This window comes from Nicotiana tabacum, chromosome 13 (assembly GCF_000715075.1).
Source record: "Nicotiana tabacum cultivar K326 chromosome 13, ASM71507v2, whole genome shotgun sequence".
Lineage (NCBI taxonomy): Eukaryota > Viridiplantae > Streptophyta > Magnoliopsida > Solanales > Solanaceae > Nicotiana > Nicotiana tabacum.
The window spans coordinates 1,406,804-1,550,982 of NC_134092.1; the positions used below are offsets into that span (position 1 = coordinate 1,406,804).

Consider the following 144,179-nt stretch of genomic DNA (forward strand, 5'->3'; position numbering starts at 1 on the left):
TTTGTGGTTGAAACCCTAAATTGAAAGAGGGTTATTTGATTTTGGTTGTTAGGTAGAAGTGTTAATAAATGAGCTAGCGTTGCAGCCACAAGAGTTGTGAGAATTGGACCAATTTACCTTTTTTTTTTTATTCGGTAAAGAGTCAAATATACCTCGCTACTTTTGAAAAAGGTTTAAAATAAACCATTCGTTATAATATTAATCTAAATATACCCCTGTCATTATACTTTAAGTTTAAACATACCCTTTATTTAAATAGAGGGATATGTGTCATCGTCTTTTTGGTCAATTCTAAATATCTCCTAATTAATTAAAAAGACACATACTTATATCTAAAATATTTGTAAAAATTACTTTTAAAAAACTAAAAAAACTAAAAAATATTTTTTTATAAAAATTGAAAAAAAGATTCAACAAAATGTTTTTGTTTTTTAAACTAATGCACTTGTAGTCCACTTCTTTAGAAAAGTCTTTTTTTTATTTTTTAAAACAAAATCTTTTTTTTCAGTTTTTACAAAAAAAATATTTTCAGTTTTTTCAGTTTTTTTAAAGCAATTATTTTTGTAAAAACTAAAAAAAAAGATTTTGTTTTAAAAATTGGAAAAAAAAAATCTACAGCAGTGGACTACATGTGCATTAGTATTTATTTTGTTGAATTTTTTTTTCAGTTTTTATAAAAAAAAATATTTTTTAGTTTTTTTAGTTTTTTTAAAGCAATTTCTTTTTATAAAAAACTGGAAAAAAAAAGATTTTGTTTTAAAAACTGAAAAAAAAGACTTTCCTAAAGCAGTGGACTACAAGTGCATTAGTTTTTAAAAAAACGAAAATATTTTATTGAATTTTTTCCCAGTTTTTATAAAAAAATATTTTTCATTTTTTTAGTTTTTTTAAAGCAATTTTTACAAATATTTCGGGTATGGGTATGTGTCTTTTTAATTAATTAGGAGATATTTAGAATTGACTAACATGACGATGACACGTGTCCCTCCGTTTAAACGAGGGGTATATTTGAACCTAAAGTATAGCGGTAGGGGTATATTTGGACTCATAGTATAACGAATGGTATATTTAAACCTTTTTCGAAAGTACATGGGTATATTTGGCCCTTTACCGTTTTGTATTTGACATGTCATTTTCTGTTGAAAAAAGAAATCAAATGAAAAATTATTTTCCTCATAGATGTGATAGAATTTTGTTATTTCCCGATAATTGTCTTTTTTGTCACCTTGTCAATATTTATCTGATAATGTTTATCAAGTAGTATTTAAATACTTTTGCAATTTTTTGCACATCATGTTATCAAATTGGCACTATGAATTTAATCTTAACCGATTTTTATAGGTTGCCACCATTTTGGATTTAATTTCTAAATTGTCAGGAGAGACAATCTTGAGTTGAGAGTTTATCGGAAACAGTCTCTTTACCATTATAAGGTAGGAGTAAGGTCTGCGTTTATAATATCCTCCCAAACCCCATAATGTAGGAATATACTGCGTACGTTGTTATTACTGTCGCAAGGACAGACTCAGAAGTTGAAGGTCGTGAGGCACATGAGTGGATTGTTCGACTAGTGCACCATATATTTTGATTTTAAGTGTTTCAAGTAAAATATATAATTAATTTCAACATATATATACATATATTTTCAAAAACCTTGTCGAAGTTAACAGGGTTCGGTGACCCCTTTACTCCAAATGTGGATCCGCCTTTGACTATCAACATTTTGCATTAGGTAGTAAGATCTTGAAACTCAATGATAGAAATATCGATTAATATTGTATTTACTCAAGATTATGAACTAACGAACAATAATGTCATACAAATAAGCCATCCACTGTTGAGGCAATAATGTCCTATGTCTCACTTGATGTAAGACTCTTTCAGGGTATTTGTAAAGTGACCTTCCTTCATCTTGCTCTGTTGCATGCAAAAGGTGGAATTAGAGAAAATACACAACAAATATAAAAGGCTTCATCACACACACAGACGCACACATTTAAATGCTCACGATATTAGCCACTAATACAAATCTGGATCATCAATAGCCATTGACAACAATTCACTTATTCACTTATTCATTGAGGATGGGAGTCTGTTATGATTCAGCCCCAACTCAATGTCACACAACTAGCTATTGGGCCGATAACAACCAATAGGGCCAAGTTGAAATGAGATCCAGGTTGAGTAGTAAGGCAAGGCACAAGGAAGGTTTTATTAAAAGGGGGTAGTGGTCGATTATTTTGGGGATCATGTATATTGTTGAGAAAAGTGTCTGTTTCTCCTCGCCTCCCTTTCTCTGAGTCTAACATTCTCATCCCCTTCTTCTATCTATTCTTAGATGCTTTACTTTCTGCAATTTCTATTGTAGTTATGCTACTAAGTTGTTGCATTTTGATATTTGAGTTGTAATCACATTTCAGCCTTACTAATAGAGTGGAGAGGTTAAGCGAATACAATTTATAGGTTGTTTTTGGTGGAATGTGACTTATAAGTCGCATTTGTGGAACGTTGTATAAGGTAAAATATGTTCATATTAAATTCTCGCATAATAGAGCGATACGTGGAGCCGAAGACAGATGGAAAGCGAGGCAAGTGGAAATAAAGTCCGGGGACAGCAATTTCGGTTGTCCCCGAAGGGAATATTACTCATAAAGATAAATAAATGGCTGTCACCCGGCAACATTCAATAGAGAATATTCTATAGCATTAAGTAAATAGTTTGTTACAGAGAATAAGACATTCATAGTTTGCTGTTACACATCCTTCAATGGCCTCCATAATTGTCATTTAAGAGGGGCTTGATCCTAGGACCTTGTTCCCTAAGTGCAACTATAAATAACGAGTTCAACAACCATTAGAGAGAGGAATCTTCTGAAAAACTTATGCTATATACCATTCAAAAGCTCAATAACATTTTATTTCTTGCTTATTAATATTGTTATTACCGCCTTCGAAAGTTCTGCTCCCGGAACCAAAGTATCTGTTGTCTTATCTCAATTTCAACGCTAAGTCTTGCATTCGTATTTAATTTATTTATTATTTTCGGATCAAATCAATTTGCTTGTTTATAAACCACATATAAATTCAATTGTACCGTTTTACGGGTAAATAGTTTGGCGCCCACCGTGGGGCTTAGACAATTGCGTAATTGAGTTGGTCCTTTCATTTATTACTAACTTGTTTGATTCTTTGTTTCTTAGCAAGAAATCATGAAAAATGATAGACAACGATGTCAACGTCGTACACAATGTTGAGTCCCAAGGATATCGGCCTCAACATGAAGACTCAATCAGTGATACCCGCAACGAGTGGGATGAGGCCACGCCAGTCCATGGCGAGTGATATCCACGACATGTTCGGGAGGCAACTCCTGATGATGCTGAAGATGAGCACGTCGCAAAAACAGTAAGAATCCCAAGGGAGCAACAAAACGCTATTATGGGTCATCTCTAGCGACAAGATCAGGTCATGACGGAGTTGAGACAAGCGTTGTCGGGTGCTTCCAATAACGCAAATGGACGAGGTCCAGTTCCTCCCGGTGCTCCCGCAAACCAAACAACACAGAGAGTTGATAACAATACCCCGAGAGGCGAGGTCGGCTTCGATAGAGACGGGGGGAATGGTAGCGGATCTGGTATCAACAATGAGAATGATCCCTTTAAAACCGAACTCATGCAGTTTACTAGGGAAATAAATGCTCGAATGGACCAAATCCTAGGTGCGCCGCTAGTATTGAAAGGACCGGATTCAAATAAATACACCTAGTTGCCGTTCAAACCAAGCGTGGAACCAGAGCTGATCCCGAAGTGGTTCAAGATGACAGACGTGCCAAAATATGATGGGACTTCGGATCCTCAGAAGCACATTACCACCTATACAACAACAGTGAAGGGAAATAAGTTAGCTTCGCACGAGATTGAGTCAGTCTTATTGAAGAAATTCTGGGAGACCCTCACGAAAAGGGACCTGATATGGTATTTGCTTTTACCCGAGCACTCAATAGAATCCTTCGAGATGCTTACAGATTTTTTATCAAGGCCCATACCGAGGCCAAGAAGGTACAAACCGACATATTTAGGATTGCGCAAGGAGAGCCCGAATTATTGCGGGAGTTCGTGACCAGATTCCAGAAGGAAAGGATACGGCTACCGGTCGTTCCAGACAAATGGGCAGCTGAGGCATTTACTAAAGGGCTGAATCTGAGGAGTTTCGATGCTTCTCGAAAATTTAAAGAAAGTATACTCGAGTTTCAAGCAACAACATGGGCAGATGTTCACAATCGGTACAAGTCAAAGAAAAGAATTGAGGATGACCATCTCGGTTTTCCGGCATCAACCAAGAGTCGGGATAGAGAGAAGAATAAGTAAAAGATAAAGGATGACTTCGACGCAGACCAACGGTCTTCTAGAGGACGGTGTTTGCCTTACAAAAGGGTCGAATGATATGGTAGAGGTTTTTGGTCAGCAGACAGGTTCGCCATCGATATGAAAGAAAATCGCGGCTGAAATAACAAATCGTTGCAAGACAAACAGGTATCAGGGCCCCGGGACTCTACCTACCCCAGGTTGTCTGAATACAATTCAATGTCAGCGTAGTGGAACTAGTGCCAGCTATGAGGAACATTAAGGAAGCACAATTCCCGAAGTCGATGAGATACGATCCCAGCAGAGGGTTCCTAATTTATGGTGTGAATACCATGGGACCAACGACCACCAAACTGGGGACTACTGACATCTACGCGAGGAGGTGGAAACATTGCTGAAAAATGGCCATCTCAGAGAATTCTTAAGTGACCGGGCTAAGAACAACTATGGTCGCAACTGGGATAATGTTGAACCCTCGAAAGCACGAGAAGATACTCTTCGTCTGACTATCAACATGATTTTCAGGGGGAACAAGATTAATAATGTAACTTTTTCGGCAGCAAAAAAGGCGAAAGTATCGGTGACCCACAGAAGAGACTCCAGGAAGTCGTTGAGGATGGCATCACCTTCACAGAGGAGGACGCGGATCGACTCCTACTACCATACAAAGATACCCTGGTAATTTCTCTTAATGTTTTAGATTTTAAAATTAAACATGTTTTGGTAGACCTAGGGAGTTCAGCCAACATTATCCAGTAGAGAGTGCTGGAACAAGCTATGTTAACCAGAAACATTATTTCGGCCACAAAGCTCCTCGTTGGGTTCAATTTAGCAAGTGTAACAACCCGATGGGAAATCCTACTTCCCACGAATGCCAAAGGGGTAATGAAGACGAACCTTTTCGAAGTAGTAGGCGATATGGGTTACAATATCATTCTCAGAAGACCATGCCTGCATGAGATGAAGGCCGTGCCGTTAGCATACCATCAACCTTTGAAATTCCCAACTCCAAAGGGAATTAAGTATATAAGAGGAGATCAACCGGCAGCAAGGGAGATGAACACGATCTCAGTTTCTAGTAGCAAAGGGAAGGAGCACGTCGAAACGGAAGAACTTGAGCAAGTCGAATTGTTTGAGAAATTCTTGGAAAGAAAGTTCCACATGGGGACAAGACTAAACCCCGCGCTCAGATCAGGATTTATTGAAAATCTTAAATTTAACGTTGTCTATGTTGCGTGGTCGCATGCGGATATGACAGGTATTCCTCCAGAAATGGCCGTGCACAAGTTAAGCTTGGACCCTAACATCCCTCCGGTAATGCAGAAGAAACGCCCAATTGTCGAGGTTAGAAACAAATTCGTCAAAGAAGAGGTAACTTGATTACTTGATATCGGTTCAATAAGGGAGGTAAAGTATCTTGACTGGCTAGCTAATGTGGTAGTAGTACCAAAAAAGAATAAATTTTTTTGCATGTGCGTAGATTATAAGGATTTGAATAAGGTGTGCCCACAAGACTCGTTCCCACCGCCGAACATTGATCAAATGATTGATGCGACAATCGGGCACGAGTTGATGAGTTTCCTTGATGCTTATGCCGGGTACAACCAAATCAAGATGAACCTGGAGGATCAGGATAAAATTTCGTTCATAACAAACTTCGGCACATATTGCTATAATGTGATGTCTTTCGAGCTTAAGAATGCTAGAGTCACTTTATTAGAGGCTTGTAAACAAAATATTTGAAAACCAAATAGGGAAAGCCATGCAAGTTTACATAGATGATATACATGTTAAGTCTTTGAATGCAGGTGATCATCTTAAACATCTTCAAGAAAACTTTGACATCCTAAAGAAGCACAACATGAAGCTTAACCCTGAAAAGTGTGCATTTAGAGTCAGCTCCGGTAAATTCTTAGGATTCCTGGTGTCGCAAAGGGGTATCAAAGTTAATCCCAATAAAATTAAATCCATCGAGGACATCCCTTACCAGCTATCAAACGTGAAAGAGGTTCAAAGGTTTGACCACGGATATGAAGGGATCAGACTCCGTACGGTCGTGCAACTTATGTAGTCGGTATTAGACGCAGACGACTATTATGAAGTAAACGCGACCAATTTGGTCTGGGACTGGAGGAATGAGATTATTGACTATCTCGAGCACAGAAAGCTACCCCAAGATCCTAAGGCATCCCGGGCATTGCGCACTAAAGCAACCCGATACTGCTTTAGGGGAGGTCAATTGTATAGAAAATCTTTTCAAGGTCTGTTAGCCCGATGTTTAGGAGCCTCCGAAGCTAATTACGTCATAAGAGAAGTCAACGAAGGGATCTGCAAAAATCACTCGGGTGTGGACTCTGTGGTATTAAAGTTGATTAAGGCAAAATAATACTGACCTCGGATAGAACAAGACACTAAGGCTTATGTTCATAAATGCGATAAATGTCAACGCCACGCACTGTTGGTACATCAACCGACAGAGTTATTGCACTCGGTTTTGTCGCCCTGGCCATTCATGAAATGGGGGATGGACATAGTCGGTCCGTTGCTGTCAGATCCCCGTAAGGTAAGATTTGTTTTTATTTTAACTCACTACTTTTTCTAAGTGGGTTGAAGGAGGTCCTTACTAGAAAATTGGCGAGCGCGAAGTGATCGATTTCATGTGGGAAAACATAATTTGCAGGTTCGGGATACCAAAAGAGATAGTCTGCGACAACGGGCAACAATTTATAGGCGCAAAGGTCACAAAATTTCTTGAAGACTTGAAAATCAAAAGAATGACGTCATTGCCATACCATCCGAGCGCAAATGGCCAAGCGGAATCGAAAATAAAGTGATTATTTAAAATCTCAAAAAGAGATTGGAAGCAGCCAAAGGCAAATGGCCCTAAGAGCTACCGAGAGTGCTATGGCATACCGAACAACAACCAAATCGAGCGTGGGGAGATACCTTTCTCTTTTGTATATGGAGCAGAAACCCTAAACCCGGTGAAAGTAGAAGAACCAACCATGAGATACTTCCGGGCGGGTGAAAAAGCAAACAACGAAGCATTATTTGTCAGATTGGAGCTACTCAACGAATGCAGGGACTTGGCACATATAAGGATGGTGACCTAAAAATAGAGAATGGAAAGATATTACAATCGAAGAGCCAATTGATAAGTGGAGAATTTTGACTACTTATTAGCACCTTTTAGCTTTTATTTTAGTCTAAAAGCGTTGATTTGTGTTCCCAAAACTGATGAAATGTGCAAAATTACAGAAATATTAGAAGTTGGACTCCCGAGATGAAATCTGACTAAAAAGGGAGTAATCTAAATACAAGCAATAAAAGGCACAGAAGCTCACAAAGTGCGGACCGCAGAATTCCATCTACGGCCGCAAACAATGAAGAAAGCCCCATCAGGCTTTCTAGAAAACTGCGGACCGCACAAGAATTGTGCGGCCGGAGAAGAAGTGCCTTGTGGCCGCAAAAGTAAAGATGCGGACCGCAGAAGATCAGATTGCGGCCGCAGAAGACCAAATTGCGGCCGCAGTGATAAATCTGCGGACCACATAAACATTGTATCGCGGGCGCAGTTGAGAATTGTGCGGCCGCAGAAGCCCAGCTCCTGTAAGATAAAGAATTGTGCGGACCGCACATGGAATTGTGCGGCCACAGAAATCCCGAAGAGCATTTTTGTCCTAAATTTCCAGCCTTGTATAAATAGACGAGTTCACAAAAATATGTCAACTTTTGGCATCAACAAGTCCTTTAGCCATTTTTCTTTGCCTCTTTTGAAAGTTTTCTATATTGTGGAGTATTTTACTATAGATTTTATCATTTTAACTTTACAATATGAGTTTAATTAGTATTTCTTCTTCTATTTCTTCAATTTCAAGCATGAGTAACTATATTTTTACTAGGGTTGTAACCTAACCCTAGTATGTAAACCTTATGGGTATCTAATTTAGTGCTTGTTTATAATTGAGTATTTATTATTTAGCCTTGTTCATGCTTTAATTTGTGGAATTAATGGTTGCAAACATTAGTTCATGCCTATTTGACTTATTCTCTACTTGAGAAAGAGAGATTTAGTCTAGAAAAACTTGTCTAACAAAAAAATGGGTCAATCGAGAGATTGATTAACCCAATTAAAGGGTTCAACCTAAAGATAGTAATAACCCAACTTGAGCTTTTATCCACCGTTTTATATGATACCCATTTGAGCTTGAGAAAGCCAAATTGAAAAAGAAAATCACTCTCTCACTGAGAGACATTGGGTGGGTAATTGAGAGTTAATAGCTATAATACACCCCGATCAACAAAACAAACATTAAGATTTATATCCCATTAGGCAAACACCTAGGTGATGGTCATAGCCCTAGGCTTTTTACAAACTTGAAAAACAACAAAAAACAATTATCCTAACCTTATTCCTTTACTTTACAATCTTTAGTTTTAAAATAGAAACAGAAACAACACCAATTTGTGGAAATGCAAATTAAGATAGTTCAAATTTACGCATTCGAATATATACTCCTAACTCCCATCTAACTTTCTGTGAATTCGATCCCGACTCTTTGTTGGATTACTATAATTGCAATCGACTGATTCATACCTTGTATTGAGGTGTGCATTATGCGTGATAGGTTACTTTTTGGCGCAGTTACCGGCGAGTTAAAACCGGTGTTAGCTATATATTTGGGTGTGTTTTTGGAATATCTTCTTTTCCTCCCATGTTACTAGCGTGTGGGAAATTATTGGTGCAACCATGGCAAACAATGAGCTCGAAAACATTGCTTTAGGGGATGTGGACATTGGGGATGATCAAAAGAATGAGATTCCTCCTGAACCTCAAGCCAATAGACGAGGCCGAGTGCCTCATGACAATGTGCCCTCTCAACCCCCACCTCCACCACGAGCGGCTCCACACCGGGTGTTGCCGAATGAAGGATATACAAGTGCAATAGTCCCTCCCCGTATTAGGGCGGGCAACTTTCAAATAACCAACGTGATGCTCACCTTGCTTGAGCAACGAGGGTTCTTTACCGGTGCTATGGGTCAAAATGCATACAAACATTTGAAGGGGTTCATAGATACGTATTGGGGGAGTAAACAAACAAATGTCTCCGAGGATTCTTTGAGGCTAAGGCTTTTTCCCTTCTCTCTACGGGGGAAAGCTTTAGATTGGTTGGAACGTTTGCCAAACCATTCCATTCATACTTGGGATGAATTGGAGGAGAAATTTATTTCTAAGTACTTCTCTCCTGGGCACATGGCTATACTTCGGGATGAAATTTTAGCATTTTAGCAAGAGCCCAATAAACCACTACACGAGTTATGGGAACGATATAGAACAATGATTAAAGAGTGTCCCAACAACGATATGGTAGAGAACATGATTCAACATACTTTCTATCGGAGGATCAACATAACCAACCAATGTATAGTGAATCAACTTGCCGGTGGGAATTTCATGACTATGCCTTATGCGGAGGCGTGTGAAACTTTGGATGAAATGGAGGATACTTCGTCGGCATGGCAAACCGGGGTTAATGTTCCATAAGGTGATCCCAATGTGATTTACCTTCATACAGAATTGCATGACCATAGTCAAGACATAGCCGAATTGACTACCACCATGAACCAATTGGCAAAGGTTCAACTTCAACAAGTGCAAAACCCAAGGCAAGTCAATGCAATGGAGGGAGTAAACATGATGGTGAACAAACAGAGAACAAAGGGTCCACAAGTGCAACAAAGAGTGGACAATTTTATGCAAGAAGATAGTGGGTTTGATCAAGTTAACTCTTATAATGACCAAGAAGAAGAGGTCCAATAAATGAACAACTTTCAAGGGCAAAGAAATAACTTCCAAGGCCCAAGCCAACAACAATGGCGACCTCAAAATAATGAAGGAAATTAGAATTCTCACAACCAAGGTAATTGGAGTGGTGGAAACAATCAAATCAATTGGAATAACAACAACAATAAAGGAAATTGGAGTGGTAGCAATAATCAATGGAATTGGCATAACAACAATAACCAAGGCAATTGGGGAGGCAATAATCAAGGCAGTTAGAGTAACAATCAAGGAAATCAGGGGTTGGGTTTTCAAAGGCCCCCGATGAATCAACAATCGAGCAACCTGGCTCCTTATCCTTCCCATAGTCCTAGCTCTTCCGACAATGAAAATGGATGTATTGAGAACATGTTCAAGCAAATGATGGAGAAGAATGCTAATTTTGATTCCCAAATTGCTTCACACAATACATCGATCCGCAACTTAGAAGTGCAAATGGGGAAATCTCTCAAGCTTTAAATTCTCGTCCTAAGGAGGCACTACCAAGTGACATGGTGGTGAACCCAAAGAGTGGGAACAACACGGGGCATGCCATGGCTGTTACTACAAGAAGTGGAAAAGGTGGGAATGCACCCACCTCAAGTCAAAAGTAACTTGTGGATAATGAGCAAGTGATACAAGAAGAAGAGACCCTGAGCAATTTGATACAATCAAATGATGAAGTTCGGATTGATATTGATGACAATGTGGACGAGACTCAAGAGGAAGTGAACCAGTCTAGGGATCACGTTATTGACTTACCAGAACCGATAGTGCAAAAGGCTAAGGCACCACTGCCTAAGCCTCCTCTTCTGTATCCTCAAAGGCTTTCCAAGCAATATGGCGAGAATCAATTCAAAAAGTTCATTGACATGATGAAGAGTATCTCAATTAGTTGAAGCTCCCGGTTATGCAAAGTTTATGAAGGATTTGGTGACAAAGAAGCGGTCGATAAATTTTGAAGCTATCAAAGTCACTCATAAAGTGAGCGCAATTGTGCATTCAATGGCTCCTAAATTGGAATATCCGGTGCTTTCACAATCCCTTGTACCATAGGAAGGGCCGAGTTTGCTAAAGCCCTTTGTGATCTTGGGGCCAGTATCAATTTGATGCCCTATTCGGTTATTAAAACCTTGGGAATTGGGCAACCAAGACCCCCATCTATGAGGTTACAAATGGCCGATCGTACCATGAAGAGACCGTTGGAAGTGATTGAAGATGTATTGGTTCGTGTTGATAAGTTCATTCTTCCGGCGAATTTTGTCATTCTTGATTGTAAAGTGGACTGTGAGGTGCCGATTATTCTTGGAAGACCTTTCCTTTCTACGGGGAAGGCTCTTGTTGATGTAAAAGCCGGAGAACTCACTTTCCGGGTGGGTGATGAAAAGGTGGTATTCCACGTGCGCAAATCTATACGGCAACCAAATAGCAATGAAGTGTGTTCTTTCATGGATTTGGTGACCGATGTTATTGTTGATGACACAAGTGCCAAAATTAATATGGGTGATATGTTGGAGGTCGTCTTGCTCAACTTTGATGATGACGAGATGGATGGCTTCATGGAATGTTTGAACTCTTTCAAGGGATGGGGTCATACAACTATGCACTCCAGAAACTTTCCTTAGATCTTGAAGATAGAAAAACTCCTCATACAAAGCTTTCAATTGAAGAGCCTCCTACTTTGGAGTTGAAGCCATTGCCTCCACATCATCGATATGAACTTCTTGGCCCTTGTTCTACTTTACCGGTTATTCTTTTCTCTTGTTTGACTAACGTCAGGTTGACTCTACATTGGCAGTGCTCCATAAGAGGAAGAAGGCTACTTGGTGGGCTTTGGCAGATATTTGAGGAATAAGCCCCGCATTTTGCATGCACAAGATTAACTTGGAGGAAGATTCCAAACCATCTATTAAACATCAAAGGAGACTCAATGAAGTTATGCAAGAAGTGGTCAAAAAGGAGATTATCAAGTGGTTGGATGTCGGGGTTGTCTACCGCATTTTCGATAATTCGTGGACTTCTCCGGTGCAATGTATCCCAAATAAGGGGGGCATGACGGTAGTCACAATGACAAGAATGAGTTGATTCCCACAAGAACGGTAATCGGGTGGAGAGTATGTATGGACTATCACAAGGTAAACAAAGTCACAAGGAAGGATCGTTTTCCATTTTCCTTCCTTGACCAAATGCTTGATAGGTTGGCCGGCCACACTTTCACTTTCTATTGCTTTCTACATAAATATTCGGGCTATAACCAAATCCTTATTGCTCCGGAGGTCAAGAGAAAATCACTTTTACATGCCCATATGGTACTTTCGCCTTCAAGCGGATGTCATTTGGTCTATGTAATGCACCGACGACTTTTCAAAGGTGTATGATGGCGATCTTCACGGACATGGTAGAGGACTACCTTGAAATTTTCATGGATGACTTCTCGGTGGTCAGGGATTCCTTTGATGACTGCTTGGAAAATTTGGATAGAGTATTGGCAAGATGAGAAGAAATGAACTTGGTGCTAAATTGGGAGAAATGCCATTTCATGGTCAAGGAAGACATTGTCCTTGGCCACAAGATCTCAAAGAATGGCATAGAAGTCGACAAGGCAAAGATTGAGGTGATTTCTAAACTTTCACCTCCGACTTCGGTAAAAGGCGTGCGGAGTTTCTTATGTCACGCGGGGTTTTACCAATTCTTCATAAAGAATTTCTCTAAAGTGGTGAACCCGTTGTGCAAGCTCTTAGAGAAAGATGCAAAGTTTCACTTCAATGATGATTGCATGAGAGACTTTGAATTGCTAAAGTTCAAGTTGACAACCACTCTCATTATCACCGCTCCTAGTAAGCAGGTAAACAATTAATTTGACGACGTATAGACACTCCTCGCCTATACGTCGTTCACATGCAACTCACATAACAAATAATTTAAGGGTTCTATTCCCTCAAGTCAAGGTTAACCATGACACTTACCTCGCTTTGCAAATTCCAATCAATTATTCAACCACAACCTTTCCTTTTAAATTTGTCTTCAAAAGCTTCCAATCTATTCACAAACAATTCGATATATTCAATACGAATAATAGGAATTAATTCCATATGAATTTACTAATTTTTCGGATAAAAATTCGAAATTCATTAAAAGATTTGACAGTGGGACCCACGTCTCAAAATCCCAAAAAACTCGTGAAATCCGAACGCCTGTTCCGCTACGAGTTCAACCATACAAAATTTATACAATTCTGATATCAAATGGACCTTCAAATCTTAAATTTTCGTTTTTGAAAGATTTTATAAAAAGTCCAGTTTCTTCCATCTAAATACAAAATAAATGATAAATATAGACATGGATTTGTGAAATATAATCACTTTTGGTTAAAGAACACTTACTCAATTCAAAGTCGTGAAAATCCCCCTTGAAATCGCCCAAATCCGAGACTTAAAACTCAAAAATGAGTAAAAATAGCGACTTCCGAATTTATGGGCTCTGCCCAGCCATTTTGCATCCGCGGATAAAAGTTCCGCGTTTGCGGACTCACATTTGCGAGACAAAGCTCACATTTGCGATGCCAGGCTGCCAGGTGAAGTTGCGCATCTGCAGACACCTTGTCGCACCTGCGACATCCGCATCTGCACAAAAAGGCCGCACCTACGAAGACCCCAGGCCAGCCCATTCCCGCATCTGCGATGGAAGTCTCACTTCTGCGAGCTCGCACCTGCGGTCGAAAATCTGCAGGTGCGATTATAATAGAAGGCAAAAATGTAGATTTTGCTTAAGTCCAATTCTTGATCCGATTTCAATCCGTATCACTCTCGGGGTACACGGGACCCCGTACGAATATACCAACAAGTCCAATAACATAATACGGACTTACTCGGGGTCTCGTATCACGTCAAACAATGCTGAAATTACAATTCACACCCCGATTCAAACTTTGAGTTTTAAACTTTCAATTTGCAAATCTCGTGCCAAAACATATTAAATGAATCCGGAATGACTTCAAATTTGGCACATAAGTCATAAATAACATAACGGAGCTGTTCAAATTTCCAGAATTGTATTCCGGCTCCGATATCAAAAAGTCAACTCTGTGGTCAAACTTGAAAATCTATAGCCTTTAAATTGCTAGTTCTGTTAAATGGTCATAACTTGAGCTAGGGACCTCCAAATTAAATTCCGGGCATACGCCCAAGTCCCAAATCATGATATGGAGCTACCGGAACTATCAAAATACTAATCCGGGTCTGCTTGCTAAAAATGTTGACCAAAGTCAACTCACTTGAATTTTAAAGCTCTATTTCACATTTTAATTCATTTTTCACATGAGAACTTTCCGAAAAATTTTACGGACTGCGCACGCAAGTCGAGGAATGATAATATGTGCTTTTTGAGGTCTTAGAACACATAATTACTTATTAAATTCAAAGATGACATTTTGTGTTATCACATTCTCCACCTCTAAAACAAACGTTCGTCCTCGAATGGAGTTAGAAAAAGTGCCTGAGCTGGAGAAAAGGTGTGGATATTTACTCCGCATGTCCGACTCGGACTCCCAAGTAGATGCCTTTACCGGCTGACCTCTCCATTGCACCCGAACTGAAGGATAACCCTTAGACCTCAACTGTTGAACCTGCCAGGCTAGAATAGCCACCGGCTCCTCCTCGTAAGTCAAATCTCTATCCAATTGGACTGAGCTGAAATCTAACACATGGAACGAATCACCATGATATTTCCAGATAATAGACACATGGAACACCGGATGAACCGCTGATAAACTAGGTGGTAATGCAAGCATGTAGGCTACTTCACCCACCCTTTCAAGAATTTCAAAGGGTGTGATATACGTAGGGCCCAACTTTTCCTTCTTTCCGAACCTCATTACACCTTTCATAGGTGAAACCCGGAGCAATATTCTTTCTCTAACCATTCATATCTGGTATGCATCATCATCTTAATTAATTTCTTTTCATTTTTAGATTTTTAGTGAAATTTTAGACCATTTCTCTAATTGAATCTATTTGATCAACCATGTGAGGTAAATATGTAGTGGGTAGACTGGTAACTGCTCTAAGGGGAATGGGTAAATTAATTTTCATGCTTAGATATTGTTTCCATGTCAAAATTGTGCAAATATTCCAAGCCCTAGGTGAAAAACAACCATCTGTTCGTAATAGTTGGAATCTGCGACTGCACAAGAAATTGTGCGACCCGCAGAAGTTAAGGACTAGGGCACTATAGTAAAGAATGGTTCTGCGGCCGCAATGAATAATGTGCAGACCGCAGAACAACCTAATCTATGTGATTAGAGAGTTGTCATTTTGGTGACTCTCAAGTACGGCCGCAAGACTATTTGTGTGGACCGTAAAACATTGGTTGCGGCTGCAAAACAACCAACTCTCTGTCATCAGAGAGTTGGTATATTGGTGATGCCTGCATTGCGCTCTCAATGAGAAATGTGCAGACCACAATACATTTCTGCGGCAGCAAAGGAAAATTGTGCGGTCCGCAATGCTCAGTCTACGGCCACAATGGCAATTCTGCGGACCACAATTCCCTACCATGCAAGCATGTCTCTACTGTGTTTTTCACTATAATCTCTAGTGTATCCTTGCATTCATTTTGTGTCTAAACTTGAATTGAAACTAACATTCGCCTTTGCTTGGTACAAAACATAGTTCGATCTAAAGGACGAGGCGACACTTCAAAATGAAGGGGTGACCCTTCTCGGGGGTGAGGGAAGAGACCCTTACCCAGTGCCCAACAGCCTGAAAGCAGAAAGAAATTAGCAGTCGGCAGAGGGAGAGGTGCAGACCTCTTATGACCAGTTCTTATGTCCCATCTAGGGACGTCTCCGAGGGCAACTCAGCCTCAGTTCATGAGTAGTCGGCCGTGCAATCAAGGCCACCATGGAGATATTAGCTCAGGGATGAGCCATCTTCATCACATAGCACCTCCGAGGGTTCAGAGAGTGCCAATCAGGCTTCTGAGCCTTCCACTACACATGTCCCACAGGCACCAGAGAGATCAGTTCAGTACATCCCGGATGATGGCTGAGGAGGAGATGCTATAGTTGCTGACTTTGAGCGATGGAATAAGAAAGAGGTGTGGGAGGACTGGTTCGTTAGTTTGGCTGCCTTTTCTAGCTTCCATGAGTGGTGGCCAGTGAGGTTACTCACTCTTGAGCGACAGTTCCAGTTGAGAGATCTAGAAAAGTAAAACCCTGTAGTTTTGAGGTAGTTTCGAGAGCGCAAGGGGTGGATATGGTTCATCCAGAGCGTGGTGGATGTGAAGGAATAGCTTGTCCAGGAGTTCAATGCCAATGTGGCGCATATCAAGAAAGGGACAAAGGTAACCAAAATGAGGAACCTAAAGGTGCGTTTTGATCAACGCACATTGAACACTTACCTGGGATTTGATGATGTCGAGCCCACAGAGTATCTTGAGAAATGTGCACTTGGGGATGCAGCTCGCCCTTGGCTAGCTGAGATTTTAGTAGCTCCTGGGTCACCACCACCATGGATCACAACTGGGGTGTCTATTCATAGTAACACTCTGAGTTTTGAGGCTAAGGGGTGGCAAACCTTTGTATGCAACCGACTAGACCCGAGCCAGAATGAGACATATGTCCCTATCCCATGGGCAATTCTAGTGGCTTCCATCATGGCCGGGTAGCCGATCAATGTAGGTGTCGTGATGTCGGCCAACATCTCTATGGTCACCAGGCAAGCTGACAGATCCTACCCGTATCCCAACACCATTACAGAGTATCTTACGGATGCAAGGGTAGAGCCAAGATATTTTGATATGAAGGTGCGGGCAAAGAATCCCTTCTCATGGTACTCGTTGATGGATGCACATAACCCTAAGAGAAAGGGTCAGTTGTCCACCACCATAGGCCAGTGTGATGAGCCATCGGTGGTAGTTGCAGAGGCAATTGACATTCTGTCCACTTCAGCCGAGCCTTCAGCTAGTGCCACAACTATTCCTCCACCTCCAGCCTCATTGCCTTCTGCAACCCCTATTATAGGTTCTACCTCGGCTTTGAAGCCAGTGCCGATGCCCCATGCTCTACTATCTGCGCTACGAGTCTCCCAAATATTAGCGAGCCTCAACAACTGGATGCAAACATCTACTGCAAAGCTGTCTGACATATCTAGTACTATTGCAGCACAGTCCTCCATTCCTGTATCTCAGATTCCCCCAACAGTAGAAGAAATATTGAAGAAGCTCCTGGAGAACCAGAAAATGATTATGGCTATATTGGTGCAGCATGGGTCAGTGATAGAAGAGTTGGGCAAGGAAGTGAAAAAGATGAGAAAGTCCCAGGCATCCAAAAAGTCAGTAGACAAGCTTCAGAAACAGGTTACCAAGGTTGCAGCAGCTAGAGACATTCCTTTTGACATGCTTATTGAACCACACTATCCAGGCCCAGATCCTGCAACTCCTTCAGCACCAGTTGGCCAGTCTGAGGAGCCAAATTTTATTGCTGACACTGTCGAGGAAGTGCGTCAGATGTTCACCAACCCAGTCACTCCAAGAGTTGAGGATGATGAGATCCAGTTGGATGAGACTGAGGTCGGTGACGCTGCTGTGGACACAGAGATGGTCAAGGAGCTATAGGGAGTTTTCTTCATTCTTATCCTTCCTTTACTCTTATTTTGTTAAGCATTGAGAACAATGCTTATTTTTATTCGGGGGAGGGGGGGAAGTTTATTTGATCTAATTTGATGATTTTGAGATAATTGGTTTGTAATAACTGACAGTATTTTCTTCTTTTTCCTTATTCTATATATATTCTCTCTTTTCTTCTCTCACTATGTATATTCGTATTGCTTTCGATAGTTTTTGCTTGAAGCATCTTTATGTTTGTTTCTCTTACTAGTTAGTGTTTAATTTGGTAGCTTATTTTCTATTTAGTAACTTCTTTTTGAATTAGTAGCTTCTTTTCGATTTAGTAGCTTCTTTTTTTATGTTTTAGTGGATAATAAGCCTTTGGGTTTTTTAATGCCACGGTTCTTTTCAAAGATAGTTTTTGTGTAAATCGGGTGACTCTTCCTAACAATGGATAGTGTGGCAACCTTCTTAAGGGATTGAGTCTATTTTTTGTGTTTAGGTAATTATAGTAGTAGTAATGAATAAAAAGACCTAATTAAGTCATGCTCGAAGAGTCAAACATGCTTCACTTAGTACAACACACTTAACTACGTGTTTATGGTTAGAAAAAAAGTGTTTTGGGATGGTTAGTGACTTTGTGACTCTTGTATTGACCTAGGAAATCATCGAGTGGTTTAATCAAACCATAGCTGTTTTCAATCTTGAATGTGGTCGTTGTGGGCCCTCAACTCTATCCTCTTTAATAGTCCAATTGCGTGAAGGGTGGGATGTTTTGTTGCTAGTCCAAGTACCTGTGCCAATGGTCTAGAACTTGCTCTGAATGTGTTTCAAGGTGAAATCTTAAGTTTTGTTTGGATTGAGAAGTGATTGTAAACTTTCCTTGACCCGCTTGAATTTTTCCATTGCCTGCCAATGTTGTATCCCTAGTAAACCCATTTGAGCCTCCAGCCTTTCTTATTTGATAACTATGTTACAAGTCATTGCCCGTTTTTTCGTGACCCTCTCTTGGCACCCGAACTTTTCTTAACACTCTTGTGAGACAATTGGCTAAAAACATAAGTTTGGGGGAGAGACGAGGAACTTGAAAGAGGTATCAAGGCACAAAAAGAGAAAAGAAATGATGAGAAGGAAAGACAAGAAAAGGAAAGAACAAAAAGCAAAATGCAAAAGAAAGTGAATAAGTGGAGGAGTTGAAGGGATTCACAGAAAAGTAATGATACAAAGCATGTAGAAATCAAAGAGGGAGAAAATGAATGTCATGATCAAGAAAGGTTGATATTAAGTCTCTCTAGTTCCCCAAGGAAAAGAAAGTGCCTCAAAGAATTGGCAAAGCATGAGCCAAGAATAAAAACAAATGGAATGCTTAAGGAAAGGTGAACCCACTCAACCATAGTGTATCCAACCTTAGTCCAAAAACCTTCATTACATCCCGAAAAAGCCCTGCGCGATTTCAAGCCGAGTGAGCTTACATTAGTGGCGATCTATATGAGGGACAAGCCTATGGTACTTGAAGCTGTACTTGCGATATTCACTTGAGATGGATGAGTGAACCTTTCGCAAATCTTTGGATTGAGTGCTAAAATTGTTAAGTGAGCTAAGCAAAAGGAGATAGAGGAGCAGGAGTTTTGGATCCACAATGACCTACATGAGAGAGCGAGCGTCCTTGATGAATAAAGTCAACTCTTAATGCTCAAGTGTCACATTAGAACTGTATGTGCATAAAAATTTACTTGTCGCCTTGTTGGTCCCAACTGATATATGAATGGATCGCCTTTGACTGACTGAAATAACCCTTAACTTGTGAAGGTGGGAACTATTTTGTTTGCTTGAGGAAAAGCAAGAACTTAAGTTTGGGGGAGTTGACAAGTGGGGATTTTGACTACTTATTAGCACCTTTTAGCTTTTGTTTTAGTCTAAAAGCTTTGATTTGTGTTCCCAAAACTGATGAAATGTGCAAAATTGCAGGAATATTGGAAGTTGGACTCCCGAGATAAAATCTGACTCAAAAGGAGTAATCTAAACACAAAGCAATGAAAGGCACATAAGCTCACAAATTGCGGACCGCAGAATTCCATCTGCGGCCGCAAACAATGAAGAAAATCCCATCAGGCTTTCTAGCAAACTGCGGACCGTACAAGAATTGTGCGGCCGCAAATGACGAACTGGGGATCAACTTCAGAGGGTTGCAAAATTTTCAAAGTCCAAGTCCCTCAAAATTGCGGACCGCACAGGAAGTGTATGGCTGCAGAAGAAGTGCCTTGCGGCCGCAAAAGTAAAGATGCGGACCACAGAAGACCAGATTACGGCCGTAGAAGTAAATATGTGAACCGCAGAAGACCAAATTAAGCTACAATGATAAATCTGCGGACCACAGAAACATTGCCTCGCGGCCGCAATTGAGAATTGTGCGGCCGCAGAAGCCCAGCTCCTGTAAGATGAAGAATTGTGCGGACTGCACATGGAATTGTGCGGCCGCAGAAATCCCGAAGAGCATTTTTGTCCTAAATTTTTAAACTTGTATAAATAGACAAGTTTCACAAAATTAGGTCAACTTTTGACATCAACAAGTCCTGTAACCGTTTTTCTTTGCCTCTTTTGGAAGTTTTCTATATTGTGGAGTATTTTACTATAGATTTTATCATGTTAACTTTACAATATGAGTTTAATTAGTATTTCTTCTTCTATTTCTTCAATTTCAAGCACGAGTAACTAGATGTTTACTAGGGTTGTGACCCAACCCTAGTGTGTAAATCTTATGGGTATCTAATTTAGTGCTTGTTTACGATTAGGTATTTATTATTTAGCCTTGTTCATGCTTTAATTTGTGGAGTTAATGGTTGCAAACATTAGTTCATGCCTATTTGACTTAGTCTCTACTTGAGAAAAAAAGATTTAGTCTAGGAAAACTTGGCTAACAAGAAATTGGGTCAATTGAGAGATTGATTAACCCAATTAAAGGGTTCAACCAAAAGATAATAATAACTCGACTTGAGCTTTTATCAACCGTTTTATGTGATACCCATTTGGGCTTGAGAAAGCCAAATTGAAAAAAAAAAACTCTTTGACTGAGAGGCATTGAGTGGGTAATTGAGAGTTGATAGCTATAATACACCCCGATCAATAAAACAAGCATTAAGGTTTATATCTCATTAGGCGAATACCTAGGTGATGGTCATAGCTCTAGGCTTTTTACAAACTTGAAAAACAACAAAAAAACTTATCCTAGCCTTATTCCTTTACTTTACAATCTTTAGTTTTAAAATAGAAACAGAAACAACACCAATTTGTGGAAGTGCAAATTAAGATAGTTCAAATTCACGCATTAGAATATATACTCCTAACTCTCATCTAACTCCCTGTGGATTCGATCCTGACTCTATGTTGGGTTACTATATTTGCAATCGACTGATTCATACCTTGTATTGAGGTGTGCATTGTACGCGATAGGTCACCAATCTCCGTTATTTCAAAGTAAGAGACTTGGTTTTAAGGAAAGTAACTCAAAACAACTGGGAGCTCAACGCAGGAAAGCTAGATCCAACATGGGAAGGCCTTTACCGGATTTTAACTGTCACCGGAAAAGGATCATATGAATTGGAAAATCAAGACGGAGTAAAATTACCGAGCAATTGGAATGTGGCACACCTCAAAAGATACTATTGCTCATGAACACCGCCTATACTGAAAGTATGTGCTGCACTCTTTTTTTCTTCATCCAGTTTTTGTCCCAATTGGGTTTTTCTGGCAAGGTTATTAACGTGGCAGCAACGAAAAGCATACTATGAAGAAAGCACCATTAGCACAAATAAGACCTTTAAATGACAAGGGATGCAAGCAATGAGCCACTATATGATGCTTAGATGGTCTTTTGCTTGATAGAAAAGTTCCTACCGCGAAACAAAGCTTGCTATAGGGCCAAAGGTTACCCGATCATTCACGAGTGCAAGTCACTGGGGGTGGTTAGGTAATCTTTGGCTCTATAGCAAAGTTTCTAATGGGAAGTGAAGCTTGGTATTGGACCAAAGATTATTCAACCATTCACTAATGGAACCTTCAAAGGAGCAAGACTTCCAATGTTCAAATTCATATCCTTCGCATTCGAACACTAGGGGGGATGATATCAGAATACGATAACATGACTGCCACATAAAATCGGGACTAAAAAATCTGGAACAAAATTATATTAAAGGGACCGGGGATTGCGCGGCCTGCCCCATAGAAACAAGTTGTATAAATTAGCCATAAGTAATGACAATTTCTTTTTAGCACAACGGATGCTTATGTACTTCTGAAAATGGAAGGAATAAAGTAAAGTCCTTTTATTTTTATCTTGTTTCTTGTCCGAATAATGAATTAATTTAATCATTTGAAAGTTAAACAAGTACTTTAAATGCTAGTGCTGGAATGAATAGGAGACGTCCTCTTCAATAAAACCGTAAACATAAGAGAGCCCTCTCTTATGAAACCCTCATAGTAAAGGGTTGATTCCAGAAGAACTTACGCCAGGAATCCAAATGCTATCGGGGAAAAATGCACCCGAAGCCTTGCATAACTTGACGCAAAGAGAAAAATATGCGCAATACTTAAACTAAAAAAAACTTCTATATAACAATGTGCCAAGTAACACAAGTACAAAATGTATGAAATAAGAAACAAAAAGGAAAGAAAACAAAAAGCTAAACTACTGCATCCCCAGAATCCGGGGGAAGAGAAGCATATGCGCCCCTAGGAGAAGTAGGTGGATCTGCCGTCGGATCGAAGTCTTGACCTTCATCATCATCCCCTTCCGGTTCTTCTTCAGTTACCGATAATTTAGAACCGAAACCAAAAGAGTCAGTCATATCAGGTTGGACCGGGAGACCCTTTCGGGCAGTTAATTCGAGCTCACGGGCCTTAGCGATTTCGATATCAAAGTCAATGACACCCATTTTGGCCTCTTACAAGGTTTTTCTCCTCATGATGTACATAGAATATATTTTTTCAACAATGACGGAAGCCGCTCGACGCTGAAGCTCTTCCTTAATCTGGTTAACCTCGATCGAAAGGTTATTCCGCTCGGATCTAGCGGCTTGAAGGCTAACATCAAGGTCACGGATAGTGGAGTTATAAACTTTATTGTGCTCCATGACCTTCTTATACTTCTCTTCCATCCGGGCATGCTTCTCCTCCTCTGCAACAGCCTCTTCACCTTTGGAGTTCAAGGTTGCCTCCAAATTATTTATTCTTTCAGTAGAGGCAGCCACACGATCGACAACAGCAAGAACAACATTTTGGACCTTGGACCACTTTGCCTTGGCCTCTTGAAATTGTACCCTTAACAGGGCGGTCTCTTAGCTGAGGGTTACCACTTCTTGCTTGCTCTACTGCAACCGAGCCTCGAACTCAATGGCCTTTGCAGCTTTTGTTTCCAATTTCGGGAGGCGAGCAAGAATTTGATCTTGCTCGGCCAACAGTTGATCCCGCTCGGAGGTGAGTTTCTATTTATCAAGGATCAACCTTTGAAGGCCCTCAAAAGCAAGGAAGTTAGCCTGCAAAACAAAAGTTAAAATAAAAAATCCTGTTATAGTATAGCTATAAGAAATAATAGAGAAAACAAACATCATACCATTGTTGCGTTATGCATGGAATTGTTTACCATACACACCCTCGAGAGAGAATGCATTTTCTTCCTATCTTTCTTGGAAGCCAGAGGCTTCAGGTAGTTGGCAAGTTCCACCAGCCGGGACAATATATGGAACTCGATAGAGACCAAGAGAAAGACGGTCCTTCTCCTCTGAGGATATGCGGAAGGGGGCGAATAGTTATGCCCTAAATTCCCATAAAGTGGGACTGGAGAGGAGGGATATCCTCCTCTCGGGTATCTGCGGCCGGTAGAGATGATTTAGCAGTTGGTGGTGGCGAAGGCATGGTTGGCGAAGAAGGAGATGAAGCTGATGGCATTGTGGGTTGAGAAGCAGCTACGACAAAAGTAGTGCTAGTTGTTGGTTGCTCACATTCGAAGACGGAAGAAGCCTGGTACTCAGCCTCACAGTACCGGGAGCAGCGACTGAGGCTCGAAAATTCGCATCTTCCACTATATCACACTCCCCCAGAGCGCTTGGACGTCGTCCTCGGTTGGTGTAACTAGCTCAATATATTAAGTATTATGTTGAGCTGATGAAGGTCGTCGTCTTCTATGTAGAGAAGCCCCTTCATCACTAACCTCCCTATCATCATCGATTACCACAATGTATGTGGCTGGCTCAGGCGCGACGCTCTTCACCTTTTTATTTTTACCCACGGCCATAGAGGAACGTCGCCTTTTTTGTTGTTTGTTGTCACGACCCGGAATTCCCACCATTGGGACCGTCGTGGCGCCTAACATTCCACTTGCTAGGCAAGCTGATGTTAGAGAATTATTAAGCAAATCCTTATTCAAATAAGTAAATAATAGAAAATAAGCTAAAATGAAATACAGCGAGTGCGGAATGATATAAACACTTCATTAATTACTACCACCCGGATCTGGAGTCACAACTCACGAGCTACTATGCTTTACCACAAACAGAGTCTGAAAAGGGAAAATACATTGTTTTGAAGAGACTCCAGGGTCTGCGGATGCCAGCAGATCTACCTTGGGTCTCTTGATAGCAAATCCAAGCTGCTAAGCCTCACGATCAGCTAGGGCCGGTACCAAAATCTGCACAAGAAGTGTAGAGTGCAGTATTAGTACAACCGACCCCATGTACTAGTAAATGTCGAGCCTAACCTTGACGAAGTAGTGATGAGGCTATGACAAGACACCTACACAACAAACCTGTGCAATTTAATAATGTATGTACAAGAATGACGACAAGTAAAAGCTAGACAAGTAATATAGGGAGGGAAACATACTGAGGGAAATACAAGATAGAGAATCACATCAGTAATGATAACTTGAGCAACCATTACACCTTGAACCAATAAGAGTAAGTAAACACAGCAAAAGAAAATGCACGGCATCACCCTTCGTGCTTTTACTCTCAACCTCACCACATAAATCAATAGAAACGGCACGGCATCACCCTTCGTGAATTAGCTCTCATAACATGGAACAGCATCACCCTTCGTGCTTTTACTCTCATTCTCACCATATAAATCAATAGAAATGGCACGACATCACCCTCCGTGCATTAACACTCTCCCTTACCATAAAGCAATGAACAAAGAACAATAGGGAGATAGAATAACAAGAATAAGTCTTACTTCAATATTTGGTTCCACAATACCAACCTCAACTTTGAAATCAATACTCAATTATCACCAAAGATCCGTAAACATGGTAAGGACGATCAATTTAACAATACTAGTCTAACCTGGACAACATGATCAAAGAAGGCAATAATTACAAGAAACCAAGCCCCACCCGCATGCTTTAACCCGACAATAACGCATAAGTACTCATCACCTCACATATACGTTGTACCCAACATCTAAACATGTAGCAAATAGAAAACAAGTCATATTCCCCCAAGTCAAGGTTAACCACGACACTTACCTCGCTTTGAAGACCAAACTCAAAGCTCAACCACGGCTTTTCCTTTCAAACAAGCCTCCAGACCAATAGAATCTAGCAATTTACCAACCAAACGATTCAAATTAAGCCTTAGAAATTACCCACGATTGTAAAGAATTTAATTTAGGCCATTATTGAAAAAGTCAACTCCCGGGTCCGCTTGGTCCAAACCCGAAATCCAGGCCAAAACGCGATTACCCATTTGCCCCCGAGCACTGTTACGTAATTTGTTTTGAGATACGACCCGATTTTGAGGTCTAAATCTCAATTTCTCAAATCCCTAACACTACCCAAACCCCCAAATTTTCACCATGAAAACACTAGATTTTAGGTTAAAATCTTAGGAAAAGTAGTGAAACATTGAAAGGAACTAGGTTAGAATCACTTACCAACAATTTGGGGAAGAAATGAACCAAAAATCCAGTCTAAATCATATTTGTTCAGCTCAGATGTCGCATTTGCGACCTGGGCTTTGCAAATGCGAAGCCCGGAAATGCGAGGCATCCATCGCATTTGCAAAGACTCCCACACCTCTGCAATCATCGCATTTGCGATGAAAATTTCGCAAATGCGAACACTATCTTGACAGCAAATGCAACCCAATGATCGCAAATGCGAAGAATCTCCCTCCCCAGCTCCCATCGCAAATGCGAAGCTTTGTTCGCAAATGCGACCTCATGATCGCAAATGCGAACTTAGGCTGACCCAGGCACACTTCGCAAATGTGAAGAAATGGCTCGCAAATGTGACCTGACAGAAGATGGAAATGTTCGCAAATGCGAACTCGGATCTCGCAAATGCGAAATGAGAGGCTAGTTCCTAGAAATTGCAGACACTAGCAAATGTTCTAAGTCCAATTTGCTCTGTAGCCTATCCTAAACTCACCCGAGCCCTCGGGGCTCTGAACCAAATATGCACACAAATCTACAAACATCATACGAACTTGCTCGCGCGATCAAATCGCCAAAATAACACCTAGAACTATGAATCGGATACCAAATCAAATGAAATTTTCAACAAAACTATAAAACTTCTATTTTCACAACCGAACATACGAATCACGTCAAACCAACTCCGTTTCTCACCAAATTTGACGGATAATTCATAAATGTTATATTGGACCTATGCCGGGCTTTGGAACCAAAATACGGACCCGATATTCAAAAAGTCAACTATAGGTCAAACATTTCAAATTCATTAAGCCTTTTGCTTTCAAATTTCAACAAAGTCCGATTTCTCGGGCTAGGGAGTTCCGAATTAGATTCCGGGCATACACCCAAGTCCCAAATCACGATACGGACCCACCAGGACCATCAAAACACGAATCTGGGTTTGTTTGCTCAAAACATTGACCAAAGTTAACTCAAATGGTTTTCAAAGCAAAATTTCATCGTTTCCATAGTTTTTAACATAAAAACTTTCCGAAAACACGCCCGGACTGTGCACGCAAACCGAGATAGGTAAAATTAGATTTTTAAGGCTTCAAAGCGCAAAATGAGGTTCTAAAACATAAGATGACCTATCAGGACATCACATTCTCCACCTCTAAAATTACCGTTCGTCCTCGAACGGACATAGAAAAGTACATGGGCTGGTTAAAAGGTAGGGATATCTACCCCGCATGTCCGACTCGGACTCCCAAGTGGCTGCCTCGACTGGCTGACCTCTCCACTGCACTCGAACTGAGGGATAACTCTTCGATCTTAACTGACGAACCTATCGGGCTAGAATAGCCACCGGCCCCTCCTCGTAAGTCAAATCCTTATCCAACTGGACAGAGCTGAAATCTAACACGTGGGACGGATCGCCGTGATACTTCCGGAGCATGGACACATGGAACACCGGATGACCTGCTGATAAGCTCGGTGGCAACACAAGCTTGTAAGCCACCTCTCCCACTTTCTCAAGAATCTCGATAAGTCCGATACACCGAGGGCTCAACTTGCCCTTCTTCTCGAACCTCATCACACCCTTCATGGGTGATACCCGGAGCAACACTCTCTCTCCAACCATGAATGTAACATCACGAACTCTACGGTCGGCATAACTCTTCTGCCTGGACTGAGCTGTGCGAAGTCTATCCTGAATAATCTTGACCTTATCCAAGGCATCCTACACCAAATCTATACCCAATAACCGAGCCTCCCTCGGCTGAAACCATCCAACCGGTGATCGACACCGTCTACCATATAATGCCTCATAGGGAGCCATCTGAATGCTCGAATGGTAGCTATTATTGTAGGTAAACTCTGCAAGGGGAAAGAACTGATCCCACGATCCTCTGAAGTCTATAACACATGCGCGGAGCATATCCTCCAATATATAAATAGTGCGCTCGGACTGTCCGTCCGTCTGAGGATGAAACGTTGTGCTCAACTCAACACACGTGCCCAACTCACGCTGTACTGCCCTCAAGAAGTGCGATATGAACTGCGTACCTCGATCAGAAATGATAGACACGGGCACACATGAAGACGGACGATCTCGCAGATGTAGATCTCTGCCAATCGCTCCGAAGAATTGGTAACTTCCACATGAATGAAATGCACTGACTTAGTCACCCTATCCACAATGACCCAAACTGTGTCAAACTTCCTCTAAGTCCGTGGGAGTCCAACAACGAAATCCATAGTGATGCGCTCCCACTTCCACTCAAGAATCTCTATCTTCTGAAGCAAACCACCGGGTCTCTGATGCTCATACTTTACTTCCTGACAATTTAGACACCGAGCTACATAAGCAACTATATCCTTCTTCATCCTCCTCCACCAATAATGCTGCCGCAAGTCTTGATACATCTTAGCGGCGGCCGGATGAGTAGAATACCGTGAACTGTGGGCCTGCTCAAGAATCAACTCACAAAGTCCATCCACATTCACAAACACGATCCTGCATCCTCAAACCTCCATCATCTCCAACAGTAACCTGCTTGGCACCACCGTGCCGCACTGTGTCTCTAAGGACCAACAAATGAGGGTCGTCATATTGTCAATCTCTAATGCGCTCAACCAAAGAAGACTGAGCGACTGTACAAGCTAGAACACAGCTGGGCTCTAAAATATCCAACCTCACAAACTGGTTGGCTAAAATCTGAACATCTGATGCAAGCGGCCTCTCACCTACTCGAATGAATGCAAGGCTGCCCATACTCGCTGCCTTTCTACCCAAGGCGTCAGCCACCACATTGGCCTTCCCGGGATGATACAAGATGGTGATATCATAGTCTTTTAATAGCTCCAACCACCTCATCTGCCTCAAATTGAGATCCTTTTGCTTGAACAAATACTAAAGGCTCTGATGATCCGTGAAGACCTCACACGACACGCCGTAAAGATAGTGCTCTCCAAATCTTCAGCACATGAACAATGGCTGCCAACTCTAAGTCATGGACAAAGTAATTCTTCTAGTGAACCTTCAACTGCCACGATGCATATGTAATCGCCCTGCCTCCTGCATCAATACTGCACTGAGCCCTACACGGGACGCATCACAATATACTGTATAAGATCCTGAACATGTGGGCAACACCAACACCGGCGTTGTAGTCAAAGCAGTCTTGAGCTTCTGAAAGCTCGCCTCACACTCGTCTGACCATCTGAACGGGGCACCCTTCTGGGTCAACCTGGTCAATGAGGCTGCTATAGATGAAAATCCCTCCACAAACCGATGGTAATAACCTGCCAACCCCAAGAAACTTTCGATCTCCGTGGCTGAAGTGGGCCTAGGCCAGTTCTGAACTGCCTCAATCTTCTTAGGATCCACCTGAATGCCCTCTGCTGATACAACATGCCCAAAGAAGGTGACTGAGTCCAACCAAAACTCGCATTTCAAAATTTTAGCATATAACTGGCTGTCTCGTAGAGTCTAAAGTACAATCTGAAGATGTTGCTCATGCTCCTTTTGAGTACGGGAGTAGATCAAGATATCATCAATAAACACAGTCACAAAGAAATCCAGATAGGGCTTGAACACCCGGTTCATTGAATCCATAAATGTTGCTGGGGCATTTGTCAGCCCAACTTACATCACTAGAAAATCATAATGCCCGTACCGAGTCCGAAAAGCTATTTTAGGGACATCGGATGCCCTAATCCTCAACTGATGGTAGCCAGATCTCAAATCAATCTTTGAAAACAACTTGACACCCTGTAGCTGATCAAATAAGTCATAAATCCTTGGCAATGGATACTGGTTATTGATGGTGACTTTGTTCAACTGCCGATAATCTATGCACATCCTCATCGATCCATTTTTTTTTTCTTCACGAACAACATAGGTGCACCCCAGGGTGAGACACTAGGTCTAATGAAGCCCTTATCAAGCAAACCTTGAAAATTTTCCTTTAATTCTTTCAACTCTGGCGGGGCCATACGATATGGCAGAATGAAAATGGGCTGAGTGCCCGGAGCTAAATCAATACAGAAATCAATATCCCTGTCGGGTGGAATCCCCTGCAGGTCTGCAGGAAACACTTCTGGAAACTCAAGAACAACTGATATTGAATCCATGGAAGGAACCTCCGCACTAGAATCACGAACATATGCCAAATAAGCTAGACACCCCTTCTCGACCATACGCCGAGCCTTCACATAAGAGATAACCTTGCTGGTAGAATGGCTAGAAGTCCCTTTCCACTCTAGTCGAGGCAACCCCGATAAGGCTAAGGTAACCGTCTTGGTGTGACAATCCAATATAGCATGATAAGGTGACAGCCAATCTATACCCAAGATAACATCAAAATCGACCATGTCGAGAAGTAGAAGCTCTACACTAGTATCAAGACTCCCAATGGTAACCACACACGAACCATAAACGCAGTCTACAACGATAGAATCTCCCACAGGTGTGGATACATACACATGAGCACTCAAAGAATCACGAGGCACAACCAAATATGAAGCAAAATAGGATGACACATAGGAGTAAGTAGAACCCGGATCAAATAGAACTGAAGCATCTCTACTGCAAACTGAAACAGTACCTGTGATAACAGTGTCATATGACTCAGCCTCCGGCCTGGCTGGAAAAGCATAGCATCGGGGCTGGGGCTGGGCCCCACCACTCCGAACTACATCTCTAGAACATGCCCTAGCTGGCTGGCCTCCACCTCTAGCGGCCTGACCTCCACATCTAATGGCCTGACCACCGCCTCTGGCTGCTAGACCCCTACCTCTAGCTGGATGAACGGGCGGTGAAGCACCCGGTGCCAAGACCATGGCACGAGAACCCTGATGCTATGAACTACTCAATGCACGAGGAAAAAATCTAGCAATGTGCCTCGGATCACCACAAGTATAACAGGACCTCGACTGCTGTGACTGTTGACCCTGGAACTGACCATGTCGACCTGAGTAACCACCCTGAAAACTTTGGAGCGGAGGTGCACTGATAGGAGCTGGTGGTGTACTATAGGATAGCTAGCCGGAATAAGGCATATGAGGGCCATGACCACCTGAAGCATCGTGGGATGCCTGGAGTGCTGAATGAAATAGACTGGGAGGATGGCCTCTACCAAAAGTACCCTTGCCTCCATACGAAGCACCGCTAAACCCACCGGAATGATGAGGCCTCTTGTCAGACCCCTGACCTCCCTATGCAAGAACCCTCTCGACTCGCTTAGCGACATTGGCAGCCGCCTGAAAACAAATCTCACTCCCTGTCTCCTTAGCCATATACAATCTGATAGGCTGAGCAAGTCCGTCAATAAACCTCCTCACCTTCTCTCTCTCTCGGTGGGAAGCAGAAGAAGAGCATGACGGGCCAAATCCACAAAATGGGTCTCACACTGAGTAACAGTCATACTGCCCTACTGGAGACGCTCGAACTGACGGCGATGCTCCTCTCTCAATGTGATAGGCAGAAACTTCTCTAGGAAGAGCTGAGAGAACTGGTCCCAAGTAAGAGCAGGCGATCCAGTTGATCTGGTCAACAAAGAAATTCTCCACCATTTCTTGGCGGAACCTGACATCTAAAGTGCAGCAAAATCGACCCCATTGATCTCCACTATACCCATGTTCCGTAGCACCTCATGACAGCTGTCAAGATACTCCTGGGGATCCTCTGAAGGAGCACCACTGAAGCGAACTGGAAAGATCTTGGTAAACCTGTCCAATCTTCATAAAGCCTCAGAAGACATAGCCGATCCATCACCGTCCTGTTCCGCAACAACCGGCCGAACTACTCCGACTGGATGAGCTGCTGGAGTCTGATACTGGGGAGCCATCTGCTCCAGAGTGTGAGTAGTAGGAGTTTGTGCTCCTCCTCCAGCCTGAGAGACGGCTGGTGCCATGGGGAATGCGCTAGTCTAGGCCACACTCTCCCTAAGGCCCACTAAACGGACCAAAGCATCCTGAAGTACTGGGTTGGCAATGAACCCCTCCGGAACCTGAGCTGGTCCGACAGGCACAGCCTGCGCTGGAACCTCTTCATCGAACTCTACCTGAGGTTCCACCGCTGGGGCTGCTGCTCGGGCCCTGGGCTGAGCCCTGCCCCTACCTCGGCCTCTGGCACGGCCTCGACCTCAACCTTTGCCCCTCGTAGGAGTTGCCAATGGAGGCTCTGTCTGCTGCTCAGCTGAAGATACGGTGCGTGTTCTCGCCATCTGCGAGAGAATAAGAGTAGACGAGTTCAATTAGCATTGAGAGAACAAAATCGCATGACAGAGGAGAATAGAAGTGAAATTTGTTCCTAAACTTCATAGCCTCTGGAAGATAAGTATAGACGTCTCCATACCGATCATCCAGACTCTACTAAGTCTGCTCGTGAATTGTGAGACCTAGGTAACCTAGTGCTCTAATACCAACTTATCACGACCCGGAATTCCCACCATCGGGACCGTGATGGTGCCTAACATTCCAATTGCTAGGCAAGCTGACGTTAGAGAATTATTAAGCCAATCCATATTCAATTCAGTAAATAACAACAAATAAGCTAAAATAAAATACAGCGAGTGCGGAATGATATAAAAACTTCATTAATTACTACCACCTGGATCTGGAGTCACAATTCACGAGCTACTATGATTTACTACAAACAGAATTTGAAAAGGTAAAATACACTGTTTTGAAGTAAGGAAACAGTAAATGATAAAACTAGGAAGACTCTAGGGTCTGCGGACGCCAGCAAATCTACCTTGGGTCTCCTGACAGCAAATCCAAGTTGCTAAGCCTCACGATCAGCTAGGGCCGGTACCAAAATCTGCACAAGAAGTGTAGAGTGCAGTATTAGTACAACCGACCCCATGTACTAGTAAATGTCGAGCCTAACCTTGACGAAGTAGTGATGAGGCTATGACAAGACACCTACATAACAAACCTGTGCAATTTAATAATGTATGTACTAGAATGACGACAAGTAAAAGCTAGACAAGTAATATAGGGAGGGAAACATACTGAGGGGAATTCAAGATAGAGAATCACATCAGTAATGATAACTTGAGCAACCATTACACCTTGAACCAATAAGAGTAAGTAAACACAGCAAAAGAAAATGCACGGCATCACCCTTCGTGCTTTTACTCTCAACCTCACCACATAAATCAATAGAAACGGCACGGCATCACCCTTCGTGAATTAGCTCTCATAACATGGAACGGCATCACCCTTCATGCTTTTACTCTCATTCTCACCATATAAATCAATAGAAATAGCACGACATCACCCTTCGTGCATTAACACTCTCCCTTACCATAAAGCAATGAACAAATAACAATAGGGAGATAGAATAACAAGAACAAGTCTTACTTCAACATTTGGTTCCACAATACCAACCTCAACTTTGAAATCAATACTTAATTATCACCAAAGATCCGTAAACATGGTAAGGACGATCAATTTAATAATACTAGTCTAGCATGGATAACATGATCAAAGAAGGCAATAATTACAAGAAACCAAGCCTCACCCGCATGCTTTAACCTGACAGCAATGCATAAGTACTCGTCACCTTATATATACGTTGTACCCAACTTCTAAACATGTAAAAAATAGACAAACAAGTCCTATTGCCTCAAGTCAAGGTTAACCACGACACTTACCTCACTCTGAAGACCAAACTCAAAGCTCAACCACGACTTTTCCTTTCCAACAAGCCTCCGAACCAATAGAATCTAGCAATTTACCAACTACACGATTCAAAATAAGCCTTAGGAATTACCGACGATTGTAAAGAATTCAATTTAGGTCATTATTAAAAAAGTCAACAAAAGTCAACTCCGGGGCTCGCTTGGTCCAAACCCGAAATTCGGACTAAAACCCGATTACCCATTCGCCCTCGAGCCCGGTTACGTAATTTGTTTTGAAATCCGACCCCAATTTGAGGTCTAAATCTCAATTTCTCAAAAATCCCTAACTGTAACCAAACCCCCAAATTTTCACCATGAAAACACTAGATTTTAGGTTAAAATCTTAGGAAAAGTAGTGAAAGATTGAAAGGAACTAGGTTAGAATCACTTACCAATGATTTGGGGAAGAAGGAGTCTTGAAAAAATCGCCTCTAGGGTTTTAGGTTTTGAAAGTTTGAGAAATGAACCAAAAGTCCCGTCTATGTCATATTTGTTTAGCTTCAAATATCGCATTTACGACCTGGGCGCGAAGCCCGCAGATGCGAGAAATACATCGCATTTGTAAAGACTCCCACACCTCTACAATCATCGCATTTGCGATGAAAAGTTCTCAAATGCGAACATTGACTTGACCGCAAATGCGACCCAATGATAGAAAATGCGAAGAATCTCCCTCCCCAGCTTCCATGGCAAATGCGAAGCTTTGTTCGCAAATGTGTACACTAGAGTTCCGCAAATGCGACCTCATGATCGCAAATGCGAACTTAGGCTGACCCAGGCACACTTCGCAAATGCGAAGAAATGGCTCGCAAATGCGAGCCTGACAGAAGATGGAAATGTTCGCAAATGCGAACACGGATCTCGCAAATGCGAAATCAGAGGCGAGTTCCCAGAAATTGCAGACACCAGCAAATGTTCTAAGTCTAATTCACTCTGTAGCCTATCCGAAACTCACATGAGACCTCCAGGATCTGAATCAAACATGCACACAAGTCTAAAAATATCATACAAACCTGCTCGCGCGATCAAATCGCCAAAATAACACCTTGAACTACGAATCAGACACCAAATCAAATGCAATTTTCAAGAAAACTTTAAAACTTCTATTTTCACAACCGAGCGTCCGAATCACGTCAAACTAACTCCATTTCTCACCAAAGTTGATAGACAAGTCATAAATGTGTTATTGGAGCTATACCGGGTCCCGGAACCAAAATACGAACCCGATATCCAAAAAGTTAACTATAGGTCAAACATTTCAAATTCATTAAGCCTTTAGCTTTCAAATTTTAACAAAGTCCGATATCTCGGGCTAGGGACTTCCGAATTCGATTCCGGGTATACATTCAAGTCCCAAATCACGATACAGACCCATCGGGACCGTCAAAACACAAATTTGGATTCGTTTGCTCAAAATGTTGACCAAAATCAACTCAAATGATTTTCAGAGCAAAATTTCATGTTTCTCACAGTTTGTAACATAAAAGCTTTTCGAAAACACACCCGGACTGCGCATGCAAACCGAGGAGGGTAAAAATGAGATTTTTAAGGCTTCAAAGTACAAAATTAGGTTCTAAAACATATGATGACCTATCGAGTCATCACATTTGTTCTCCGATCGGGTACTCCGAGAGGAGGCGCTTGCACCGGAAGTAGGTCTGATGATACCCGTTTGGGTGAAGCCCCCCTGCAACAACCTCGTCACATCTGCGGGATCGGCCAAAATGTCCTCCGCGGGGACGGTAATAGAGCCTTGCGAAAGACCTGAATTCAACAAGAATAAAAATTTGCTAGTTTTCCTATATGTGAGATAAAAAAAAAAGTTCAACTTACCATGATTTTTGGCCTTCCCCCCGTATTTAAGGGCCAGTTCTTTCCACCGGCGGGTTTCAAGTGTAGTGACGCCCAAAATCTTCTGGACCCATTGGTCCAAGACTTTGACCCTTGGTGGTATCCACCAAGTCGTTGAAATAATGAAAAAAGAAGTATCAGTGATAGCAGGGGACAACCTTTAACTAGAAGAAAGGACAAACATTGAACTAACGAGTACGATTCCATGTTTCAGGAAAGGATGGAGTTGTGGCCGGGATGATGTCCCTGGTGGAAAGTACAACGAATCATCCATTCACTGTCGTTGTCATCATCAATGCTAGTGAGCAGAGCATGGTGACCACATTTGTTGAAATTTATCATTCCCCACGGAAAATCTTGGGGGAATAAAGCTTTATCAGTTGAGCCAGGGAGAGCTCTTCCCCTGTCTCCTGGCATAGACGCTGAAGACAGGCTATCGTTCGTCACACAGAAGGGCTCATCTGTGCCAAGTAGACTGGTAACGGAAGCAAAACTCCAAGATAATAGAGTCAAGGCCCCCGCTCAATGAGAACGGGCCCAAAGTGAAGGGGTACGTGTAAACGTACGTAAAACCCTTCTTAAGGAAGGTTACCCGCTCCGCTAGATTAGGAGCGATGATCTTCAAATCATGGCAACCATAGTCTTCCTTCACAGTAGGGATGCTAGAAGGATGGATGGAAGAAGGATATACACCAACAACCTATATGCGGGAGTTAGCAGAAGGGAATTTCTCTTCGAAGTTCTTAGTCGTAGCAAGCTTTTTGGGGATAATGGTGCTCATCGTAGGAGGAGCTACATCATCAGTGCTTTCCTTGTTCTTCGAAGAACTGGAGTTTTTGGAAGAGGAGGTCATAGTTAGCAGAAGGAAGTAAGGGTTTTCTATGGAGAAGAATGTTAAAGGAAGTTGAAGCAAGAGTGAGTTGAGTAAAGAAAGTTTGAGAGAGTTCGATAAATTGTGAAGTGTAAAAGAAGAAGATTAAAGCGTATAAGTAAAGGAATATGTGGCAAAAGATGTGGCCATGATTAGCTCGAGAAACGGCGAAAGTATTGCTGAATCGTGGGATGACGCGTGTTCGGGGCATTAAATGTGAAGAGACGTGCGTCTAATCAAGCATCATAAACTTTTCAGAGGGGGTAAGAGAAATTTCCCGCCAAGAAAGGTATTGGTATCTTCACCAACTTTTCGGTGATACAAGGATGTGCCACTGGAAAGCTGGGGGACTATATGTATAGGGTAAAATATGTTCATATTAAATTCTCGCATAATAGAGCGACACATGGAGCCGAAGACAGATGAAAAGCGAGGCAGGTGAAAATCAAGTCCGCAGATAGCAATCTCGGTTATCCCCGAAGGGAATGTTACTCATAAAGACAAATAAATGCCTACCACCGGGTAACATTCAATGGAGAATATTCTATAGCATTAAGTACATAGTCCGTTACAGAGAATATGTCATTCATAGCCTGCAATTACACATCCTTCAATGGCCCCCAAAATTGTCATTTAAATGGGGTTTGATCTTAGGATCTTGTTCCCTAGGTGCAACTATAAATAGCGAGTTCAACATTCATTAGAGAGAGGAATCTTCTGAAAAACTTATGTTATATACCATTAAAAAGCTCTATAATATTTTATTTCTTGCTTATTAGTATTGTTATTACTGCCTTCGGAAGCTCTGCTCCCGGAACCAAACTATCTGTTGTCTTATCTCAATTTCAACGCTAAGTCTTGCATTCTTATTTAATTTATTTATCATTTTAGGATCAAATCGATTCGTTTATCTATAAATCGCGTATAAATTCAACTGTACTGTTTTACGAGTAAACAAACGTGACTTATAAGTCGCATTTCGCCAACACGAATTATAAGTAGCATTTGTAGATGCATTTTATAAATCGTATTTTACGAATCCGTTTATAAGTCGACTTTATGAATTTATTAGTCGTATTAAACATATTTATAACTCTCATTTATTTATGCGATTCATTGCTAATAAAGTAGAATGAGCAGCAATAAGACATCCATGTCCCCGCTAAATGAGTAGTCACATTGAAATTTTACTATACCCATAAATCAGGTCACATAACAAGTAGCAGCCAAATTCCACAAGGAAATGAATTTCAGAAATATGTGATATGTAAAAACAATGTGTCATTCATAAAATAATAGTAAAATATTTTTTCTGACAACTGAGAATCTCCGAAGGCCAATGACACTTGGTTCAATTAAAACTAGATATTTTAATAAAATATAATTTTTTAAAAGTATTTGTTAATTAATATGGGATACACGCAAGAGCGTGTGGTTACAAACTAGTGTATATATAAACATGTCACACAATCAGACTGTTACCTAGTCAAGATTTATAGCTTGTTTGGATGGTTGCTACCTATTGTATTATATTGTACCGTACTGTTACTTTAAATACAATGATTGTTTTGATTGTTACTTAAATTTTATTGTATCGTATCATTAAATCTATTATTGTGTAACGATAAAAAGTGCCACTTTATGAAACGACGGATTTGGTGTGGTGGTGTCGTTTTCTTTTTTTTTTCCTCTCACCTTGTCCTTCATTATTATTAAATAATCATATTTTATCCTTTACCATTCTTTTTTATATAATAATTCTATTATGTATCTTATTTTTTCTTAGTAATGTTGCAAGTTTTTTCTTAGTGCGTGACATCATGAAACGTTGACAAATGATATAATTTATCCAAACATTATATTTATCAAATAATACAATACAATGCAGTACAATACAGTACGATAAATTATGAAACGAAACCTAAAAACAATCCACGCAAGTTGTTAACTATCTTCTACTGTTTCCGGAAATTTAGCTTTTATGCTCCCTTGTATTACAAGCTCTAAAGTCAACAAGTGGGAACTCTTGAAATTTAGCACAAGAAAAATACTAGCTTCTGTATTAATCCAATAATGATTATACTGTTTACAACCTCAAAGTCTTGAAAATTAAGTCCTCAAGAAGTTTCCTTGAACCAATTGGAGCATGAAAAACTGGAGACTTTGTCAGGAAGAGAATGATGCAGCAAACCTTATACTGCAGTCCATAAATTTACTAGGATATATACATTTTCTTTGGTTCTTTTATTTTTGCTTAACTTTATCTTTCTTCACTAATTGAAAAATGTTATTATCGGGGCTTTTTGGTACGCAAACTAATCTCAAGTTTGAAGGGATAACGTGGGATATTTAGGATTAAATATGTGATTAAATCTATATTGTATTTGATTGACGGTATAAAGATAAATCTATAACGTCAACTAAAAATAATATAAATTTAATTTTACATATTATCCTATCTTGTCCGGCATACCAAATGACCCAACGATTATGGAAAAAAATAGAGAATACATTTTTTTTCTATTACAACGAGGGAAAGAGAAAGAGGAAGGAAAAAAGGACAGTAAGATTTGAACGACACCTATTATATATATAGAAATCTTGCGCTATAGGCACGAAGCATGGAACATACCATGAGGAGGGGCGGCCCAACGGTGTTAGGGGCCTAAAGCCAAATTTCAACGAGGGGCCCTAAGTTTTTCGGTATTAAAAAATTTATTTAGTAAAATTTTATTTAAAGTTTATTTTTTTAGTTTTTTGAGATGTAAAATTATTAATAATTTATTTATAATCGATTTCTTGACTAGGATTATATATGTTTTCACTTTCTAGGATTATTATTCAATTCTTTTAGGATTTCCTGATTTTCTAAAAAATTTGTGACTCACCAATTTTTTCTTCTTCTTCTTCTTGGATTCCATTGTCGTCTAACTCAACTATATTAGTGATTTGTTCATCTACCACAAAATTTTTCCTATTTTTTTATTTAAAATTTTTATTATTCGCTAAAAATTTATCAAGCGCTCCTTTTTGGAATTGTATTAAAGTTCCAATTCTTTCATTTTTTGGCATTTTTAATACGCGAATTCATATTTTCTTGTTGACATATTAAAATTCATAATAAATAAATAAAAAGATGATACATATACTTACAAACAAAAGATATCAAAAAATAACAAATTCTAGATGCAAAGTAATAAGAAAAGTACGGAACAATTGAACCTGGTTTAACAAACAGTTATAGATAACTTGATATTACTTTTGTTGCTTCAATATATTTGGTGCAATGCCGAGAAAGCTTGACAAAAAAGGGTTGCAATTGCCTTTTGCTATCTTACTTGACGGAATGTTTTATGAGATAGTGGACTTGTAAAGAAAGACAAAGTAATCAAAGTAATATGGGCCTCATGATAATGATGATAGTGTATAAAGGAAGCAAGAAACATATTCACACTTAAAGTTTAGGGCTGAATCCCAAAAGTAACTATTCATATTACCAAATTATCTCTTATTTCCTTTTTCATGAAAAATGCATTTTTTCTTTGATATATTAGATATTTTAAAAAAAATTATCATATGCAGCTATTTAATATTATAAAATTTTGGGCCCCCCATAGATATGGGGCCTCAAGCGGTTGCTTGAGTTGCCTTACCATCGGGTCGCCCCTGACCATGAGGAGAAAAGAGAGTCTGGATGGTGAAAGCACCAGGGTAAAGCTAGGTCACTTGGCCAAATGGAAGGCATTTTCCTATTAGAGAAGGCCTATAATCAAGTCTATTACTCTCTCCGTTTCAATTTAGATAAATTAGTTTGATTCTAAATGAAATTTAAGAATTTTTTTTTTTTTGAAACTTATGGTATTAAAAGCTTAAGGGGTAAAAACTTTGTACGACCATGGCATTTATGTGGTTATAAATGCTTCTCGTTAAGTGTAAAATGAAGAGTTTAAAGTTGAATTATTTCCAAATTTAGAAATGTGTCATGTATTTTGAAACAAACTGAAAAGAAAAGTAGATCATCTAATTTGAAACGAATGGAGTAATTTTTTTTTTTTTTTAATTTCTTGTCTGCATAAACAAGGAAAAAGGGAGTCTTGGCGTAACTGGTAAAGTTAATGTCATGTGATCAGGAGGTCACGGGTTCAAGCCGTGGAAACAACCTCTTGCATAATGCATGGTAAGGCTGCGTACCATAGACGCTTATGGTCAGACCCCGATCCCGCGTTCAGTTAACAGAAAGTTGACCTCAAGTCTATTATGTAAAATTTCCACGAAATACCAAGCAAGCACACATCCACCAACTATAAATATCTTGTATGCTTCTCAATCTTGATATAATCTATCCAATAATTTGAAGTGTTAGCCCACACACAAAAAAGCAAACTTTAAGTTATGATCAAATATAGTTTTATTTTCACAGCATTAGTGCTATTTCTTCTAGCACTAAAACTAGAAGCAGGGGATATAGTAATTTATTGGGGCCAAAATGGGAATGAAGGTAGCTTAGGTGACACTTGTGCAACAAATAACTATGTGTAACGATTCGGCCAGTCGTTTTGAGTATTACAATTCCGGTTCCCCATTTTTCTGCTCAAATTGGGCTTTACAGTTGTTGCGTGACTTGCCAGGGTAATTGGTTCGGGTCCTGTGAAGTTTTGTAATGAATTGGAACACTTAGTTCCAAGGTTTAAACTTTAAATTAAAATAGTGATCGGATATCGACTTATGTGTAAACGACCTCGGAATTTAATTCTAATGATTCCAATAGCTCCGTATGGTGATTTTGGACTTAAGAGCGTATCCGAAAAATTATTTGGAGGTACGTAATGGAATTAGGCTTGAAATGCCGAAAGATGAATTTTTGGGAAGTTTGACCAGGGGTTGACTTTTTGATATCGAGGTCGGAATTCGATTCTGAAAATTGAAATAGGTCCATAATGTAAAATGTGACTTGTGCGCAAAATTTAAAGTTATTCTGTATTGATTTGATGTGTTTCGGCACAAGATGTAGAATTTGAAAGTTCAAAGTTCGTTAATTTTGAATTGAGGAGTAATTCGTCGTTTCGATATTGTTAGGTGTGATTTGAGGCCTCGAGTAGGTCCGTGTTATGTTATGGGACTTGCTGATACAATTGGTTGAGGTCCCTGGGGCCTCGGGTGAGTTTTGGACGGTTAACGGATCAAACTTGGACTGAAGGAAATGCTGGAATTGCTGCCTACTGGTGTGATCGCACCTGTGAAGATTTTTATAGCAGGTACGAAGCCGCATGTGCGTTAAATAAGTCACAGAAGCGGCCAAGAGTGGGACTGGGCAGCGCTCACATGTGCGAGGAATTTGCCGCATCTGCGAGGCCGCAGGTGCGAAGGTGTTGGCGCAGATACGGACTGGGGCTGGCCTGTGGCGAACGCAGGTGCGAATGGGTTTGCGCATCTGCAAGCCCGCAGATGCGAGAAGGGCGCCGCAGATGCAAGGTTTTGAAAGGCTGGCATTGTCTGCAGGAGCGCAATTTGTTCCGCAAATGCGGATACACATGTGCGAGCCCAGGCACCGCAGGTGCGGAAATGCCTGGGCAGTGTTTAAAACGAGGGTTCCGAGATTTTTTCTCATTTTGGATATTTTAGAGCCCGGTTGGGCGATTTTGGAGAGAAAATTTTCTACACAACTTGGGATAAGTGTTCTTAACTCCCTTATGATTATACTCCATGAATTAATCTTCATTTTGGTGTAAGATTATTGAATCTTCAAGAGAAATAGAAGAAAATTTCTATAATGTCACAAAATAAAATTTTCAAGTTTGAATACGGATTTGGAATCGGATTTGAGTGAAATTAGTATGGTTGAACTTGTAATTGGATGGGTTATCGTATTTTGTGAGTTTCGTCGGATTTCGAGATATGGACCCCACAGGTGATTTTTGGGACGTAATTTCGAATTTTATGAAAAATATTAGCATTTTGATATGAAATTAATTCTTATAAATTGTGTGGACTGAGACAAATTATTGTGACTAGATTCGAGCCGTTTGGAAGTTGATATGCGCAAAATGGAATTTCTGGAGCATTACTTAGCTTGCTCGATATTGGATTTGGCTTGTTCGAGGTAAGTAACTCTTCTAATCTTGGAGTTGAGGGTATGAACCCTGAATATATGTATTTTGTGAATTGTTGGGAGGTGACGCACATGTTAGGTGATGGGCGTGTGGGCGTGCACTATAGAAATTATGACATAATTGGTTATGGGAAATTTTGTAGTTAAATAATCTTGGCATTCTCCATGCGATTTTATGTGTTAAAGAAATTGAGCTAAAAAGCATATTAAAAAAAATTATGTTGAGGCTAGGTGCCAGTATTTGGGGACCCACGGAGGTCATATTGTTATGAATTATTTATTTTAAATTAAAAATTCATACTCAGTCATATTCATTTCATTACATATCATATCTCAGTCTCTGTTGTTATTCGTTGATACATCATATCATCATTTTGGGATATTTTCATGACATTGTGAGCCGAGAGACTGGAGAGATTGATGACTGAGTGAGGCCGAGGGCCTGATTGTGAGGATTATTATGGGATCAGGCTGCACGCCGCAGCAGGCCATGTTGGCTTTATATATATTATTACTATTATATGGATTGGGGCTGCCCGCCTGCAGCAGGCCTTATTGGCTTATTATGGCACGTGAGTTGTCCGTGCGGATTCTGATATGATAATATAGCATGTGAGTTATCCGTGCAACACGTGAGTTGTCCGTGCAGATTATAGCGCTTGGGCAGAAGGAGCCCCTCCGGAGTCTGTACACACCCCCAGTGAGCACAGGTACCTACTGAGTGCGAGTGCCGAGTGCTGAGTGCTGAGTGACTGTGAGACATGAGTGATTGTGAGGTATTCCCGAGTGGCAAGAGTTATTATGAGGTATGCCCGAGTGGCAAGAGTGATTGTGAGGTATGCCCGAGTGGCATGAGTGACTGTGAGGTTTGTCCGAGGGGCTGTATATGAGTCATGTTCTGCTCGAGGGGCTGTTTATGATTTTATCACTGAGTTGCATCGCATTGGCATGCACACATGACATACAAGCATAGAGATGCATTTTCCTCATGCTGTACAACATCACATCATTCATGATTTCTCACACATTTTTGACAGATGGGCATAGTGATGCATTTGTTTTTACACGGGTTATCCAGAAGGAAAATGAAACATCTTATTTATTATTGAAAAGATTTTTGGGAGAGACTATTGTTTTCAAACTATTCATATTTTTTTGGCAACTTCGGCAAACGATTTAGGTTTTCACTGATGTATTTGAAAGGAAGCACTATTATTTTTGAAATCATGATTTGGCTGAGCATTTTATCTTTGAGTTACTTCTGGTATTATTTGCTCTATGTTGTTATGGACTATTGTGGACTATTGGTTGTGGACTCGACCTTGGTAGAAGCTCGTCACTACTTTCAACCTACGGCTAGGTTTGTTATTTACTCAGTACATGGATGTACTGATACTATACTTCTGCACATTGCGTGCAGAAGTTGGCTGTTGTTATTAATGTGCTCGATGGTTCTGGGATTTGAAGATGTACCTGCGTTCCTGTTGTAGCTTCCTCTTGTTCAGGGTAGCCTTAGATTTATAAAAACTCTGTTTATGTGTTGTTCAAACAGACTATGTATTTATTTCATTTCCGCTTTGTATACTTTATTCTTAGAAACTCATGATTTGTACTACAAGTTCTTGGGGATTCTATAAGATTAAGATCTTTATTCACTTAAATTGCTTTAGTAATTATTATTAGAATTGGATAATTGAAAGTTGGCTTACCTAGCGAGTTGGGTTAGGTGCCATCACGACTAGTTGAATTTTTGGATCGTGACACTATGCCATTGTCAATATTGCTTTCCTTGTTGTTTTTGGGAATGGCCAAAATCCAGTGCTAAATTTAGCTGGTCATTGTGATCTAAATGCTGGTGCATGCACTGGCAAAACCAAGGCATCAAAGTTATGCTTTCTATTGGTGGTGGTACTGGAAGCTATTTTCTTTCTTCTGCTGATGATGCTATGTAAGATTTATATTAGCGTCATAGAGTCAATTCAGTTTTTACATCGATTCTTCCTTTTTAAATTATCTACTATTAAATGAATATTATTTTTTTCTGATTTAACCATCTGGTGTCCAGAACTGTGGGACGTGCGAAAAAATCTCGTATTGATAGCTGAAAAGATTGGGAAGCTATATATAAGATGTAGGGATACTCTTAATACTGCTTGGGCCAAAACATATAATATCATATCATATTAAGATTATCTTTAGATTGGTTGAGCACAACAAACTGCTGTAAAATCCATTAGCCCAACTAATTTAGATTTTCGTCACGAGGGCTGATTAAGGGGTACACAATCCCTACCAAGAATTTCTCGAATATTAAATGAATTGACACACAAGGAAAACTCATCTAATAAAGTACTCTCTTCGTTGCATTTTACATGTATTCTTTCCTTAATAGTCTATTCTTAAAAGAGTGATAGCTTTATGTATTTGAAAACTCTTCAACTTTTAATTTTAGGTTATTCCTTTAGTCGCATGCTTTTATCGCCATACAAATGTATGACATGTTTAAGATCACAGTATTAAAGGTAATTCTAGCATGTGTTAAGTCTTTTTTTCTTTCCTAAATTATGTGCTAATTTGTTTTACCGAAAAATGGATAGAGTTGAATTTGTACGTAGTTCTAATATTACGTGGTATAACTTGGCACAAATCGATAAGTAAATAGAAATATATTAAGTATCGATTGTATAAGAATGAAATACAAACCAAATTGAATAGAAAGCTAGTTTATGAACAAGCAAGATGAATCAATGTATAAGGCTCACAAGAGGATAATCTCTATATGGATATCAATATGTTTTTCTTTGTGAATAATATGAGAGTGTATTAATGTCTTCATATTCTCCGTTACAAAATAGTAGTTATCTCTCTTATAGTGGAGGAATCCTACTTTAGATATAATTAAAAATATATATTGAGGATCCCATGATAAATTAGTTTTTCCCTAATTTCCGTCGAGATTCTCTCTCTTGGTGCAGCTGTAACGGTTCTTGTCTCTTGGCTCAATCTTGGTCGGATTTGGTACTGGCCGATTTCCAGGTTTAAAGCTCGATATTGACTTGAGCTCAATATTATCTCGGGGCTCTGTATCCAATCGGGCTAGATATTGGTCGGTCTTTGGCTTTTAAGCTCGATGACCCCGCTTCACTTCATAGTTCGATTTGGACTCGAGCTCGGTAATGACTTCGAGCTCGGTTTTTGTACGGTCCTAGAAGTTCGAGCTTGGTAACCTGGATTCAGATCTCATCTCGATATTATGAAGATGACCTTCTGTCTATTATGTCCCAATCTTGACTAACCATAAGAAGGTCAAAATCGATTTTGACCGTATATAGATAGTCCCCTCGTTTCTCTGGAAGAATGTGGCGAGAAATGACATGATTTTCCAACGGTATGACTAGATATACACTGACATTTGCATCGATCCCAACCATGACGTACATGATAGATGTCCCGTCGGTTCAGTTACCAAGGCATTAAATGCGTGTCAGACGATGGTCGGCCATTGCCGGTATTGAACCGTCATTGCCAGCTCTATAAATAGCTCATCATTTTATCAATTTTTACTTTTACATCTCCAATTTCCAAATCTTCTAAGTTCTTTTTCACGTCTTCTGAGTTCTTTACCTGTAATTATATGATTTTCACCGCATAATCCCTCTTCAGAACACCAAATCTTGTCATCTTCCTTTATCTTCAAACTTCAAATCCAAATGGCAAAAACGTCGAAAACGGTTCCTTAAAAAGAAAGAGCTTCTTCTTCGTAGCCCGCCGGCGACAAAACACCGGTGGATACATGACCTTAGGAGTGTGTTCCCGGAGGGTGTGTTTTTACCTCCGATTTTAAGATCGACAAAGCTTCGCCGGTCCCCGGTCGATGTGAGCCAGTATCGAGGTATATGTGCTTGATAACTAAGGGCCATCTTAAACAGTTAAGGAAAGATTGTAACTGGGAGGACAAAGAAGTGATAATCCCGGCTCCCGAAGAAGATATTACTACCCACGTGAAAGGGTTTTAGAGTATGTATACTTACCCTTTCATGTTGTGCCCTCTCGACCCTGTTGTCATCAATTTTTGCCGCCAATATCAAGTAACCCTAGGCCAAATCCATCTTTCTTTTTGGCGGATCGTTATTCTGATCCGCTTCTTCATGAACAAAGTCAAGGGGATGCCTTTCACCCTCGACCACCTCATCAGATTGTACAGTCCCCGTCTCTATCAAGGTGGGTTAATAAAACTCCAGCGTCGGGCTACCAAAGTGCTGTTCTTGAGCATAGACGAGGACAAGGATCGAGGCTGGATAGGCAGGTTCATTCGAGTGAAGACTTCTGACTTAATCCCGGCCGAGAAGATGCCGTTTCCCGAGGAGTGGAACATGAAGCGTAAGTATAATTTTTACTGTTAGCTCCTATGGTTTCGCTCCTTTGTTTCTTTCTCACCTATATCCTTTTCCGTGATGTAGCGGTTGTTTGGATGCCCAGTGCCATTCCTAACCTCAAGAGCTGGGTACGGGACCTGGCTTCGACCTCCACATATGCCGAGCGCTCGTGGCGCGACTTATCAAAGGGCCGATGGGAGGCTAAAAATCATGGTAAGCCTCTTTCCCATGTCTTCGATGATTCGAACAAAATGACTTTCCTATACTTACCAATTTTCTTGTATGTAGGCCTGGGCAAAGATGTGGTCATGAGGCCCTCATCTGGCGAGGAAGAGACTTCGGCCCCGGTTCCGAAACTGGCAAAGGATAATAAGAGAAAAAGGGCCTCTACTGCCGAGGATCCAAAGCTTAAGATGAGGACGGCTCGTAAGCCGAGGAAGAACATTATCCCTTTGATCGAAGAATCTGTTCAACGTCTAAGGGATGAAGACGAAGAAGGAGAAGAAAATGACGGGTCCATACTGGTGGCCCAAGTGAAGAAAACCATCGATGCCCCAAAGGTAGCTGGGTCGATGGCGGTTGATAAGGCTCCATCTCGAACTGGGGGGATTTCGGAGAAGGAATCGGACAAAGTCCCCGAGTCGTTAGAGATTGAGGATGCCTCCCACCGAAGTCATTAGTCGGTGGGTATATTAGAAGGGGCCGACCCTGAAGCTCTTCGAACTGAGGAGAATGCCCCAAGTGATTCGCTTGGGGCAATAGTAATCGGAGGCTCGCCTACTCTCCCCGCTTTTTCCAAAGGGGCAATTCGGGAAGCCCGAGCTTTGGGGACCCTCGAGGTAGCCGGGGCCCATGAGGGTGAGGACCCCTTTCATGATTTATTTACCGGTATCGAGGATGCTGCCGGCTTGAGTGATGCATCGGGTCTTTTCTTCGAGGTTCAACGAGCCTTGAATCGGGTAAGTCTCGATTCCCTTTGTTGATGTCTTATTTTTCCATTTTTTGCCTAACTTTTTTTCTTTTTTGACTAGGCTTTAGCTCTTTATCAAAAGGAGTTTTCCAAATCTTGGGCAGAGATGAGCCAACGTGAGGCCGACTTTCGAGTGCTTTCGGAGGAGAGAAATGCCCTCAAACTTCTTAATGGGCAGAAAGAGGAAGAGATTAAAGATCTTCGAGCCGAGTTGGCCAAGGCATACCAAGATCAGACCGACCTGACCGAGCAGGTAATGATAATCTTATAAACTCATGGGCTTGATTCGGGAATGGTGGCTAATATTTCGATCTCACAGCTGCAGCAGAAGCTTGAGGTGATCGGGCTGCTTCGTGAGGAGGTCGATACGATAAGGGCGGAGACCTTGGGGTGGAAAGAAGGCATGGACCGCCTCACTGCAGAAAAAGAGACTGCTCGAGCCCAATTATCATCGGCCAAAAGTCAACTTCAAGGCATGAAGGAGAAGAGCTCGGTTCAAGCAAGAAAAATAGAGGAGCTCGAGGCTCGGTTGGCTTCCAAACTTGCCAAGGCCAAATCTGAAGCCGAAAAAGCAAAGGCCGAGGCGGATGCATTCGTGGCCGTCTAGCGGGCCGATGCTGAAGCCGCTCAAGTACAAGCAAAAAAGGCATTTGAGACCGCACAAACTCGAGCATATTGGGTTGCTGAACTCGCCAAATGCCAATCTCGGAGGGAAACCCTCGAGGAGATCCACGCTCGAGGTTTTGATCTTATCGAAGAGATAAAAAAGGCTAAAGAGCTTGAAGCCGATGCCAGAGCCTTAGCTTCCGATGATGATGATGGGAGCAAGAGTGGGTCTGAGAGCGGGGAGGAGCCCGATGGAGAAGAGACTGCCCTCGGAGATAACCAGGAAACTTAGGGTTGTTTTCCATTTTGAATTTTTGTGTAGGGTCCTGATCGGACGTTATAAATACTCTTATATATATAAAAAGATCTTTTGCTTTCCCGACTTGTCTCTGTTTTATTCTCTGCCTCGTGAAGATTTTGTTTCATTCATGCCTTATGAAAGTTTTCTTAAGTTCAAGGCCTTTAGGCAATTTGATCGAAGTCGGATCTTGTGACCTTTATAACTAAGTGAGCGTTTGTTTGAACTTGAAATTAAAAATAACCATTAGGCTTAAAAGTCGAGTGAGCGTTTGCTTCAGATTCAAAGTAAAGTTATCCCTTAGGCTTGGTAGTCGAACTAGTGATTGCTCGAACTCGAAATAAGATTAGTCCTTAGGCTTAGTGTTCGAGTAAGTGCTTGCTCGAACTCGAAGTAAGAGTAGACCTTAGGCTTTAAGTTCGAGTGAGTGCTTGTTCTAACTCGAAGTAAGAATAGCCCTTAGGCTTTAATTTCGAGTGAGTGCTTGCTCTAACTCAAAGTAAGAGTAGCCCTTAGGCTTTAAGTTTGAGTAAGTGCTTGCTCTAACTCGAAGTAAGAGTATCCCTTAGGCTTTAAGTTCGAGTGAGTGCTTGCTCTAACTCGAAGTAAGTGTAGCCCTTAGGCTTTAATAATCGAGTGAGTGATTGCTCGAACTCGAAGTAATGTAGCCGGTAGGCTTAGTAGTTGAGTGAGTGCTTGCTCGAACTCGAAGAAATGTAGCCCATAGGCTTTATGGTCGAGTGAGTGATTGCTCGGACTCGAAATGGTGTAGCCCATAGGCTTTGTGGTCGAGTGAGTGATTGCTCGAACTCGAAATAAGATTAGCCCTTAGGCTTAGTAGTCGAGTGAGTGATTGCTCGAACTCGAAGTAATGTTAGCCCTTAGGCTTTAAGTTCGAGTGAGTGCTTGCTCTAACTTGAAGTAAGAGTAGCCCTTAGGCTTTAAGTTCGAGTGAGTGCTTGATCTAACTCGAAGTAAGAGTAGCCCTTAGGCTTTAAGTTCGAGTGAGTACTTGCTCGCACTCGAAGTGGTGTAGCCCGTAGGCTTAAATAGTCAAGTGAGGTTTTGCTCGAACTCGAAGTAATGTAGCCCATAGACTTAGTAGTCGAGTGAGTGTTTTCTCAAACTCGAAGTGCTGTAGCCCGTAGGCTTTATAGTCGAGTGAGTGTTTGCTTGAACTCGAAGTAATGTAGCCCGTTGGCTTATGTGGGTCTTGATCTCGTTGACTTTTCGGTTGGCAGTCCCCGATTTATGGGGTAATGGTCGGCCCTTGAGCCTGTTTTCATAATAGATCACGAAAATAGAGGATGGATTCTGAGATATGAGATATCGGTAAAGGAGAAATTTCTCTTTATGTTATTATACATGGTGTTCATGTTTTGTACCAGGGATCGAGCAAACTACACGAGCATGGTTCGTTTTGACCATTTGGCTCTTACAATTTTTCCTATTGAAACCCTGTTGTCACGAAGTAACTTCCTTGCGTTGAACTTGATAGTCGAACTTGATGTATTTGAGGGTAATGCCCCCCAGTATTCGAGGTTAATTGTAAAGAGGCCTCAAATACTATTGAATTGTTCTAAGTTAGCATGATCAATGGTTGCCTCATTAAAAACCTTGCCGAAAACCCCATTTGGGACAAAACCGGTCTAAGGGAAAAAGAGTGCAACGCGTGCTTTCAGGCCTAAGGCTTCGAGTTGAATAATCCATCCTTGTTTATGATCAAACACCTACAAGGGTTAATTTTGAAATATAAATGAACATAGGAGGGTCATACCTTAACAATAGTATCATTTTAGATGCGACACATTCCAATTTCTTGGTAGTTGTTTGCCGTTTATTACACCGAGCCTGTAGGATATTTTTCCGACGATTTCGATAACCTGATACGACCCTTCCCAATTCGGACCCAGTTTTCCTTCATTTGAATTTTGGGTGTTGAGGGTGACTTTCCTTAGGTATAAGTCTTCGATTTTAAAATATCAAAGATTGGTTCTTCGATTATAATACCTTTCGATCCGCTATTTTTGGGCGGCTAATCGGACGAGAGTCGCTTCTTTTTTTTCGTCCAATAATTCTAGGCTCGTGTTCATCATCTCATTATTTGACTCATCTGTTGCATATCGAAACCTGATGCTAGGTTCTCCGACCTCAATCGAGATAAGAGCTTCGACGCCATAAACCAACGAGAATGGTGTCGCTCCGGTACTTGATTTCAATGTTGTGCGGTATTCCCATAGAACTTCGGGTAGTATTTCTCTCCATTTTCCTTTAGCGCTGGTTAATCGTTTCTTAAGATTTTGGATGATTGTTTTGTTGGTTGATTCAGCCTGTCCGTTCCCGCCGGGATGATAAGGTGTTGATAGGATCCTTTTGATTTTATGGTCTTAGAGAAATTTAGTTACTTTGCTTCCGATGAATTGCTTTCCATTATCACATACAATCTCGGATGGCATCCCGGACTGACATATGATGTGGTCCCAGATGAAGTCTATCGCCTCATTTTCTCTGACTTTCTCGAAAGCCTATGCTTCAACCCATTTAGAGAAATAATCAGTCATAAACAAAATAAACTGAGCCTTACCTAGGGCCGATGGGAGGGGGCCGACGATGTCCATTCCCCATTTCATGAAAGGCCAAGGAGATAGGACCGAGTGGAGAAGCTCCCCGGGTTGATGAATCATGGGCGCATGTCTTTGACATTTGTCGCATTTTCGAACGAACTCCCTTGCATCTTTATTCATATCGATCCAATAATATCCTGCTCTGATTATTTTGTGGACCAATAAATCGGCACCGGAATGATTCCCACAAGTGCCCTCGTGAATCTCATATAGGATGTAGTCGGTATCTCCCGGTCCCAAACATATTGCCAGTGGACCATCGAACGTCCTTCTAAACAGCGTTCCATTATTGGATAAGGTATACCGTGCTGCCTTTGTATGTAGAGCCCTCGATTCTTTTGGATCTGACAGAAGCTTCCCATTCTTGAAGTACTCTATGTATTTGTTTCTCTAATCCAAGGTTAAACTCGTGGAGTTTATCTTGGCGTGGCCTTCTTCGATTACTGATTTCATGAGTTGTACGACAGTCCCCGAATTAAGTTCGTCATCCTTGATCGACGAACCTAAGTTTGCAAGAGCGTCGGCCTCGCTGTTCTGCTCCCGAAGTACATGAAGTTCATTCCTTAAGTCGATGTAGGGTCACTTGTAATTTATCCAAGTACCTCTGCATTTGATCTTCTCGGACCTCAAAAGTCCCATTGACTTGATTTACCACGAGGAGGGAATCACATTTAGCCTCCACGACCTCGGCCCCCAAACTTCTGGCTCGTTCGAGACCTACAATCATGGCCTCATACTCGGCCGCATTGTTAGTCAATTTTGTAGTTTTAATAGACTGTCTAACTACATTAACTGTGGGCGATTTCAGTACGATGTCCAGTTTGGACCCCTTTGTGTTCGAGGCACCGTCTGTAAAGAGGGTCCAGATTCCCGAAGAGGTACTCAATTTTATCAGTAATTCTTTTTCAATCTCGGGTACGAAGGCCGGTGTAAAGTCAGCCACGAAGTCCGCTAAAATTTAAGATTTGATAGCGGTTCGAGGTCAATATTTGATGTCGTATCCACCGATCTCTATGACCCATTTGGCCAATTGACCTGAAAGCTCAGGTTTGTATAAAATATTTCGTAGATGATAAGTTGTTACAACATGTATCGGATGGCACTGGAAATATGGTTTTAGTTTCCTAGAGGTGCTTATTAAAGCAAGCACTAATTTTTCTAAATGTGGATATCTAGTTTCGGCCTCACCTAAAGTTTGACTGACATAATAAATAGGGAATTGCATACCTCATTCTTCTCGAATTAGGACTCCACTTACTGCTATCTCCGAGACAGCTAGATACAGATAAAGCTGTTCGTCTGCCTTCGGTGTATAAAGCAACGGAGGGCTCGATAAATACCGTTTTAGCTCATCCAAAGTCTGCTGGCATTCTGGAGTCCATGCAAAATTTCTTTTCTTTTTTAGTAGAGAGAAAAACCGGTGACTCCTATCCGAGGATCTCGAAATGAATCATCCCAGGGCGGCTATCCATCCCGTTAGCCTTTGTACGACTTTTACATTATCTACCACCGTGATGTCCTCGATTGCTTTGATTTTATCGGGGTTAATCTCGATTCCTCGATTGGACACCATAAAACCGAGAAACTTGCCCGAGCCAACCCTGAATGCATATTTTTCGGGATTGAGCTTCATATTGTATTCCCTTAGTATGTCTAAAGTTTCCTGCAAATGCTTTAAGTGGTCCTCTGCTTGCAGGGATTTAACTAACATGTCATCAATATAAACCTCCATTGATTTTCCTATTTGCTTTTCGAACATTCGGTTTACTAGGCGTTGATAAGTTGCACCGGCATTTTTTAGACCGAATGGCATTACATTATAACAATAAGTCCCGTACTTAGTGATAAACGAGGTCTTTTTCTGATCCTCCGGGTTCATCTGTATTTGGTTGTACCGGAATAGGCATCAAGAAAACTGAGAGTCCCGTGGCCGGCCGTGGCATCGATCATACGATCGATATTAGGCAAAAGAAAAGAATCCTTAGGGCATGCTTTATTCAAGTCTTTATAATCTATACATATTCTAAGTTTTGTTTCCCTTTTTAGGGACTACCACCATATTTGCTAGCCATTCGGGATATCTTACTTCCTGAATGGACCCTATTTTAAGAAGTTTGGTTACCTCGTCTTTGATGAAGGCATGTTTGACCTCGGACTGGGGCCTTCTTTTTTGTTTTACCGGGTGGAACTTTGGGTCCAAGCTAAGCTTATGAGTGGTGATTCCCGGTGGGAACCCTGTCATGTCAAGATGGGACCAAGCGAAACAGTCTATGTTAGCTATAAGAAATTGAATAAGCTTTTTCCTCAGTTCGGGATCTAACCCCGTGCCTAGGTATACCTTTCGTTCAGGGAGATATTCAATTAGTATGACTTGCTCCAGTTCTTTGACCGTTGATTGGGTAGCGTCGGAATCATCGGGGACCACGAAGGATCGAGGGATCCCAAGTTCATCATCTTCGTAGTGTCTTCTAATTCTCTAATTGGGTCGAAGCTGACGTTTGTGATTACTATTTGGTATTCTATTCCCCCTTCGAATCTGATCCTTTTGCTGATGATAATGATGATATAGGAATCACTTCATCGACGAAAAATATTTCTTTTGCGGCCGATTGCTCCCCGTAGATCGTTTTGATTCCCTCCGATGTTGGGAACTTCAAAACCTGGTGGAGGGTCGAGGTACAGCCCTCATATTGTGGATCCAAAGTCTTTCGAATAGGGCGTTGTATCTCAGATCACCTTTGATCATCTGGAACTTCATTTCTTGGATGGTCTCAGCCACGTTAACTGGCAGGATTATTTCGCCCTTAGTAGTTTCACATGCCATATTGAATCCGTTTAGTACCAAGGTTGCGAGCAGGATCTGGTCCTGTAGACTGAGTTGCTCTATAACCCTCGATCGAATGATGTTGGCCGAACTACCTGGATCAATTAACACATGTTTAACTTGAGTTTTATTCATAAGTACAGATATTACCAGTGCATCTTTATGTGGTTGCATGATTCCTTCTGCGTCTTCATTATTAAAGGACAAGGTTACTTTAGAGGAGTAATCGTGAGTCTGGGATCGCTTTTCTCTTACAATCGACATCTTAGTGCGTTTAAGTACCGGCTCGTGAGGGATGTCGATCCCACCGATGATCATGTGGATGATGTGTTGTGGCTCTTCCTGTTCGTTTTGCCTATTGAAATCCCTATTTTTAAAATGGTTTTTAGCCCTATCACTCAAATTTTCTCGGAGGTTCCCTTTATTAAATAACCTGGCTACCTCTTCTCTCAGTTTCCTGCAATCTTCCGTTCTGTGGCCATGAATGCCATGATATTCGCACATTTGATTGGGATTCCTCTGGTCATGATTGGTCTGCAGAGATCGAGGCCATTTAGTATCTTTGATGCGTCTGATAGCCGACCCGATAGCGGATGCACCAATACTGAAGTTATACTCCGATAACCATGGTGCTTCCTTAGGTCCGGTATGCCTATCGAACCCATTTCTGTTCATCAGCCCCCGAGACCCTTGGCCTCGATCAATTCTTTTATTGCCTTGTACGGGGTTATGTCTTGGTTTGTTCCCCCAATGATCTCCGTTATATGGCTGATATCGATCTTTGTTTGACCTTGGTTCTCGGTCGATGTCCCTTTTAACAACGGGCCCGGAACTCACCTGCTCGTCTTCGACTCTTATTTTGGATTGATACCGATTGTGCACATCGGCCCAAGTAATAGCTGGGTACTCGATCAGGTTATGCTTCAGCCGCCGTGAAGCCATCGAGCTTTGTTCGTTTAGACCTTGAGTGAAAGCTTGAACAGCCCAATCGTTTGTGACTGGTGGTAGATCAATTCGTTCCATTTGAAAACAAGATACGAATTCTCTTAGCATCTCATTATCCTTTTGTCTTACCTTGAATAGGTCCGACTTCCTGGTCTCGACCTTTATGGCTCCAGCATGTGCTTTTACAAAACAATCAGCAAGCATAGCAAAAGAATCGATAGAGTTAGACGGTAAATTATAATACCATATCATTGCTCCCTTCGACAGGGTTTCACCGAATTTTTTCAATAATACAGATTCGATCTCATCTTCCTCTAGATCGTTCCCTTTAATGGCACATGTGTAAGAGGTGACATGTTCATTGGGGTCGGTCGTTCCATTATACTTAGGAATTTCAGGCATGCGAAACTTCTTTGGGATTGGTTTAGGAGTCGCGCTCGGGGGGAAATGCTTCTGTACGAATTTTTTGGAATCTAATTCTTTCAGTATCGGGGGTGCCCCCGGGATTTGATCGACCCTGGAGTTGTACGTTTCCACTTTTTTGTCATTTTCTTCAATCCTCTTTTCTCCTGACTCTATTCGTTTTGTCAGTTCTTCGAACATCTTAATAATTTCAGGATTAGTCCCCGATTGTTTCTCATTTGACCTTACTATAGCTGGCCCCATTTTGTGGGTGACTTCTTGGGGTGGACTGGGCTCGAGTCTGGTCGGTGCATGGGTTTGGCTCTGCAACTGGGCTATTGCTACTTGTTGAGCTTGCAACATCTCGAAGATCATACGCTAGCTGATTTCGTTTTCCTCAGCATTTTGAGTATTCCGAGCTGCAGACCGAGTTCCACCTTGAATGCTATTTTCAGGGTCGGAACGTTGGTTTGCCTCGATGGCCACATGTTAATTAACATCTATTGGCTCTTCGACCCGAGCTCTAACAGGATCGACGAGTGGCATTCCACCCTTGGGGGTTAAGTTGTTGTTTTCATCTTGAAGGCCTGCTTCATTGTCGATAGGTAGGGCCATTAATTGAGAGATAGTTGTTTTTAACCTGAAATCAAAGACACTTCCGAGAGCAAGTGTAAAATGGTGCGTTTTGTATAGATTCGTATCAAAACAACCACTGTCATCCTTTGCCCCACGGTGGGCGCCAAACTCTTTTACCGAAAAACGGATAGAGCTGAATTTGTACGTAGTTCTAAGGGTACGTGGTATAACTTGGCATAAATCGGAAAGTAAGTAAAAATATATTGAGTATCGATTGTATAAGAATGAAATACAAACCAAATTAAATAGAAAGCTAGTTTATGAACAAGCAAGATGAATCAATGTATAAGGCTCACAATAGGATAATATCTCTATACGAATATCGGTATGTTTTTCTCTGTGAATAATATGAGTGTGTAAGAATGCCTTCAATGTTGGATCCCTTACAGAAATAGTAGCTATCCTCTTATAGTGGAGGAATCCTACTTTAGATATAATTAAAAATACATAGCGGGGATCCCATGATAAATTAGTTTTTGCCTAATTCCCGCCGAGATTCTCTCTCTTGGTGCGGCTGTAACGGCTCTTGTCTCTTGGCTCAATCTTGGTCGAATTTGGTATGGCCGATTTCCAGGTTTAGAGCTCGATATTAACTCGAGCTCGATATTGACTCGAGCTCGATATTGACTCGAGGCTCGGTATCCAATCGGACTAGATATTGGTCAGTCTTTGGCTTTTAAGCTCGATAACCCCGCTTCACTTCATAGTTCGATTTGGACTCGAGCTCGGTTTTTGTACGGTCCCAGAAGTTCGAGCTTGGTAACCTGGATTCAGATCTCATCTCGATATTATGAAGATGATCTTCGGTCCATTATGTCTCAATATTCACTAACCATACGAAGGTCGAAACCGGTTTTGACTGTATACATAATTATTTGTCAAAAACATTGCAGGAATGTAGCATATTATTTGTGGAACAATTATCTTGGAGGCCAATCAAACACACGTCCACTAGGAGATGCAATTCTAGATGGAATTGATTTTGATATAGAAAAAGGGACAACACAACATTGGGATGAATTAGCAAGAGCTCTATCACAATTTAGCCAACAAAGGAAAGTATACTTAACTGCAGCTCCACAATGTCCATTCCCAGATACATGGTTAAACGGGGCACTTTCCACTGGCTTATTTGACTATGTTTGGGTTCAATTTGACAATAATCCACCGTTTCAGTACTCCGGTGGGAGCGCGGACAATTTAAAAAATTACTGGAATCAGTAGAACGCGATTCAAGCTGGGAACATTTTTCTAGGATTGCCAGCAGCTCAAGGAGCAGCCGGAAGTGGTTTTATACCATCTGATGTTCTTGTTTCTCAGGTTTTACCATTAATTAATGGTTCACCAAAGTATGGGGGTGTTATGCTTTGGTTTAAATTTTATGACAATGGTTATAGCTCTGCTATTAAGGCTAATGTTTGAGATATATGATCATAGCTAGTCAGCTTGTATTAATATGATGACGTCAATAATGTTATATTATAAACTATATAGTACTCAATAATAAGGCTTTGAAAGTTACTTATAAAAAAAAGTTACTTATTGTGTGGTGTGTTTTTACAAGATTGTGTTGTGTTACTTGTCTAAGTGTATGCATGACACCCAAAAAGAAGAACTAAAAGAATTACCAAGTGTAACAAAAATCTCCGGTGCACGAAACATCCCGAGTTCACGCATGTCCGGGAAAGGGCGCACCCTAAGGGGTGTAATTACCAAGTGTAATAAATAATAATATAATCAAACCTCTATGTAACAACCTCTTTTGTTCCAGATTGTTTTGGCTGTTATAGTGAAGTGTTGTTATAGAGAGTATATATTACTCCTTCCGTTTCAATTTAGATGATGTAGTTTGACTTGACACAAAGTTTAAGAAGAAGAAAAAAAAAGACTTTTGAAACATGCGGTCCTAAAAGCTTAATGAGTAAAAGTTTGGGGGCCATAACATTTTTGTGACTATAAAAGCTTATCATTAAAGGTAAAGTGAGTAAAAAAAGTTAAATTATTTCCAAATATAGGGTGTGTTTGGTATGAAGGAAAAATGTTTTCCATGTAAAATGTTTTCCTAGAAAATATTTTCATGAAAAATGAGTGATTTTATGACTTATTTTCCCTTGTTTGGTTGGTGAGTGGAAAACTTTTTTCGAAAAATATTTTCTAATGTTTGGTTAGAGAGTTGAAAATATTTTTAAAATATTTTTTTATGCTACTATCCTCATTCACCCCCTTCCCCCAAGTCCTCATGTTCATGTGCTCTCCCCCGCCAAATACCCAACGTTTTCAGAACTCTATTTTTCTTCAAGAATTTAATTATTCTTCTAAAAATTCACACAAACCCAAATATACTAATGTGCTGCATTACTTTTTTACGCAAAAATAACGTCGAAATTTGTGCTCCATAAATAAAAAGTAAATACTCTTTTTTTGGTTAAAAAAGAAAGTACTCTTTCTATAACATAAAAAGAAAATACTCATTTTGTTTAAATGAAAGAAAATATTTTTTGTACATCATGAAAAGAAAATACTTTTTTTGTTAAAATAAAAGAAAATATTTTTTATACATCATGAGATTTTATATTTGTTGAAATGAAAGAAAATACTTTTTAGTACATCATTTTGTTGAAATGAAAGAAAATATTTTTTTTACATCATAAAAAGAAAGTACTTTTTTTTTGTTAAAATAGGAAAAAAAACCTATTTAAAAAGAAAGTACTCTATCTATTACATAAAGAGAAAATACTATTAATAATATTTCTATTTAGGGTGGGGTTAGTGGCGGGGTAGGGGTTGGGGCGAGGGTGGGGGTTGGGGCAGTTGGGTGGTGGGATGGGTGGGTGGGGATGAGAAAGAGGGTGGGGAAGGTTAAAAAAGAGTTTTGTAAAATGTTTTCCCTTCTTGTGATAGAGAAAATATTTTTCAAAACATTTAAGCCAACCAAACATGGAAAAATTGGAAAATATTTTTCGAAATATATTTTCCTTCATACCAAACACATCCATAGAAATATGTTATTTTTTTGGAACGGACTAATAAGAAAAGTGTGTCATTTAAATTGAAACAAAGGGAGTATAACATAACATAACAATTGGTTCCATTCTTTTATAGTGAACAACTGTTATATAGTGATGTTGTTATAGAGAGGACTCACTGTATAATAACTTTCAGGAGCAGAGCCAGAGTTGGAGTTGCCGTCTAATGATTGCTATTTTTTTTATTTTGATTTTTCATCAAGTGAGAACTAAGATGTTGAAGGCTTTAACAGTCCTCTGCCTATACTCATATACTCTTAGAGCTCGTTTGATTCGTGAACAAGTGTGATGACCCAAAAGGTTATCTTTAAATTTAATAATTTTTTATGTGTTATGAGACCTCAAATAGCACTATTTATCATTCCTCGACTTACGTGCATAGTCTGTTTAATATTTCGAAAAGTTTTTATGTGAAAAATTGATTAAAATGTGAAATAGAGTCTTAAAACTCAATTAAGTTGACTTTGGTCAATATTTTTAGTAAATAGACCTGGATCAGTATTTTGACAGTTCCAGTAGGTTTGCCTCGTGATTTGGGACTTGGGCGTATGCCCGGAATTTAAATTGGAGGTCCCTAACTCAAGTTATGGCCACTTAACGGAAATTAGAAATTTAAAGGCTAAAGATTTTCAAGTTTGACCACGGAGTTGACTTTTTGATATCGGGGTCGGAATCCGATTCTGGAAATTAGAATAGCTATGTTATGTCATTTATGACTTGTGTGCCAAATTTGAAGTCATTCCAGATTTATTTAACATGTTTCGGCACAAGTTTTGTAAATTAAAAAGTTTAAAACTCAAAAGTTCGAATCGAGAAGTGAATTATAATTTCAGCGCTGTTTGACTTGATATGAAATCCCGAGTAAGTCCGTATTATGTTATGGGACTTGTTGGTATATTTGGACGGGATCCTGAGTACCCCGAGTGTGATTCGAATCGAAATCGGAACAAAAATTAGACTTAAGCAAAATCTGGAATTTTGCTGCTTCTGGTGCCGTCGCTTCTGCGAAGCCTTGGCCGCAAAAGCGGCTTCGCAGAAGCGAGAAATCCCTCGTAGAAGCGGCCTAGGCAAGCTGGGCAAAGAGCCGCAGGTGCGGGACCTCGAACGCACTCGCGCGTCCGCAGAAGCGGACCCTTCGATCGCAGAAGCGAAAGGTAGCGCAAATGCGCATTTGCTTCCGCAGATGCGAGACCGCAGGCACGGTCAAATCCACCGTAGAAGCGAAAATCCCTGGGCAATGTATAAATCGAAGAGTCCAAGATTTTCTCATTTTTAGACATTTCAAGCACGGATTTATGCGATTTCAAAGGGGGTTTTCACGACTTTGAACTTGGTAAGTGTTCTATAACCAAAAGTGATTACATTTCATAAATCCATGTCTATATTCATCATTTATTTCAGATTTAGATGGAAGAATTTGAAATTTTTGTAAAACTTTCCAAAAACGAAAAATTAAGATTTGGAAGTCCATTTGACATCGGAATTTGGTAATTTTTGTATGGTTGGACTTGTCTTGGTACGGGTGTTCAGATTTCATAAGTTTTTTCGAGATTCGAGACGTGGGCTCCACTGTTAATTTTTGAGATGAATTTTAAATTTTAATCCGAAAAATTAGTAAATTCATATGAAATGAATTCCTACGATTTATATTGAGTATATTAATTGTTTATGAGTAGAATTAAGGATTTCGGACACGAATTCGCGAGGAAAAGGTTTATTGGATTCTTGAATTTGGTTGCAAAGCGAGGTAAGTGTCGTGGTTAACCTTGACTTGAGAGAGTAGGACTTATTTATCTATGTGCTACGTGATTTAATGTATGGGTACAACGTATATGTGAGGTGACGAGTACTTATGCATTATGGTTGAGTCAAAGCATGCAGGTGAAATTTGTTTATTGTGAACAATTGCCTATTTAATTAAGATATCCCTGCTTAAGTTTATTATTGATTATTTGATTATTTTTCATTAGATTATTGCTAGTTTAATTATTATTGAATATTTTAGAAGGTGAAGTCGGTATTCTGGTATTGAATTGATTGATAAGTATATATTCCCGTATTTAAATACTCTTCCAAATTTATATTATTATTTTCATGGTAAGGAATAATATAAAAAAACGAAGGGTGATATCGTGCCATTTTTATTATTTATAATATTATTTTCATGGTAAGGAAGAGTGTAAAAGCACGAAGGGTGTTTCCATGCCATTTGTGAGTGTAAAAGCATGAAGGGTGATGCCGTGTCATTTTCAGAGAGTGTAAAAGTACGAAGGGTGATGCCGTGCCAAATGAGAGTAAAAGCACGAAGGGTGGTGCCGTGTCATTTTCATATCATCAGTTGCTCATTTTATTGTTGAGGAATTATTTGGCTGCTAAGTGATGATTCTTCTGCTGAAATTATTATATCAACCCCCTTCGCATGTTCCCTCCCAAATTTATCTTTCAGAGGCTTTGAAGTTTAGGAACAATATCACTTCTTTCTTAATCTGGCGTGCGATCTTATTCTATCATCGATGATTGAACCATTCTATTCTTATTCTCTCGCAGACGGTGAGAACACGTAATACATCTACCGATGGACAGGGACCAGAGCCCCCGGTGGAACCTATGACCAGGGGTAGAGGTCGAGGTCGAGGTAGAACTCATTCTAGAGCTCGAGCAGCAACACCTGTTGTAGAACCTCAAGTGGATCTTCAAGAGGAGGTTCCAGTTCAGACTGTACCAGTTGGACCAGTTCAGGTCCCGGAAGGATTCATAGCTACTCTAGTGCTTCAGGACGCCTTAGTTCGTTTGGTGAGCCTTATGGAGGGTGTGGCCCAGAATGGTACATTTCTAGAAGCACAAACTGTCTCACAGGCTGGGGGAGAAGCACAAACTCCCACTACTCCCGCTCCGGAGCAGATGACTCCCTAGAATCAGGCTCCAGCAGCCCCGTCAGTTGGGATAGTTCAACCAGTTCTTGCGGCGCAGGCCGTTGATAGGCCCGCCATGTCTTCTAAGGCCTTATTGAGATTGGATAAGTTTACTAAGCTCTTTCCAGTTCACTTCAGTGGTACACCTTCTGAGGACCCACATGATTATCTTGACCACTGCCATGAGGTGCTGCGGAACATGGGTATAGTTGAGACCAATGGGGTTGGTTTTGCTATATTTCAGATGACGGGTTCCGCCAAAAGGTGGTGGAGAGATTTTATGTTGACCAGACCAGCTGGGTAGCCTACACTGACTTGGGAGCAGTTCTCATAGCTATTTCTAGAGAAGTTCCTCCATATCACTTTGAGAGAAGATTACCACAGACAATTTGAGCGTCTCCAGTAGGGCAGTATGACTGTTACTCAGTACGAGACCCGTTTTGTGGATCTAGCCCGTCATGCTCTCCTTTTACTTCCTACTGAGGGAGAGAGAGTGAGGAGGTTTATTGAGGGACTTACTCACCCTATCAGGCTTCAAATGGCCAAGGAGACCGGAAGTAAGATTTCCTTTCAGGCGTCTGCTAATGTAGCTAGGAGGATCGAGATGGTTCTTACACAGGAAAGAGGGCAGGGGTCTGATAAGAGGCATCGGCAGTTCGGTGTGTTCAGTGGTTCCTCGTCTCGAGGCAGGGGTAACTTTGGTAGGGGTCATCCTCCCAGGCCATTTCATTTAGCGCTCCAGGCATCCTAAAGTGCACCTCCAATCTAGGGTTTCCAAGGTGGTTACTCCGGTCGACATGGATAATTTCGGGGTCAGTAGCCACAACAGCCGAGGTCTTATTATACTTGTAGTGATTCGAGGCACATTGCTAGATTCTGCCCCAGGTCTTAGGGCAGCATGCAACAGCATGGTTCTCGTGCTATCATTCTAGCACCGATTGCTTCACCGCCTGCTCAGCCAGCTAGAGGTAGGGGTCAGGTAGCTAGAGGTAGAGGTCAGACCATTAGAAGTGGAGGTCAGGCCGTTAGAGGTGGAGGCCAGCCAGTTAGAGACCGTCCCAGGGACACAGTTCAGAGTGGTAGGGCTCAACCCCGATTTTATGCTTTTCCAGTTAGGCCTGAGGCCGAGTCATCCGATGCGGTGATTACAGGTATTGTTCCTGTTTGCCATAGAGATGCTTCAGTTCTATTTGATCCAAGATCTACTTATTCCTATGTGTCCTCTTATTTTGCTTCATATCTGGTGATGCCTCGTGATTGTCTAAGTGCTCCTCTGTGTGTGTCCACTCCGGTGGGAGATTCTATCGTGGCAGATCATGTCTATCGTTCATTTGTGGTTACTATTGGGAGTCTTGAGACTAGTGTGGATATTCTACTTCTTGATATGGTAGATTTTGATGTCATTTTTGCGTATGGATTGGCTGTCAACTTATCATGCTATATTGGATTGTTATGTCAAGACGGTGACCCTAGCCATGCCGGGGTTACCTCGATTAGAGTGGAAAGGAACTCATGATCATTCTACCAGTAGGGTTATTTCTTATATAAAGGCTCGACGTATGTCGAGAAAGGGTGTCTAGCCTATTTGGCTTATATTCGCGATTCCAGTGTGGATGTTCCTTCTATGGACTCAGTACCATTTGTTCGTGAATTTCCAGAAGTATTTCCTGCAGATGTACCGGGGATGCCACCCGACAGAGATATAGACTTTTATATTGATTTGGCTTCGGGCACTCGGCAGTTGAATAAGGCTACCATCAAGAACAAGTATCCACGTCCAAGAATTGATGACTTATTCGATCAGCTTCAGGTGCCAAGGTGTTTTCAAAGATTGACTTGAGGTTCGGTTACCATCAATTGAATATTAGGGCATCTGATGTCCCTAAGACAGCTTTTCGGACTAGGTATGGGCATTACGAATTCCTAGTGATGTCATTTCGGTTGAAAAATGCTCCAACAACTTTTATGGATTTGATGAATTGGGTGTTCAAGCCGTATTTGGATTATTTTGTGGTTGTATTCATTGATGATATCTTGATTTACTCCAGCAGTCGAGAGGAGCATGAGCACCATCTTTGGAGTGTGCTTCAGACTTTGAAGAATAATCAGTTATATGCCAAATTTTCAAAATGTGAATTTTGGTTAGACTCAGTAGCCTTTTTGGGGCATGTTGTATCGGCAGAAGGCATAAAAGTAGATTCTAAGAAAATTGAGGCTGTTTAGAATTGGCCTAGACCTACTTCAGTTACAGAGATACGGAGTTTCCTGGGTTTGGCAGGTTATTATCACCAGTTCGTGGAAGGGTTTTCATCTATAGCAAGCCCATTGATCAGACTGACCCAAAAAAGTGTTCTATTCGGATGGTCAGACGAGTGTGAGTTGAGCTTTCAGAAGCTCAAGACTGCTTTGACTACGGCACCAGTGTTGGTATTACCCACAGGTTCAGGGTCTTATACGGTGTATTGTGATGCATCTCGTGTTGGGCTTGGTGCAGCATTGATGCAAGATGGCAGGGTGATTGCATATGCGTCACTGAAGTTGAAAGTTCACGAGAAGAATTATCATATTCATGACTTAGAATTGGCAGCCATTGTTCACGCGCTGAAGATTTGGAGGCATTACCTTTACGGTGTCTCGTGTGAGGTATTTACTGATCATCATAGCCTTCAGTATCTGTTCAAACAGAAAGATCTCAATTTGAGGCAGAGAAGATGGTTGGAGCTGTTGAAGGACTATGATATCACTATTTTGTATCACCCCGAAAAGGCCAATGTGGTGGTCGATGCTTTGATTAGAAAGGCTGTGAGTATGGGCAGTCTTGCGTATATTCCGGTGGGTGAGAGACCGTTAGCGGCATATGTTCAGACTTTGGCTAATCAATTCGTGAGGTTAGATGTTTCAGAACCCAGTCGGGTTCTAGCTTGCACAGTCTCTCGGTCTTCTTTATATTATAGAGCGGCAGTATGATGATCCTCATTTACTTGTCCTTAAGGACACGGTATGACTCGGGGATGCCAAACAGGTTGTTGTGGGGGAAGATAGAGTTCTGCGAATGCATGGTCGTATTTGTGTGCCTAATGTTGATGGGCTACCTGAATTAATTCTTGAAGAGGCACACAGTTCCCGATATTCATTTCATACGGGTGCCGCCAAAATGTATCAATAATAGTTGTTCATAATCAATTAGAGAATCGTCAATTAATTTCATGTTAACAAAATTCTCGTTTCAAACCTTCACAATACTGATAACGAGATGCGAGGCATGAAGATCTCATAATTATATACCCGAATTAACGAGTTATATTTAACACCACCTGGGTGGGCACCTACCTCGTAGGTTGAAACTCAATAATTACAACACGAATTTGGCAAGTATGCATAGAGAATTTCATACAAGAATTTTCAAATAAGGCTAACAAGCATGACTCCCTATTATTGCTATAGTACAAATTTAATTTCATAAGGGAGAACTTAAACACAAGAATTTTCCTCACAAGGATCTCGTCCTTATATAACTTCCACCGCAGCTCGTAGCCCGGTTTAAACATATCAATTTATATTAAAATGCGAGGATCTCATCCTCAGTTCTGAATCACAAGTAATATGCACATCGTGCCAATCAGAAATTTCCATTTTTTCCTTTTAAATAATTTCGGTTACACCAAATCACAACACATAATAAACCCCATACCGGTAGGGCATATAATTCATAATTTATAATTAATTATCCGGAAATTACATCAAAACTTACCGAAATGAGTAATGGAAAGCCACATTTAGCCTCGCAGCTCTTATTAGTGACCAACATGGAATGATAGGCGTAGTTATCTCCATAGAATCTCCCAACATGAGTAAACACATGTAGATTATAAAATTACGAAGCTCACTCATAAGTGGAGCACAATAGGAGGACTCGTCTCGATACTCAGAACCGAATCAAGTTAAGAAAATTATTCCTTTATCTTAAATCGAGGTCGTACTTGTAACAACACCATATGATGCAGCGACCTCCGCCATACCATAAAATAAATATATCAACGGCTGGGCCTCCACCTATAGGACGCCTTCTACCCGCCTGTCCTCCACCCCTAACTAGTCGTGTGGGTGGTGTAGTAACTATAATGGGGCACTTAGCCTGAGTGCTTTGATGAAATATGTCTCTCCCAAGTCTGGGACAATTTTCTCATGATGTGCCAAGTATTGTGAACACCTAATTTTTGACCGCACCCAAATTCTATACTATTTTAGTGTAAATATTTCTTTTAGGTCTAATTTTAATATTTTAAACTTTTATCTTACTATTAATAGGTTTTACTAAAAATAAAACTACAAAATATAACCACATTCTTAGAGTATAAATTTTATTTCTAAAATAAAATTAAAAAAAAATTCAAATATATATATATTTGGTTTCTATTTTAATAAGTAAGCTATGGAATTTTTCTTAGTATCACTTAAAGTACATGTAAATATTTAATTTTCCTATCTTACATGAAATGTTGGTTAATCTTCTTATCTTTATAAATTAATTTATCTTTTAAAATAAAATATAAAACAAAAATAAACTAAATAAAACAAACGTAAAAATCTGATTTAATAAAGATAAACAATCCCATAATCCCCATTTTTAGTCTAACTAACCCCATGATCTACTCTCACCCTACACCCCTTACTTCTCACGTAACCCCTCGCATCCTTACCACATCCCATGATCTCCATCATCTGCACACACACACAATAGATATAAAACACAATCCCATTATAGAAGGGGGGAAGGCAGAAGAAAGAAAAAGAAGGGGAGCAAAGTAAAAAGAGTGCAATCGGACAGCAAAAATCAGAACTAAAAAAAAAGGCATTGTTCTTTTATAAAAAGATTCATTTGGAAAACAGTGTACTTGAAGTTATTTAGTTTGAAGACGGAGTTCGGGATTTCGTTCGCGGTTCCGAGTTCGAGGTTGTCAGAGTTCTGTTCCTTAGCTTCAGTTCCGATTCTCTGTTTTGCATTGGGTTTAATCTCCTCTACTGTACGAGACGATTTATTTGGAATTTTCTTATCTATATATATTTGAAAGGTTTCATCGCTTAAGGTCCGTTTCTTTCTCTCTTTCATTACCCTTTTCCATTTCTCTACGATTCGAGTATTTTACTTTTTATGTGTGCCTGCTTTGAGTTTATAATATCATTAATTTGTAGTTGGTTTTATGAGATATTGGCATTATTTCTTTATTAAAGAAAGCATAAGGTTTTGTTGTATATATGTAAAATCTTTGGAGGGAACAGAACTTTGGTGGAGTTGTTGAAAAGGCAAGTATATTTGTTTTAAGCTTTCTGCCATTTTTTTTGGTATTGAGAAATTCTATCGGAAGTGTTAACTTTATCAAATAGATCATATTAAAGACCCATTTTTGTTTTGACGCATATCTATTTTAAATATTTTGGATATGATGCACGTTAATCTTTTGATCTTTTGAGTTTAATCATGTAGTTACTACAATTATAGAATTGGCATAAATAAGTTTGTCACCTTTATTTGTTAAAAGTTTTTTTTTTAAGCAAGAGCATGATTTTATTTTTACCCAAAGGAATAATAGTACTTCTACTTTGGTAAGTTTCTTCATTAATTTGGTGGTTTAGTTTTATAGAGAAGCTAGTTCGATAAATAATTTAGTCATGAATCTTTCACTGTTCGTTGTTGATCTAAGATAATTTAGAGGAGAAAAAATCCATGTTAAAGTGACTTAAGACACAAATACTTTTGTTCAAAGGAAGATAGGATCATGGAATTTTTCTGATTTTTTAAAATTTGAAAATTCGGGCTTTAGGAGTTCTTTGTCAAGATGCGTTTGTTCTAAATTTTCACATTTCCCTATTCTACTAGTATTTTACTTTACTTTTCATCTTCTTTAAATGGTTTGGGTGTTATGTGCTGGATGCCTTATTCTGTTTTTTTTTTAAAAAAAATGAATATTCATAGAAAATGCTTCAGGCGCGACTTAATCTATCATCGTGATTGTGTACACGTTCGCGTGACATAATTATGATTTTCAAAATAAATCAAGGTACGCGTTCGCGCGACTTTGGCCAAGCTTTCTTAAATAATTAAATGTTGTGAATTGTGTACATGTACGCATGACATGATTCTTGACGTGCCAAACAAAAAGAGTACACGTACGCGTGACTCGTTTCGAGATAATTTCATAATTACAAATAATCAAGCAGTTAAAAGCGGTAAAAAGGTAAATGTACATAGGTTCTAAAAATGAGTAATTAAATAATTTAATTAAGCCAGGTATGATTAAAGAGACCGTGCTAAAACCACGGAATTCGAGAGTACCTCACACCTTCTTTCGGGTTAGCAGAATTCCTTACCCGGTCTTTTGTGTTCGCGGACCGTAATTTGGAGTCAAAACTTCCTCGATTTGGGATTTCAAATAAACCGGTGACTTGGGACACCAGAAATTATCCCAAGTGGCGACTCTGATTAAATAAATAATTCCATTTCGAATAATGTCACTTAAATTGGAAAAACTCCTTTGTAATAAGGGTTGCGGGAAAAAAGAGGTGTGACAGCTCTGGCGACTCTGCTGGGGAAAAGAACCCAGAACGTTTTGTTCAGGGTTCAGAATTCGAGCTTGTAATGTGATCTATACTTGGCTTTATTGATTTGATGTTATTACTGCGTTTTTGGACCTAATGTGCTAATTACCTCTTATTTACCGCTTTGATATTATTTGAACTGTATTAAATTGTCTTCTTACGCCTCCCTTCTGAGTCTTTTGAATTTATGGTGCACACGTGCGCGTCGCCCACTTTTCTGTTAGAAGTCATACCAATTAGAACGAGGCTGGGTCAGTAACTAGGCCGGGTAGACTTTCGTGCTCCCGGTACATTACCTCCACCTCGGCTCGAGCTGTCCGCTTGGGTAAGCCAGGTCTAAAACACTCCCCTTAGGATTTAAACTTAGAATAACATAGCCTCATGCCGAATCCCTAGTAGGAACGTTTGTTTGCATCATGTGCATTTGACTTTGGGGACTCAACACAGGGGTTGGGTCCGTCTAGGACAGGTGTACCCGAAATTACAAGACCATCCTGATGCACCTTATGTGCTACTTGTGCATTATGTTTGATTTGGCTTGTGCATGTTGACCGGTTTCTAAAATAAAATAAAAATATAAAAATATTGAGGGAAAACCAGAAAGAAGAAAATATGAGGGAGAAAATTTACCCGATTTTCGAAAATTTCAGTATTTAACCCCCCCAAAAAAAAACCCTGAATTTTTCAAAAAAAAAAGAGTGTCATCCTATTCCTGAAATTTTTACGAACTACGCGGGTCTGATTCTCACCGGATGTGAGATACGTAGGCAACCTTCATAGGGTTCGGCCCCATTTTTATAAAATAACTAAAAAAAAAAAAGGAAATGTGTCTAGTGTTTTTTTTAATCAAAAAACAAATAAGCAGACCCAGCTTCGGTTAATCCCAAATCGTTCCTGTTAGGATAGCCTTAGAACATCTTCAAAATTGTTGAAGGGCTGTTCTCGCAAGAACGGACGTGTCTGTCAATTGGGAATCACTTTTACCATAATGCCCTTCCCCCGGCCCTAAAGCTATCCTTGAAAGTAAGAAGGGGCCATAGTTGCAAAAATAGCCACCCTTTCTTCGGTCACAATTGCAAAAATAGCCCCCATTTTAGTTGATTTTTCTTAAAATTGAGTTATTTACAAAAGATTATTTGCAAAATGAGTGCATTGGTTCTGTCTCTTGAGACTAGTGTCAACCCTAACCTTAACCACCCACAGGTACAAAATGAGCACTGTCCAGAACACACCGTTCACAGTTGTAGACGAGGCTCCACTTCAGCTTCAGATGTGGTGGTATGATTTAGGAGAAGATGGTCAGAAATGGGTCACCAAGCACCTGGGAGCCCTCACAGATATTATGAAAATTAAACCACGGGACGATTTGATTGAGGCACTAGTGACTTTTTGGGACCCTGTTCACAATGTTTTTCGCTTCTCCGATTTTGAGCTAACTCCCACTTTAGAAGAGATAGCTGGATATTCCAGGTTTGGCAGGGATTTGAGAAACCAGGAGCTCATATTCCCGAGGGCTCTTTCTGTACACCGATTCTTCGATCTTTTGAACATCAGTAAGCAAATTAGAAAGACCAACGTAGTCGAAGGGTGTTGTTCTTTCTACTTCCTGTACTCTAGGTTCGGGCAGCCAAATGGGTTTGAAATGCATGAAAAGGGCCTTAACAACAAGCAGAACAAAGACACATGGCATATTCATCGTCGCTTCGCCTTCATAATGGCGTTTCTGGGAATTATGGTCTTCCCAAACAAGGAGCGGACAATTGATACCCGCATAGCCAGGGTTGTACAGGTCCTCACTACCAAAGAACATCACACTCTTGCCCCGATCATTCTATCAGACATTTATCAGGCGTTAACTTTGTGCAAGTCTGGGGCAAAATTCTTCAAAGGGTGCAATATTGAGCTATAGTCCGAGCAAGGACAATTTCATTGATAGTTACGAAGAAAGAATAAAAGATTACAACTCTCCAGAAGGGGTGGAAGCCTGGATATCCCACCTAAGATCTTTAAATGCAAGTCAAATTGAGTGGACTTTGAGATGGCTCCCGCTAAGAGAGGTGATACACATGTCTGCCCTAAAAAGTCATTTGCTGTTGTTGGGTTTGAGAAGTGTCCAGCCGTATGCGCCACACAGAGTTCTAAGACAGCTAGAAAGGTACCAAGTAGTACCTAAAGATGAAGATTTGAGTGTGCAAGTTATTGAGCTACACCCCGAAGCCCCACTCCCCGAAGCTTTAATCTAGCAAATTTGGAATGGTTGTCGCTACTTGAAAGATGATACTCAGGTGCCAGATCCTGCGAGAGGTGAGGTAGATCCGGGTTATGCTATATGGTTTGGGAAGAGGTCTCGCGTGGATGATGTGCCAGAGCCCAAAAGGCCCACAAAAAGACCGCATGTTCAAGCCTTTGATGATAAAATCCAAGAACGGTTGGCCTGGGGTGAACGGGAAAAGGGATACAAAACAACTATTCATGCCTTAGAAGAAAGGCTGAGAAACCTCAATTTTGAGAAAGACTTGCAAGAACAAGAAGTCGAAGGCGAAAAGAAGAGTCTGATCCCTAAAAATGAAGCCCTCCGTGCTCAACTTCAACAGATGAAGAAAGCCTCTGAAGTGCCAGTGAGAAGTTGGAAAGACTAGAGAACCATTGCCAATCTGATGGAAAAGGTGCAAGATTATGATTCCCTCTTGGCAAAGACTGAAAAGGCGTTGGACAAAGCCAAGGAAAGGATCGTACAGCTAAATGAGAAGGCCGAATCAAGTAAGGATCGCCAAGTAACAAAATTTGAAGAAGAGAGGGCTCAATTCGAGAGAGAGAAGGCCCATTGGGTACGTGCAGAAGCTCAGCTCCATGCACAGTTGGAAGAAATGAGAAGGTACAATAGAGAATACCAGCATGCAGATTTTGATAGGGAGATGGCTCAGGCGAGACTCGAGCAGGCTAGACTTAGGGCTCAGTTGGAGTCAGCCTTAGATCGTGAGGGACACATAAGGGAGATAGCCACCACTCGCCAGCAGCAGTTACAAGATCGAGACCAGAATTTCCAGTACTTCAAAGAGCAAGTCCATAATTTGGCTGTTTATACCGCTCAAAGTTATGTGAACTGCCAAGGGATGGATTATGAGAAGTTTTTGGAGCATGCACCTACTTTTGCCCGTCATCTTGCAGCAGAGTTAGAAAGGATGTACCGTACATTAGGGGGTCAACCAGGGCAAGCCCCACCATGAGCAGATGTTCCAGTGTTTGAAAGCCAGAAGATTGTGGAGTTGAATTATAGGCGTAGTTGTTAGAACTTTTTATGTAGTAGTTATGTTTTAATTTGAGTCATTGTTGAATCTTTAAAATCGCTGTCTTTTAGTCTTGTCAGAGTTTGGTAAGTCATTTTCAATGTAATGTCCTTTCTGTTATTGTATTATTTCGTTTTGTTAAAAAAAAATACTATTATTATTTTTCCCTGAACTACGTAATGGTCTGATTCATGCGGTGTCATGATACGTAGGCAATCCTCATCGGATACGATCATAACCATAATTAATCTATAAAAAAAAACCGCTAAATTCAAGATGAAAATAAACCAATAAATCAATAAGCCGGGATGAAACATAAAGCCTTCCAAGATCATTTTAGAAATGAAAATGGCATTAGGTGCATAACATATAATGTGTGATTAATATCTGCAAAATGCCTAACTCTAACATGTTTGTTGTTTGTCATTTTTTAAGATAAAGTAAAACACAGGTGGTTGGTTTGTGGTTTAAACTGGCGACTCACCCTTACAACACGAGATCAAAAGGAAAAAGTAGAATGGCAAACAACAGTGAGAATGAGTCAGATAATGATGATGTCCATGGACAATTGGTTGAACAAGGTTCAGGACTGGTTGAAGAAGTAAGAGTGTTGAAGCAACAATTGGCAGAGATATACCAAGCCTGGGTGAATGGACAAGCACCGCCCTCACTATCCATAGGGCCTTCGGATAATCTTCATAATGTGTCAGTTGCCACTCAAGTGCCTATCTCCATAACAAGTAACCCATTGTACCAACCTGGATTCAGTCCGAGCATTAACCTGCCCACTATCCCCAGTACCTCCATTCCACGTCCTCCAATCGCACCTCTCAGAAATGACCCACCTACTATACCCATTGTCCATACTTTCACTGTCCCTCAATCGGCTCTTGCTCAAAAGTCCAATAATGATCCAAAATTGGATGCTCATGATGCCCAACATTACTCTCCAGAACTGACTTTAAAGGTTCCAGATTCATACAAGCACACTTCTCATAACGTGTTCCCAATTGAGATCGAAAATCCCGAAAAGAATATGGAACAAGAGGAAATGACCAGAAAAATGAAGATCTTGGAACAAACCATGAGAAACATACAGGGTTTGGGGGGCCACAAGAGTGTTTCGTTTAACGATCTATGCATGTTTCCCCATGTTCATTTGCCACCCGGCTTCAAGACCCCCAAGTTTGACAAGTATGATGGGCATGGTGATCCTGTTGCCCATTTGAAGAGGTATTGTAACTAACTAAGGGGAGCGGGAGGCAAAGAAGAATTGCTCATGGCTTATTTTGGGGAAAGTTTGACAGGAATTGCTTCAGAGTGGTTCATAGATCAAGACATCTCTCACTGGCACGTTTGGAATGACATGGCTCAAGATTTTGTCCAACAGTTTCAGTACAATATTGATATAGTGCCAGACCGCTCCTCTCTCGTCAACATAAAGAAGAAACCAGCAGAAAGCTTCAGAGAATATGCAATCAAGTGGAGAGAGCAGGCTGCTAGGGTCAAACCACCAATGAAAGAGGCAGAAATGATTGACTATTTTCTCCAAGCTCAGGATCCTGATTACCTCCATTACATGTTGGCCGCCATCGGTAAACCTTTTGCTGAGGCGATTAAGATTGGTGAAATAGTTGAGAATGGCATGAAGTCAGGCAAAATTGTGAGTCAGGCAGCCCTTAAGGCAACCACACAAGCAATTCAATGCGGGTCAGGCAATTTCGGAAATCGGAAAAAGAAGGAGGAAGGATCCATGATGGCATCTGGGTTCGGAGGAGTTCAAAGAGGAATAACTCCTTCTTACGTGCAATTCCAACAAGGACTATCCAATTCTCTTCAACATTATTATCCACCTCAAGGTCCCCGATACTCAGTTCCCCTGCAACAATACACAGTGTTTAATGCTCAGGCTTATGCTAGGCCTCCCAATCACCAACAATGGCGGGCACCGATTCCACAAGGCTCCCGTCAACTCCGGCCGAATTTTGAGGCACCATATAATCCTCGTCCCCGACAAGAATATGTGAGAGAACAGGAGCCAAAGAAAGAGTTCACCCCAATTGTAGAATCGTATACAAGCCTATTTCGAAAGTTGATGCAGTTGAAGTTGATTGAACCTATTATGCCGCGCTATGTGAATCCAAATTCAAAAGGTTTTGACTCAAATGCAAGATGTGAGTATCACTCTAACACCCAAGGGCATAGTACTGAAAACTGTTGGACATTAAAGAAAGCCATTGAAAATTTGATTGAAGCAAAGGCAATTGTGGTAACAAACAATGAGGATACTCCTAATATCACAAACAATCCGCTCCCAACTCATGATAATACACATTTTATTGGGATGATTTGTGATGATCGGGATTATAAGCAGTCTGGCAAGACACAGATGGTTGTTAGAACCATAGGGTCAGAACCAAAAGTGATAGTCAGCCCGCCGCAATTGGCACCATTGATGGTGAAAGGTGCGAATTCTAGTTTGAACTTGGTATGTTCTGAAAAAACGATTCTCTATGTTCCTGGAAGCACAAAAAAGGTTGAGGTTCAATTAGGTGGGCCAAAACTTTACATCCCCGGGGGAATTCAAAAGATCATTCCGAATAATGGTTTGAGGAATATAACAGAGCCAGTCGTGATCCGACCTGTTGCCCAACTCATAGTGACAAACACAAAAGCTATTCCCTGGAATTATAACAAGACTGTCATGACATACAAAGGAAAAGAGATAGTTGAAGAAACAGGTGAAATGGGGGGCTTGACCCGCTCTGGAAGGTGTTATTCACCAGAGGAATTGAGAAAAGCTAAGCAAGCCAGAGAAGGTCATTTGCCAGTGAAAGAACCCGTTGCAGAAAAAGAAGCGGAGGAATTCCTTAAGAAGATGAAATTGCAAGACTACTCAATCATTGACCAACTAAGGAAAACTCCTGCTCAGATATCTTTGTTATCTCTGCTTTTGCATTCAGAAGAGCATCGTCGTGTGTTGATCAAAACTTTGAACGAGGCATATGTCTCAGAAAAGACAACGGTGAATCAGCTAGAAAAAATGGCTGAAAGATTCTTTGAAGTAAATAGAATTACTTTCAGCGATGATGATTTGCCTGAGGAAGGGGCTGGCCACAATAGAGCTTTGCATCTTATGGTCAAATGTGAAGGGCACTACGTAAAAAGAGTCATGATTGACGGAGGCTCAAGTGTAGATGTGTGTCCTCTTTCTACTCTACAACAGCTGAACATCGACACTAACAGAATTCGAACCAGTAATGTCAGCATCAGAGCTTTTGATGGTTCAAAAAGAGACACTATTGGGGAAATCGAACTCACCATGACAATCGGCCCAGTTGATTTTAACATTGTCTTTCAAGTGTTAGATATGGAAACTTCCTATAATTTTCTTTTGGGAAGGCCGTGGATCCATATGGCCAGAGCTGTACCATCCACCCTACATCAAATGGTCAAATTCGAGTGTGACGGGCAAGAAATTATTGTTCATGGGGAGGACGACTCATCTGTCTATAAAGACCCGTCCATTCCATATATCGACGCCAAGGAAGGATGTGAATCTATCATATATCAAGCATTTGAGGTGATTGAGGTGGACCAAGTGGAAGAAGGAAAACCAATTCTGCATCCCCGTCTTTCAGCCATATCTATGATAGTAGCTTCGCTGATGTTGAGGAACGGCTATGAACCAGCAAAAGGATTGGGATCCTCTCTACAAGGAATTGTGAACCCCATTGCTCCATTTTCGAAGAAAAATACCTTTGGCTTGGGCTTTAAACCAACATCAGCTGACATAGACAGAGCCAAGGCCCGCAAAAAGAATGGTTGGAATCTGTCCAAACCAATCCCTCACATTGCCTACTCTTTTGTCAAACCACAATTTGAAGAAGTCCAAAATCCTTCTACTCAGGATGACATTGACGGAGTTTGCCAGGGTCTCAAGGAGATATTTTATGAGATCAATATGGTTCAAGTTGGGGAGGGCCCTAGCCGGGTAAGTGTTCAACTGATTGGTCCAGATACTTCGCTCAGCAACTGGGAAGCAATTCCTCTTCCCATCAGGAAGGAGACTTGGTAGCCTGTTTTGTTGTTTTTTCTGTATTTGGATTATTTTAAGGGTTGTAATCCAGATATTTTAGTTTAATTGCTTTGCTGTGATGTTAACCCTTCTATCCTTTCAAATTCAATGAAATGAAGTTCCATTTTCGTAGTAAAATTCTATCTTTTTATTTTCCTAATTTTTGTTAATTTCTTATCATTTTCAGTTTCGATAGTGCTGGCTTTAAAAACATGACATGCACGCGGAATTCATGCCTAGATCTTAAAAAGCTGTCTAATCTCGAAATAATGAATCAAGAAGTTGAGTATGACGAAGATGAGGCTTTTAGAGAAATAAAAAGGGAATTGGATCAATTTGAGAATAAGCCTAAGCCTAACTTAAATGAAACTGAGGCAATTAACCTGGGAAGTCCTGAAGAAATCAGAGAAATAAAAATAAGCATTCATACTGAACAAAAGACGAGAGATGCCATAATTCAAGTTTTGTTTGAGTATAGAGATGTATTTGCTTGGTCGTATGATGACATGCCGGGTTTGAGTGCCGATCTAGTGGTCCATAAGCTTCCCACACATCCTAATTTTCCACCAATCCAACAAAAACAAAGGAAGTTTAAGATAGACATGAGTGATAAGATTAAAGAAGAAATCACGAAGCAACTAAGTGCAAATGTGATCAGGGTCGTCCGATACACTACATGGTTAGCAAATGTTGTGCCAGTGCCAAAGAAGGATGGGAAAATCAGAGTTTGTGTTGACTATAGGGATTTAAACAAAGCAAGTCCAAAGGATAACTTTCCCTTACCCAACATTCATATCCTTGTTGACAATTGCGCTAAACATGAGATCCAATCTTTTGTGGATTGTTACGCCGGATATCACCAAATTCTGATGGATGAAGAAGATGCAAAAAAGACCGCCTTCACAACTCCATGGGGAACTTATTGTTATAGGGTTATGCCATTCGGTTTGAAGAATGCAGGGGCAACTTACATGAGAGCCATGACTACCATGTTCCATGACATGATGCACAAAGAGATTGAAGTGTATGTTGATGATGTGATCATTAAGTCGAGAACACAAGCTGACCATGTGCAAGACTTGAAAAAGTTCTTTGAAAGGCTACGAAGGTACAATCTCAAACTCAATCCAGCCAAATGTGCATTTGGAGTTCCTTCTGGGAAGCTTTTGGGTTTTATAGTTAGTCGAAGAGGCATTGAGTTAGATCCCTCCAAGATAAAAACCATTCGAGAGCTGCCTCCCCCGAAGAACAAAACAGAAGTCATGAGTTTACTCGGGAGGTTGAATTACATCAGCAGGTTCATCGCGCAGCTTACAACAACATGTGAGCCTATTTTTAAGTTGTTGAAAAAGAACGCCGCTATCAAGTGGACAGATGAGTGCCAAGAAGCTTTTGATAAGATCAAGGAATATTTGTCAAATCCCCCTGTTTTGGTCCCGCCGGAACCTGGTAGGCCTCTATTTTTATATCTGTCAGTAATGGATAGTTCCTTTGGTTGTGTTCTGGGTCAACATGATGTCACAGGCAAAAGAGAACAAGTAATATATTATTTGAGCAAAAAGTTCACCACTTATGAGGCCAAATACACTCTTTTGGAAAGAACATGTTGCGCTTTAACCTGGGTCGCCCAGAAGCTTAGGCATTATCTTTTGGCCTATACAACTTACCTCATATCCCGAATGGATCCCCTGAAGTACATCTTTCAGAAGCCGATGCCAACTGGCAAATTAGCAAAATGGCAAATCTTGCTCACAGAGTTTGATATTGTTTATGTCACTCGCACTGCCATGAAGGCACAAGCTTTGGCTGATCATCTGGCAGAAAACCCGATTGATGATGAGTATGAGTCTTTGAACACATATTTCCCAGATGAAGAGGTTAATTTAGTTGAAGAAGTAGTCCAAGATGACAGTCAAATTTGGAAACTATACTTTGATGGGGCTGTCAACATCAAAGGCGTAGGGATTTGGACAATTCTGGTATCACCTACTGGGCAACATTACCCTGCCACGGTGCGACTTCGTTTTTTCTGTACAAATAACACAATAGAATATGAAGCTTGTATCATGGGTTTGAACATGGCAATAAACCTAAATGTGCATGAATTGTTGGTGATGGGAGATTCAGATTTGCTTATTCGGCAGGCTCAAGGTGATTGGGAGACTCGAGACATCAAGCTCATTCCATATAGACAATGTGTGGAGGATCTTAGCAAAAGGTTCAAGTCCATCGAATTCAGGTACATTCCCAGGTTTCACAATGAATTAGCTGATGCCTTGGCCACCCTGGCCTCAATGCTTCCATATCCGGGTAATACTCACATTGACCCATTAGAAATTCAAATTCGGGATCAACATGGTTATTGCAATACAATTGAAGCAGAACCAGATGGTGAACCATGGTATCATGATATTAAACAGTTTCTGAAAACAAGAGAATATCCGGAACATACTAATAGGGATCAAAAGAGAACTGTTAGGCGACTTTCTAATGGTTTCTTTTTGAGTGGGGAAATCCTATACAAAAGAACTCTGGATTTGAATTTGTTGAGATGTATGGATGCCAAAGAAGCTGAAATGATTATGAATGAGGTGCATTCGGGAGTTTGTGGTCCGCACATGAATGGATATGTTCTAGCAAAGAAAATCCTTCGGGCAGGATATTATTGGCTTACTATGGAACGAGATTGCTTTCGTTTTGTTCACAAGTGCCACCAGTGTCAGATTCACAGTGATTTGATTCACTCGCCTCCTTCAGAGTTGTATCCTATGTCAGCTCCTTGGCCTTTTGTTGCTTGGGGAATGGACATCATTGGCCCAATCGAGCCAAAAGCTTCAAATGGGCACAGATTCATCTTGGTTGCAATTGATTACTTCACCAAATGGGTGGAAGCTATTACATTGAAAGCAGTTACCAAGAAAGCAGTAGTAGACTTTGTTCACTCCAACATTATCTGTCGTTTCGGTATTCCAAAAACCATTATTACAGATAATGCTGCTAATTTTAATAGTCATCTGATGAAGGAGGTATGTGAACAATTTAAAATTGAGCATCGCAATTCTACTCCTTACCGTCCCAAAGCTAATGGAGCTGTTGAAGCTGCGAATAAGAACATCAAGAAGATTCTTAGGAAGATGATCCAAGGGTCTAGACAATGGCACGAAAAGCTACCTTTTGCTCTTTTGGGATACCGGACAACTGTCCGTACATCAGTTGGCGCAACACCCTACTTATTGGTTTATGGAACTGAAGCGGTCATACCTGCTGAAATTGAGATTCCCTCTCTCCGAATCATTGTTGAAGCAGGGATTGAGGATAATGAATGGGTGAAGTCCCGATTGGAACAGTTGAATTTGATTGATGAAAAGCGTTTGGCAGCAGTTTGTTTTGGTCAGTTATACCAACAAAGAATGGCACGCGCTTACAATAAGAAAGTGCGCCCAAGACAATTCGAGGTAGGACAACTTATTTTGAAATGTATCTTTCCGCACCGGGTAGAAGCAAAAGGAAAGTTTGCCCCAAATTGGCAAGGTCCTTACCTCGTCAAGAAAGTATTGTCAAAAGGAGCTCTACACTTGGTAGATATAGAAGGAAAGGTGACTGATATATCCGTCAACGCAGATGCGGTCAAGAGATACTATGTATGACATGGCTATGTTGGGGCATTCTTATATTTAGCGTTCTCAGGTTGGGATGACGAAAGGCTATCATTCTCGCTACCCAAACACTGGTCAACCCTAGTTATCCCTTTGAAGCCTTTTTTATATTTCTTTGTTTTCCCCTCTTTTGGAACCAATGTACTTAAAAAAAATGTTCATGTTAATTGAACTACGTTCGACCTGATTCCGAAAGGATACGTAGGCAGCCTCACTCTAGGGTTCGGTCACACCAAAACAAAAATCCACATTTTTCCAGTATTCAAAGAAACTATGGCATGATTTTATTTTATTTTCGATGGTTGTTCCATCAAAATGGTTCCAAAAGTTGTAATTCAGTTGAATAGTTCTTTTTACCTTTCCCTGCTAAGACCTTCTGATCAACTTTCGAGAATGCTAAGTCAGTATACTACGGGTAATGCTTCAGCCATTAAAGAGAGAAAAAATAAATGAGAGAGTCTTATTAGTGAAAACCTTCACGGGCACTATAAGGCAATTGTGAGTTGAGAGAAAGGCAAATGAGAGAGGTCAATTGGTGAAAACCCACAAAGGGCATCATTGATCGATTTAAGGCTTCGTACATCCCGACACAAGCATGGTCAAGGCACAGAACTTAGTTTCAAAGTTAAGTTTACAGTAGATTTTGAGAATTAGACGGTTCAAACGGATCAGGCATCTAGTCCAAAGTGCATGTCATGTTCATTGAAGTCAGCATATTTCCTCCAGATAAGTCCTTTCTTATTCTTTCCTCTGAAAGGGACACTTCTTGATTAAGTTGTAATACCTATTAGTTCACCTTCTTTTTTTCTTTCCATTACTTTTTTGAGTCCCTTTCAGTATAATCTTGTCAAAGCAAAGCAAAGAAAAGGCCGCAAAATTGGTTACAGTTTCCCCGTTATATAAAGCAAAGATTGCTGGGCATAAAACGTATAGGAAAAGGCATAAAGCCATCTGCGATTTTCCTTGACGAGAAAAAGGCTGGAAGGACTAAACAATGTTCCAAGGGTCAACAAAAGTTACTCAGTTAAAAGATTTTTGGGAAGCAAGGTTGTTTGCACCATGAACACAAATGGTGATAGGCGCAAAATGGTTAGGTTTTGATGTTGAGAAAGAAGATCTCCAGAAAGAAAAGACAGAATCTCCCGGCAACTTGTACAATCATCGACGGAGTCAGTTTTTCTAACAAGTGTAATAGACGCAAGGTCAAGTCGCCCAAGAAATCAAGGCCACAAACTGACCACCATTTTAAAACTAACAAATCTTTCTTTGTTCAGAACAGGAACATAACAATTTTAGGAAACAGTTCATGAAAAGACAAACACCACCAAGTGAAGTTCTCAAATACTTGATTTTCTTCTAATATACATGTAATCATGTTATTTTTAGTTTCATTATAGGGAACCAATACCCTATCTTCACCTCAGGGTACTACATCCCCTGGTTGCATTTCTTATTGCTAAGATAGGGTATGACATTCCCTAGTAGCATCTCAAAGAGCCACATGCCTCATCGTTTTGCCAACATAGGGTACGACATTCCCTAGTAGCATCCCAGAGTGCCACAAGCCTCACCTTATTACCAACACATGGTACTACATCCCCTGGTTGCATTTCTTATTGGAAACATAGGGTACGACATTCCCTAGTAGCACCCCAGAGTGCCTTGAGCCTCACCTTATCGCTAACATAGGGTACTACATCCCCTGGTTGCATTTCTTATTACCAACATAGGGTACGACATTCCCTAGTAGCATCTCAGAGTGCCGCGGGCCTCATCTTATTGCCAACACAGGGTACTACATCCCCTAGTTGCATTACTTTCTACCAACATAGGGTACGACATTCCCTAGTAGCATCCCAAAGTGCCAAGAGCCTCACCTTATTGCCAACATAGGGTACGACATTCCCTAGTAGCATCCCAGAGTGCCAAGAGCCTCACCTTATTTCCAAACAGGGTACTACATCCCCTGGTTGCCTTACTTTCTGCCAACATAGGGTACGACATTCCCTAGTAGCATCTCAGAGTACCACGAGCCTCATCTTATTGTCAACATAGGGTATTACATCCCCTGGTTGCCTTCCTTTTTATTAACATAGGGTACAACATCCCCTATTATTCAAAAAAAAAAAAAAAACCTTGTCTTTTTTTTTTTTTTAATTCTTTATTCTGCAATAGCAAATATAGTTTAATGAATTTTCAATAACTCACAAAAATTTCCTAGAGCAAACTGGGGTAGAAATTTTTTGTTCGTTTTGTTTGTTTCTGATGGTTTGCAGGTTGTTTTTGCAAAGTACGGATTGGATGTGCAAAAAATAAGATTTCATCTCTCGCCAGAGAAAGTGGAACGTTTGATCTCAATACCAGCCGAACCATCTTTGACATAATGCATGCTAAGACATAGGATTTCAACATCCATCTTTTTATCACCTGATCAAAAACCAGGCCTATGAGAATATTTTATAGTCTTTTACATTGAGAGCATCACGTTTCAGTCTAAAGCCAATGGGGGAAGCGGGTCAAGAATCAAGACAAGATTCCAGATGGCATTTAGATAGAAATTTTATAACTCCTAGATTTTAAGAGTATGTAATTTACTTTTTATTTGATGTAATAGTAGGAACCGCGGATCGGAACCTCGACGGAACTTCGCTCGACTCTCCATCTAAGCATAATCTATCAGTCATTTTTCACTTGAAATACACGTGACCTGATTCCCTTATAACCCGGGATATGTAGGCTGCCTACAACCAAGGCTCGGTCGCACTTTTTTCTTTTATCTTCTTTTCCTTTTTAAATAATAGTGAGGTCAAAAATCAGTCACCTTGTTCATTTTCTTTGCTTGAAAACTCTTCATGTTTCCAAGCAAAGAGGGGCATGCTGTGAACACCTAATTTTTGACCGCACCCAAATTCTATACTATTTTAGTGTAAATATTTCTTTTTAGGTCTAATCTTTAATATTTTAAACTTTTATCTTACTCTTAATAGGTTTTACTAAAAAAAAACTACAAAATATAACCACATTCTTAGAGTATAAATTTTATTTCTAAAATAAAATTAAAAAAAAAATTCAAATATATATATATTTGGTTTCTATTTTAATAAGTAAGCTATGGAATTTTTCTTAGTATCACTTAAAGTACATGTAAATATTTAATTTTCCTATCTTACATGAAATGTTGGTTAATCTTCTTATCTTTATAAATTAATTTATCTTTTAAAATAAAATATAAAACAAAAGTAAACTAAATAAAACAAGCGTAAAAATCTGATTTAATAAAGATAAACAATCCCATAATCCCCATTTTTAGTCTAACTAACCCCATGATCTACTCTCACCCTACACCCCTCACTTCTCACGTAACCCCTCACATCCTTACCACATCCCATGATCTCCATCATCTGCACACACACACAATAGATATAAAACACAATCCCATTATAGAAGGGGGGAAGGCAGAAGAAAGAAAAAGAAGGGGAGCAAAGTAAAAAGAGTGCAATCGGACAGCAAAAATCAGAACTAAAAAAAGGCATTGTTCTTTTATAAAAAGATTCATTTGGAAAACAGTGTACTTGAAGTTATTTAGTTTGAAGACGGAGTTCGGGATTTCGTTCGCGGTTCCGAGTTCGAGGTTGTCAGAGTTCTGTTCCTTAGCTTCAGTTCCGATTCTCTGTTTTGCATTGGGTTTAATCTCCTCTACTGTACGAGACGATTTATTTGGAATTTTCTTATCTATATATATTTGAAAGGTTTCATCGCTTAAGGTCCGTTTCTTTCTCTCTTTCATTACCCTTTTCCATTTCTCTACGATTCGAGTATTTTACTTTTTATGTGTGCCTGCTTTGAGTTTATAATATCATTAATTTGTAGTTGGTTTAATGAGATATTGGCATTATTTCTTTATTAAAGAAAGCATAAGGTTTTGTTGTATATATGTAAAATCTTTGGAGGGAACAGAACTTTGGTGGAGTTGTTGAAAAGGCAAGTATATTTGTTTTAAGCTTTCTGCCATTTTTTTTGGTATTGAGAAATTCTATCGGAAGTGTTAACTTTATCAAATAGATCACATTAAAGACCTATTTTTGTTTTGACGCATATCTATTTTAAATATTTTGGATATGATGCACGTTAATCTTTTGATCTTTTGAGTTTAATCATGTAGTTACTACAATTATAGAATTGGCATAAATAAGTTTGTTACCTTTATTTGTTAAAAGTTTTTTTTTTAAGCAAGAACATGTTTTTATTTTTACCCAAAGGAATAATAGTGCTTCTACTTTGGTAAGTTTCTTCATTAATTTGGTGGTTTAGTTTTATAGAGAAGCTAGTTCGATAAATAATTTAGTCATGAATCTTTCACTGTTCGTTGTTGATCTAAGATAATTTAGAGGAGGAAAAATCCATGTTAAAGTGACTTAAGACACAAATACTTTTGTTCAAAGGAAGATAGGATCATGGAATTTTTCTGATTTTTTAAAATTTGAAAATTCGGGCTTTAGGAGTTCTTTGTCAAAATGCGTTTGTTCTAAATTTTCACATTTCCCTATTCTACTAGTATTTTACTTTACTTTTCATCTTCTTTAAATGGTTTGGGTGTTATGTGCTGGATGCCTTATTCTGTTTTTTTTAAAAAAAAAATGAATATTCATAGAAAATGCTTCAGGCGCGACTTAATCTATCATCGTGATTGTGTACACATTCGCGTGACATAATTACGATTTTCAAAATAAATTAAGGTACGCGTTCGCGCGACTTTGGCCAAGCTTTCTTAAATAATTAAATGTTGTGAATTGTGTACATGTACGTGTGACATGATTCTTGACGTGCCAAACAAAAAGAGTACACGTACGCGTGACTCGTTTCGAGATAATTTCATAATTACAAATAATCAAGCAATTAAAAGCGGTAAAAAGGTAAATATACATAGGTTCTAAAATGAGTAATTAAATAATTTAATTAAGCCAGGTATGATTAAAGCGACCGTGATAAAACCACGGAATCAGAGAGTACCTCACACCTTCTCTCGGGTTAACAGAATTCCTTACCCGGTCTTCTGTGTTCGCGGACCGTAATTCGGAGTCAAAACTTCCTCGATTTGGGATTTCAAATAAACCGGTGACTTGGGACACCTGAAATTATCCCAAGTGGCGACTCTGATTAAATAAATAATTCCATTTCAAATAATGTCACTTAAATTGAAAAAACTCCTTTCTTTCCTATTCCCCCGGAAAAAAGGAGGTGTGACAAGTATCACCGCATTCATAACAACCCCTTTGCGGGTTTGGCTGCTCATACTGAGTCTGTGCCAGATAACTGAAATAATCATTCTAGGAAACTCATATCGGTGGTGCATTAAAGAGCACCCCGAGTAATCCGATGTGCGGACTGGGCTGGCCGACTGCCCGAGCCCCCGCCATAATGATTTATACTCACAAAGTAGAATCCACTGAATTCCCCAGAACTTCGAGATGTCTTGGTCTCCTTAGTTTCCTTTTTCCTCTCCCAAAACACGTTCTAATATCTTGGTAGTTTCTACCACTAGTGGAAATGAAGTATCAGCCTGTAGCTCCAGAGTCGTACAAAATTTTACGATCATAATTGAGTCCTTTAATGAGTTTGTGGACTCACTCTCTGGCTGTAGGAAGCAAAGTAGGAGTATGACGGGCTAACCTATTGAACATGATTGCATATTCTAACACCGTCATGGTGACCTGACGCAACCGTTCAAACCCTATGCGCCACACATTACGGGGAGTCCAGGAAACAAACTCTTTCAAAAATATTTCTGAGAACTGAGCCAAGTGGGAAGTGTTGCATTGGCTGGTCTACCCTCTTCATAGGCTTGACACAAACACCGGTGGAGAATTATCTCTCCCAAGGCCAATTTCTTTTTTTGTTATGCTGACTCAACACTGCTGAGCTAAATCATTTCTTAACATACTCTTTGATTCTTCTTTGGGGTAACCCTTATGCTTATTTATATACAAAGATCACAAAAGTATAGCTCCATACAGACAAATCTTGGCACGAACCACATAATCCAGAATCTCGTCAACTACTGTAGTTCCTCCGAAGCACCCCAAAATCCGCAACTGTGACGTCCACGTTGAGTAGACCTTCTGTAAATTTAAAGTTGTTTCTCTAACTCCTTTGGTACTGAAGTATAGGATTATTAAGGAGGCGGACATACCGCAAGTACCAACCTTATCCTCTACAAAATCTCAGGCCTTAAACATGTGTAAATTTTGGGGAACCTTTCAGTACTACATATACACATTTTAGGCCAAAATTGATATAACACATGACCCTGCAATCCATCCATTGATAGTGGACTCCCCCACTCGGCGCGAAGTCATAGGTCACAAGTCTAACGATCCACAATATTAACCATCACATCTCGTATAAATCAACCATATGCCAAGGTCCGTTGCACCCCCTACATGATTCACTGGGTGATCTCTCAATACGTCCGTATCTTCAGTCGGAACCACTCGATGAGGCAATGTTTGAGCATCTCTGGCTCCTTCGTAGTCCATTTGCGGCATCACGAACCATCGATGCACAACTAATACCGAGTGCGCAATGTCATACACGAGTGGATACAAAGGAATATGAGATATATGTTTCAAGCTAAATCAATGTCGCATGATAAAGAATGAAAGAAATGGAATTATTCCTAAACTCTGTAGCCTCTAGAAGATAAGTACAGACGTCTCCATACCGATCCTTCAAACTCTACTAAGCTTGCTCGTGACTCTTGAGACCTATGTAACCTAGTTCTCTGATACCAACTTACCCAAAATTCCTACCTTCGGGACCGTGATGGCGCCTAACATTTCACTTGCTAGACAAGCCAACGTTAGAATAATTTTAGCCATTTAAAAATAATTTTTAAATTAATTAATAAAAAAGAAACAAATGCGGAAGTAAAATCTGAAATATAGTGAATAATCCATAATAATAGCGATGTCTAAATACCATCTCGGAATTGGTGTCACAAGTGCACGAGCTACTAGAATAATACAAATAAAGGTTTGAATGAAAATAAAGCTGTCTGAAAGAAATACACAGCTATGATAAAGTGGAAGGGAACTTCAGAATTTCGAACGCCATGCAACTATACCTCAAGTCTCCTGCGAATAGCTGAATCCGAGAAATCTATTATACGCTGCTGGGACTAACTCCGGTATCTGCACAAGAAGTGCAGAGTGTAGTATGAGTACAACCGACCCCATGTACCTAGTAAGTGTCGAGCCTAACCTCGACGAAGTAGTGACGAGGCTAAGGCAGGTCACTTATATTAACCTGTATACTATAACAATAATAACAACAATAATAGAAATAAAACAAGTATCGATTTTCAATAGTTAAAGCCAACTCAGCAGTCATAACTAATTATTATTTCAATCAGTTTCTGTTACGGCGTACAACCCGATCCCCATATATCTTTTTAATCAATTCGGTTGTGGCGTGCAACCCACTCCTCCAATATATTCATTTCAATCAATTCTGTAGCGGCGTGCAACCTGCTCCTCCAATATATTCACTTTCATTTCTGTTGCGGCGTGCAACCCGCTCCTCCAATATATTCATTTACCAATTCTTATAAAAGAAATTACTCCAATAAATGCAATAATTAATATAAAATTATAAGACAACAAGCATACAATAATTATGATTTATTAGAAATAAGTGATAACAAATAGCAATTAATTGTGAAAATTAAGGATGTAATAGGCATTTTAATAATTAGTATGCTAAACGTCAAGTGAAAATTAAGTCACATAAATCAAATAATCATGTAGCAATTATAGCATGGATTCAAGGCATGATATTGAGCAAAGAACACGAGAGAAATAATTAATATAATATGATTTTTTAAATAATTATGCAAACAATTAATTTGACGACGTATAGACACTCGTCACCTAGCCTATACGTCGTTCACATGCATTTCACATAACAAATAATTTAAGAGTTATATTCCCTCAAGTCAAGGTTAACCACGACACTTACCTCGTGTAACGACCCGGCCAGTCATTTTGAGAATTTAAGTCTCGTTCGGCAACATATGGCCTTGAGCAGCTTCGTATTATATGTATTGACTTCCGTGCATGGTTAAATTCAGTTACCAGATGATTCAGAGTGTTTTGGGATGCTTAGTCCCTTAAACGGAAGCTTAAGTCTTAGGATTTTTGACCGTAGTTGGAACTGTGTTAAGACGAATCCGAAATAGAGTTCTGTCAGTTCTGTTAGCTCCATTTGGTGATTTTGGACTTAGGGGCATGTCCGGACTGTGAATCTGAGGTATGTAGCTGATTTAGGATTGAAATGGCGAAAGTCAAATTTTTGGAGATTTTGACCGGAAGTGGACTTTTTGATATCGGGGTCGGAATGCGATTCCGAGAGTTGGAACATCTCTGTTATGTTATTTGGGACTTGGATGCAAAATTTAACGTCATTCCGGGTTGGTTTGGTAGGTTTTGGCATCGTTTATATAATTTGAAGTTTCAAGTTCTTTAAGTTTGAATTGGAGGGTGATTCATGTTATTAGCATTGGTTGTTATGATTTAAGGCCTCGACTAAGTTTGTATGGTATTTTAGGACTTGCTGGTATGTTTGGTTGAGGTCCCGGGGGCCTCGGATGTGTTTCAAATGCTTAACAGATTGAGTTTGGGACTTATGCAATAGCTGGAGCTGTTGCACCTGGGGTAATCGCACCTGCGCACTTTGGGCCGCAGGTGCGGCGCCGCATAAGTGTCCATGGAGACGCAGAAGCGGTTTTGGCCCTGTCCAACTGGGACCGCAGGTGCGGCCATAGATCCGCAGAAGCAGACGCGCAAAAGCAAAATAGGAGCGCAGATGCGGGCTCGCAGAAGTGGCCCTTGTTCGCAGATGCGGACTCAGTCCCCCTTAAGTGATTTTCGCACATGCGATGGGATTTTCACAGGTGCGGTTGAAGGCTCGCAGGAGCGAGTTTACTGGGCAGAAAAGAGAAATTCGAGGGTTTGTTTCCCATTTCGATTTTGGGACATTGAGAGCTCGGAATTTGGCGATTTTTCGAGGGATTTTCAGAGGAAGCTTTGGGGTAATGATTCCTAACTCGTTTTTGGTTGTATTCCATTAATATATAGTTGTTTTCTCCATTTAATTTTGGATTTGGGGTTGAAAATGGGGAAAAAGTTCTTCAACCGATTTTCTGAGTTTTGATTGGGATTTAAATATCGGATTTGGATAACTTTGGTACGAGTGAACTCGTGAGTAAATGAGTGTTCGTATTTTGTGACTTTTACACGATTTTGAGATGTGGGCCCGAGTAGACTTTTTAGGACGGATTTCGGAATTTTTATTAAAATCTTGATTTCATTAATTAGATTAGCCTATTATAGTTGTATTTATGATATGTAATTGTTTTGGCTAGATTTGGGCCATTCGGAGTCGGATATTCGTGGGAAGGGCATTGTGACCGATTGATTGAGCTTGATTCGAGGTAAGTATCTTGCCTAAATTCGTGTGGGGGAACTACCCCTTAAGATTTGAGTCTTCTATGTTGATTGCAATCTGTGTACGCAAGGTGACGAGTGCGTGCTTGGACTTGTTTGTCAAAATTTGGTCTTTTGGTATTCTTAGGTCATTGTATTCACTGAGTATAAAGTTGTTCTTGATATGGTTAAGTTCCTATTTACTAGTTTCACCTCTACATGCTTTGATTAGAATTAATTGCTTTAGGATTCACTCTTATTGCCTATTTGACTCTTATTTGACTTAACTGGAGATTTTACCCCTTCTATGGTCATGCTATCTTTCCACAACTGCCTATCTCTATTTGGAATTATTTGACTCGTGTTATCTTCCTTGTTGTTGAATTGTATATTGTGGGATCGTTGCTACATATTAGTTTTTACTTGTTGAGATGTTCTCTTTATGCTTAGCATTCCTTAATGTGGTTATTCCTTGTGAACTGGTTCTATCATTTCTTTGTGATTTAAAATTCTTGAGTTGATTTACTTGTCGTACCTTGTATTAGTGTTATTATTACTGTTGTACTTGTTGTTCTTGCATATTTACTTTGGGACTACGGAATAGTATTCCGGGAGATCCCCCTGTCTTGCATATTTACTTTGGGACTACGGAACGGTATTTCGGGAGATCCCCCCGTCTTGCATATTTACTTTGGGACTATGGAACGGTATCCCGGGAGATCCCCATGTCTTGCATATTTACTTTGGGATTACGGAATGGTATTCTAGGAGATCCCCCTATATTGCATATTTACTTTTGGGACTACGAGACAGTATCTCGGGAGTGCCTTCTGTTGACATCTCTTTGTTATGGGGTTGCACGAGGTTTCTGCCATGCTATTATTACTATTGATATTTGCACATGCAGCGTGACAAGGCGGGACATATATATGTATATGTGGGTTGCGCATATATGTGTGTGTGTGTGTGTGTGGGGGGGGGGGGGGGGGGGTGGGCATGTGATGAGACAAGGTGGAAACATTATTATGCACGTGTGGCGAGACAAGGCGGGCATTTACTTTACTATTGCACACGTGGCGAGACAAGGTGGGCTATGTCAGAGATTGATTTGTGATAGCCTGGGGGCATTCCTGTTGTTGATATTTGTGTAGTGGTACACTTACCTGTGTGAGCTTTATCTTGTGAAAGTTGTGAGAAAATATTCTACGTGTTGTTCGTTCTTTTTCTTATGCTTACCAGCTAGTATGAACTATGTTAGGACACTTGTACAAGCATACACGTAATTTAGCACTCTTATCGGATAAGAGATTTTCTTGATATTGTTGAGTATAAATGCACACCTTTGCCTACTTGCCTTCTATGTGAAAATGGCTCTATTTGGCACGCGAGTCATCAGTGCGGTTATGAGGTGTAATGAAGGCACATGATGCCAAGTGTTAGAGTTCAGGTATTGAGACTCGTGAGTTGTGAATTGTCCGAGGTTTGGTACCTCGTGGAGTTTGTTGACAAAAACCTGATGTGAAAGCGGTCGTTGTTGCTGAGTTATTATTTGTTCTTGTTGTATCTGTGATTTCGGATTCAGGTTGTGTTCCATTCACTCATCAATGTCATTTTTATGGTATTCCGCTGATACTTGTTGTTTCCCTTCTTATTGCTATTACTGTATTGTGAGCCATATTGCATAGTCTTTATGTAGATATCATATTTCTGCTATTCATATACTTATACTTGCTCAGTTTATTTAGACCAGTAGGTGTCTTGACTGTTCCTCGTCACTACTCCACCGAGGTTATTCTTGATACTTACAGGGCATAGCTGTGGTGTGCTCATTCTACACTTCTGCATATTTTTTTGCAGATCCAGGTATTTGTTCGTTAGTAGCTGTGCGGGTCGTTGCTGTGGAGACTCAAGGTAAACTTGCTACTGTATTCGCAGGCTTCGGAGTCACCTTCAAGTTTTCGTTTGTACTGTTTATTCTTATTTCTGGACAGTTGTATTTTTAAAAGTTTTCTAGCAGATACTCTGTAGAGCTTATGACTTGTACTACCGATTTTTGAGAATTGTAAGCGATTTCTATTTCATATTGTTATATATTATTTAAAGAATGTTGTTGTTTCAATTAATGTTAGGCTTACCTAGTCCCTGGAACAGGTGACATCACGATACCCAAACGGAGGGAAAATTGGGTCGAGACACCTCGCTTTGCAAACAAATTTCAAGATTCCAATACACCTTTGCCTTGCGAATTCGTGTCTGAAAGCTTCAAATCTAGTCACAAATAATTCAATATACTCAATTCGAATCGTAGGAATTAATTTCATATGAAATTACTAATTTTTTGGATTAAAATCCAAAATTCATTTTAAAAATTGACAATGGGACCCACGTATCGAATCCAGAAAAAACTCACAAAATCCGAACACTCGTTCCGATACGAGTTCAACCATAAAAAAATTATCGAATTCCGACATCGGATTGCCTTCCAAATCCTCAATTAAAGTTTTGTTTGAAGATTTCTACCATTTTCAATCCAATCTTGACCCATTTGAACTCAACAATCTTCCCATAACCTTATTTGTACAAGCATGTATAACTAATACTCTCACATGTAAGAATCACACTCATAATCAACCATCGTTACCCAAACTCGAAATTGAAGAATAGGTGTTAGAACTTTACCTCTTGGGTGAAGATCTTGTGATAATTCCTTGTTGGATTTCAAAGCTTGAACAAGATTTTTGATGAACAAAGCACTTGAGCTTCTTTATCTCTCTAAAATACTCTTACTTCTCTCTAAAATCATCACATAATTACCCCAAAATAAGCCCCAAAGTCTATTTATCAAAATGAGGTCGGGTTATGAAAATAGAAAAATTAACCCTCCGAAATCGGGTCTGCGGTCGCATAATGGATCGCAGAATGGGTATACGGGTCGCACAATGCACCGCAGAATTGGTGCCCAGAAATGGGCTTCTCTGGACAGGTATGCGACCAGTTTTGCGGTCGTATAACCACTTCTGCGATCGCATAATGGTTCTGCGATCGCAGATTTGGCCGCAGACTCGCATTTTATTAGCCTTTGGTAATTTGGTCATAACTTCTTGTAGGAGTGTCCAAATGACAAACGGTTTGAAGAGTTAGAAACTAGACTCAAATATATTTCATTTGATAGGTAGATCATCACACAATTCATTATATATAGGTAGATATGCTCGTTCAAAGTGTGGTCTTGTGCGTACCCATTTGAAACTTTAGTCTATTATGAAAATTTCCAACTTGACTTAGACTTAGGCTTCTCCTTAGACCGCACATCACTTATAATATGCCTCGTACACTTGTTATCATATCCAATTGGTATCCATAGTATTAATTTTCCTCAAATGAGAAGTAGAGTCTGCCCCCAAGCACATAACATAACTTATCTCTTCTTTTACCCATTTTAATTTTCCGAATTTTTACTAACTCCCAAAATTTTCAAATATTTTGCCAGAGTTTTCTTTGAAACTGGGCCTATCCACCTGCCAGAGAATCCCAGAAACCAATCCTAACAATACATACATAATTCAATCAATATAACACAACATGAAAATAATACTAACAGTGGCATCATAAGCAATATATTACTAGATAAGGAATGCCATTAACATCAACTATTCAGGTGATACGTAACTCATAGCAGATAAGCTCTCAACATCTTCATAGAATACAGAAATGAACGTTTAAATTAAATATGATATTTTTGGGTCATCACATATGCATTGTGGTTGAGTCAAAGCATGCAGGTGGAATTTGTTTATTGTGAACATTTGCCTATTTAATTAAGATATTCCTGCTTAAGTTTATTAATGATTATTTGATTATTATTCGTGAAATTGTTATTCATTTAATTATTGTTGAATATTTTGGAAGATGAAGTCGGTATTCTGGTATTGAATTGATTGATAAGTGTATATCCCCGCATTTAAATACTCTTCCAAATTTATATTATTATTTTCATGATAAGGAAGAGTGTAAAAGCACGAAGGGTGATGCCGTGCCATTTGTATTATTTATAATATTATTATCATGGTAAGGAAGAATGTAAAAGCACGAATGGTGTTGCCGTGCTATTTGTGAGTGTAAAAGCACGAAGGGTAATGTCGTGTTATTTTTAGAGAGTGTAAAAGCACGAAGCGTGATGCCGTGTCATTTTCAAAGAGTGTAAAAACACGGAGGGTGATGCCGTGCCAAATGAGAGTAAAAGCACGAAGGGTGGTGCCGTGCCGTTTTCATATCATCAGTTGCTCATTTTATTGTTGAGGAATTATAATTCTCCTGCTGAAATTATTATATCAACTTCCTTCGCATGTTCCCTCCCAAATTTATAAAGTGTTAATTTATTATTTTATTGTTGCTTCGTATTTGTATATACTTGTATAGGTTGTTTACGTACGTGTCCTGTCATAGCCTCATCACTACTTCATCGAGGTTAGGCTCGACACTTACAGAGTATATAGGGTCGGGTGTACTCATACTATACTCTGCACTTCTTGTGCAGATTTTGGAGTTGGTCCCAGCGGCGTACCATAGACTTGTCCGAATTCAACTACCCAGAGGAGACTTGAGGTATAATTGCACAGCGTCCGCAATTCTGAAGTCCCTTCTATCTTTTCTTAGTTGTGTATTATCTTTCAAACAACTTGAATTTTATTCTGACCTTTATCTGTATTATCCTAGTAGCTCGTGCTCTTGTGACACCAGATTCGGGGATGTATTTTGATAATTCGGTATTTATGGTGTTCCGCACTTTATTTCATTAATTGACTTCTATTTAATTTAAATTGCGTAAAAATGGTTAAGATTATTTTTAACGTTGGCTTTGCCTAGCAAGTGAAATGTTTGACGCCATCATGATCCTGAAGGTGGGAATTTCGGGTCGTGACAACAAGTTATACTAAAATTATAATGTGCAAATTATAATAAGAAGATTAAATAAATACGAGATTATTTAATGAATTTTTTTCACGGTTTATGTTTAACATCTAATTTCCTGGTCCATCATACTGAGAATTGACAAAGACATTACTTGCATATTAATGTCCAGAAGAAATAGGACAATATACGTACGTATATATATATATATATATATATATATATATATATATATATATATATATATATATATATATATAGGAATAAAGTTACCATATATAATTGACATTATGATTAATTCAAGTGGCAAGCTAATAAATATCAACAGTATATGGTAACTTTATTCTATATTTGACTATGTTAGTCAAATATAAATATATATATAAATTTGAATTAAAATAAAAAAAATTATCTTTTGTTATCATACTTAATTCGGTTAATGATCATATGCAATCATATTAGGAACTTTTGTTATCTTAATTCAAATTATTTAAACACTACTTCGCCTCTGGCAAAAAAGAAAATAAAATACTCCATATAACTATAAAACTCTTTTACATTTAAAATCTTATAATTATAGTTCTTTAAAATCATATAATTATAGCTCTTTAAAACACTATAGCTAAATTTGAATAAAGCGAATTTCTTTTAAAATAAATGTAATATATAGAGTACATGTCTATGTTTATCCAGATAACAAAAAAAAGTTTAAAAGTTGATAAAAATTTACTTACATATATAATGAAGTAAACCTACATGCTGGAGAAAGAAACATTACAAAAATCAGTCAATATTCAAAACAAGTTTTTTTTAATTTTTGAAAAATATTTGTTTGAAGAGTCACTTTGTATAAATGGACATCAAACAAATAACAAAACTTTGGCTATACAATTGCTATCATTAATTTCTATTTAACACCTTCTTGGAATTGAAGGGTATAAGCCGAAACCTCTTCATTTAGCTGTAGTCAAACCAACATTGCAAGTGTATAGTATTTTTTCATTGAAGAATATTAGTTTTGAATTATTAGATTATATGAAAGATTTTTTTTCTCGAATTCAACAAGAGGGATATTGGTTCTAATTGATAGTTTCTATATCGATTTTCAAGTGTAACAAAAAGTATATTTAAAAAACATTGGTATGGCGTGAAATAGTTATTTTAAAAATGTAAAGAAATTATTTCAAAATGGGATTATTTTTTAAATTATAATATAATTATTAAAATAAAAGGTATGATTTTTTAAATTTTAGTAGAGAGTTTTTAAAATAATTATAATAGAAGTCATATCATGGATAAAATCAAGAAACCAAAATCTTATGGATTATTACATAAATATCCGGCTATATTTATTATTTACTTTTTATAGCTAATATACATAGATGATATACCGACAATACACGATTATACACCTGTTATATATGAATTATATATAAATTACACATCCTCAACTTTTAAATTTACGTGATTGGGTGAGTACCTGTTTAGGTTGATAAGATAAAGCCAAAAGAAATATATGACAGAATTTCAACCAAAGACTATATATATATTTGAGGAATAAAGTTACCATATATAATTGATATTGTGGTTAATTCAAGTGGCAAGCTAATAAATGTCAATAGTATATGGTAACTTTATTCTATATTTGACTATGTTAGTCATATATATATATATATATATATATATATATATAAGTTCTGAATTTATAAATAAAGTTTTTAAATTTGAATTAAAATAAAAAAATTATCTTTTATTATCATATTATCATACTTAATTCGGTTAATGATCATATGCAATCATATTAGGAACTTTTGTTATCTTAATTCAAATTATTTAAACACTACTTCGCCTCTGGCAAAAAAGAAAATAAAATACTCCATATAACTATAAAACTCTTTTACATTTAAAATCTTATAATTATAGTTCTTTAAAATCATATAATTATAGCTCTTTAAAATACTATAGCTAGATTTGAATAAAGTGAATTTCTTTTAAAATAAATATAATATATAGGGTACACGTCTATGTTTATCCAGATAACCAAAAAAAGTTTAAAAGTTGATAAAAACTTACTTACATATATAATGAAGTAAACCTACATGCTAGAGAAAGAAACAATACAAAAATCAGTCAATATTCAAAACAAGTTATTTTTTTTTTCTTTTTGAAAAATATTTGTTTGAAGAGTCACTTTGTATAAATGGACATCAAACAAATAACAAAACTTTGGCTATACAATTGCTATCATTAATTTCTATTTAACACCTTCTTGGAATTGAAGGGTATAAGCCGAAACCTCTTCATTTAGCTGTAGTCAAACCAACATTGTAAGGGTATAATATTTTTTCGTTGAAGAATATTAGTTTTGAATCATTAGATTATATGAAAGAATATTTTTCTCGAATTCAACAAGAAGGATATTGGTTCTAATTGATAGTTTCTATAGCGATTTTTAAGTGTAACAAAAAGTATATTTAAAAACAATTGGTATGACGTGAAATAGTTATTTTAAAAATGTAAACAAATTATTTCGAAATGGGATTATTTTTTAAATTATAATATAATTTTTAAAATAAAAGTAAGATATTTTTAAATTTTACTAGAGAGTTTTTTAAATAATTATAATAGAAGTCATATCATGGATAAAATCAAGAAACTGGAATCTTATGGATTATTACATAAATATCCGGCTAGATTTATTGTTTACTTTTTATAGCTAATATACCGACAATACACGATTATACACCCGTTATATATGAATTATATATAAATTACATATCCTTAACTTTTAAATTTACGTGATTGGGTGAGCACCTGTTTAGGTTGATAAGATAAAGCCAAAAGAAAAATATGACAGAATTTCAACCAAAGACTAAAAATATAAATAAAGTTTTTATGTAGACAATTTCTATTAAAACTCATCCTTTTATTACGAAATAAATTAATTTTTTGTAACAAAAGAAAGAAAGACATAAAAAATAAGATAAAAGAAAATAAATATAGAAAACAAATGTATGAAAAATCTAAAAATCAGAAATAAGAGACGACAATGAATTTCTTCTTCTGTTTCATCTTTTTGAGTGTAAATAATTTCGAAGACGATCTCATCAATTTTAAATATTTATTTTAACTCAAATACATAGATTATAAGATAAGGATATCTTAGAATATTTCTTTTATTTACATTGTGTGTCATTTTTAAAAAAATCACCATTACTAACAAACTGATATGATATTCGAATTTGAATTTAAATACAATTTAAGTAGTTTGCATTGAGGTTAAGCCAAGTATGGTGTCGAGAAAAAACTACTTGATAATTTTAAGACAATATATGCAATGTTATATAATAACAATCAATTAATCTAATATTTAATGATTCAAAGAACCAAAAATCTGTATATATAGTGTCACGGCCCCAAATTCCCTCCGTAGAAGGTCGTGATGGCACCTAGTCTCTAAGACTAGGTAAGCCTATCAATACGGAATAATAATAGATATCTGAAATAAATAAACTACAATTCAAACAATTACAACTCCCAAAACCCGGTAGAAATAAGTCACAAGCTTCTAAGAATTTATTCTCAATGTCTCTATATATATATCAAGGTCTAAAGAAAATAAGGAAGCAACATGATAATGATAGAAGGGGACTCCGGAGTGTGCGGACGCTAGCAAATATACCTCGAAGTCTCCGTACACCGGCAACTCACTGATGTCTGGGCTGGTAAGATGTACCTGGATCTGCACAAAAAGATGTATAGAAGCGTAGTATGAGTACACCACAACGGTACCCAGTAAGTGCCAAGCCTAACCTCGGTAGAGTAGTGACGAGGTCATATCAGGCCCTACTGGAAAATTAAATAATGGCATGGTAAAATATTTAATAATATAATAAGATAAAATGACAATGAAAATGAGTCAAATAGTATGTCACTATTTAATTATACCAAATAATGACAATTAATACCTCGCAGAAATAAAATAAAATTCTTTTTAACTATAAGAAAATCACAACAATAATCAAAGGCAACTGCGGCCATAAATCAATATCAACAAGGGCACTCTCGAGGTACCGCCTCGTAGTCCCAAATCATAAATAAATTCACAATATCTCATTTTATTATATCACCGCGGGAGCCTTCACAATTTATTTAAAGAAAATATTATTTTCCAAAATAACATCCCGCGTTTTAGCCACCCTTATCACACCGCATGACTTCTAGTAGTTCCCCTACTAGCCACGCATATCAAGCCACCCTTATCTCACCACATGGGTTTCAATACCTAGACCTTATACCGCCGCATGCGTATCAATATCACAATATATCACAATTTGCACCTCAAGTGCCCAAATATTTTAATTTGCCAAAATAAATCAACAACAATATTTTTTCCATAATAAAAAGCTCACGGCTCATGCCAAAATAATTCAACAATAATATTTTTCCATAAGAAAGAGCTCACGGCTCATGCCAAAATAATTCAACAATAATATTTTTTCATAATAAAGAGCTCACGGCTCTATCACAATGAGTACGAAATCTCACAAAAATATTCGGGAATAAATAACTCAACAAAATAGTATTTCAAAATTTTAGTACGTTGCTTCAATACCAAATTTAAAATATCAAATAATTCATATTAAAAATAATTAATTTTAAAGAAAATCAACCTTCAATAATGCACAGAATAAAAGAAACCAAGTTTCAACTAAACAGGTAAAATAATTAGCATGAAAAGGTCAAGCAAATTTAAAATATAAATATTTAAATCAATGATGAAGGATATAACAAGGTAAAATTATTTAATTAATATGTAACAACGATCTACACAATTTAAAGACATAATCTTTCACATTTAGCCCGTGTACATACTCGTCACCTCATGTACACGATTTTTAACACATTTTAATTTATCACATCAATACCAATCCTAGGAAAAATTTTCCCCACACAAGGTTAAACAAGTCACTTACCTCGACTTGCTCCAATTTAACCAAGTAGTATGCCTTTTTCTCGACTTTTCGACTCTGATTGACTCGTATCAAATCATAATTAATTCGATACAATCAATAAAAATTATAGAATCAATTCTATAAGAAAATACTACATTTTAACATAAAATCCGAGATTAACTCAAAAATTATCCGTGGGACCCACGTCTCGAAATTCGGTGAAAGTTACGAAATATGAACGCATGTTCAACCACGAGCCTAACCATACCAAAATGACTAAATTCCAATAAAAATTCAACCCTCAAATCCTCAAATCTATCCAAGAAGGTTTTCAAAAATTTCCAACTTAAATCACCAATTAACTAATAAAAACAGTGATGGATTTGGGTAATCTAACCAAAATTGAGTTAAGAACACTTATCCTGATATTTTCTCTGAAAATCTCCCAAAATTCGCCTCAATCCGAGCTCCAAATCGTTAAAAATGGAGTCCCATTTTCAGAACTTAAACTCTTTGCCTAGGCTTTTTCTTCTATGCGATCGCGGCCAAAGGCACGCGATCGCGAAGAACAAAATAAGGTTACCCAGAATTAAGCTTCTGCGATCGCGGATAACTCTACGCGATCGCAAAACACAACATTCCTAGACCTACGCGATCGCTGACGCATCCACGCGATCGCGAAGGGTTAAGCGCGTGGACCAAGTTCTGCCTCGTTTCCTCTTCACAAACGCGGTCTTAGCCATGCGTTCGCATAACACAACTTGCCAAACCTACGCGATCGCGCACTCGCCCATGCTTAGCATAAATTTTCAGCTTCCCAATTAACCCTACGCGATCGCATACCTTCTCACACGATCGCGTAGAAGAAAACCAGAACCTGCAGAAACCAGAACTTCAGCTATCAAGCCAAGTCCAAAAATGATCCATTAGGCATCCGAAACTCACCCGAGCCCCTCGGAACCTCAACCAAATATACCAACAAGTCCTAATACATCATACGAACTTAGTCGAGTCTTCAAATCACATCCAACAATACTAAAAACACGAATCACACATAAATTCAAGCCTAATGAACTTTGAAACTTTCAATTTCTACAAACGACGCCGGAACATATCAAATCAAGTCCGATTGACCTCAAATTTTGCATGCAAGTCATAAATGACATAACGGAGCTACAAAAATTTTTGAAATTGGATTCCGACCCCGATATCAAAAAGTCAACTCCCCGGTCAAACTTCCAAACTTAAATTCCTATTTTAACCATTTCAAACCTAATTTAATTATGGACTTCAAAATAAAATTTCGAACACGCTCCTAAGTCCAAAATCACCATACGGAGCTGTTAGAATCATCAAAATTCTATTCCGGGATTATTTTCTCAAAATGTTGACCGAAGTCAAACTTAGCATTTTAAGGCCAACTCAAGGAACCAAGTGTTCCGATTTCAACCCGAACACTTTCAAATTCCGAACCAACCATCCCCGCGAATCATAAATTTATAAAAGTACATACGGAGAGTTTTATTTAGGAAAATGGGGTTCTAAAAGTAAAAATAACCGGTTGGGTCATTACATAAAGGGGAATTCAAATTCAAAATCCGTGGCTAGAGATATCGACAAAATGGAGTCATACTGAAATAAATTTTTACCGGCCAAAGAATCATTTAAATGTTTAGATAGCCGATTAAAGTGGATTTTAAATTAAGGATAATATCTTCACATGCATCATTATAAATATAATCATTATTGAAATGTATACTATAGTGTTTTAGAAATTGAAATTTCAAAATAGAAATATTTTTTTAAACATAATAGCATACCAAATAAGAATTCAAGTCGTAGTAAAAGAGTCACGTCGTAATCAAAGAATCGTCATATTGTGCTAACCTTTATGCTTTGCCATAGCTCATAAATATGAGTTATTATTTCGCTTTGTGACTATTTTTAGGTTTCAATGACACCAATAAAAATGATACAAAAATAAAATTATCACTACGAGATTTGAGAAAATGTTAGCCCTTTTAAATGTAATGTTTCTTTATTAATATCTAATGATTATCTATAATTATCTAGAAGGTTTAAATTTTAATTATATTTATATATAATTCAAATAACTCAAATATTTAACATGATTAATGTCAAATATCAAAATGGAGTCATACTAGGAAAAAAAATCATTGGCTAAAGATTATTTTAAATTTTAGATAGCCGACTAAAAGGAGTTTTGAATTAAGGATAATATTTCACTTACATTATTATAAAAATAATAATTATTGAAAAATAAAGTTTTAGAAACTAAAATTTTAAAATAGAAATATATTTTGAAAAATATCAACACACCAAATAAGAGTTCAAGTAATAATAAAAGAGTCAAGTCGTATCCAAAGAGTCCTTAATAGTCTCAACCTTTGATTCTGTTTGCCATAAATATGAGTTATTATTTTGCTCTCTCGCTATTTATTGGATCCAATGACAACGACGAGAATGGTACCAAAAAAATAAAATAAAATTATAACTAGAAGATTTGAGAAATGTTTAATCATTTTCATGTAGTGTTTCTTAATTAATATCCAATGATTATCTATATTTATCGAGAAGGTTTGAATTTTAAGATTATTTACATATAATTCAAATAACTTAAATATTTAACATGGTTAGTGTGGACGCGGATGCTAATACCGGTTAGTAGATTAAAACGATGACTAGACAACAAAAAGACATTGACTCGCAAGTCAAGCACACGGTATCAATTACTCCTTTAGTTAGTACAAACTTAGTAGCGTAGGACCAATTATTTAGAGGAATAGTTATCCTTCTTTTCATACAGCAATTTGAAATAGTATCAAAAGAATATATATTTTTTTCGTTTTATTAATTATTCGCCTAACATTGTTTGATGGAAGATGAAATTTAAGGTGTTAACCACTTACTGCATCCGTTTCAATTTACGTGAAACACTTTTTTTATTAGTCCGTTCAAAAAATAATGACATATTTTTATAATTAAAAATAATTAAACTTTAAACTTTTTATTTTATCATTTTACCCTTAATAAAAAAATTTTATAATATGACCCCATAAAGTTTTTATCCCTTAAGTTTTTATGACCACAAACTTCAAAATTCTCCTACTTTTTTCGTTAAACTCTATGCGAGTCAAACTAACTCATTTAAATTAAAATAGAGGAAGTATATATTAGTAATGATGGAAAACAATATTAAGTAGTGAACGGTGATTAACAAAAAGCAAACATCACATTAAAATTAAACTGTAATAGTTTAATTAATTTAATTTTTTTTAAAATTGTGAAATTTGTACAAAATTATATTTCATTTTGAACCCATAACGTCATAAGTGTAATGGATTCATTGATAAAAACTTCTAGGCCGAACCCAACAACAACAACGATTCAGGCAAAGGTTTATTGGAATCTTGAATTTTGTTGCAAAGTGAGATAAGTGTTGTGGTTAACCTTAATTTGAGGAAATAAAACTCTTAAATTATTTATTAAGTGAAATTCATGTTTAATGACGTATAGGCGAGGTGACGAGTGCCTATACGTCGTCAAATTGATTTTTTGCATAATTATATGAAAATCATACATTATTTTAAATTATGAATTAATTATTACATTAATTATTTCTCTCTAATTCCCTGTTCAATATTATGTCTTAAATCCATGCTATAATTGCTACATGCTTATTTGAATTATGTGTCGTAATTGCTACTTGACATTTAGCATATTATATATTAAATTATCTATTTTCTCCCTGATTTCCTCAATTAATTGCTACTTGTCATTACTTGTTTCCTAAATAAATCATAATAATTGTATGTTTTGTTGCCTAATAATTTCTTATTAAATGTGGTATCTATTGGAGTATTTTTACATTTAAGAGTTGTTTACTTGTATTGTTGGAGCGGGTTGCACGTCGCAACGGATTTATTTTAAGTTTATATTGTTGGAGCGGGTTGCACGCCGCAACGGAATTTAATTGAAAGATTATATTGTTGGATCGGGTTGCACGCCGCAACGGATTTTGTTTTAAGTTTATATTGTTGGAGCGGGTTGCACGCCGCAACGAAAATAAATTGAGAGATTATAACTGCTGAATTGAATTCAATTTTTGATATGATTTAACGGTCTTACTTATATTCCTGTTATTATTATTATTATTAATGCGTACATGTTAATGTAAGCGACCTGCCTTAGTCTCGTCACTACTTCGTCGAGGTTAGGCTCGACACTTACAGAGTACATGGGGTCGGTTGTACTCATACTACACTTTTCACTTTTCGTGTAGATTCTCGAGTTGGTCACAGCGGCGTACAGTATATTTGCTCGGATTCAGCTATTCGTAGGAGACTTGAGGTATGACTACATGGCGTTCGCATTTCTAAAGTCTCATTCCACTTTATCGTACCTGTGTATTTCTTTCAGACAGATTTATTGTCATTCAGACCTTTATTTGTATTATTCTAGTAGCTCGTGCAGTTGTGACACTAGTTTTGGGATGATATTTAGATATTGCTATTATTATGGATTATTCATTCTATTTCAAACTTTATTTCTGCATTTGTTTCTTTGTTATCAATTAATTTAAAATTGTTTAAAATGGCTAATATTATTCTAACGTTGGCTTGCCTAGCAAGTGAAATGTTAGGCATCATCACGGTCCTGAAGGTGAGAATTTCGGATCGTGACAAGTTGGTATCAGAGCACTAGGTTACATAGGTCTCACGAGTCACGGATAAGCTTAGTAGAGTCTGAAGGATCGGTACGGAGACGTCTGTACTTATCTCTCAGAGGCTATGAAGTTTAGGAACAATATCACTTCTTTCTTATTCTGTCGTGCGATTTTATTCTGTCATCGATGATTGAACCATTCTATTCTTATTCTCTCGAAGATAGCGAGAACACGTAATACATCTATCGACGGACAAGGGTTAGAGCCCCCGATGGCAACTATGACCATGGGTAGAGGTCGAGGCCGAGTTCGAGCTAGAGGCCGAGGTAGAGGCAGAGGTAGAGCTCAATCTAGAGCTTGAGAAGTAGCACACGTCGTAGAACCTCAGGTGGATCTTCAGGAGGAGGTTCTAGTTTAGACTGTACCGGTTGGACCAGTTCAAGTTCCGGAAGGATTCATAGTTACTCTAGTGCTTCAGGACGCTCTAGTCTGTTTGGTGAGTTATATGGAGGGCGTGGCTCAGAATGGTACATTTCCAGTGGTACCAGCCGTCTCATAGGCTGGGGGAGGAGCACAGAATCCCACTACACCCGCTTCGGAGAAGATGACTCCCCAGTATCAGGCTCCAGCAGCCCCGCTAGTTGGGGTAGTTCAGCCAGTTGTTGTGGCACAGGCCGGTGATAGGCCTGCCATTTCTTATGAGGCTTTACTGAGGTTGGACAAGTTTACTAAGTTCTTCCCAGTTCACTTCAGTGGTACCCCTTCTGAGGACCCATATCTTGATCACTGCCATGATGTGTTGCGGAACATTGGTATAGTTAAAACCAATGGGGAAGATTTTGCAGTATTTTAGATGACGGGTTCCGCCAAGAGGTGGTGGAGAGATTATATGTTAACCAAACCAACTGGGTCACCTACACTGACTTGGGAGCAGTTCTCGCGACTATTTTTAGAGAAGTTCTTTCCTATCACATTGAGAGATGCCGCAGGTAATTTGAGTGTCTCCAGTAGGGCAGTATGATTGTTACCCAGTACGAGACCCATTTTGTGGATCTAGCCTATCATGCTCTCCTTTTACTTCCTACTAAAGGGGAGAGAGTGAGTAGGTTGATTGATGGACCCACTCACCCTATCAGGCTTCAGATGGCCAAGGAGACCGAAAGTGAGATTTTCTTTTCGGCGGCTGCTAATGTTGCTAGGAGGATCGAGACGATTCTTGCACAGGAGAGAGGGCAGGGGTCTGATAAGAGGCCTCATCATTCCGGTAATTTCATTGGCGCCTCATCTAGAGGCAGGGGTACTTATGGTAGGGGTCATCCTCGTAGGCCATTTTATTCAGCACATCAAGCATCTCGCAGTGCTTCAGGGAGTCATGGTCCTATTATGCCTTATTCTGGGAAGCCGACATTTAGTGCACATCCAGCTCTTATCAATGCACCACTGCTCCAGAGTCACTACACTGGTTATCCGTCCCGTTCGGGTCAGCTTCAGCTTCAGCAGCCACAACAACAGGATTGGTGTTTTGAGTGTGGGAACATCGGTCACATCAGAAGGTATTGCCCTAGGTTGTCGAGCAACGGATCTCAGCAGGATTCTCATGCCATCATACCCGCACCGGTTGCTCCACCGCCCTCCCGGCCAGCTAGGGGCAGGGGTCAGACCGCTAAAGGTGGATGTCAGGTTGATAGAGGTGGAGGCCAGCCAGTTAGAGGCTGTCCTGCAGATTTAGCTCCGAGTGGTGGGGCCCAGCCCCTATTCTATGCTTTCCCTGCTAGGCCGGAGGCCGAGTCATCCAACACCGTGACCACAAGTATTGTTCCAGTTTGCCATAGAGATGCTTGCCCTCTTTCATAGGCAATCACGCACTGTGTAGTAGATGTTAATTAAAGAGCAGAATTTCATCCACCCTATTAAGTATCTCAAATCTAAAGCCTATAGGATCCTGTAAAAGGCAAAGATCACTAAGTTCAGTACATAGGAACGATATGCTCTTATGATATAACTATCAGTACAACCAAAAAAAGGGCAGCCCGGTGTACTTACTCCCGCTATGTACGGAATCCAGGGAAAGACCGGACCACAAGGATCTATTGTACGCAATCTTACCATGCATTTCTGCAAGAGGCTGTTTTCACAACCAAATGGATTTAAGAAAAAAAATCAAGTAAACAAGCCATAAGAGTTCCATTTAAATACCTTGTCCATGTTTCCATCGCGATTATTGGATCCATTTGGATCTGCACCAACAAGCTTGGCAATTAAACATTTATTTCCTAGATCCGGGACAAAAATGATAACAGTTTTCTGAAAATCTAAGACAGTCCCATCATCGTCGGACAACAGACCATCATCCAGAATGGAGATAATATTAGTAAAAGCAGATTGATGTGCCAAATGTAGGTTAAAAACCAGTATGACACTTTAGGGTCTAGTCAAAATTGCGTTCTTCAGCAAGAGACCGGGTTCATTCCTACAAGTGCATCTGAACCAAATAATCAGATGTTAATAGCCTAAGAAGCTAAATCAAATAATAAACATGATCACAGAAATATAGTCAAAAATCACTATAATAGCCTTATTTGTTCCGGATTTTTTCGACTGTTATAGCGAAATGCTATTATCGAGAACACGTATTATAACATAGCATAAAAATTAATTCTAAAAAAAATTGACTTTTATAGTGAATAATTATTATATAGCGATATTGTTATAGAGAGGTCTGACTGTATATCCTACCTGAGAAAAGAGCTTGGGCTAGTGCAGGTAGACAAATCGACTTCAACCAATATTGTTGTCCCATCATCTGCAACTGAGTACTTTGAAAGGTCATCAAGCTGTCTTTGACCTATACTTGTTAGTCCTATGTAAAGCAAAGATGTAACTTGTTGACAATGCTTGTCCTTGAGATGATCATGATCGGCATCAATGCACTTGAACGGAGCCTTTGCGACTGTTTGGACTGGTGTAACTTGTTCAGCCTACTTAATTCGCATTTTGGAAAGCTTAGCCTTAGACATGTACCTAGTGGTCTTGACTCTCTCATGCTCAACATCCCCCACGCCATGTGAATATGCAAACTACTCCCGTGGCACCTGAAACAATTTTCAACTATGACAAATAAAATATAAAGTACATGTGAATACACAATCTTGCTCTGCAAACAATGCCAATAACACATACCAGCTCTCTCCAATCTTTGGGTCCGGCCAATATTCGGTCTACCATAGCGAGCAATTTCAGTAAACTACTCCGAATGCAATAAATTTAGACATCATGCTTTGATACCAACAAATTCACAAGATCAAAGTAAGCTATGCTTAGTTTGTATATCTGCTTAGCTTGTTCTTTTTCACTACGAATTCACATAATATGCTGGAAGTTCATACATATATTTTATGACTTATCGGGTTAATTGGCTCGGGTCCAATGGGGTTTTGGAATGAATTGGAACACTTAGTTCCAAGGTTTAAAGATTAAATTAAAATAGTGACCGGATGTCGACTTATGTGTAAACGACCTGGAATGGAGTTTTGATGATTCCAATAGCTACGTATGGTGATTTTGGACTTAGGAGCGTGTCCGAAAAATTATTTAGAAGTCCGTAGTGGAATTTAGCTTGAAATGACAAAAATTGAATTTTTGGGAAGTTTGACCGAGAAGTTGACTTTTTGGTATCGGGGTCGGAATCCAATTCTGAAAATTTTCATAGCTCTATTATGTCATTTATGACTTGTGTGCAAAATTGAAAGTCATTTCGGATTGATTTGATGTGTTTCTTCTCCTTAAACTCTATGCCGAGTCAAAAAATCTCATTTAAATTGAAATGAAAGAAGTATATATTAGTAATCATGGAAGAAAATATAAGTAGTAAACAGTGATTAACAAGAAAGCAAACATCACATTAAAATTAAAGTGTAATAGTTTAATTAATTTAATTTATTTTAAAATTGTGAAATTTGTACAAAATTATATTTCATTTTGAACCCATAACATCTTAAGTGTAATGGATTCATTGATAAAAACTTCTAGGCAGAATCCAACAACAACAACGATTCAGTAAAATTTCACAAGTATGATTTTGGGAGAATAGTGTATACGCAGATCTTACCCCTATCCCAATAGGATAAAAAGGGGATTTTCAAAAAAAAAAAAAGAGAAAAAATAATATATCAGCATTTTCAACAAAAATCATAGAAATAGTAACAATATCCTATAAATGAGGAAGTAGATTCTAGGCCGGACCCGTCAAATTAAAATCATAGACACGAATCTGCAGATGCCGACATATCAAGTACGTATGTTTCACTCAATTTTGAGCGTGTGAAACCCGAAACAAAGTGAAGAAATGTCAAGGAACCCTCTAAAGTTCCAAACTTTTTCAAGGCTTTGCCTATAAAACACATGTTGCATACTCCACATTACTCATCCAATTGAAAAATATAGGTTCTTCCCATTGAATTAAACAATGAGCATTAAGCTATCTTTACTTTTCATTCTACCAATATTCTTGCTTCTCCTAACCGGCAAATTAGTAGAAGCTGGAGATATTGTGGTCTATTGGGGCCAAGATGTAGGAGAAGGTAGATTGATTGACACATGCAACTCTAGTGTCTACAATATTGTGAATAGGGGCGGACCCATTTGTATCAAGGAGGGTTCCAATGTATAACGATTCGGTCGATCGTTTTGAGTATTACACCCCCGTTTCTCATTTACTGCTCAATTTATTCTTTACAGTTATTATGTGACTTGCCGGGGTAATTGGTTCGGGTCCGGTGAGGTTTCAGAATGAATTGAGACAGTCTCAATGATGAAAACTTAAGTTGAAAAAGTTGACCGAATGTTGACTTATGTGTAAACGACTTCACAATAGAGTTTTGATGATTTTAATAGCTCCGTATGGTAATTTTGGACTTAGGAGTGTGTCTGAAAAAATTATTTGGGAGTCCGTAGTTAAATGGCTAAAATAGAAATTTAAGTTTGGAAGTTTGACCGGGGAGTTAGCCTTTTGATATCGGGTCGGAATTCGATTCTGGAAATTGGAATAGGTCTGTAATGTCATTTATGACTTGTGTACAAAATTTGAGGTCAATCGAACTTGATTTGATAGGTCTTGCATCAAATGTAGAAGTTGGAATTTCTTAGTTTCATTAGACTTGAATTGAGGTATGATTCGTATTTTTAGCGTTGTTTGATGTGATTTGAAGTTTTGACTAAGTTCTTATGATGTTTTAGGACTTGTTGGTATATTTGTAGAGGTTTTCTGGTGCACATGTCTGGTTTCCTTCTACGCGATCGCGTGAGAAGGTCTGTGATCGCATAGGCTTAATTGGGACTGCTGAAAAATTGTTCTATGCGATCGCATAGATTGGGCTGCGATCGTGTAGCTGGAGCAACTCATGCATCGCGAACGCATAAGGCACATCGCATTCGCGTAGGGGAACTGGGGCAGTAGGGGGTCACGCGAAGTTACCCTTCTCGATCGTCTGGACAAGGCCGCGATCGCGTAGATTTATGGAGCGGAAACTTCGCGATCACGTGCACTTATCCGCGATCGCGTAAGGTTAAATTGGGTAGTGGAAAATTTGTGCTTCGCGATCGCTGGACTTGGTCCACGATCGCATAGAGGAAATAACTGGGCAACAGAACAATGTGGTAAGTGTTCTTAACTCAATTTTGGTCAAATTACCCGAATCTACTGCTATTTTTAATATTTAATTGGTGTTTTAAGTTGGGAAATTGTGAAAACCCTTAAGTTTAGATTGATGATTTGAGGGTTGAGTTGATGTCGGAATTTGGTAAAATTGGTATGGTTAGACTCGTGGTTGAATAGGAATTCATATTTTATAACTTTTGTCGGTTCCGAGACGTGGTATCCACGGGGGAGTTTTGAGTGTAATTTCAGATTTTGTTGAAAAATTAGTATTTTTATATGAAATTAATTCCTATAATTTGTATTGACTAAATTGAATTAATTGTGACTAGATTTGTGGCGTTCGGAGGCCGATTCGCGAGGCAAAGGCATAGCAAAATAAAGAATTTCCACGATTTGATGTAAGTAACACTTCTAAACTTGGTTCTAAGGGTATAAATCACTGAAAGACGTGTTATGTGGATTGTATGACGGTGACGCACATGCTAGGTGACGGGCGTGTGGGCGCGCACCATAGAAATTGTGACTTAAATAAATTCCGTTGAGTTATAAAATTAAATAATCATGTCATAATCCACATATCCTTCACGTGTTAGAGGAATTGAGTTGAGGCTCGTATTAAAGATCTTGTTTACGCTATGTGCCGATATTTTGGGACCCATAGGGTTGTGTTGTTGTTAAATTAATTATTTTAAAATGTACATTTCATACTCAGTCATTTTCATCTATTGTGAGGATATTTATGAGATCGACCTGCGCACCACAGCAGACCATATTGGCTTTATATATATTATCATTATATGGATCGGGGCTCCATGCCGCAACCGGCCTTATAGATTTTATTATTATGGGATCGGACTGCATGCCGCAGTAGACCATATCGGCTTTATATAGCGCTTAGGCTGAAGGAGCCCCTCCGGAGTTTGCATCCCCCACAGTGAGCGCAGATGATTTATATTCGGGATAGACTTCCCAAGCCATGAAGTTTCCTTATTTATTTATAATTGTGATGAATTTCCCTCGACATGAATCTTGTCCGAGTCATTTATATTTAGGGATAAATCTACCTCTGGCTGGATTGGCCTTATATAGTACTGAGTGACTGATTGTCAGTTGATGTGTGTGTGTGTGTGTGATATATATATATATATATATATATATATATATGGGATGGATCTTTCCTAGGCTGGATTGGCCATATACAGTACTTGAGTGATTGAGTATTTTGTGATTGTGAGTACACGAGGTTTTCCACTGAGGTGCATCATATACAGCACGTACATTATCATGTAGATATAGAGATGTCATATTCCCCATATCATTCAGAATTGATCGATTTTAAGTGTATTGAATTTAACTGTTGAACTTGAAAGCATGCCTACATTTCTATACTGTTATTTCTATACTGGACTGTACCTGTTGAGCTCGTCACTATTTTCAGCCCAAAGATTAGTCTTGTTACTTATTGAGTTGGTTGTACTCATACTACACCCTGCACCTCGTGTGCAGATCCATGTACTTCCGAATTCAGCAGCTGCTAGAAATCAGAGTTTCATCTGTTGGAGACTAGCAAGGTAACTGCTTGGCGTCCGCAGACCTTGATTCTCTTTCCTTATAGTTATTGTGTTGTTCTATATATTTAGACAATGTTTTTATCAGTCAGACTTTGATATTATTTAAATGCTCATGTACTCAGTGACACCGAGTTTTGGGAGTATTTTTATCAGTATTTTTGAGATTTTTTTTATATTGAAATTAATTATTATAATTTTTCAAACTTAAGAAAATTTGTGGTTTATTGAGGTTGTCGGCTTGCCTAGTATTAAGATAGGCACCATCACGACAGGTGTAATTTTGGGTCATGACAAGTTGGTATCAGAGCCTAGGTTACATAGGCTCACGAGTCATGAGCAGGTTTAGTTGAGTCTTGCGGATTGGTACGGAGACGTCTATACTTATCTTCGAGAGGTTGCCAAACCCTTAGGAAAATTTTACTTTCTTGTATTCTATCGTGCGAATTTGTTGATTTTGGAAACTAAATTTCTGTTATTCTATTCTCTCACAGATGGTGAGGACATGTACTACCAGATCAGATAATCAGTCACCAGTGCCACCAGTTAGGGCCGCGAGATCCCGGGGCCGTGGATGAGCCCAAGGCCGTGGTAGAGGTCGAGGTGTAGCTCGTACAACAGTTAGAGCAGCATCGGTAGAACCACCAGTTGCTCCAACTCAGGAGTAGATTCAAAATATAGTTGATACGGCGGGGCCAGCTCAAGCACCAGCTGTGGCTATTGTGATTCCAGGCCTTCAGGAGGCTCTAATACAGATATTGACAGTTTGCACTGGCCTTGCTGAGGTGGTTTCGGCTCAGGCCGCACGAGCCACTTCTCAGGCTGGGAGAGGTACTCATACCCCTATCGCCCGTACTCCAGAGCAGATAGTGCAGGGAATTCAGATATTGGTGACACTACCAGTCCAGCCGGTTGCAGCTGCTCAGGCCCAGGTGGGTCCTATTATGAATGACGAGGAGCAAAAGAGATTATAGAGGTTTGGGAGACTCCATCCTCCAACTTTTAGTGGAACTAAGTCAGAGGATGCTCAAGATTTCTTGGACAGATGCCAGCGGATGCTTTGTACAGCGGGTATTCTGGAGACCAGTGGGGTCTCATTTACTACTTTTCAGTTGACCGGAGCAGCCTTCAGATGGTGGGAGAATTATGAGAGAAGCAGACCAGTTAGTGCAGCACCACTATCATGGCATGCGTTCTCCGTATTATTTCTGTAGAAGTTTGTGCCACAGGCCCGCAGAGAGGAATTGCACAGACAGTTTGAGTATTTACGTCACGAGGACCTGTCCGTGACTCAGTATGAGATACGATTTTCAAAATTGGCTCGTCATGCAATTTGGTTGGTTCTCACTGAGATAGAGAAGATTAAAATGTTCATTAATGGCCTCAGTTCCATTTTGTTATGACTTTAGGGAACATAGCAGGTGCTAAATTCAATGAGATGGTTGACAGTGCTCGAAGGCTAGAGTTGGTCCGTACACAGGAATGTGAGGAGAGGGAGGCCAATAGGTCTCGTGGTCCGAGTAATTCAAGAGGTGTTCCTTCTGGGGGACAACCTTTCCACAGTAGGGGTCGTCCTTATAGGCCCGCTCAGAAGGCTAGTTTAGCTCATCGTGGCGCATAAGCTAGCCATGGTTCATACAGTGCTCGACAGAGTCGGTCTTCTCTTAGTGCACTTCCAGCTCAGAGTTCATCTCGTGCACTATCAGTTCAGGGTTCATCTGTACCAGGTCCTTCTGGTAGTTATTTTGGTTCTCGAGGTCCGCCTCAGAACTAGCCACCATTTTTCGAGAGGGTTTTCTATGAGTGTAGAGAGCTGAGTCATGTGAGGAAATATTGTCCCCACCTTTCGCGAGGTCCAGTTCAGCAGAGGAGTCAGGCTATGACTCTTGCACCAGTTGCTTCATCACTCGCCCAGCTAGCTCAGGGTGGGGCTCAGTCAGCTAAGGGTCGCCCTAGAGGGGAACGTCGATCAGGTGGCAGTCAGGCTCGATTCTTTGTTATTCCTTCCAGGCCAAATGTTGTTTGCTTCAGATGCAGTGATTACATGTATTGTATCAGTGTGCCACAATAAAGCTTCTATATTATTCGACCCTGGTTCCACATATTCGCATGTTTCTTCATATTTTGTTCGTTATCTAGATCTGCCCCTTGAGTCCTTAGTTTCACCTGTTCTTGTATCTACGCCGGTGGGCGATACTATTATTGTAGACTGTGTGTATCGGTCGTGTGTGGTAACTATTGGGGGACTGGAGACTAGAGTTGATCTCTTATTGCTTAGTATGGTTGATTTCGATGTAATCTTGGGTATGGATTGGTTGTCTCCATGTCATGCTATTCTGGACTGTCACGCAAAAATAATGGCGTTGGCGATGCCGGGATTGCCGAAGGTCGAGTGGAGAGGTTCTCTATATTATATTCCCAGCAGGGTAATTTCTTACTTGAAGGCCCAACGGATGGTGGGAAAGGGGCGTTTGTCATATTTGGCATTTGTGAGAAATGTTGATGCAGACACTCCTACTATTGATTCTGTACAGATAATGCAAGACTTTCCGAATGTATTTTCTACAGACCTGCCGGGATGCTATCTGATAGGGATATTGATTTCGGTATTGACTTGGTGTCGGGCACTCAGCCCATTTCTATTCCTCCGTATCGTATGGCACCAGCTGAATTAAAAGAATTGAAAGAGCAACTTTAGGAACTTCTTGATAAATGGTTTATTAGGCCTAGTGTGTCGCCTTGGGGTACACCAGTTCTTTTTGTGAAAAAATGATGGTACTATGCGGATGTGCATCGACTACATGCAGTTTAACAAAGTTACAATCAAGAACAAGTATCCTTTGTCGCGTATTGATGATTTAGTTGACCAACTTCAGGGAACAAGGGTGTTCTCTAAGATTGATTTGAGATCTGGGTATCACCAATTGCAAATTCGGGATTCGGATATTCTAAAGATAGTATTCAGGACCTGCTATGGTCACAATGAATTTATCGTGATGTCATTTGGGCTGACCAACGCCCCAGTAGCATCTATGTACTTGATAAATAGTTTATTCCAGCCATATCTTGATTCATTTGTTGTAGTATTTATTGATGATATCCTGATGTATTCACGTAGCCAGGAGGAACATGCACAATACTTGAGTATTGTATTACAAAGGCTGAGAGAGGAGAAACTTTATGCCAAATTCTCCAAATGTGAGTTCTGGCTTAGTTCGTTGGCATTCTTGCGACACATAGAGTCCAGTGAGGGAATTAAGGTGGATCCGAAAAAAATAGAGGCAGTTTAGAGTTGGCCCAGGCCATCGTCAGCTACTGAGATTCAGAGTTTTCTCGGCTTGGTCGGTTATTATCGTCGCTTTGTGTATGGCTTCTCGTCTATTGCATCGCCCTTGACTAAATTGACCTAGAAAGGTGCTCCATTCAGGTGGTTGGATGAGTGTGAGGAGAGCTTTCAAAAGCTCAAGACTGCCTTGACCATAGCTCCAGTTCTAGTTTTGCCTTCAGCTTCAAGCTCTTATACAGTGTATTGCGTTGCTTCTCGGATCGGTATTGGGTGTGTCTTAATGTAGGAGGGTAGAGTGATTACTTATGCTTCGCACCAGTTAATGCCACATGAAAAGAACTACCATGTTCATGATTTAGAGTTGGCAGCTATTGTTCATGCATTAAAGATTTGGAGGCACTATCTTTATGGTGTGTCTTGTGAGCTATTTATAGATCATCAGAGTCTTAAACACTTATTCAAACAGAAGGATCTAAATTTGAGGCTGCGGAGATGGTTGGAGTTGCTAAAGGATTATGATATTACTATTTTGTATCATCCCGGGAAGGGCAATGTGGTGGCCGATGCCTTGAGTAGGAAGGAGGTGAGTATGGGTAGCCTCGCATTCATTCCTGTTGGTGAAAGGCCTCTTGTAGTTGATGTTTAGATCTTGGCCAATCAGTTTGTGAGATTAGATATTTCGGAGCCCAGTCAGGTTCTAGCTTGTGTGGTTTCTCGATCTTCCTTCTATGACCGCATCAGAGAGCGCCAGTATGATGATCCCCATTTGCTTGTCTTGAAGGACACAGTTCAGTACGGTGATGCCACATATGTTACTATTGGAGATGATGGGATGTTGAGGATGCATGGTAGGATTTGTGTGCAAAATGTAGATGGACTGCATGAATTGATTCTTGAAGAAGCCTACAGTTCGCAGTATTCCATTCATCTGGGTGCTGCTAAGATGTACCAGGACTTGAGGCAACATTATTGGTGGAGAAAAATGAAGAAATATATAGTTGGGTTTGTAGCTCGGTGTCTAAATTGTCAACATATGAAGTACGAGCAACAGAGACCAGGCGGATTGCTTCAGAAACTTGAAATTTCAGAATGGAAATAGGAGCGTATTACCATGGACTTCGTAGTTGGACTCCCACGGACTTTGAGAAAGTTTGATGTTGTTTGGGTGATTGTAGATCAGTTGGCCAAGTCCGCGCATTTTATTAAAGTTGTTACTGTTCATTCTTCGGAGTGGTTAACTGAGATTTATATCCGTGAGATTGTTCGCCTACACGGTATGCCCGTATCCATAATTTTAGATCTGGGCATGCAATTTACATCACAGTTTTTGGAGTGCAGTTCTGCAAGAATTAGGTACATAGGTTTAGTTGAGTATTCAGATGGCTCCGTATGAGGCTTTATATGGGAGACGGTGTCGGTCTCCGGTGGGTTGGTTTGAGCCGAGTGAGGCTAGACTATTGGGTACTGATTTGGTTGAGGATGCCTTGGAGAAAGTTAAATTGATTGAGGATCGACTTCATACGGTGCAGTCTAGACAGAAGAGTTATGCCGACCGGAAGGTTCGCAATGTTTCTTACATGGTAGGAGAGAAGGTACTACTCCGAGTTTAGCCTATGAAGGGTGTTATGAGGTTCGGGAAGAAAGGCAAGTTGAGTCCTAGGTATATTGGGCCTTTTGAAATACTTAAGAAGATTGGAGAGATGGCTTATGAACTTGTATTGTCGCCTAGTCTATCGGGTGTTCATCTAGTGTTTCATGTATCTATGCTCCTAAAATATGTCGGAAATCCGTCTCATGTTTTGGATTTCAATATGGTTCAGTTAGGTGGTAATTTGACTTATGATATGGAGTCGATGGCCATTTTGGACCAGCAGGTTCAAAAGTTGAGGTCGAAGAACATAGCTTCACTGAAAGTGTAGTGGAGAGGCCAGCTAGTCGGAGAAGCTACTTGGGAGAATGAGGGGGAGATGCGGAGCAAATATCCACACCTAATTGAGACACCAGGTATGATTCTAAACTCGTTTGAGGATGAACGCTTGTTTAAGAGGGGGAGAATGTAACTACCCGACCGGTCATTTTGAGTATTACTATAATCACCCAACCGGTCATTTTAACTTTTAGAACCCCGTTCCCTAAAATAAAACTTTCCGTAGGTGCTTGTAATGATTTATGACTTGCGGGGATGGTTGGTTCGGGATTTGGAAGTGTTTGAGGTGAAACCGGAACACTTGGTTCCTTAAGTTGGCCTTAAAGTGCTAATTTTGACTTCGATCAACATTTTGAGAAAATGACCTCGGAATAGAATTTTGATGATTCCAACAGCTCCGTATGGTGATTTTGGACTTAGGAGCGTGATCGGAATTTTATTTGGAAGTCCGTAGTGAAATTAGGCTTGAAATGGCTAAAATAGGAATTTAAAGTTTGAAAGTTTGACCGGAGAGTTGACTTTTTGATACTGGAGTTGAAATCCAGTTCCGAAAATTTTCATAGCTCCTTTATGTAATTTATGACTTGTGTGTAAAATTTGAGGTCAATCGGAGTTGTTTTGATAGGTTCCGACATCGAATGTAGAAGTCAAAAATTCTAAGTTTCATTAAGCTTGAATTGGAGCATGATTCGTGATTTTAGCGTTGTTTGATGTGATTTGAGGTTTCAAATAAGTTCGTATGATGTTTTAGGACTTGTTGGTATATTTGGTTGAGGTCCCGAGGGCCTCGGGTGAGTTTCGGATGGTTAACAGATCAAAAATTTGAGTTAAAAAGCTGCTGCAATTTTTCCTCTTCTGTTGGACATTCTGGGCTGTGATCGAGCCCAGATATCGAGCCAGATATTGAGCCCAGATATCAAGTCCAAATATCGAGCCCAGGGTTGACGAGGTACAGGCTCGAGCTAGTGTATCGAAGCCATGATCGAAGGTCCAACTCGAGGGCCATGATCGAAGGTCCAGCTCGAGGGCCATGATCGAAGGCAAGGCTCGAGGGCCAAGATCGAGACCCAAGATCGAGGGTCACAATCGAAGGCTCAAGCTCGATGCAATGATTGAGGCTATGATCAAAGGCCCAACCTTGATACCCTGATCGAGGCCATGACCGAGGTCCAGCCTCGAGCCTGTGATCGAAGCCGCGATCGAAGGCAAGGCTCGAGGGCGTGATCGAAGGTATGGCTCGAGGGCTAGGATCGAGGCCCAACCCTCGATGCCCTGATCTAAGGCACAACCTCGATGCCCTGATCGAAGGCACATGTTCGATGCCGCGATCGAGGTCCAGTTCCGAAAGCTGCTGGGCAGTTTTATAAAAAGAGGGCATTCGTCCCATTTGCCATTTTTGACGAACTTGAGCTTGAGTAGAGACGACTTTTGGCAGATTTTCAAGGAAAAAACATTGGGGTAAGTGATTCTAACTCAGATTTGGTCTACATATACAAGTGTATCATTGTTTTCACGATTTAATTAGTGTTTTGAGATTTGAGATTTGGAAAAATTTAGAAATCTCATAGAAACGAAATTTTGAGATTTCGGTATCGATTCGGAGTCGGAATTGAGTGAAACTGGTATGGTTGGACTCGTAATTGAATGGGTTATCGGATTTCATAACTTTCGCCGGATTCCGAGATGTGGTCCCCACGGGCAAACTTTTAATTAATTTCGGGATTTTTATTAAAAATGTAGTATTTCCTTATAGAATTTATTTCCTATAATTTTTAGTGATTGTATCGAATTATTTTGGCTAGATTCGAGCCAGACAGAGTTGGATAATCGTGGAAAAGGCAAAATTGTGGATTAAATTGGAGCAAGACGAGGTAAGTCTCTTGTCTAATCTTATGAGGGGGAAATTATCTTATAGGTGATTAAAATTAAATAATTATTGCTAATTGTGGGGGGCTACGTTCGCACGTGGTGACGAGAGTCCGTGCATAGCTACTATTAATGCTAAAGTGCGGGTAGTTTAGGACTCAAAGCATGCCTTACTTGTGTAAATTGTATTCTTTAATTTATTTATATTAATTGATATCTATATGAATATATATTATGAATTGTTAGATAAAGATATTAAATGATGGAAATCTCATAGGCTTGATTGTCTGTTTAAATCAATTAATTGTTAAAAAAAATTGTTCTCCTCCCAAATTCATCTTATAATGAATATACTCTCCTTCCGGAGGCACATAAAAAAATGTCCTCCTTTCTTGTGGAGCGGGCCGAACGCCTCGGCAGGATAGATGCATCTATGGATCGCGCCGCACGTCCCTCGGCAGTGTACACGACACTCTGGATCGGGCCGTACGTCCTCGGCAGAAATCGTGTTTAATAATAATAATAATTACATGATGCTTTAATAATTTATTTTAGCTTGTGAAGCTAATTAGTAAATTGAAATTTTTTTGAAATTTAATTGTTACTCCTGTAAATGAGATTTAATTAATAAATTAGAATTTATTTGAATTGAAAGAATTTAATTAATATATTGAGAATTGATACATTTGAAGGAATTTGATTATTTTCGTTGATTAAATAAATTATTATAAATTCTGTAAATTATGCTGATTTAAATATCCTAATTTTATTTTAATTATTATTGACCTATAGTGAGTGTCAAGGTCGGCCATCTCGTCTCTACCACTTCGAGATTAGGCTTGATACTTACTGGGTGCACGTTGTTTACGTACTCATACTACACTTGCTGCACCTTTTTGTGCAGGATCTGAGATAGGTACTGGTGGAGGACCTATCATCACATACCCACGTCATCCCGAGGCATAGTGGTGAGCTGCTTTTCTGAGCCGTTCTGCAGCTACTAGTGTCTCTTCTGATATTTATATTCTATCTATTTTATTTCAGACAGTATTTGGAGTTTTGTATAATCTACTAGATGCTCATGCACTTGTGACACCGGGTCTTGGCACACACATTGGTAGAAATTGGTATTTATTATCTTCTTGGAATAAAAGTTTAACCAATGTATGTTTGACTTTTTAGTTGGCTTGCCTAGCTGAAGTGTTGGGCGCCATCACGACCTATAGGTGAAATTAGGTCGTGACAACACGGTATCAGAGCACTAGGTTCACATAGGTCTCACAAGTTATGAGCAGACCTAATAGAGTCTTGCGGATCGGTACAGACACGTCTGTACTTATCTTCGAGAGGCTATATGGTGTTAGGAAACTACCTTTCTTCATATTCCATCGTGCAATTGATGTAGTACTAAATATCATTCTCTTATTCTCTCACAGATGGTGAGAACACGCTCTAATGAGATTCCAGACCAAGGAAGAGCTACTCCCCCAGTTGCTAGAGGCCGAGGAAGGGCTCCAGCCCGTGGTAGAGGGCGAGGAAGTCCCGGGACTATTCCGGTTATGCCGCCAGTGAATCCAGCAGAGAATCCCATTATTGAGGAGCAGGGTGAGGTGCCTGTGGCAGAGCCAGCTCCGGTGGACTTCATATCTGCACCGGGATTTCAGGATGTCATGGGTCGTATACTGCGATTCATGGACAATATGACTCAGGCCGATTTATTTCTAGCAGACCCAGCCACATCTCAGGCGGGCGGGGGAGCACAGACCCCTACCGCGCAGGCTCATGGACAGGCAGCTGCTGTATATCAGACCCAGGGTGCACTACCCGTGGGTGGAGTCCAGCCAGTGGCAGCAGCTACACCTGAGCCCAGGCCAGCTGTAGCCGCCGATCCTCAGAAACTATTGGACAGATGGACTAGACTACATCCTCCTGTCTTCGGGGGTGAGCGACATGAGGATCCACAAGATTTCATTGATCGTTGCAAGGATAGACTGTACAACATGAGGATATTGGAATCCCATGGGGTTGATTTCGCTACTTTTCAGCTAGAGGGTAGAGCCCGTAGATGGTGGCAGTCTTATGCTCTTGGCAGACTAGCAGATTCTCCTCCCATGACTTGGGACAGGTTCACCCGTATCTTCTTGGACAGGTATATTCCACCCTCCCAGAGGAAAGAGTTGCGGTTTCAGTTTGAGCAGCTCCAGCAGGGTCAGATGTCAGTGACTGATTATGAGGCGAGGTTTTCTGAATTATCTCGCCATGCACTAATGATACTCCCTACTGAGGCGGAGAGAGTGCGAAGGTTTCTAGCCTGTTTACATACTGGTATTCAGGCCACTATGGCTCGAGAGGTTGAGATGGGTACTTCTTATGAGCGAGTTGTGGAGATAGCCCAGAGGATTGAGGGTGTACGTCAGCGGAGCCGAGAGCAGATTATGAGAGATAAGCGGTTCAAGTACTCTGGAGAGTTTAGAGGTGCTCCGTCCGGGGGCAGAGGTCAGTTCGTGAGGGGGCAGTCCAGCAGACCCCCATATCCAGCACCACCACCTCATCGAGTTGCTCCAGTACGACCTTATTTCAGTGCTATACCAGAGAGTTCTTATCGCCCACCAGCTATTCAGGGTTCTTTCATGGGTATTCAGGTCCCCAGGGCTAGACACTTAGTCAGCAGCCCATCGCACCGAAGAGTTATTACGAGTGCAGGGATCCCAGTCACATACGGAGGTTTTGCCCCAGGCTTCGGGGTAGACCAGTACAGCAGGGTCAGCAGCCTATGCTTACCGGACCAGTTGCTCCACCAGTAGTCCGACCACCCAGAGGTGGAGGACAGGTGGGTAGGGGCCGTCCTAGGGGTGGAGGTCAGCCAGGCGGAGGCCAGCCAGTTGGCGCTCCAGCTCGGTTCTATGCTTTTCTAGCTAGACCAGATGCAGAAGCCTCAGATGCTGTGATTACATGTATTATTTCTGTTTGTGGCAAAGATGCCTCAGTATTATTTGATCCAGGATCTACGTATTCATATGTGTCATCTCTATTTGCTCCATTCCTGGGTGTTTCTCGTGAGTCCTTGAGTACTCATGTATATGTGTCCACTCCTGTGGGAGATTCTGCGGTTGTGAACTGGATCTACCGGTCCTGTATTATTACATTCTGTGGTTATGAAACTAGAGCATATCTCCTATTACTTGAGATAACCAATTTTGAAATTATTCTGGGCATGGACTGGTTATCTCCATATCATGCTATTCTAGATTGTCATGCCAAGACTGTTACCTTGGCTATTCCAGTATTGCCTAAGCTGGAGTGGAAAGGTTCGCCTATTAGTTTATTTAATCGAGTTATTTCTTTTATAAAGGCTCAACACATGGTTGAGAAGGGTTGTTTGGCTTATCAAGCCTATGTTCGGGATATTACTGCAGAGACTCCGGCTATTGATTCAGTGCCTATAGTTCGGGAGTTCCCCGATGTATTCCCGTCAGATCTTCCAGGTATGCCACCTGATCGTGATATTGATTTCTGTATTGACTTGGCTTCAGATACCCAGCCTATATCTATCACACCGTATCGCATGGCTCCGAAAGAATTGAAAGAATTGAAAGAACAACTTGAAGAGTTACTAGCCAAAGGGTTTGTCAGACCGAGTGTATCGCCTTGGGGTGCACCAGTATTATTTGTGAAAAAGAAGGATGGAACAATGCGGATGTGTATTGATTATCGCCAATTGAACAAAGTCACTATTAAGAACAAGTACCCGTTGCCGCGTATTGATGATCTATTTGACCAGTTGCAGGGTGCTAGGGTATTCTCTAAGATCGACTTGAGGTCGGGGTACCATCAGTTGAAGATTCGGGATTCGGATGTTCCGAAGACTGCTTTCCGTACTAGATATGGTCATTATGAGTTTCTGGTAATGTCTTTTGGTTTAACTAATGCCCCGGCAGCGTTTATGGATCTGATGAATAGGGTATTCATGCCGAACCCCAAACCAAATGTATCCAAGTTTTTTGATGACATATTAATCTATTCGTGCAGTAAGGAGAAACATGAGCAGCATATGAGATTAGTGCTTCAGACATTGCGGGAACAAAAGCTATATGCTAAGTTCTCTAAATATGAGTTCTGGATTGAGTCTGTAGCATTTTTGGGACATATCGTATCGGGCGAAGGTATTAAAGTTGATCCCAAAAAGATTGAGGAAGTTCGGAATTGGCATCGTCCCACTTCGGCGACGGAGATCAGGAGTTTTCTGGGTTTGGCAGGTTATTATCGTCGGTTCGTGGAAGGTTTTTCATCTATTGCAGCACCTTTGACCAAATTAACCCAGAAGGGTGCTCCATTTCGATGGTCCGATGATTGTGAGGTGAGCTTTCAGAAGCTCAAGACATCATTGACTACAGCACCAGTGTTAGTGTTGCCTTCCGGTTCGGGGATGTATACAGTGTATTGCGATGCTTCGCGCGTTGGCTTAGGTTGTGTATTGATGCAGGAAGGGAAAGTTATTGCATATGCTTCACGTCAGCTGAAGCCCCACGAAAAGAATTATCCGGTACATGATTTGGAGTTAGCTGCGATTGTTCATGCTCTTAAGATATGGAGGCATTATCTTTATGGGGTGTCTTGTGAAGTTTACACAAATCATCTCAGTTTGCAGCATTTGTTCAAGCAGAGGGATCTAAATTTGAGGCAGTGTAGATGGCCGGAGTTACTAAAAGATTATGATATTACTATCTTGTATCATCCGGGCAAAGCAAATGTGGTTGCAGATGCCTTGAGCAGAAAGGCGGAGAGTATGGGTAGTTTGGCTTTCATTTCAGCAGAGGAAAGGACATTAGCCTCAGATATTCATTCCTTGGCTAACAGACTGGTGAGGCTGGACATTTCAGAGCCTAGCCGAGTTCTTGCATATGTTGTGGCCCAATCTTCACTATTGGAGCAGATCAAGGCTCGCCAGTATGATGACCCACACCTGGTGGTTCTTCGTGAAACGGTACTACGAGGTGATACCAAGGAAGTTACTATTAGAGCGGATGGTGTTCTGCGACTCCAGGATCATCTATGTGTTCCTAATGTGGATGGGCTGAGGAAAAAGATCCTGGAAGAGGCACACAGTTCTCGATATTCTATTCATCCAGGTGCTACTAAGATGTATCGTGACTTGAGGCAACATTATTGGTGGCAACGAATGAAAAAGGACATAGTTGAGTATGTAGCTCGGTGTCTAAATTGCCAGCAAGTTAAATATGAGCACCAGAGGCCAGGTGGCCTACTCAAGCAGATGACCATACCAGAGTGGAAATGGGAACGAATTACTATGGATTTTATAGTTGGATTGCCGCGGACCTTGAGGAAGTTTGATGCAGTTTGGGTAATTGTTGACAGGTTGACCAAGTCGGCACATTTTATTCCTGTTGTGACTACGTATACTTCAGAGAGGTTGGCCCAGATTTATATTCAGGAGATAGTTCGGTTGCACGGTGTGCCAATTTCCATCATATCAGATAGAGACCCTCAATTTACTTCACATTTCTGGAGAGCAGTACAGAGTGAGTTGGGGACCCGTGTAGAGTTCAACACAGCCTTTCATCCGCAGACCGATGGACAGTCAGAGAGGACAATTCAGATTTTGGAGGATATGCTCAGGGCATGTGTAATTGACTTTGGAGGTCAGTGGGATTGTTTCCTGCCTTTGGCCGAGTTTGCTTATAATAACAGTTACCAATCCTGTATCGAGATGGATCCATTTGAGGCTTTATATGGTCGGCGATGTCGTTCACCTATCAGATGGTTTGAGCCAAGTGAGGCTAAGTTATATGGTACTGATTTGGTAATGGATGCCTTGGAAAAGGTAAAGTTGATTCAGGAGCGACTTCGTACATCACAGTCCAGACAAAAGAGTTACGCGGATCAGAAAGCACGTGATATATCATTTATGGTAGGTGAAAAAGTTCTCTTGAAGGTTTCGCCGATGAAGGGAATTATGAGATTCGGGAAGAAGGGCAAGTTGAGCCCAAGGTTTATAGGCCCATTTGAGGTGTTGAAACGAGTTGGGGAGGTTGCTTATGAGGTTGCATTGCCTCCCAGCCTATCGGGAGTTCATCCGGTTTTTCACGTATCTATGCTCCGGAAGTATCATGCCGACCTATCACATGTGTTAGACTTCAGCACAGTTCAACTAGATAATAGCTTGGGTTATGAAGAGGAGCCAATTGCCATTGTTGATAAACAGGTTCGCCAGTTGAGATCCAAGAGGATTTCTGCAGTAAAAGTTCAGTGGAGGGGCCAACCAGTCGAGGAAGCGACTTGGGAGACCGAGGAAAACATGCGGAGCAGATATCCAGACTTATTCAGCACTTCAGGTATAATTCTAAACCCGTTCGAGGACGAACGTTTGTTTAAGAGGTAATGACCCAACCGGTCATTTTAACTTTTAGAACCCCGTTCCCTAAAATAAAACTTTCCGTAGGTGCTTGTAATGATTTATGACTTGCGGGGATGGTTGGTTCGGGATTTGGAAATGTTTGAGGTGAAACCGGAACACTTGGTTCCTTAAGTTGGCCTTAAAGTGCTAAGTTTGATTTCGGTCAACATTTTGAGAAAACGATCCCGGAATAGAATTTTGATAATTCCAACAGCTCCGTATGGTGATTTTGGACTTAGGAGCGTGATCGGAATTTTATTTGGAAGTCCGTAGTGAAATTAGGCTTGAAATGGCTAAAATAGGAATTTAAAGTTTGAAAGTTTGACCGGGGAGTTGACTTTTTGATACCGGAGTTGGAATCCAGTTCCGAAATTTTTCATAGCTCCATTATGTAATTTATGACTTGTGTGTAAAATTTGAGGTCAATCGGAGTTGATTTGATAGGTTCCGACATCGAATGTAGAAGTCGAAAATTCTAAGTTTCATTAAGCTTCAATTGGAGCATGATTCATGATTTTAGCGTTGTTTGATGTGATTTGAGGTTTTAAATAAGTTCATATGATATTTTAGGACTTGTTGGTATATTTGGTTGAGGTCCCGAGGGCCTCGGGTGAGTTTCGGATGGTTAACAAATCAAAAATTTGAGTTAAAAAGCTGCTGCAATTTTTCCTCTTCTGTTGGACATTCTGGGCTATGATCGAGCCCAGATATCGAGCCCAGAGTTGACGAGGTACAGGCTCGAGCTAGTGTATCGAAGACATGATCGAAGGTCCAACTCGAGGGCCATGATCGAAGGCAAAGCTCGAGGGCCAGGATCGAGACCCAAGATGGAGGGTCACAATCGAAGGCTCAAGCTTGATGCAATGATTGAGGCTATGATCGAAGGCCCAACCTGGATACCCTGATCGAGGCCATGACCGAGGTCCAGGCTCGAGCCTGTGATCGAAGCCGCGATCGAAGGCAAGGCTCGAGGGCATGATCGAAGGTATGACTCGAGAGCTAGGATTGAGGCCCAACCCTCGATACCCTGATCAAAGGCACAACCCCGATGCCCTGATCAAAGGCACATGTTCGATGCCGCGATCGAGGCCCAGTTCGAGGACCAGTTCCGAAGGCTGCTGGGTAGTTTTATAAAAAGAGGGCATTCGTCCCATTTGTCATTTTTGACGAACTTGAGCTTGAGTATAGACGACTTTTGGCAGATTTTCAAGGAAAAAATATTGGGGTAAGTGATTCTAACTCGGATTTGGTCTACATATACAAGTGTATTATTGTTTTCACGATTTAATTAGTGTTTTGAGATTTGAGATTTGGAAAAATTTAGAAATCTCATAGAAACGAAATTTTGAGATTTCGATATCGATTCGGAGTCGAAATTGAGTGAAACTGGTATGGTTGGACTCATAATTGAATGGGTTTTCAGATTTCATAACTTTCGCCGGATTACGGGATGTGGGCCCCGTGGGCGAACTTTTAATTAATTTCGGGATTTTTATTAAAAATGTAGTATTTCCTTATAGAATTTTTTTCCTATAATTTTTAGTAATTGTATCGAATTATTTTGGCTAGATTCGAGCCAGACATAGTTGGATAATCGTGGAAAAGGAAAAATTGTGGATTAAATTGGAGCAAGACGAGGTAAGTCTCTTGTCTAATCTTGTGAGGGGGAAATTACCTCATAGGTGATTAAAATTAAATAATTGTTGCTAATTGTGGGGGGCTACGTTCGCACGTGGTGACGAGAGTCCGTGCGTAGCTACTATTAATGCTAAAGTGCGGGTAGTTTAGGACTCAAAGCATGCCTTACTTGTGTAAATTGTATTCTTTGATTTATTTATATTAATTGATATCTATATGAATATATTGTGAATTGTTAGATAAAGATATTAAATAATGAAAATCTCATAGGCTTGATTGTCTGTTTAAATCAATTAATTGTTAAAAGAAATTGTTCTCCTCCTAAATTCATCTTATAATGAATATACTCTCCTTCCGGAGGCACATAAGAAAATGTCCTCCTTTCTTGTGGAGCGGGCCGAACGACTCGCCAGGATAGATGCATCTATGGATCGCGCCGCACGTCCCTCGGCAGTGTACACGACACTCTGGATCGGGCCGTACGTCCTCGATAGAAATCATGCTTAATAATAATAATAATAATTATTACACGATGCTTTAATAATTTATTTCAGTTTGTGAAGCTAATTAGTAAATTAGAAAATCTTTGGAATTTAATGAATTATTATTCTTGCTTGTTAAGGAATTAATTGTTACTCCGGTAAATGAGATTTAATTGATAAATTAAAATTTATTTGAATTGAAGGAATTTAATTAATATATTGAGAATTGATACATTTGAAGGAATTTGATTATTTCCGTTGATTAAATTAATTATTATAAATTCTGTAAATTATGTTGATTTAAATATCCTAGTTTTATTTTAATTATTATTGACCTATAGTGAGTGTCAAGGTCGGCCATCTCGTCTCTATCACTTCGAGATTAGGCTTGATACTTACTGGGTACACGTTATTTACGTACTCATACTATACTTGCTGTACTTTTTTGTGTAGGATCTGAGACAGGTACTGGCGGAGGACCTATCATCACATACCCACGTCATTTCGAGGCATAGTGGTGAGCTGCCTTTCTGAGCCGTTCTGCAGCTACTAGTGTCTCTTCTGATATTTATATTCTGTCTATTTTATTTCAGACAGTATTGGGAGTTTTGTATAATCTACTAGATGCTCATGCACTTGTGACACCGTGTCTTGGCACACACATTGGTAGAAATTGGTATTTTATTATCTTCTTGGAATAAAAGTTTAACCAATGTATATTTGACTTATTAGTTGGCTTGCCTAGCTGTAGTGTTGGGCGCCATCACGACCTATAGGTGAAATTGGGTTGTGACAATTACAGCCACGTTCCCCCATTTACTGCTCAATTCGTGCTTTATAGTTGTTATGTGACTTGCCGGTGTAATTGGTTCGGGTCCGATGAAGTTTTGAAATAAATTGATACACTTAGCTAGCGTTTGACCATAGATTCCCAAATTTATTCTGAAAAATTTGATTTGGGTGAAGTTTGGTTTGAAGATGAAAATCAGTTTGGATATCAGTTTTCAAAACATATTTCCCAAATTTATTTTGGAAAAATATGAAACATGACTTATACCCACAAGTTCTAAAAACTATCACAAATACCCAACAATATCATTATCAATAACATTCATTATATTATCGCAAAACATAGTCATGAACATAAATAATTTTGATATAAAATTATCATTTTTATAATGAACTATATGATACACTATCAGGTGATCGAGAAGACGAAGCAACATTATTACAAAATAATAAATGGTGGACTCTTTTATAAAATATAAAAGTTTAGGGCAATTTTTAAAAAATATAATAGTGATATTTTGGCCCAAAATCAGCTATTGAGCTGGATTTGGGATTTGAAATTTTGCCAAAATGTAGGCAAAATCTATGACTAAACATGTGTTTGCCAAATAAAATCCAAATTTATTTTGGCAAAATCTATGGCCAAACGGGTCCTTAGTCTCGAGGATGAAAACTTAAGTTGAAAAGGTTGACCGGATATTGACTTATATGTAAATGACCCCGGAATAGAGTTTTGATGATTCCAATATCTCCGTATGGTGATTTTAGACTTAGGAGTGTATCCGGAAAAATTATTTGGAAGTACGTAGTTGAATTAGACTTGAATTGGCTAAAATAGAAATTTAAGTTTGGAAGTTTGGCCGCGGAGTTGAGTTTTTGATATCAGGGTCTGAATCTGATTCTGGAAATTGGAATGGGTCCGTTATGTCATTTATGGCTTGTGTGCAAAATTGGAAGTCAATTAAACTTGATTTGATAGGTCCCGACATCGAATATAGAAGTTGAAATGTTTTAGTTTCATTAGGCTTGAATTGCCGTATGATTCGTATTTTTAGCATTGTTTGATGTGGTTTGAGATTTTGACTAAGTTCGTATGATATTTTAGGACTATCTGGTGTATTTGGTTGAGGTCCCGGGGGACTCGGGTGAGTTTCGGATGGTTAACGGGTTGAATTTTGGACTTGGTGTTTTGCAGAAGTTTTCTAGTTTCCTTCTACACAATCGCGTGAGAAGGTCCGCAATCGCGTAGTCTTAATTGGGACTGCTGAAAAATTGTTCTATGCGATCGCATAGATTGGGTTGTGATCGCGTAGCTGGAGCAACTCACGCATCGCGAACGCGTGAGGCACGTCATGTTCGCGTAGAGGAAGTGAGGCAGCAGGGGGTCACGCGAAGTTACCATTCGCGATCGCGTAGGTTTGTGGAGCTGAAACTTCGCGATCGAGTACACTTATTCGCGAGCGCGTAAGGTTAAGTTGAGCAGTGGAAAATTTGTGCTTCGCGATCGCAGGACTTGGTTCGCGATCGCATAAAGAAAATAACTGGGCAGCAGAACATAAGTTCTGAAAATGGGGTCCCATTTTCCATTTTTAACGATTTGGAGCTCGGGGAGAGGCGTTTTTCGGGAGAATTTCAAGGTAAACAATGGGGTAAGTGTTCTTAACTCAATTTTGGTCAAATTACCTGAATCTATTGTTATTTTTAGCATTTAATTGGTATTTTAAATTGGAAAAATTGTGAAAACCCTTATGTTTAGATTGATGATTTGAGGGCCGAGTTGATGTTGGAATTTGGTAAAATTGGTATGGTTGGACTCGTGGTTGAATGAGCGTTCATATTTTATAAGTTTTGCCGGGTTCCGAGGTGTGGTCCCTAGGGGCGATTATTTTCGGATTTTGTTGGAAAATTTGTAATTTTATATGGAATTAATTCCTATAACTATTGACTGAATCGAATTAATTGTGACTAGATTCGAGGCGTTCGGAGGCCGATTCGCGAGGCAAAGGCATAGCAAAATAAAGAATTACACGGTTTGAGGTAAGTAACAGTTCTAAATTTGGTCCTGAGGGTATGAAACCCCGGATTATGTGTTATATGATCGATTTTGAGGTGACGCACACGCACATGATAAGTGACGGGCGTGTGGGCGTGCACCATAGAAATTGTGACTTAAATAAATTTTGTGGAGTTATAAAATTAAAGAATCATGTCATTATCCACATATCCTCCACGTGTTTGAGAAATTGAGTTGAAGCTCGTACTAAAGATCATGTTTAGGCTACGTGGCGATATTTTGGGACCTACAGGGTCGTGTTGCTGCTGAATTAATAGTTTTAAAATGTACCTTTCATACTCAGTCATTTTCATCCACTGTGAGGATATTTATGGGATCGAGTTGCGCGTCGCAGCATGCCATATTGGCTTTATATATATATATATATATATATATATATATATATATATATATATATATATATATATATATATATATATATATATTATCATTATATGGATCGGGGTTGCACGCCGCAGCAGACCTTATATGCTTTATTATTATGGGATTGAACTGGACACTGCAGTAGGCCGTATCGGCTTTCTATAACGTTTGAGCGGAAGGAGCCCCTCCGGATTCTGCTCCCCACAGTGAGCTCAGTTGATTTATATTCGGGATGGACTTCCGAGGGCATGAAGTTGCCTTATTTATTTATAATTGTGATGAATTTCCCTTGACATGGATCTTGTCCGAGTCATTTATATTTGGGGATAAATCTACTTCTGGGCTAGATTGGCCTTATACAGTACTGAGTGACTGACTGTCAGTTGATGTGTGTGTGTGTGTGTGTGTGTGTGTGTGTGTGTGTGTATATATATATATATATATATATATATATATATATATATATATATATATATATATATATATATATACACACACACACACACACACACACACAACAGCATCCTTATATAACAATACTTCACTATAAAATCCAGGCTATTTCCGGAGCCAATTTTCATGTTATGTTATAATATATGTTCTCTATAACAACACTTCGCTATAACATCCAAAAATATTCGGAACAAATGATGTCGTTATAGAAAGGTTTGACTGTATGAGATGGATCTTCTTTGGGCTGGATTGGCCATATACAGTATTGACTGACTGAGTAATTTGTGATTGTGAGTACACGAGGTTTTCTACTGAGGTGCATCACATACAACACGTACATTGGCATGTAGATATAGAGATGTCATGTTCCTCATATCATTCAGAATTGATCGATTTTACTTGTATTGAGTTTAACTGTTGAACTTGAAAGCATGCCTATATTTCTGTACTGTTATTTCTATATTGGACTGTACCTGTTGAGCTCGTCACTATTTTCAGCCCAAAGGTTAGTCTTGTTACTTATTGAGTTGGTTGTACGCATACTACACCTTGCACCTCGTGTGCAGATCCATGTGCTTCCGAATTCGGCGGCGGCTATTAAAGATCTTGTTTACGCTATGTGCCGATATTTTGGGACCCATAGGGTTATGTTATTGTTGAATTAATTATTTTAAAATGTACATTTCATATTCAGCTATTTTTATCCATTGTGAGGATATTTATGAGATCGACCTGCGCACCGCAGCAGACCATATTGGCTTTATATATATAATCATTATATGGATCGGGGCTGCATGCCGCAACCGGCCTTATAAGTTTTATTATTATGGGATCGGACTGCATGCCGCAGTAGACCATATCGACTTTATATAGCGCTTAGGCTGAAGGAGCCCCTCCAGAGTTTGCATCCCCCACAGTGAGCGCAGATGATTTATATTCGGGATAGACTTCCCAAGCCATGAAGTTTCCTTATTTATTTATAATTGTGATGAATTTCCCTAGACATGGATCATGTCCGAGTCATTTATATTTGGGGATAAATCTACCCCTGGCTGGATTGGCCTTATATAGTAATGAGTGACTGATTGTCAGTTGATGTGTGTGTGTGTGTATATATATATATATATATATATATATATATATATATATATATATATATATGGGATGGATCTTCCCTGGGTTGGATTGACCATATACAGTATTGAGTGACTGAGTAATTTGTGATTGTGAGTACACGAGGTTTTCCACTGAGGTGCATCATATACTGCACGTACATTAGCATGTAGATATAGAGATGTCATATTCCTCATATCATTCAGAATTGATCGATTTTACGTGTATTGAATTTAATTGTTGAACTTGAAAGCATGCCTACATTTCTGTATTGTTATTTCTATACTGGACTGTACCTGTTGAGCTCGTCACTATTTTCAGCCCAAAGTTTAGTCTTGTTACTTATTGAGTTAGTTGTACTCATATTACACCCTACACCTCGTGTGCAGATCCAGGTACTTCCAGATTCGGCGACTACTAGATATCAGAGTTTCATTTGTTGGAGACTACCAAGGTAGTTGCTTGGCGTCCACAGATCTTGACTCTCTTTCCTTTCAGTTATTGCATTGTTCTATATCTTTAGAGAGTATTTTTATTAGTCAAATTTTGTTATTATTTAGATGCTCATGTACTTAGTGACACCGGGTTTTGGGAGTATTTTATATCCGTATTTTGTGAGATTTTTTTTATATTGAATTTAATTATTATATTTTTTAAAACTTAAGGAAATTTGTAGTTTATTGAGCTTGTCGTCTTGCCTAGTATTAAGATAAGCGCCATTATGACAGGTGTGATTTTGGGTCGTGACAAAATGAACCCGCTTCGTCGAAAAATATACTGTGTATACATGTAATTATCATCTAAAACAGAAACAAAAGTGTTATTAAAATAATAATGAGTCCACTTGACACAACACGACTTTGTGGCATAGTGGTCAAGTGGGTTCAAAATTTCCGGAAGGTTCAGCGTACGATCTCCAATACGACACTCACTATTTATGTTTGGACTATTATTGGTTACGTTTGTATGGCTGCATTACCCTTGTCAAGTTCATTATAGAACCCTTGATTCTGAATAAGTTATTTTCTCTTCTATCATTTTTAGTGAAACGTGTAAGTAGATTTAAAAAAACTTGCTATTTGGTACAGCTAAAAACGTGAACTTTAAAATGATAGACTTTATTTGTTGCCGCAAATAAAAGAATTTATTGTTTAATGAACCCGATTATACAAAATTCTGGGTCCGTGTCACCGATTGTGAACATTGCCTTTTTATCTTCTTTTGGCAAATTCCAACCTCCTAAACTTAACTTAGCTGGCCATTGTGAACCATCTTATGGTGGTTGCCAAAAGTTGACAAAACAACATAAGATATTGTTAAAGCATAAGAATTAAAATCATGCTCTCCATAGGATGTGCAACTCCTACCTACACATTATCCTCAGTTGATGATGCTAGGAAAGTTGCTGATTACCTATGGAACAATTTTCTGTCACGGCCCAGAATCACACCTGTCGTGATGACGCCTATCTTATTACTAGACGAGCCAACAACCTCTATAAATTACAAATTTATTTAAGTTTGAAAATATATTATTTAAATTTATTAGAAAATCCTACAAATACTGATATAAATACACTCCCAAAATCCGGTGTCACTGAGTATATGAGTATCTAAATGATAACATAGTTTGTCTGATACAAGAAAACTGTCTAGAAATATAGAACAGTATAAACAACTGAAAGGAAAGAGAGTCAAGGTCTGTGAACGCCAATGCAGCTACCTCGATACTCTCCAATATATAAATCACCAGAGTCCAGCAACCGCCGAATTCGAAAGTACCTGGATCTGCACACGAAGTGCAGAGTGTAGTATGAGTATAAATAACCCAATGTACTCAATAAATAACAAGACTAACCTTTGGGTTGAAAGTAGTGACGAGCTCAAAAATTACGGTCCAATCATAGAAAATAATAGTACAGAAATGTAGGCATGCGTTCAAGTTCAGCATTAAACTCAATACAAGAAAACAATAGATCATATCTGAATGCTATAAGGAATATGACATCTCTATATCTATATGTCAACGTTGTGATAAAACATAATGAAAATCTCATGTACTCACACTCTCAGAGTAATCAATCACTAGTAATGTACGTGCAAATCTAGTCCAGGGAAGATCAATCCCTCAATATAATATCAACCGTTGATACCCAATTTTGCCCTCATATTTTGTAAATATTATATATATTTTCAAAATATCATTTTTTTGCATCATTACTTAATTTACAAGATTTATACAAATATTTTCAGAATTTTTCCATATTTTTTAGAGCTTTAAAATTAGTTTCTTGCATTTAAATTACTTGAATATTCATTAATTATCCCTTAAATTATTTTGCGATGATCTTAATCATCCTAATTTATTATGTACATAGCCTATATTCATGCATAATTATGTTTTATTTACATTATTTGTGCCAAAATAGCATTTTATATTTTTATAATGTTAAATTATTATTTTCAATAATTTTAGTGCATAAGAAATATTTTATTGTTTATTATTAATTATTTTATTTAAATAATTTTGTGTATTTAAAATATAGGCCAAATCACACAATTTGTTTCGGACCACACTAGTGACCCAAACCCCTCAAATCTCTGCCCCAGCTTCCCTAGCCCAATACCAGCGACCCACTACCCTATACCCGTCCACTAACTCGATCTGCCTCTCATTAAATCCTGGTCGATGATCTTGGAAGATCAACGGCCCATATGCCATCTCCCTCTTTTAATTAACCTAGCCCGGAATCCTTAGCCTCATTTTCTGAGACGACCACCCTTGAATCCTCTCTATTCTCTCATCTCACAAACCTAAACGCTAGCCGCCTCACTCAAATCTTTTCCAAATCCGACCAAATCATGGATTCTTTCTTTGATTCTCTTACCTTTTATGGATTATCTCGTTGTTTCTTACAAGACTATGGTATTACATAGTACTTGCTCCATTTTTGGCAATTACCGATCTTCCGAATCAAGGAAAATTAGACGTACTCCTCAAGATTCATACGGTTCCTTGTCTATATATGTCCATAGCAAGATCATACGGGCCCGATTTGACAAGATTCTTTGGCCAATTTGTGATTCCAAGAAAAATTAGGGTTTGCCTGATTTTTCTCCTAATTTGGTTCTTAATCGATTTTGTATGCTCATCTTTCCTTATTTGTGTTTGATTTATTATGTTTCCTTATTTGGATGTTTGCTTTTGGTTACCATATAAACCCTTCCCCGATTTCCCTTTGGGGGAGACTTGATTATTGCTATTACTCTCACTATTCTCTTCTTTCACTCGTTCACTTATTCTGATACACTCGAATACTTTCTGAAATTGTTGAATTCCTGGCCAGCTAGAAGCCAAGGCCATAATACTATTAAAATGACCTCCTTCGGTGCAAACACAGTTGGGAGCCCTTCTCGAGGCTCTTCTGAACTCTGAAGCATCAGGGATTTGGGGTTCTCTTTCAATTGCTGCTACTGAATCACTCCCAATATTCAAAATTTCTCACTCTTTTGCTCATTTAAATTTGCTACTAGTTAGTGTCCTTGACTCTTACAATTTAAACTATCTGCGACATGTGTGTTCTGTGTGCTAATGTTGTTTAAACTTTTTGTAAGCATGATTCAGTTTTTCTTGCTATTCATAGATTCCTGATTTTTTGTTGGTGTATTCTTTACTGTAATTATATTGTCTTAACGATGCCCTGCAGTTTCACATTCTTTAGTAGTTGAATTCAATAGACTTCAATACATGTAATATGCTTTCATTATGGGAATAGATTCCAGTCTTCTTAAGTGCAACTAAACTAATGTGTATTCCCCACCTTGTCCTGTATTTCTATGTCTGTGTTCCAGAACTTGTTGAGTTATTCTTGCCCAACATGATAAATTTCTGAGGCTATATTGATTAGCTAAGGCATGTTTCCATGCCATTTAAGTTCTAATGTATGTTTGTTTTGTTAATCTTATGTCTTTAGAATTGCTTCTAGGGCAAATTTCTATGTTAGCTTCTCTCATATCTAGGTAATTGGTATGAATGGTTATGCTTGCATGTCCTATTCTTCTTAAGTGGTATATATTCTCATCAGTTTAGGCACTGTTGTGGTCTGTTGTAGACCATGCTACTAGGTTGTTTCCATACTGTTTGTGATCATGTTAGGCTCCTATATTATAAATCTTCATGTGAAATTGCTATCCATTTGACTATAACTATTTTGCATAAGACTCACTTGTTTAAAGTCTTTTCTGACTAATTCTGGCTAATATCTTGTGCTAAACTTGATTTCTGGAAACTTAGCATGTGTATGTGTTTATCCGCCCTCTTAATGTGTGATTGTATTCATCATGCTACACATTTTCCTTTGTCGAATGATTGCTCAATACAGGGTTAGTTTTCTATGTCAAACTTGCTATGTTAAAGTTGTCCACCTAGTTGGCATGCTCAAGCCCTCTTGTTTGACCAATCATGCCCTTAGCTTCTAAAAAATGATGATATGTTTATGTAATCATGTCCCCATGAGGTATCACTGTTAATAGACTTTATAGTTGTCAATTGGTTTTCATGTATGGTTCCTCCCTCTAAGCCTGGTACGAGTTCATGTGTGGCCTTGGGTTGTGCAATTGATACTCTTACGCTTGAGGTGTGCTTAGATCTGAGTCTACTGTTCGTGTGAAAAGTGAGCTTGCTGAAGGCCCAGGTGTTACTGGGATATTTCTCTTTTGGGCCTGCTCTGTTTATTAGGCCTGTAGTCTTTCAGTATGTAATATTTGCACTTGTATTCATTATTTTGGACATCTAATAACTAACAAAGAAAACCGATGGGGAAATTAGTAAAAAGGGGATAGGGTACTCTAATTCTCACATGAATAGGTAGAAAGCATGACTATAGAATCTATGTGGTCTATTTGCTATTTGCTTTACATGCTTTTAGTTTCATGTGTAGAAAGTATGCCTATAGGAGTCACACGCACACACCTTACTTAACTTGTCAAAACATGTTATTTCAAGTATTTTATGTACTAGTTTCCATGTCTATTACTGTGCACACTTAGACAACATGCCTCACTAATCTAGATACCATATTTTTAGGACTTCAAGTAATCAATTGGGCAAAATTGCTTCTATGTACACTGCTCATCTAGACATCATGGTTATAGGATTTCAATACTTTAATCGACTATTCTCGTCGCTTTTATTGCATTGTCGTTTGCCTATAAAACCAGCATTAGTAATTCAGAATTATAATTGTTTTTACTAACTTTTACGCAAAATACTTAGATTCATGTATATAGGACTTGCGATATTCAATTTGCCTACACGATAGTTTAGAAATTACTGCACTGCCCGTGTATTTTTGGAATCCAGAATCACTTAGAAATCATGCCTATAGGATTTGCAATTCACATGAACGCTGCTCATGTATAATACTGTAAATCAGAATCACGTAGAGATCCTGCCTATAGGTCTTGAATAATTTAACACGCCTTTACTCCAAACCTGCCCATCTATAGTTGCATATTTAAATAATTTAACATCACTGGTATAAGCTATAACTTGTCTGCCTAATTGACAGCGTGAATACATGTCTATATGAGGAGGTGAATCTGAGCCTTTGGTGTTAATTATGTGCAGTCCTATTTGTTTTCAATGCGTGACTAGTTTTATCATTTTTGAGCAACCTAAGTAAGTCTAGAACCACCCAAATAGAGGTTCAAAGCCTCCTCGACAACTAGCTTTCATTAATGGGAAAAGAATGAATGTGGTATGTCACGGTCAACTCTATCAGAACAGAATGGCAAGAGCTTTCAACAAAAAGGTCAGGTAAAGCCAATTCGGCAATTGGTGTTAAAGCGAATGTTCCCACACCAGGATGAAGCCAAGGGGAAGATCTCACCCAACTAGGAAGGTCCTTACATGGTTCACCGGGTATTAACAGGAGGAGCACTTATACTTGCAGAAATGGATGGAGATATTTGGCCGAAACCTATCAATGCAGACGCAGTCAAGAGATACTATGTTTAAGATTGTTTGCATTTTCTATCTGATGTAACTAAACTATGCTTGACCTGATTCCCGTTTAAGAGGGGATATGTAGGCAGTCATGTGGGTTCGATCACATCATAATAAAATCTTCATCTCCCCATGATCAAAAACTCGGGCAAGATCTCGAGTTTGTCCGATTTCATCACGTTTGGAACAGCCAAGGAATGTGTTGCTAAAAGTATGCACATAAACAGAGGCAGAATTTTGAGGAAATGAATTTCAGGTCACATAAGTAGCATCTAAATTCCACAAGGAAATGAATTTCAGAAATATGCAATGATATGTAGAAAAAATGTGTCATTCAAAAAACGATAGTAGAACATTTTTTTGATGAATCTTCTAAGGCTAGTGACACACGGTTCAAAACTAGATTTCTAAATATAATATAATTTTTTTTAAAATTATATACTAATTAATATGGGATCACGCTTTTTGCTGTGTGGCTAAAAACTAGTGTATTTATAAACATACCACACAATCAGATTGTTACCTAGTCAAGATTTAGCTATCTTCTAGTGTTTCTAGAAATTTAGCTTTTATGTTACCTTTGTATACAAGCTCTAAAGTCAACAAGTGGGAACTCTTGAAATTTAGCACAAGAAAAATACTACTACTTTCTTTCTTAATCCAATAAGGATTATACTGTTTACAACCTCAAAAGTCTTGAAAATTAAGTCCTCAAGAAGTTTCCTTCACTAATTGGAATATGTTGCAGACTAAATTATCCCCGGGGTTATAGTTCTGGAATTATAATCCCTGAACTGATTTATCCCATCTAGGAGATGGGATAAGTGGGATAAACTAATCTCGAGTTTGAAGAGATAAGGTGGTATATCTAGGATTAAGTCTGCGATTAAATTTATGAATACTGTATTTGGTTGACAGTATAAATTTATCTCAGGTGCGATATCTAAGATTAAGTCTGTGATTAAATTTATATCGTCAACCATATACAATATAAATTTAATCTCACACCTTTATCTCACCTTATCCCATCTTATCCTGCGTACCAAACGACCCAACGATTATAGAAAAAACAGAGACTACAATTTTTTTATTTTACAACGATGGAAAAAGAAAGTGGAAAGAAAAAAAAAAGAACAGTAAGAATTGAACCAAATCTATTATATATGTAGATGTAGAAGTCTTGCCATTGGACATTATTGTGCTATAGGCGCGAAGCATGGAGCATACCATAGGGAGGAAAGAGAGTCCGGAGGTCAATTTTAGTATAGTAAATGATTGACAGAAAGTTGACCTCAAGTCAACTATGTAAATTTCCACGAAATACCAAGCAAACACACATCCACCAACTATAAATAACAGGTATGCTTCTCAATCTTGATATAATCTATCCAATAATTTGAAGTGTTAGCACACACACACAAAAAAAACTTAAAGTTATGATCAAATATAGTTTTCTTTTGACAGCATTAGTGCTATTTCTTCGAGCATTAAAACTAGAAGCAGGGGATATAGTAATATATTGGGGCCAAAATGGGAATGAAGGTAGCTTAGCTGACACTTGTGCAACAAATAACTATGCCATTGTCAATATTGCTTTCCTTGTAGTTTTTGGGAATGGCCAAAATCCAGTGCTAAATTTAGCTGGTCATTGTGATCCAAATGCTGGTGCATGCACTGGCTTAAGCAATGACATTAGAGCTTGTCAAAACCAAGGCATCAAAGTTATGCTTTCTCTTGGTGGTGGTGCTGGAAGCTATTTTCTTTCTTCTGCTGATGATGCTATGTAAGATTTATATTAGCATCATAGATTTATATTAGAATCATAGGTGAAAAGATTGGAAAACTACATATAAGGTGTAGAGATACTCTTAATACTGTTTGGACCAAAACAGATAATATCATACCATATTAAGATTATCTTTAGGCTGGTTGAGCACAACAAACCGCTATAAAATCCACTAGCCCGACTAATTTAGGTTTTCATCACGAGAACCGATAAGGGGGACATAATTCCTACCAAGAATTTCTCCATTCTCGAATATTAAATGAATTGACACACAAGGAAAACTCATCTAATATAGTACTCTCTTCGTTACATTTTATATGATATTCTTTCCTTAATAGTCTATTCTAAAAAGAGTGATACCTTTATATATTTGAAAACTCTTCAACTTTTCATTTTACATTATTCCCTTAGTCGCATGCTTTTATAACCATCTAAATGTATGACATGTGTAAGATCACAGTTCTAAAGTAATTCTAGCATGTGGTAAGTCTTTTTTTTCTTTCCTAAATTATGTGCTCATTATTTGTCAAAAACATTGCAGGAATGTGGCAAATTATTTGTGGAACAATTATCTTGGAGGTCAATCAAACACACGTCCACTAGGAGATGCAGTTCTAGATGGAATTGATTTTGATATAGAAGGCGGGACAACACAACATTGGGATGAATTAGCAAAAACTCTATCACAATTTAGCCAACAAAGGAAAGTATACTTAACTGCAGCTCCACAATGTCCATTCCCAGATACATGGTTAAATGGGGCACTTTCCACTGGCTTATTTGATTATGTTTGGGTTCAATTTTACAATAATCCACCGTGTCAATACTCCGGTGGGAGCGCGGACAATTTAAAAAATTACTGGAATCAGTGGAACGCGATTCAAGCTGGAAAAATTTTTCTGGGATTGCCAGCAGCTCAAGGAGCAGCTGGAAGTGGTTTTATACCATCTGATGTTCTTGTTTCTCAGGTTTTACCATTAATTAATGGTTCACCAAAGTATGGGGGTGTTATGCTTTGGTCTAAATTTTATGACAATGGTTATAGCTCTGCTATTAAGGCTAATGTTTGAGATATATGATCATAGCTAGTCAGCTTGTATTAATATGATGACGTCAATAATGTTATATTATAAACTATATAGTACTCAATAATAAGGCTTTGAAAGTTACTTATTAAAAAATGTTACTTATTGTATGGTGTGTTTTTACAAGATTGTGTTGTGTTACTTGTTTAAGTGTATCATAGTTAACTAATATAAATTGGCCTGAAACCCAATACGAAGAACTAAAAGAATTACCAAGTGTAACAAAAGATATTCGGTGCGCACGAAGTATCTCGCGTTCATGCATGTCCGCGACTAAGATATTGAAGGTTTTAACAGTCCTCTTTCTATACTCATATACTTTTAGAGCTCGTTTGATTCGGGAAAAGTTATACTAAAATTATACTGTGCAAATTATAATACGAAGATTAAATAAATACGAGATCATTTAACGAATGTTTTTCACGGTTTATGTTTAACATCTAATTTCCTGGTCCATCATACTGACAATTGACAAAGACATTATTTGCATATTAATGTCCAGAAGAAATAGGACAATATGCGTACATTAACTCGCATGTCAAGCACACGGTATCAGTTACTCCTTTAGTTAGTACAAATTCAGAAGCGTGGGACCAATTATTTAGAGTAATAATTATCCTTCAATTTGAAATAGTATAAAAGATAAAAACAGTAAATATTTTTTATAATCACACAAATGTCATGGCCCAATAAATTTTTTATCTCTTAAACTTTTATGACCACAAGTTTCAAAACCCTCCTTCTTTTCTCCTTAAACTCTATGCCGAGTCAAAATGCCTCATTTAAATTGAAATGGAGGAAGTATATATTAGTAATAATGAAAGAAAATATAAGTAGTAAACAGTGATTAACAAGAAAGCAAACATCACATTAAAATTAAAGTGTAATAGTTTAATTAATTTAATTTATTTTAAAATTGTGAAAATTGTACAAAATTATATTTCGTTTTGAACCCATAGCGTCATAAGTGTAATGGATTCATTGATAAAAACTTCTAGGCCGAATCCAACAACAACGATCCAGTAAAATTTCACAAGTGTGGCTTAGGAGGGTAGTGTGTACGCAAGCCTTATCTATACCCCAATGGGACAGAGAGATTGTTTCCGATGACCATCGGTTCAGAAAGACAAAAAGAAAACGAGAAAAGATAATATATCAGCATCTTCAACAAAAATCATAGAAATAGTAACGATATCATAAAAATCATAAAGTAGATGGCATGCACCTCTGAGCGGGACCCGTCAAATTAAAATCATAGACACGAATCTGCAGATGCCGACATGTCAAGTGCGTATTTTTCACTCAATTTTGAGCGTGTGAAACCCGAAAAAAAGTGAAGAAATGTCAAGGAACCCTCTAAAGTTCCAAACGTTTTCAAGGCTTTGCCTATCAAACACATGTTGCATACTCCACGTTACTCATCCAATTGAAAAATATAGGTTCTTCCCGTTGAATTAAACAATGAGCATTAAGGTATCTTTACTTTTCATTCTACCAATATTCTTGCTTCTCCTAACAAGCTGGAGATATTGTGGTTTATTGGGGCCAAGACGTAGGAGAAGGTAAATTGATTGACACATGCAACTCTAATCTCTACAATATTGTGAACAGGGGCGGCCCACGTGTATCAAGGAGTGTTTCAATGTGTAACGACCCGGCCGGTCGTTTTAAATATTACATCTCCGTTCTCCCATTTACTGCTCAATTTATGCTTTACAGTTATTATGTGACTTGCCGGGGTAATTGGTTCGGGTCCGGTGAGGTTTCAGAATGAATTGAGATAGTCTCAAGGATGAAAACTTAAGTTGAAAAGGTTGACCGGATGTTGACTTATATATAAACGACTCTGGAATAGAGTTTTGATGGTTTTAATAGCTCTGTATGGTAATTTTGGATTTAGGAGTGTGTTTGGAAAAATTATTTGGGAGTCCGTAGTTAAATGGCTAAAATAGAAATTTAAGTTTGGAAGTTTGACCAGGGAGTTGATTTTTTGATATCGGGGTCGGAATTCGATTCTGAAAATTGGAATAGGTCTGTGATGTCATTTATGACTTGTGTGCAAAATTTGAGGTCAATCGGACTTGATTTGATAGGTCTCGCATCGAATGTAGAAGTTGGAATTCCTTAGTTTCATTAGACTTGAATTAGGGTATGATTCGTATTTTTAGCGTTGTTTGATGTGATTTGAAGTTTTGACTAAGTTCTTATGATGTTTTAGGACTTGTTGGTGTATTTGTAGAAGTTTTCTGGTGCACAGGTCTGGTTTCCTTCTACGCGATCGCGTGAGAAGGTCCGTGATCGCATAGGCTTAATTGGGACTACTGAAAAATTGTTCTATGCGATCGTGTAGCTGGAGCAACTCAGGCATCGCGAACGCGTAAGGCACGTCGCTTCGCGTAGAGGAAGTGGGGCAGCAGGGGGTCACGCGAAGTTACTCTTCACGATCGTCTGGACAAGGCCGCGATCGTGTAGGTTTGTGGAGCTAAAAGTTCGCGATCACGTGCACTTATCCGCGACCGCGTAAGGTTAAATTGGGTAGTGAAAAATTTGTGCTTCGCAATCGCTGGACTTGGTCCGCGATCACATAGAGGAAATAATTGGGCATCAGAACATAAGTTCTGGCCCATTTTTCATTTTTAACGATTTGGAACTGGGGGAGAGACGATTTTTGGGAGATTTTCAAAAGAAATAATGGGGTAAGTGTTCTTAACTCAATTTTGGTCAAATTACCTGAATCTATTGCTATTTTTAGCATTTAATTGGTGTTTTAAGTTGGAAAAATATTGAAAACCCTTAAGTTTAGATTGATGATTTGAGGTTCGAGTTGATGTCGGAATTTGGTAAAATTGGTATGGTTGGACTCGTGGTTGAATAGAAATTCATATTTTATAACTTTTATTGGGTTCCAAGATGTGAGCCCCACGGGGGATTTTTGAGTGCAATTTCAGATTTTGTTGAAAAATTAGTATTTTTATATGGAATTAATTCCTATAATTTGTATTGACTAAATCAAATTAATTGTAACTAGATTCGTGGCGTTCGAAGGCCGATTCGCGAGGCAAAGGCATAGCGGAATAAAAAATTTGTACGGTTTGAGGTAAGTAACACTTCTAAACTTGATTCTGAGGGTATAAATCACTATAAGACGTGTTATGTGCATTGTATGCAGGTGACACACATGTGCGCACCGTAGAAATTATGACTTAAATAAATTTTGTGGAGTTGTAAAATTAAATAATTATGTCATTATCCGCATATCCTCCACGTGTTAAAGAAATTGAGATGAGGCTCGTATTAAAGATCATGTTTAGGCTACATGCCGATATTTTGGAACCCATAGGGTCGTGTTGCTGTTGAATTAATTGTTTTAAAATATACATTTCATACTCTGTCATGCTCATCCAGTGTGAGGATATTTATGGGATCGGGCTGCACGCCGCAACAGGCCTTATAAGCAGACCATATTGGCTTTATATATATAATCATTATATGGATCGGGGCTGCATGCCGCAACCGGCCTTATAAGTTTTATTATTATGGGATCGGACTGCATGCCGCAGTAGGCCATATTGGCTTTATATAGCGCTTGGGCTGAAGGAGCCCCTCCGGAGTTTGTACACACCCCTAGTGAGCGTAGATGATTATATATATTTGGGATGGACTTCCTAGGGCATGGACTTTCTTACTTAGGATGATTATATATATATTCAGGATGGAATTTCCCTGGGCATGGACTTGCCTTACTTATTTTTATTGTAATGAGTTTACCTGGACATGGATCTTGTCCGTATCATTTACATTTGGGGATAAGTGTGTGTGTGTGTGTGTGTGTGTGTGTGAGAGAGAGAGAGAGAGAGAGAGACGGATCTTCCCTGGGCTAGATTGGCCATATACAGTACTGAGTGATTGAGTAATTTGTGATCGTGAGTACACGAGGTTTTCCACTGAGGTGCATCACATGCAACACGTACATTAGCATGTAGATATAGAGATGTCATAATCCTCATATCATTCAGAATTGATCGATTTTACGTATATTGAGTTTAACTGTTAAACTTGAAAGCATGCCTACATTTCTGTACTGTTATTTCTATCTGGACTGTACCTGTTGAGCTCGTCACTATTTTCAGCCCAAAGGTTAGTCTTGTTACTTATTGAGTTGATTGTACTCATACTACAC

General features: G+C 39.3%; 6 protein-coding genes and 1 long non-coding RNA gene across 8 annotated transcripts in view; 5 read left to right on the forward strand and 2 right to left on the reverse strand.

Annotated features, from left to right (window-relative positions):
• Nucleotides 1-50, reverse strand: part of LOC107806523 (eukaryotic translation initiation factor 1A) — a 2,899-nt gene extending 2,849 nt beyond the window's left edge. The window contains exon 1 of the mRNA XM_016630687.2: nt 1-50. This exon is cut by the window's left edge and continues 308 nt beyond it. The gene's annotated coding sequence lies outside the window, so the exon portion shown is untranslated.
• Nucleotides 51-66,646: 66,596 nt separating this feature from the next.
• On the forward strand, nt 66,647-71,872 carry LOC142168379 (uncharacterized). The gene is made up of 2 exons (XM_075229066.1): nt 66,647-66,926; nt 69,640-71,872. The coding sequence occupies exon 2, from the start codon at nt 69,647-69,649 to the stop codon at nt 70,343-70,345; it is 699 nt and encodes a 232-aa protein (XP_075085167.1). The 5' UTR covers nt 66,647-66,926; nt 69,640-69,646; the 3' UTR covers nt 70,346-71,872.
• A 1,130-nt stretch (nt 71,873-73,002) lies between these two features.
• LOC142168431 (uncharacterized) lies at nt 73,003-75,801 on the forward strand. The gene is made up of 2 exons (XM_075229106.1): nt 73,003-75,150; nt 75,271-75,801. The coding sequence occupies exons 1-2, from the start codon at nt 73,003-73,005 to the stop codon at nt 75,799-75,801; spliced, it is 2,679 nt and encodes an 892-aa protein (XP_075085207.1).
• Nucleotides 75,802-77,867: 2,066 nt separating this feature from the next.
• Nucleotides 77,868-81,858, forward strand: LOC142168432 (uncharacterized). Its single transcript, XM_075229107.1, has 3 exons — nt 77,868-78,531; nt 79,054-79,191; nt 81,734-81,858. Exons 1-3 carry the CDS (start codon nt 77,868-77,870, stop codon nt 81,856-81,858), a joined length of 927 nt encoding a protein of 308 aa, XP_075085208.1.
• Nucleotides 81,859-105,371: 23,513 nt separating this feature from the next.
• On the reverse strand, nt 105,372-106,717 carry LOC142168433 (uncharacterized). Its single transcript, XM_075229108.1, has 4 exons — nt 106,673-106,717; nt 106,229-106,470; nt 105,689-105,911; nt 105,372-105,434 (listed from the first exon to the last, which is right to left on the reverse strand). The coding sequence occupies exons 1-4, from the start codon at nt 106,715-106,717 to the stop codon at nt 105,372-105,374; spliced, it is 573 nt and encodes a 190-aa protein (XP_075085209.1).
• A 1,186-nt stretch (nt 106,718-107,903) lies between these two features.
• LOC142167783 (uncharacterized) lies at nt 107,904-112,858 on the forward strand. Of its 2 annotated transcripts, XR_012697863.1 has the most exons (4): nt 107,904-109,147; nt 109,478-109,546; nt 110,655-110,719; nt 111,211-112,858. It is a non-coding gene; the product is annotated as an uncharacterized LOC142167783 (long non-coding RNA). The 2 variants fall into 2 exon arrangements; XR_012697862.1 differs by having other exon boundaries at nt 107,904-109,546.
• Nucleotides 112,859-138,525: 25,667 nt separating this feature from the next.
• LOC107825584 (acidic endochitinase) lies at nt 138,526-140,087 on the forward strand. Its single transcript, NM_001326153.1, is given in 2 exon segments — nt 138,526-138,911; nt 139,456-140,087. Coding segments are annotated over 2 exon segments (876 nt in total). The 5' UTR covers nt 138,526-138,564; the 3' UTR covers nt 139,985-140,087.
• Nucleotides 140,088-144,179: the final 4,092 nt, after the last annotated feature.

What these genes read in the sequence shown, in the direction of transcription:
- LOC142168379 (XM_075229066.1), top strand. Translation starts at nt 69,647, where the DNA reads ATGAGCACTGTCCAGAACACACCGTTCACAGTTGTAGACGAGGCTCCA.
- LOC142168433 (XM_075229108.1), bottom strand. Translation starts at nt 106,717, where the DNA reads ATGGTAGACCGAATATTGGCCGGACCCAAAGATTGGAGAGAGCTG. An exon ending in CCAAAGATTGGAGAGAGCTG is followed by an intron (nt 106,471 to 106,672) that starts GTATGTGTTATT and finishes CGAATTAAGTAG; the next exon opens with GCTGAACAAGTTACACCAGT. An exon ending in AGCCCAAGCTCTTTTCTCAG is followed by an intron (nt 105,912 to 106,228) that starts GTAGGATATACA and finishes TAGACCCTAAAG; the next exon opens with TGTCATACTGGTTTTTAACC.
- LOC142168431 (XM_075229106.1), top strand. Translation starts at nt 73,003, where the DNA reads ATGGCTTATTTTGGGGAAAGTTTGACAGGAATTGCTTCAGAGTGGTTC. An exon ending in GGATCCATATGGCCAGAGCT is followed by an intron (nt 75,151 to 75,270) that starts GTACCATCCACC and finishes ATCGACGCCAAG; the next exon opens with GAAGGATGTGAATCTATCAT.
- LOC142168432 (XM_075229107.1), top strand. Translation starts at nt 77,868, where the DNA reads ATGGGTTTGAACATGGCAATAAACCTAAATGTGCATGAATTGTTGGTG. An exon ending in CCACCAGTGTCAGATTCACA is followed by an intron (nt 78,532 to 79,053) that starts GTGATTTGATTC and finishes ATGGAACTGAAG; the next exon opens with CGGTCATACCTGCTGAAATT. An exon ending in TTTGGCAGCAGTTTGTTTTG is followed by an intron (nt 79,192 to 81,733) that starts GTCAGTTATACC and finishes GATGGTTTGCAG; the next exon opens with GTTGTTTTTGCAAAGTACGG.